The following is a 144,179-nucleotide window of genomic DNA, read 5'->3' on the forward strand; positions in this document are numbered from 1 at the left end:
GAGGCGCTTTGCCTCGAGACACCTGCAAGGGGAGGCGGCGACGGGAGCAGCAGACTCGACGAGCCTGAGTGAAAAAGTTCGCGCGAGTCCATTTCCGGGTTGGGAGGCATCTTCTCGCGCCGCTCCGGCCGCGCTCTTCAGAGCAGCCCGCCTGGGACTCGCCTCTTGTGCCCGGCCAGCCAGCCGGCCTCTGGGAGCAGGTAAGGCGACCGGCAGGCAGCAAGCCGGCAGGCTCGAGGACCTTCCTTATGGCAGAGAGCGCAGCAACTGCGGCCAGCCGTGCAGGTGCCGCCGGCTTTCCCGTTGGTTGAGCTGCAATCGGCGAACAAGGTTTCCCCCTCCGGCATGCCTCAGGCTCCTTGCCGTGCAGCGGGGGCTGGAGCGGGGGAGGCGCTGTTTGGGTTGCTTAAGTAGTCTCGGGAAAGGATCTCGCTTCCTAAAAGGCTCTCAGGAGGGGAGGGATGCGAACTGAAGGGATTCACGTGCTCTTGGAACGGGATCGAAGGCGATTAGTCATTTGCTGATAGGAGGTTCACACAGGTGGTAATGACTAAAAGTTAACGTGTCTCCCTTAAAGTCTTTTTTCTTCTGTGGAAGGTGAGTTGTCTAGCAAAGTCGACTTGATCTTTTTCCCATTCTGGAAAAGCATTCTGTTTTGTATCACAGGCAGCAATGTAAAAGGTGAAGCAGTTCCGTACTGAGAAAACCTCCTGGTGTGAAATTTCTACTTCCAGTGTAACTGTTAAAACCAGTCTCGCCAGCTAAGGTGGTGGAGACCTAGCTTGCGATTCCTTATTCTACTAGGGCTCTTGTCTGTATGTTGTACCTGCTCCAATGTGGCCCAACGCCAAAATTTGAACAATGACGCTTTCCCTTGTACTGAGATAAGTGATGGGGAAAAAACTTTGCCTGGTTTGTGCAAGCTCCAATTAAAGGCACAGAAGCACAGCCAATGCAATGAAATAAAAGCAACAATCCCAAAGAATTTGGACACACTATAAATACTATGTCCCTGTCCTGCCACGTTGCTTCCCCTGTAAGAAGTTCTTTAGCATGACAGGCAGAAAGTTGGCAGGTGCAGGTTCCTTCTGCATCGCTGAGTTGCCGAAAGCAGTTTATTTTCATCTTGTCAGTTTTTTGTTAGAGCAAATCATTTTATCATATACTTACCCCACTGGAAGTTTTAGAATGCTCATCTATTTCGGAGGGGAAAAAAGAGTTTTGTGGCATTCGGAAGACAGCCCCAGAAAGTTTATGTAACATTTAATCTGTCTCTAAGGTAGTACAATGTTTCTTTTTGTTTATGGTCTGGTCTCCTGCAAGGAATGCAGTACTCTTTCTGGGATAGCTAAGCAAATACAGCAGGGTTACCATATTGTGAAAAGCAAAGAAGATGACGTATTTCCCAGTTGATTGCTTCAAACAACAGATCACTATGACAAATCTCACTTTAAACATCCCAACTATATAAACTGAAGTTTGCCTCCCCTTGGGAACTATAGGGCTCAACAGGCTCAGCCCCCCAACCGCCAAAGGGCACCAGTATTTTTTTAAAGAGCCCCAAAGAGAATGGATACCAAAAAAAAGAGGACAAGTCCTCTAAAAAGACTATACTCATGGTTTGGCAGAACAGATCTATGACCAAAGAACAGATTTATGCCCACTATACTGCTCTTGTAATTAAATGTCTGAGGAAAGATTTGAATCCAAGATACTCAGGGCTTAGCTCATTATAGATTTATAACCCAGTAACTTTTAAAACTTTAAGTATGTGGAGATATCAGCTGTAAATTAAACCCAATGGGTTACTTTGTTTTGTTGCCAAGAATGCAGTCCAGAACAATCACCTTCAAAAGTTTTAAAACTTCCCAACCACTGTTCATGGTTGATTCTTACTTATGTCTTCTTGTTGCTGTTTTGAAAACAAACACACTTGATATAAAATTGGGCCACAAACTGTTGTTGGGTTATGGGCACTAATATGAGGAAACCTTTTTACTATAAGGAAACATTTTGCTGTGATCTTCGGCCTGGTTAGAATTATTATCCTTGTCTCTCCTCGTGCTGGGTGTTTCCAACAGCTGCTCTCCCTTTGCCACCCGCAATAGCAGTTCATGATGCTTGATAATAAAAGTCTGTTTTTAACATAAACTCTAAACATGAATCATGGGGTGGAGGAAGATTGTGTGATAGGGCATTCTAAGCAGTGCTGTGTGGTAGGGTGCAGGCCTCCTGAGGGCAAAAATAAGTAAATAAATACTATTAAGAAATTACAGATCATGTTGCTTGACATTTCTATTTTAACATCCTCATACTTAGGGCTGCATAGTGTGCTCAGGTGATTGCCATGTATTGAGAGGTAAGTATGAATGAGATGGATAGAGAAACTTCTTTGTGTGAACAAATTATGTGGCGATATAAGCACTTTTAAGAAAACTTCAGAGTAGTTGGTGATAGAGCACAACGTCCAAGTTAGAACTGATTGCTGTAGTCATGGAACTACATCCCTGCTCAAATCTTCTCCTATAGATTTGGCATTGACTGCCTTAAAGTTTACAGGTATATTGCAAGGCCTGCCCTCCCCCACAAGATCTGGGAAGCCTAATTTTATGTCTCCGTGGGGAGTTTTGTTAGGCGTCCATGTGTCCCTGTGGTCTTTGAGGCAGCATGATATAGTGGTTAGTGTCAGACTTAAGATCCGGGAGAACCTGCTTTGCTCTACTCCACTCTGCCGTGAAAGTCCACTGGGTGACCTTGGGCAAGTTCCTCATTCTCAGCCTAACCTTCCTCACAGGGTGGTTGTCAGGATAAATGGAGGAGTGAAGAATGATGCAAACTGCTCTTGTCCCCATTGGGGAGATATGTAGGAGGAGAAAAGCTTTGGGGGGGTACCCTGCTTTTTACTACTCAGAAGTCCCAAAGTGACTTACAAACGCCTATCCCTTCCTCTCCCCACAACAGATACCCTCTAAGGTAGGTGAGGATGATAGAGCTGTAACAGGACTGTGACTAGTCCACGGTCACCCAGCTGGGTGAATGTGGAAGAGTGAGAAATCAAACACAGTTCTCCAGATTAGAGGCCACCACTCTTAACCATTACCCCAAGTTGGCTGTCAAATAAGGTATAACAATCTAAACTTTTCAGAGGTTTGGGACCTTGGACCCATTATTAAATCTTTGTGCCTTGGTTTCCACTCATAAATGGAGAATAAAAGCAATCTGCCTGTCTCATGGGTGTGTGAGGCTGATATTTGGGGAGCTCAGATGCAGTCATTTGAGATCTTCTCCATTCAGCTCTCCATATGTTGTCACCTTTGTATGTTTTCTGCTATAGGTGGCAACACTCTTATGACTTATTGAAACTTTTCTTTGTAACAAAGAACCAAAACAAAATTAAAACTATGATTACAATAGTAAACTATAACAAAATTAAACACTCTGAACCAGAAAACAATGAAATAGACCAACCTCTAAAGCCATTCAAATACTCTGAAATAGTCTCTTTAAAATTCAGCTTTGCATCTTTTCCTAAAAACAAGAAAGGAAGGGGCCTTCCAGTAGCCCCCAGGAAGCAGCTTCTATAACACAGGGGCAGCTACAGAAAAGCCCAAGATTAGGCCATGTCAGATTCTAGTGGTCTAAAAATGCTGTAGAAATGAATAATGAATCTCTTAGGGCCCCTGTTCTCCACTTCTAACATCTGAAGTTGAAAGAGAGCATCAAAGTGCAGATGACTCAGTTTCTAGCCAGAGATCTTTTTGATGTGAACTGCAGATTTTACTCATGTTACCTAAGTGCAGTTGACAAAAAGGGTGAGAGGGGCACATTCTTATAAACATGAAACAGAAGCAAGTGGGTTGCTTGATGAAGAAAAGAGGAAAACAAAGCACATTCATTCTTTTCTCCAATAGTTCAAGGAGATCTGGCTAAAATCCATTTGTGGAAGAGAGTATATTTGCCTGTGTGGTCTATTTTGAGTCATTGAGATTTGTACATTTGCATGTAGCTCTTTAAACCCCATATTTCCTGCAGTTTATTGTGTTCAATCTTTTTCAGTTAACCTGTACTTACTCAGCCTCACATGAATACAGGAAGCAATGCCACATCTTGAATAAAAGTTCTGTTTTTTTAATTGAACTGTCCATCTAATTAACTAAGTACTGGGTCCTGAGGGATGTCTATAGAACTTGCTCTCATGCATCTACCCTTCCTGTGGGGAAACACTAAGCAGAATGGCACAAGAAATCAAGAAACATGTCTGACAGATGGAAAGTAAAATGAAGATCTTCATTGCATTGTTGTGGATGCAGATCTTTTGGTCCAATTGACATGCTCAACACTCTGTTTCGGTTACATCCCAGTGCCAAGGTGATTGGCGACTTTGTAAAGCCCATGGATCTTTCTATGCTGGATACAGTTGGGATGGAGTTGAGGCACATTGTTTTCTCCTAATTGTTTCTGTATTTATTTTTAGGAGGAAGCCTCTCATGTGGCAGGGCCCATGTAAGAATCATTGTCCTCAACAGTGTCAAAGCTGTGCCATCTTTACTTTACCCGATGGAGTGCTCTTTGTAAGTTGCTTCAGCTTCTTCCATTGTGGGAATGGAATCTGCAGCTCTAGTAAACAGCCATGTTCAGCGTTCATATTTGGATTTGAGTTGAGGCATTGATACAGTAAGGACTTCTAGTGTAATCAAAAGATAGGGGAGCATATAGATAAACTTGCCTCTATTTTTTCTGCAACAAAGTTGTACCCTGTCCTAACTGGATTGCATTAGTGATGGCAATATCAGTTTTTTTAAAAAGAAGAGGGCGCAGGAGGGGCATATGGAATTAAAAAACTGAGATTGTTCCATGTTGTTGCTAAACATTAAAGGTAGTTCCCAAGCCTGCAAATGTTGAAGTCCCTAGCCTAGGTTATCAGCCAGTAGACAGTAGAACCTGGAAATGAACTCAGATCATGCTCTCTGTATTATTTATTTAGATTTTTATACCGCCCTTCCATATGGCTCTGGGTGCTTTACATAAAACATCATAGGGTAATTACATAGTGCATCGTAACAAATATAACAGTCATAGCATAACATATCAACCAGGCCAATATTTCAACAGGAACGGTAACTTTGACAGAATCCTTGGGTAGGTCAGATTATTCAGTCATGGAAGGGGGTGTTTGAGGGGGGACCAGTGGATGTTGTTGGGTCAATTGGGGTCAAACAAATGTCTGGTGGAGGAGCTCCCTTTTGCAGGCCCTGAGAAATTGTGGGAGTTTGGGCAGGCCCCTGATCTCTTCAAGGAGCTCATTCCACCAGGTGGGGGCCAGGACAGAGAAGGCTCTGGCCCTTCTTGAGGTCTGGCATGCTTCTTCGAGGCCAGGGATCACTAGCCAGTTGGAGGTGGTGGAGTGAAAGGCTCTTTTGGGGGTATAGGCAGGGAAGCGGTCTCTCAGGTACACTGGGCCCATACCGCATATGGCCTTGAAGGTAAGTACCAAAATCTTAAGTCTAATCCGGAATACAGTTGGGAGCCAGCTGATTTGTTGGAGTATTGGAGTACAGTGTATTTTCTACACTGTGTTCATAGAATCATAGAATAATAGAGTTGGAAGGGACCTCCTGGGTCATCTAGTCCAGTGGTCCCCAACCTGCGGGCCGCGGCCCGGTGCCGGGCCGCAAAGGCCATGGCGCCGGGCCACGGCTCCCTCTCCCCGCCCCCCCCGCAGTAAAAAACTTCCCAGGCCGCAAGCTTGCGGCCCGGGAAGCTTCTTACTGCGGGAGGGCGGGGAGAGGGAATCCGGGCCGGCCGCGCCCGTGTGGGCCGCGCCCGCTCGGCCCGATCCACGGGCACGGCCCGCGGGTGCGGCCCAGTGCGCGGGCACGGGCCGTGGGCGCGGCTCGGTGCGCGGGCGCGGCCCGCGGGCGCGGCTCGGTGCGCGGGCGCGGCCTGCGGGCGCGGCCCGATCCGCGGGCGCGACTCGGGGCGTGGGCGTGGCCCGCGCGGGCGCGGCCCGATGCCCTGCCGGTCCCCAGCCTCATAAAGGTTGGGGACCACTGATCTAGTCCAACCCCCTGCACTATGCAAGACTCTCACAACCCTATCGCTCATCCAGTGTAACTTGCCACCCCCTTGAACCTTCACAGAATTAGCCTCTCTGTCAGATGTGGTGCACAAAACTGAACACAGTACTCCAAGTGAGGCCGAACCAGAGCAGAGTAATCTGGACACAATACTCCGTTTGATACAGCCCAAAACCCCATTTGCCTTTTTAGCCACCGAGTCACATTGCTGCCTCATGTTCAATGTATGGTCTACTAAGACTCCTAGATCCTTTTCACACATGCTACTGCCAAGACAAGTCTCCCCCATCCTATATTGGTGTAATATTCTTATTCATATGAAGGGCTTGCCCATGGGTTGCCCAATTAAACACTATATATATTGTATTGCAGTGATGTTTAATTGAATGATTGAGTGAATCAGTGCTTCCTGATTCTCTCCTGCTTCCTTGGGTTTCTTTCTGTCTTCTTGTCCAGATTTCCACTCAAGTGGCTGTCTGTGTTCTCCTTGGCTCTCGTTTTCACATGATTGGTAACCCAGTACTTCTTTCTCCCTCACCTAGGGTTGTCGGGTCCCTCCTGGCTACCAGCAGGGGATGCGTAGGGTTGCCACATCCAGGTTGTGATGTTCCTGGAGATTTGCAGACGGAGCCCAGGGAGGACAGGGACCTCAGAGGGGCACATGCCATAGAGGCCACCTTCCAAAGCACCCCTTTTCTCCAGGGGAACTGATCTCAGTAGTCTGGAGAGAAGCTGTGACCCCAGGCGATCCCCATGTCCCACCTGGAGGCTGGCAACCCTACTTTCACCCCGTTGCTTTTTAAAAAGTTACTTGTTTAATTAACCTAATATCTCTATGGAGGAGCATTACATAAAAGTAAAGGATCTTTCCTTTGACAAAGTCAGTAGCTTATTTGTCTTAGAAACGTTCATCTTTTATCTTTCCTCAGTGTTTATAATCTCCAGTTATGACACAGATCGTTTGCAGTGTATAAATGATTTATTGTCTTTCATGTGATTCTAAAATGTTTTTAAAAATCCTGTTCATATCCCAGATGAAATCTTATAAAAACAGATAATGAAAGAGGGAAATAGAATCTCTGAACAGGCCAGGCACTCCTACCTGGGCATATACTGCACCTTGAAGTATGTTTGTTTTTGCTGGGCAAATATTATCTTTGAGGGCTGATTTGGAGGCTGATCAGGGACCAACCAGGAAAATAAAGAGCCTTAAGCAGCTCCATGAGACTCATGGTCATTCCACCAAAGGACTCTCATTGAGTGGGCTCCCTTTTGGCTCCACGATGAAACTTGTGCTCCTTGATAGCTTCTGAGACAGCCAAGGACAGCTTTGCCTCAGCTTACAGCTCTGTACCTGCAAAACAATCCTTGATGATTCAGAGAGCAGCTTTTGGTGTCCTCTTCTTCTATCTTCCTGGGGAATAAAGCATGTGGTAACAAGTGGTTTCAAGGCTCTGTTGAAGGGAATTGCTGTTGCTGGGTATTGGCACTACTGAAGGAATGTGTTCAAATTTCAAAGTATGTAACCGTGTTAAATTAGAACATTTTCCTGTCTGTACTTCTTCCTTGTATTACTAGAGTATTGCATCGTTTTTCTTACATCATCACCAGTCCAAGTGAATACAACAATTTGTTCAGCTGTGATGAAAGTTGAAACCTATTGAGAATTCGGATGGAATGCCGTGTCATAGTTTGGCATTTCATGAACAGGCCACATGCTCACTTTGAGCACTTCCTCGCCCACTGTCTTGTGTGCATTGTGAGTCAATTAGTGGCTTTCACTGTAGCAGAAACCATAAATTGCTGTTACTTCCAACAAGACAAATTATGATTTGCACTTGTGAACTGCTGCTTGAAATTGGTTTGCATGCCAAGTTGAAAAGGGAAGGAGAAATTGTAACTTTCAGGCTCAAGAACCTATAGTTTGCATTAAAATGAAAATAATTGAATATCAGTACAAGTGAAATGCTATGAGACCCATAATTAGATCTTCCTAGCATTTAAAAAGTGCTAATAGAAAAATAATGCTAACAAAGCCATGTAGGGATTCGGGCTGTGGAGAGGAGAGAGGTTTAACTTCCCCGCCCAATTAATGCACCAGTCAAAACGAACCTTTTCTCTGGGTTGTTAACCCTCAAAAAACCAAAGTTAGGTAGCCACCTCTGTTCATTTGAGACTAATAACTTTTCATGTGGCAGGGATGGTTTCAATCAACAAAAGGGCACCAGTGAAGAAAGACTTATTCTAGAGAGGATGATTCATAGAATCATAGAATCATAGAGTTGTAAGGGGCCATACAGGCCATCCAGTCCAACCCCCTGCTCAACGCAGGATCAGCCCTAAGCATCCTAAAGCATCCAAGAAAAGTGTGTATCGAACCTTTGCTTGAAGACTGCCAGTGAGGGGGAGCTCACCACCTCCTTAGGCAGCCTATTCCAAACTACTCTGATTGTGAAAAAATTTTTCCTGATATCTAACCTATATCGTTGTACTAAATGATTTCCATATTTGCAGTGAGCAATTCTAAAATAATATAAAGGGCAGCAGAAGGGTCCACCAGGTATATATTGATTTTCACCAAGATCATGCTGATGAAATTCATATTTTGTCAATATCATGGATATTAGTTTTGACTCTTCCACAAACTGAATATTTGCTCTATTTTCAGTGCTGCTGAAAGTAATCTCTCTCTGTTTTCCAATAGTTGGTTTAACCAGCAAATGGTCTTGTTATAGGTTCAGGGTGAGAAGGTGTTTGCTGTTTAAGGTGTTTGCTAGGAGTAAAATATATCTGTGAATTTTAGTTCTTTGACAGGAGGAAAAACGAGGTTTCTGTGTTGGTACTTTGGATACTAGGGTCCCAAAAATGGTATTGGGAGAGACTCCTAGGGGCACAGTTCAGACATGCACAAATCTCTGCACCAAAAAATCAACCCTTTTCTCACTGCTGGTTCCAGTACCCAGCTCTTTATCTGATATATATATATATATTTTTTTTTGGGGGGGGAGGGGGTTAAATCTCCACACCTGAAAGGAGCTACCTTCCTTTTTTTTTAGAAGCAGTGAGAGCATTGGATAGAGAAGTGTTCACTTTTAGTTACAAGCTGTTTTTGTACAGTGCTGAAGATGCTGTTCCTGATTCCCAGTTCTGCATTAAACATATAGCAGCATAAGCAGCTGGGGTAACAAACTAGACTTTAGACAACTGCTTCCCTAGTGTACACTTTGTCTGGCAGGCTGTCTCCTTAGTGATGCTGTACCATTGTCTGCAGTCCAAAACTCTATTTCTTAAACAATACGCTTGACCATGCCAAAACTTAGGAATAAGGAACAGTGCAGTTCATACTCCTGAAACATAATCGTTGAATCACTTCAAATCTCTTACGCTCTCACGCCATCCATCCATCAATCCATCCATCCATCCATCACTGGTGACTTTGTTCTGGCACTTGGGAGTTGGAAACCAACGTCAGCTTCCTGTTGCAGGCCAGGTAGCATTCTACATATCCTGTTTGTCCCAAATTGTATTCTATTTTTTTTTGAGGGGCCAAGGGGTTTCAAAGAATGTTAAAATGTGATAAGGTAGAACAGTAATTAATAACTTTCTAACAGTCCCATGTTGGTCGGTTCTGGGCATTTGAATTCATGGGAGGGAGGCTCGGGAGCCCACTTGGATGATTTTAGTTTTGGTCAACGGAACACCTAGCCACAGTGATCCATGCGACGGTCACCTCTAGACTGGACTTTTGTAACTCGCTCTATGCAGGCCTGCCCTTAGCCCTGACCCGGAAACTACAACTAGTTCAAAATGCAGCAGCCAGGATCCTCACAGCAACACCGTGGAGGTCTCACATCCGGCCTATTCTCCACCAGCTGCAATGGTGACCAGTTGAATTCCGGATCAGACTAAAGGTTCTGGTAATTACCTTCAAGGCCATATGCGGTCAGGGCCCAGTGTACCTGAGGGATCGCCTCCCCGCCTATGCCCCCAAAAGAGCTCTGCGCTCCACCGCCACCAACCAGCTAAGGATCCTGGCCCTAAAGAAGTCCGTCTGGTCTCTACCAGGGCCAGAGCATTCTCTGTTCTGGCCCCCACCTGGTGGAACGAGCTCCCGGAGGAGATCAGGGCCCTGACGGAGCTTAAACAGTTCCTCAGGGCCTGCAAAAAGGAGCTCTTCCGCCAGGCATTCGGCTGAGACCAGACGTAATCAACAGCGACCGAAGGGCCCCTGTTGCCCCCCGCCCCCCCCCCGCTCAGAATTCCACCAATAAGCCCTGGACCTATTTGTACTGTTACATTGTTGTATTGTTATATTGTACTGTTACACTGTTATCTGGTTACAACTATTAGTTATTATTATAAGGTTATTCACATGTTTTTATAGACCGTTTTATGTATTGTTCCTTGTTATTATGTAAACCGCCCTGAGCCTCCAGGGAGGGTGGTATATAAGTATGATTAATAAACAAACAAACAAACAAATAAATGCCTGGTGGAAGAGGTCTCTTTTGCAGGCCCTGTGGAATTGTTCTAGTTCTGTCGGGACCTGGATCTCCTCTGGGAGCTCATTCCACCAGGTGAGGGCCAGGACAGAAAAAGATCTGGTTGAGGTCAAGCGATGGTGCCAGGGATGACCAGTCGGTTGGAGTTGGCGGAGCATAAAGTTCTTTGAGGGGTGTAGGGGTCTAGGCAGAGAGGCAACCCCCAAGTACACTGGGCCCAGACCAGAACTAACAAAAAGAATGAAGATATTTCAGGGAACATGAAAGAGATTCCCAGATGACACTGACTGAACTGGGGCATGGTTATGTTTCTCAGCCCCACCCTAAAGCTTCACAGCGAGAGAGTGAGTTAATAGGATTGTGTTGTGCTTTGCATGAAAAGTTGAGGGTGGGGATAGTGTGCAACATCTGTGATTTGGGAACGCAAACAAGTTTTGCCTAAGAAAATTAATCACTTTAGAAACTGGGGTGCACCAGTTTTTTGCTTGAATATTAACCCTTTTGAGTTTCATGCACAGTTTTTTCTTTGACCAAAGAGCAATCTGTTTTGCAGTCACTATTGTCATAGCAGAGCTACAGCTGAAAAGTGGCAGATTTGCCTGAATATTCAAGACATGATCCTCTGCATGTGCTAGAGGATTAAATTCCCCATAAGTGAAAAAGGGGGTTAATTCTCTGAGTCAGGATGGAAGGTAAGCAGGTCTTACCTGTACACTGTTTTGTTCTTGAATGTGTTGAAAGGTTAATCTTTCCAGAACGGATGAAGCTGATAGAACAGCGAGTACAAGGTGAGAAGCACTATTGTTTAGGAACCCTCCCTTCTGCTTTTAATTTCAACAAATTGTTGTTGACCTTTTAAATCCATCCTTCTGGAAGGTTATGAAAAGCAAGTGAAAGGTTCTTTAGGCTGTGATCTCTACCTTCTCTCTCTCTCTGCCAGTTACACATACAAAGGGGGGGGGAGCTACTGAAGTGACTATCTTCCTCTCGTTTTCTGAAAGGACTTTGAAATATGGATTTGTCTTGAATTTTAATCCTCCTTATTTTCTCTGGCTTCATATGTAGATAGTTTACTGGGCCTTTAGGCAGGAAAACTCTAAGCTAACTGATTATTCATGCTGATAAAAGATGGCTGGTACAAAGTATACTTCCTCTCCAAAAGGAACATTACTGGATGAATGGACCCAGTAGAGGCCGTGCCACACATGCTGCCCTTTTCTCTTACTATGCACTGATATGTGGAAGAGTTATTATTACTTATCATATAACATGTGTGTAGTATGTCCAGGAGATCCTAGGATTGTCTGGCAGCCAGGCAAGAGGTGTTTAGAAATGGTTTGCCATTTGCCATTGCCTGCCTCCCCGAGTCCTGGTTCTTCTTCCACCTGGGCTTAAATGTCTGTTTTTAGCTGACACTATAGGCTGAAGGCCAGTGTAGTAGAGTAGAATCATAGAATCATAGAATCATAGAATCATAGAATCATAGAGTTGGAAGGGGCCATACAGGCCATCTAGTCCAACCCCCTGCTCAACGCAGGATTAGCCCTAAGCATCCTAAAGCATCCAAGAAAAGTGTATATCCAACCTTTGCTTGAAGACTGCCAGTGAGGGGGAGCTCACCACCTCCTTAGGCAGCCTATTCCACTGCTGAACTACTCTGACTGTGAAAAACTTTTTCCTGATATCTAGCCTATATCGTTGTACTTGAAGTTTAAACCCATTACTGCGTGTCCTTTCCTCTGCAGCCAGCAGAAACAGCATCCTGCCCTCCTCCAAGTGACAACCTTTCAAATACTTAAAGAGGGCTATCATGTCCCCTCTCAACCTCCTTTTCTCCAGGCTGAACATTCCCAAGTCCCTCAACCTATCTTCATAGGGCTTGGTCCCTTGGCCCCAGATCATCTTCGTCGCTCTCCTCTGTACCCTTTCAATTTTATCGATGTCCTTCTTGAAGTGAGGCCTCCAGAACTGCACACAGTGCTCCAGGTGTGGTCTGACCAGTGCCGTATACAATGGGACTATGACATCTTGTGATTTTGATGTGATGCCTCTGTTGATACAGCCCAAAATGGCATTTGCCTTTTTTACCGCTGCATCACACTGCCTGCTCATGTTTAGTTTACAATCCACAAGTACCCCAAGGTCTCGTTCACACACAGTGCTACCTAGAAGCGTATCCCCCATCCAGTAGGCATGCTTTTCATTTTTCTGACCCAGATGCAGAACTTTACACTTATCTTTATTAAATTGCATCTTGTTCTCATTTGCCCATTTTTCCATTGTGTTCAGATCTTGTTGAACTCTGTCTCTATCTTCCGGAGTATTTGCCAGTCCTCCCAATTTGGTGTCATCTGCAAACTTGATGAGTAGTCCCTCCACCCCCTCATCTAGATCATTAATAAATATGTTAAAAAGTACCGGGCCGAGCACCGAACCCTGAGGTACCCCGCTACTCACCTCTCTCCAGTCTGATGAAACACCATTGACAACAACTCTTTGAGTGCGGTTCTCTAACCAATTCCCTATCCACCTAACGATCTGAAAATCCAGATTGCAGTCCTTCAACTTATCCATCAGAACATCATGGGGAACCTTGTCAAAAGCTTTACTAAAATCCAAGTAAATGACATCAACCAAATTTCCCCGATCCAGCAAACCTGTTACTTGGTCAAAAAAGGAAACTAGGTTGGTCTGGCAGGACCTGTTGGAGACAAATCCATGCTGACTTCCTTGGATCACCAAATTGTCCTCCAGATGTTTGCAGATCGCTCCCTTTAATATCTGCTCCATTATCTTCCCCACAACAGAGGTCAGACTCACTGGTCTGTAGTAATAGATGAGCTGTGAGGCAGGAAGTACCTGGTTCAAATCTTACTTCATCCATGTACTCCTCAAATAGCCTTGAGCTCTGCCTATAATAGTTACTTTTTATAATACATAGGTAAGAATGTCGGCCCACATTAAAGGGAATGGTTGTAAGGATTAGTTAGTAATGATTATTAAGATAAAGATAAGATAAAAGATGACTAAAGTAATGGATTTAAAATACTTCAACATGGGGGAGTTACTTTTGTAATTCAGGCTACGTGTATGCCAGGTCTCAAAAGCCCTCAGCCTGACCATCTGTTTCCAGTGCCAAGTCTGAACATCAGAACATGTACAAAAATGAAAATGTCTTGAGTAGGTTCAGAGCTCATTTTTCCAACTGTTGAGTAACTACTGATGGGTTGTCTGTCAGGAAAGCTTCACGGGTTCTGTTTCCAGATGGCAGTGAGCTCTGGCATCTTTCCTCTTCAAGAAGTTAAATATTTGTAGGCATTTTAATAAGTTTTCTGATAAGGAAGCAGGTTGTGTTAATGGGCAGGGGAAGCTACATTCTGAAACTATTGAATACATTTTTTCAAAGGTTATGATGAATCATCATCTTTTTTTCCTTTTCCTGTGACTTTTCAAGCTGCCAAGTGCTACTGCCATTTGATTTGTATCCTGTCTGAAGCAGCAGTTAGACAAACAAGATAGGATGTTTCTTTAGGTGGTGAGCAATACATGGATTCAAATTGGTCATTATCTTTTATAAAATGATCCAGGAGTATGCTGACTTCCTTGCCATTTCGACTAACTCTTTTCTAATGTAGATAATGCTTGTAATTAAATAAACCACCTGCATTCCTCGTTCAGAGACAATGTTGAGGTCCTGAGATCAGATATAGCAGTTTGGTGAAATATTTATTTTGTTAGCAATTGCAAAGACAATGTCCTTACCAGTGTTTGCATTCTGATGGAATACTCTAATACTGTGGTCCCCAACCCCCGGTCCGGAGACTGGTACCAGTCCATAGATCAGTCGGTACCAGGCCGCAGCTCCTCCTCATCCTCCTCCCTGGCTGCTGCCTCAGGGGCTGCCTTGCCACTCTGCTGCCAGCTCACCTTTGGTGCTCTGCAGTGGCCGCCATGGCTGGGGTTCCCCCTCGGTGTGGCACTGTGCAGTTGCTGCTGGCAGCACCCCCCAGGGGACAGCGGGAAGTCAGGGGCGCCAGCGGGAAAGCAAGTGGAGCAGGGGCTCAGGCTACGTCCCTCAGCATAAGACTCCCCCCCCCAGGGCCTCAGTAAAATTGTCAAGCGTTGACCGGTCCCTGGTGATAAAAAGGTTGGGGACCCCTGCTCTAATAGAATACTAAGGCTAGTGGAGTGGTATATTCCAGTTTGGAGGATGTACATAGACATAGATTGTGCCTTGCTTTCCCTTATTTTTCCTTTTCCAACTCCCAAGTGCCAGAACGAAGTCACCAGATTCTTTCTTTCTGCTAATAGTTTCATCTTTTTAAAAGATGCCAATCTTTTTCTCAAATAAAGTGAAGCCTCAATCTGTTTTCCTGCCCTTGCTCAAAACCTCTCTACCCTATCGCCTTTCAAGGCATCTCAGGGCTTCCCATGCCAGTTGTTGGTGCACGTAGGTTGTGATTTCCTCTGTGATGTTTGGTTCTGGAGGGGTGGCCCTGATTGCCAGCTATGGCATCTCGGGATTGCCCAGTCCAGGTGTGTAATGTGCGAGAGTTGGTTCATGTTGTGTGTTGGGAGTGGGATCTTGTATCCATGGGTATCCATGTGGGATTGAATTGATTGGGGGGAGCTGATTGGGGCAGGAACAGTCACTTCTGTTGGGGGGTGGGTGGGGGTTGGATTGGTTGAGTAGGATCAGCTTGGTTGGGTAAAGAACAATCAATGGGGTCAGGTCACATTGGGTAAGGAAGTAATCAATTTGGATTTGGTTGGGTAGATGGATTAATTAATTAGGGGTTGGGACAGGTTGGATGGGGAGTAATCAGTTTGGAATTGGTTGGGTATGTGGTTAAATTAATTAGGGGTGTCATTGGGTGGTGGCTGAATTAATTAGGGGTCAGATCAAGATGGATAAGGGGGCAATCAATTGGGAGTTTGTAGGTGGATGAATTGAGTGGGGGCATTGTTGTGGGTTGATATATCAAGGGTTTGTGGATTGGCAGATTGCCTATCCATCCCCCCTTCCCTCTATCCCTCCCTCCTTTCCTCTATCCCTCCCTCTCCCCTCCTTTTTATTATTTTCCCTCCTTCCCTCCCTTTTTTTTCCTGTGTCCACAATGATTCCCGCCTAATTTCCCCTCCAGGTTGGATTATTGTTCCTGCCCAAGTCTTTATCCCTCCCCCTTCTTTCTCTCACTTTCCCCCCTCTTTTTTCTCTGTGTATATAATGATTCCAGCCTGATTATTTTCCTTCCCGCTTGAATTATTATTCCCACCCTAAGTCTCCCCCCTTGGCAAACAGCAGATGAATGAATGTTCTTGGAATTTTCGCTAAGGTTTCATTTTGTAAACCGTTAGTCTAGACTGCTTGAATTAAGAAAATCTTTACTTTAAATAATTGTTTAGTAACTGTTAGGGACAGTGCTGAATGCCTAACTCTTTGTTTACTGTTGAGGGTTTTTTGTAAGTAGTTCTATGCCTATAATGCTCTAAGATGAGAGTATACTTCATTTGCCAACATATCCAGAAATTACTGCCACATAAATTGTTTGTATTTAGTGCATTTTTACCTCACCTTTCCTTCTTCTCTCCATTTTAGCTTCACAACAACCCTGTGAGGAGGAATAGGCTGAGAAAGAGTAATTGCCCCACAGTCACACAGTAAGTTTTATGTTGAGTGGGAATTAGAATCCAGGTCTTTCCTGAGGAAAGGACTGTGTCCTGAGGAAATGCTTGAATATATACTCTGTTGTGAGCAGAAAATGATACTACTTGACCCCTATCAATGATGTCATATTAATTTCCACTTACATCGAGGAGGATCAAGCCTGTCTGTGAGAAAGAAAATTATACTTGCACAGACATTGTGACAGGCTAACTGTGCTACAAACATGTTTAATTATGGCTATATGAAGGTTTCATACTAGCTTCACTCTCGTGGTCCAGTTGTTTATTATCACCCCCAACTGTAGTTTGCAGGTTTTGAGTATCTGGATCAGTACTGAGGGTGAGCATGGTTCAGCACTTGCCAAGGCTCAGCAAGTTCTGCCGCTAACACTTGCCCCATCTCCTCATAGGAGACATACCTGGCAGTATTGGAGGAACCAAAGCCATGCTCCAGTCCTGCCTCCAAGCACCCTTTCCATTAAATATTGGGAGATTACCTCAGAGGCTTTTCCTGCTTTCTGGGAAGCTCATGGGTGGTCTCCCATTTCTTGGAGGAAGGAACGCTGCAGAAAGAGACTCCAGGAAATGGGAGATTGCTCTAGAGGCCCCTGCAGCATGGTGAGATGTTATCCAATTTCTTGAGAGTTGGGACACTGGAGGGAGTGAAGCAATGTTGTCAGGCTTTCATTGGCTCTGCCGGAACCAAGGAGAGCATGAACAGCCATGCTCTGCTCCCTCTAGTGGAGACACAGTAGGGTTATGGAGAGGAAAGGATCCACAAAATGGGCAGCTGTAACAAAAGCCTCCCTGTGGATTACAAATATCTGTAACCCATTCTGCTGAGAATTCTTGGTTAAAGATCTCAAGCTCTGTTTGTAGAGTTTCTCTTCCCAGGTTATTTGGGAAAGGGAATTATTCACAGTTTAAGGCTGTAGCGTGGATATGCTCTATGGAAGTAAATCATGGCTTCCAACAGCTTGTTCAAGGAGGTAGGGCAGTCTTAGGAACTGAAGAAGCAGTGCCTTAACTGTAAAATATTGTCTTATGTGAAAAGGGATCCAGAGGGGAATCAGGAAATTACAAGTCAGTTAGGTACTTTAATGGAGGATAAGTTTATCAGTGGCTACTAGCCACATTCAGAGGCACTAAGCCTCTGAATCCCAGAGCCAGGAGGCAACATCAGGGGAAGGCCTCGGCCTCTATGCCCTGTGGTTGGCTGTCCAGAGGAACTGGTTGGCCACTGTGAGACAGGACTACATGAACCACTGGTCTTTGACTTTCACCATGTCTGTTTTAGCAATGGTTTTATTCCTTCCTGTTCCTGTTCAGTCTTCTCCTAAATTGATTCTGCCAGGATCTTGTCCTTATTGTTCTTCCCTTGGCAACCAGTAGCTGCCAGCTGAGAACAAAGCAAACAGGGAGTGGAGGGAATGGGGCAGGCCACTGTGTGCCAAAGTCAGTGGCCCTCACCCCATTCTTTGAAGAATGCTGTCTTTGGGACAGAGGGTTCTGTGAAGGAACTGTATATTTAATCCTTTTTTGAAAATGGGAATGCCTTTCCTTCCCTTAAGTTATCCTTTAGTAAGAGAAAAAAGACACCTCCAGTACCTTGTTTCAGAATTTCTGTTACTAAGGAGTATAATGATAGATTTTAATTTATTGTGTGAAGGAAGTCAATAAATTAAATTGTACTGAAATCAGAGGGGTTGTTTTGTACTTTGGATGTTTCATAGCTATCTATAAACTGTTTAAGGAAAAGTGGTATAAAAATGTTTCAAAATAAATAACTCTTTTTGCTTTTCAGCAAGGAAAGAGCTGTGGGGTGATGGAAAGGCCTGTCGAAGAACTTCCTCAGAATTGGCTTCAGAAGGATGAGGAAGAGGTTGTTGCAGCCTCCCATGTCTCTGCCTCTCTATGCTTGGACAATGTGGAAAAAATGCAGGCAAGCATGTTGGAGAAAGCCAGAGAGCTTTTCCGGCTCTGTGACAAAGAAGAGAAGGGCTTTATAACCAAGTTTGACATGCAGGTAAGTAGAGGAGGTGACTGTGCCTCCTAACTCGTGCACCACTGGAACTCCGTGTACTCTGTTCTGCCATAAGCAGATCTCAGTTGCCTTTTATTGTTTTAGAGGTGAATTTTATCAACATCCTGAAAGAGAAAAACCACATCTTGGACTAGGGTTGCCAGTTCTAGGTTGGGAAATACCTGGAGACTTCGGGGGTGGAGCTGGGAGTAGGTGGGATTTGGGGCAGGGAGGGACCTCAGTAGATTATAATGCCATGGAATCCACCTTCCAAAGCAGCCATCTTCTCCAGGGGGACTGATCTCTGTAGTCTGGAGATGATTATAATTCCAGGGGATCCTCCTTGACCCATCTTGGGATTGGCATCCCTACCTTGGAAGTCTGTACTGTTTTAACAGTTCATGCACTTGCTATACACTTTTGCTGACATATGACTTGGGGAGCTCCCAAATATTTTAACTAAACTTGACATCAGTATTATATAGCTTTTGTCATGTTTTTCTTCTGAGTTACTGCTGCTAAACAGACTAGGGAGAAAAAATTGATCATTTAGTGAGCCAACGTGGTATAGTGGTTAAAGAATGATTGACTCTGATCTGGAGGAACTGGGTTTGATTGCTCCCTCCTCCACATGCAGCCAGCTTGGTGACCTTGGGCTAGTCATAGCTCTTGCAGAGCCCTCTCAGCCTTACGTCACAGGGTGTCTGCTGTGGGGAGAGGAAGAGAAAGGTGACTGTAAGCCACTTTGGGATCCTTTTGGGTAGTGAAAAGTGAGGCATGACAAAACCAGCTTTTCTTAAACTCAGATGAATCATGCAGTTTGCTTTCATACTGTGCTCTAGTTCAATCTGGGCAGTGTGAAGGGGTCCCCAAAGACACCACTATATGGTACAGCCATATTAGAATACTAAGGGGCAGAGAAGTGGTTAACATTCTATAGTGTGCAAAATAAATAGCAAGAATAACTTATTTGTTAAACAAGAGCTGGCCTAACTGGCGAGTTGTTAGAGAATGAATTCTGCAGTGCCATATTTTGTGTGCGACTGTGTGTGCAGCCACACCCCCACACATGCCACCCACCCACATATATTTCTGTTAAATTTAACAAAATCATTTGGCACAAAGGATTGATGATCATGAACAGATTGTCTTCAGCACAATTGTACTGAGGGACATGGCTCAAGACAGGCTTTTTGCATCCTCATCAGGTGATGGATTATGTTGTTGCTTTCTAGCTTTTTGCTGCTACCACCTGATGTTTGTTCTGAAGTCTGGGAAAAGAGCAGGATTTCTTGGCTGTAAGGCATCTTCCTCAGGGTAGGCCTCTCTCCCCTTTGGACACTGATCTGGAAGAGGCTTCTTCCTTTCTCAGGCTGTCTAGCCTGGGCTTGTGTAGTTGAGGACCATTGAGTTTTCAAAAGGTACAATTTGCTGTATGAGAATCTGGTCAGTTGACAGTAGGAAACGGGATAGAGGTTTCCTCCCTCCTTGTTCTGATTTATGTTTCAACATCCTGGATTTTTTTTTCTTCCACAGAGGCTGCAAAGTGAACTGCCCCTGACTACTGAACAGCTGGAGGCTGTTTTTGACAGCCTAGAGCAAGACAATAATGGGTATCTCACACCAGTTGAATTCAGTATGGGACTAGGTAAGAGGAATGAGGGAGATGGAGAACATCTGATACAATGACAGCTGCTACAATTTAGCATGTGGGTGGGGTCCAGTGGTCACCAGGACATGGCCTTGCTCAGACCAATAGCAGCAAACATTACACAGTGAAGTGGGGAGGCACTCAGGAATCGACAATGAGAGGTCTTGTGGTAATGTAAGAGTTTTGGCCACCTTCAGTAGTCATAGAAGCTTGGGGCTAATCTAGTCCAACCCCCTACTCAATGCAGGATAATCCCCCCCCTACCGCCACCCCAAGCTTATCTTTACAAAATCCTGCATTCATTCTGGTGCATTCTGTGCACAATACTGAATGTCATGCTTGTAGCTTATGATTGTAGAATATATAAATACACACACACACACACTGTTGCAGAGATGGAATGGTCTTGTGTTAAGCTGTCTCTCTGTAAACAAGGAAGCTTTCCCCGGTGCCTCCAGTGGTGGAAAAGGCTGCTTTTCACACTTCCAGTTTTTTTTGTTAAAGTTTCTTCTCCTGCAAAGGCATTCTACAGCAGACTCTGCCCTACAGAGGTGCACCTGTGGCAAAGTATATCCCAGGCTGTTGTGCTGAGCAGGAGCTTCCTGGAAGGAGGGCAGAAGCTCTGCCGGCATTCCTGTGGCCTGCTGCTGATTAGGGCTAGCCAAGTCCTCTTTTCTTAGGAAAACACTCTAAAGTCAACAGTTCCAGGCATCTGACGTGAAGAGGGCTGATCTAAGAGATCAGGAGAGGGAGCTGGGCAAGAAGGTAATGACGTGATCTTGTTTTTACTGGAACACAGTGGGGTTATAGTATGTCCAGTACAAACAGTGGCATTCTGATGCTAGACAGACAATGCAGGGGCTTGACCAAAGCAGCACGCATGGGAACTGTGAATGACGGAGTTGAACAATGGCTGGCCTGTGTGGCAAACTGTCAAGAAGACTAGTTCTCAAGAGACCAAATCAGTGACGTATCTGGGAACAAAGTAGAGAGAGCTTAGTCCTCTTGTGCAGGATACTGAATGGGGTCCTCCTTGATTTTCAAGGCCATATGCTGCATCCACTAGGGCAATAATGCTTTACATTAAAGAGGCAGCTGGTAGCAGGCGATCATCACACAGACTTGTACCTACCTCATTTTGTGCCTAGAGCCAGTGGGTGGGGAGCTTAGTAACATGGGAGCTGGGGCTGAGGTCTCTGCAGAGAAATGTCCATCCACAAACCAGCCCCCATGAACCAGCCCCTTGAGGAGCAGCAGCAGAGGGGCTGGCCCTCAACTTGTCCTAACATTGGGAAGGTGGAATGGGGGACTGAGGCCATTGTGTGGGCAGCCGCTGCACTCAGCCTCAGGACTATGTCACTGGAGTCAGGCTGCTCGTGGCCGGCATGTGTGCTGCCCAGCTGTCCTCCACTTGCTGCAGCAGGGATCACTGGGTGCTGACTTGACTGGGCCCAATGTGCCCCCATTAAATACTACCATTGTTACCACCTAGTACTAAATTCAATATGGCTCAACTTAAAAGCAGATTCAAAATGGAAGCTGCATAGCATAGTCATTTGTAATGGTTTATCACAAAGTCTGGGAGAGCTTCAGCCTATTAACACAAACCTCCAAAAGAAAGGGAGTTTCAGTGGCTTTGATGACCTTTTGGCATGTGAGCCACTGCAGGCAGTAGGCTCACCACGGGATAAAAAGCCTCGCATGAAGCTATGGCTGGCAGTCTCAATGTGTGAACTAGTATTTGGATTGCTAAAACAGTAGATTGCTAAAACAGCACAACAGCCTGGGCACCACTTTTGAACCCTTACGATTTGTAAACACTTCTTTAGTACAGATTTAATCTGGTTTAAGTAAATTATCCCCCAAGGGAATCATGGAACTATAAACCAGGGAGAAGGGTCGTTAGGGATCTGAAACTGAATTTTGAGGAGTCACGAACTATAATTCCCTGGATTCTTTAGATAAAGGCATGAGATCTTCTGTGCAATTCTAATCCTATGCAGTTACTCTAGTAGTCTAAGCCAGTTGATTTCAATATGCTTAGAATGGAGTAACTCTGGTAAGAATTGCATTGAAATGTGTATGATGCAGATATTAATATATAGAGCTAACATGGCCTGTTTTAATCTCAAATATTTGTTAGCCAACATAATTTTATTTATTATATTTATATACTGCCCTCCCTGGGGGCTCAGGGTAGTTTATATAAAACGTATAAACAATCCATGAAACAATCCATTCCATAACATATAAATAACCGTAACATTGATACTGATCATTGTAACAGTGCAAACAATGCAAACTGCAATCGTGCAAACAGGTCCAGAATGCACTGATGGAGTTCTGGAAGGGAGGGAGCAGGGGCCCTTCAGATGTTGTTGGTTATGCCTGGTCTCAACCAAACCAAACCAAACCAAAAGTAATAAGAAGAGAGGGGCAAATGAAGATTTGAAAGATCTTTCTATTGTTTTTTTTCTGAACTCTGAATAACAAGCTGGGTAAGAAGACTAGTGATAGAGCTATTGCTTCATCTGTTTTTGCATGAGTCATCTTCAAACTACTATCAAGTAGACTACAGTGTGAAAGGCCAAGATACTTACAATTGGATATTGATCCAAGTGAGAAGCTGTGCTGGTCTGAAGCAGCAGAATAAATTTAGAATCCAGTGGCACCTTTAAGACCAACAAAGTTGGACTGAAAAGCTGTTTGACCAGTGATGATTGTTTGATATTGCCAAACATTTGGAGATGGCTATACCCCTGAAGAAATCCACTAAACTCCTACTTTTTCTGAGTTGCAAACAGAAAGTTAAGCATGGTTTCAAATGTCATATTATACTTCCCCTCTTGCATAGTAAATAGTATGTTTTGCTGTCTGCCTAACCATGACAACTGTAAGTGTTGAAACAGGAGACAAGTTCATTCAGTTTTTTTTACTTATCCAAGGCCTAATGGGAGCCAGGAGAGAACCTCAGAATCTATTTTGAATACTGTGATGTAGCCCTGAAACTTTGGAAGTAATGTTAGTGAGGGAATATCTTCAAGCACAGGTGAAGAGTTCTCTCCTATCCATAGAATACTCATAGCCTACCTCCATGTCTCTGGGATGAGAGAGCATAGCTGGGTCAGACTCCCAGACAGCATCTCTTCTTAGAAATTAATCACAAAAGGGGGCTGGAACAGCCATTTGCAGCCTGTCTTTGCTCCAGAAGTTGATGCCCCCATCTTTGTTTCCTTTGCCCTATAGGGAAGTTCATAGGAATTGAGCAGTACCAGAGCTCTAGAAGCCTTAGACATGAGGAGACCTTTGAGTCAGGCTGGTCTGATGACTTGGACCAAGCGGATGAAGAGGAGAAGCGGTTTTGTTCCATGATAGAGCAGCTGGAAGCATCCCAGGTGTTTGAAGAGTAAGTCATCTCTCTCTCTCTCTCTCTCTCTCTCTCTCTCTCAGCCTGAGTACAATCTGTCATTGCTTTGACATTTTGGGTCATAGTCTTTTTGTTAACATTTATGTGTTGCATTCTCTAGAACAAAATGTCAGGGAGTGAGGTTATGCATAACTCTCATAGTAACTCCTCAGCATTTCAGGAAGAAGCTTTGTTCCACAAGATGCTTTTTGAAAATATTTTCTTGCACACTCACAAATTACTTTTAGTCACAAAATGAAGACTCTTGTGCTGTAGTGACGGTTTTTTGTAAAGAAACCTGCAGGGCTTATTAGAAACCCTGCCCATTCTCTAAAAATACTTGGTGAACACCAGAAAAGATGTTGGTGGGTGCCATGATGCCCACAGGCACCAGGTTGAGGACCCCTGCTCTAGAGTGTTGCTGTTACCTGAAATAGACTAGACTCCTGAATTTATGATGAGGAATTAACAATTTTAGGAGATGCTTTGCAAAAGGGGCAATGAGCAGGATTCTCCACCTTTGTATCTAGTCAAAAATCTTAGAGGCAGTTTTTAGAAATAGAAATTAGAAAAGATTTTTTATTAAAAACAAAATAATTCCCTAACATACGAACACACAAATTTAAGCTAATTCATATATACAGAAGAAACAAAAGAGGTTAGCGTTTGTGACAGGAGATCAAGATTTGGCTCTTTATAATTACCATTATAAATATATATAAATTATGTTATAATTACCATCAGACATGGAGTCCAGTGCTGTAGAAGCACTGTATGGGTTTTGTGTATGGAAAGCCAAATATGAGAACAGGGATGATTAGTCTCTATTCCCTATTTATAGCCAGATTTCTATCTTCAGACTAGCTTTGGGCATGGTGACCCTGTATCAATATATTGATTGGATTAATTGAGTCATATTAAAGAAATTCAGAAAGAGTGATATCTGTCCAGGTGTTCTGATAGCATGACGTCACTGGAGATGTCTTGCTGTTGTGACATTTCCTGGTCAGAATCCTGGTCACCCTGAGGAAGGGTTTCCCAGGCAAAGACAAAATGTGCTATTCCAGTGGATCAGGTGCTTAATTGCAGATGGGTGCTTGGCATTCCTGGGGGAGGCTCAGAGAGCACTTTAGGCAGGAGGATGTTTGGTGTAGCAGGAAGGACAAAAATGGAATTCAAAGGACCGTCTGGGACAATCCACAGTCTTGCAGATAATATATTTTTGCTCTGTTGGGAAACAGAAAAATTAGCATTTAGCAACCCTCCGAGGTTGGCTGCAAGGTGACCTGCTAGACAAAATGGAGTCTGGCTGGAGCATATCTTTTTGTATGACTGCTTGTGTGCAAATATTGGTTTCCAGTCTCTTGGGCTGAAACTAACCCCTTTTGGTACATTTCCAAACCAGAGAGATTATGGCCAAGACATAGCGGGGTGTAGGCAGGCTTAAGAAAGGGTGTTTAAAGGCAAACTTCCCCTTAGAGTGATGGGCCTAGACTACAACACCACTAGCCATCGCTTTATATCATTTCATTCAAATCTATATTTTAGTTCACATAGGCCAATTAGTGCTATAAAGCAACAGTGTTGGAAGACTTGGGTTAGGAAAGTGAAGAGGTTCAAATGGATTGTGGGGTGGGCTGAACATTTTCCTTCATAGTGTGCCCATTGGTGCCCAACAAACTGAGAGCCAGTTTGGTGTAGTGGTTAGGAGTGCGGACTTTTTATTGTTTGTTTGTTTATTTGTTTATATTTTTATACCACCCTTCCCTGCGGCTCTGGGCGATTTACATAAAACATTTTGAAACATTTACATAGAACACTATCAAAATCAATATAACAGTACAACAATAACAACAACACACCAACTAGAACAACTAGGACAGCACTTCAACAACAACTTTGACACTCCCTCAGTAGGTTTGATCTCTCAGTCTGGGGGGGAGGACCTGAAGATGTTATGGGTCAGTCGGCCCCACCAAATGCCTGGTGGAAGAGCTCCTTTTTGCAGGCCCTGTGGAATTGTGGAAGTTCCGGCAGGGCCTTGATCTCTTCAGGGAGCTCATTCCACCAAGTGGGGGCCAGGACTGAAAAGGCCCTGGCCCTTGTTGAGGTCCGACGTGCCTCTTTAGTGCCAGGGATCCGTAGCTAGTTGGAGGTGGCAGGGCGTAGAGCTCTTCTGGGGGTATAGGCAGGGAGGCGGTCTCTCAGATTCACTGGGCCCAGACTGCATATGGCCTTAAAGGTGACTACCAAAACCTTTAACTTAATCCGGAATTGAACTGGGAGCCAGCCGAGTACTTGGAGTACCGACCGGATATGAGATCTCCATGATGTCTTAGTGAGAATCCTGGCCACGGTGTTCTGCACCAGTTGTAGTTTCCGGATCAAGGATAAGGGTAGGCCTGCGGAGAGCGAGCCGGGTTTGATTCTGCGCTTCCCCACATGCAACCACCTGGGTGACCTTGGGCTCATCACGGCACTGATAAAACTGTTCTGACCAACAGTGATATCAGGGCTCTCTCAGCCTCACCCACCTCACAGGGTGTCAGTTGTGGGGAGAGGAATGAGAAGGTGACTGTAAGTTGCTTTGAGCTTCCTTCGGGTAGAGAAAAGCGGCATATAAGAACCAACTCTTCTTCTTCTCCTTCATTCAGAAGAATTTTAAGATGCAAATAGTTTGTTTTGAGTCCTTGGATTAGTCACCTGATGCCTTGTAGCCTATGATCTCTATTGCAACAAGAGGAATTAGCTAGCATATTGTCTTTAAGTTGAGTTCTTTGAATCCTGACCAGATAACTGGAGTGGTATAGTTGTTAAAGTGCCAAACATAGGAGACTCAGGCTAAGTCTCTTACCCAAACTCATTACTTACCTGAGCTTATTACCAACTATCTTGGACCAGTTTCTCTTTCTCCACTTAATTTACATCACAGGATTGTAGTGAGGGCAAAATGGAGGGAGGGAGATGGCTCTGGCTGCTACCCGTATTGGAAGAAGGGTGGGATTAAAAAACTATGTTGTGCTAATACTGAACCTTTACTTCTCGGTGCTCCAGTCAGAGTGATGTTCAGGAACTCTGGGCTCGACTGCAGAAAGAACAACCAGAGCTCCTGACCAGTTTTGAAGAGTTCCTATTCCGCATCTCTTCTTACATTAAAGATGTACACCATGAGAAGGAATCCATTGAGCTGGCCCTGAAACGGTACACATATTTGATTTGGTGAAAGAGGGTAGAGGAAAAGTCAGTAATTTTTTTTTGGGGGGGGAGAGTTGTCTTTATTAATTTGTTTTGAAATATAGAGTGTTTCCAGAAGCTAACCTGGAATCTGAATGTATTGGCCTATGTCGACATCCCCCTTCAACTTAATGTGGTCCTTTATTTGAGGCCAAAAGAAGAGGATAGCAGAGAAGAAAGCAGGTGGAGAGCCTTGCCCAATTTCTTCTATTTCTAGTGAAGGTTTACTTGTGGTGGAATAAATTTTGGAGGTGATTAGGCATATATATCTCTATGAACATTTCCACACATCTGTAAAAATAGCATTATGTCAGCCGAATGGCGTAACACTAAATATAATCCTACTTTCCGGCCCCTCCTCAGCTTTTTGATGTCTCGCTCTTCTCTGCTGCCTTTTTGCATTTCTCACCCTCCACATCGCCTGCTTTAAATGGTGGAAGAGAGCAACGCGGTTTAGATACGACTGTCTTCCACCTGTCAATCAAGCCAGGTAGCCAATCCCCTTTCTCCATGTTTTAAAGGTCCCATGATGCCCACTATTTTTTTAAATGCATACTTCTCCGTTGCTATTGTTTGAATGCTCCCCCTTATTGAATCACGAGTCTTAATAATTAAAAAAATTAATCTAATTCCTGATTTTGGGAGGGGGAAATTAGAAAGGCATGCTTTGTGCTACAACATTGGGAAAAAGTATTTCTGGCATTGCTTGCATGCTTGTCCACCTAATCATTGCTCCAGCATGTCAGACGTTGTAAAAAAGACATTCCCATCCATGAGAGAGGGGAGTGGGACAAGGTGGACACACCTTTTGCATGTTTTAGCCTCCATAACTTCTCTCTGCTGGTTGCTTGCTGGTTGCTCTCCATAGTTGCACTACATAGGTTGGTGAATCCCCTTTTTGGGATTCTGCCCAGACACTACATGTTAGCGATATCATATGGAGGGGCTGGAATATAATGACTATTTAAGATAAGCATTTCAATACATTTAAAGGGTGCAGAAATGCCCTATATTTTACATATGATGTGCTATATCTTCCTCTTTCACTTCTCCCTTTGACTCTTCAAAGCAGTTCTTCAAAGCATAGAGCTCAGGTTATTCACCTTGGCTCATTCTACCCTGGACAGTCATACTTGGATCCATGTGTAATTCTCCTTTTAAAAATAATGCATAGTAGGTAGAACCTATCCCTTTATGTTCATTGTGAATTTTTTGTAATGCTTTATACATCTGAAAGAGAGAGTCTTCTTACCTGTGTTACTGATTTATAGCTGTGGGAAACATTCTATAAAGTCATTTTTGAGAAATATAGTTGCAAGGAGACTTTTCTATTAGAAAGCTCACCTTCTGTGTAAGCTGTACAACCTCAATGTTGCCCCCTAGTGCTGGAGGACTTCCATGTCTACTTTAGTTATTGATGCACAACTGGTGTCAGCTGCTCTTTGTTTTGCCTTTGGAAGAGAGAGGAAATTACTTTCTCCCTCTCCCTGATTTCTCCTTAGAAGAATCTCCTACCTTCCATGTCTCATCCCTCTTAATCTATGTTTATAGGAGGGAGACAGACCATGACAGAGAAATCAGGTGTCTCTATGAAGAAATGGAGCAACAAATGAAAGCAGAAAGGGAACGGCTGCTCTGCCAGGTAAATTCTTCTTTCAAGGCTCCTGAGTTGGGCACTTAGTTCTACTGATAAATCAATGAGCCACGTCTTTGATGACTCTTATAGCCACCCCCCTCCCCCAATTGCCAGGTCATATTTTTATGTGGAACATTAAAGGAAGAAATGGAAACCTATTCGTCTGCCCTATACAGGAGTCAATGAGGCATGGCAGGAGCAACCTATTGCAAAAAGAGCTGCAGATCAAAGAGCAAGAATTTGAGAAAATCCTCTACCGGCAGAAAAAGGTGATTTGGGGTTACTTTGCACATGCATTTGTGCCACATACCATTGTTGTCCTTCTTGTTGCATGCTGAATCCCATAATCAATGAAGACCCTTCTTCCTATGAGCTCAGGGCAGCAAACATGGCTCTCGCTATTTCTGCTCTGTCCTGACAACAATCCCATCAGGTGGTTTGGCTGAGAAAGAGAGAACGCCACTGGCGCATGACTGTGGGCATCTGAACCCCACTGTGACTGCTACATCACACTGATTTTCCCTGTGCTAATCTGAGTTCTACTGATCTGGCTGGATGTGTCTTTTGATGCATATGTTGAATGCTACAACTTGTTCCATGTGACAGTGAGAACTGGGAGGGGTCCCCCAAGTGTTTGAGATGATGGCTGAGCAAGCAAAAGCTTTGTCTGTGGTGCTTGACCCATAATGGCTGTCTCATTGATGTAAATCATCACAGAAACTTGAGGACTAGTGCAAGGAACTGTCCTCTCATTCATAATACATATCTAAGTACTCAAAAGAGCACCAAATATTCTTTTCATAACAGCCAGATAGTATTTTTGTCCCCATATTATTCCTGGGGAGGCAGAAAGAAAGAGAGTGTGAATAAGCAATCTGACCTTCCTGGTTCACAGCTTCTTCTGTCCACCATTACATTGCACTAGCTAGATAAGAATTAATGAAAGGACGTCCTTCTCACTTGCTTTGCCCAGCACTAAAGGGAAGAATAATAGCAGTGGGGTCCTGTAGGCTCTGAGATGGCAAACTCCACCTTGCAGTGCAGAGAAGGGCCCCATCACACCTCCCTTCTCCTCCACAGTACTGCCTACAATGATTTCTCCTTGACCTGCTTGACTGCCTTAAGCGGCACTAAGAACCTCTTTAGCATCCCGCTTGAGATTTGTCTATTCTGACAAAACAAGCCTCACAGACATTCTTATCATGGGCTTCTGCAGTAAAACATTAAGGTGAGGGGCTTTAATATTTATTTATTTTTAGCTTTGTCTGCTGTCCTGCTTGTGAAAATCACCATGTCCCTTTCTAACCTCCAGGGCATTGGTATGACATCTTTGACCAGATGGATCCTTCCCTGTCAGCACAAGGCCATCTGCTTTGTTGACACAGGTTGTTATCATGCAGTTACATCATCTCTTAGGAATATAGTGCTGAGATAACGCAAATTGCATTGCCTTATCAGCACTGCTTAGATAATTCTTGTGTTAGCATTTGCTCGGAGTTGTTTGAAAGCTAAATAGCAGAGCTGGATTATGACATGGTAAGGGCCTTAGCTGTGGCCTTTAGAGAGGAGGCCCACAGCCAGTGATTCTGCAGCTGTTTGAAGTGGGACCACTTCCTGTAGTTCTTAGCACCCTCATTCGAAATATCTCCATCCTCTCTTTATATCATCTGTCTGTCTGTCTGTCTAGAATGTCACATTGATTTACACTAAACCAGTTCATATTTTGTTTTTCATGCTTAACATGTGTTATTGTAATTTGCCATTGAGACTCCCATAGCTCCCTCTGTTAGCTCATCCTCCCCCCTCCTAGCTCCACACCTCAACGTTTGACAACCGATACAAATATTTCATTACTTTTCTCATACGAGTTGTTGAATGCCTTATTTTTGCACATATGCAAAAGCACAGGTGCAAGGACATAAAATTAATCTAACTCTTTTCTTATATTGAGGCTCCAATGAGAGGTTTATTTAGCTTATCTTTAAATCTAGCTTTGCTATAGAGCAATTATGCTGGGGTAACTCAGAGCAGGGGAGTAAGTGTTCTTACACAAATATTTCATGGTTAGTAACTGGGTTCTTCTGGGAATCTTAGCCCACTTTTTGAGGGGGCAGGAGAAATAGACTTGTATGTTCAAGTGGACAAAGTGATGGAATTGGAGCAGAATTCAAATTCTGTATCTGTGATGGATTTTGTTGGTGGTCTTGGGTCATCCTTTGTCATTCTTAATGTTAAGGGAACCTAGAAGCTGCTGTATCCTGAGTCAGACCCCACTGATCTATCAAGGGCAGTCTTGTCTACCCTGTCTGGGAGTGGCTCTCTGGGGACTCACATGAGGGTCTTTCACGCCAACCTAATCCTTTTAACTAGAGATGCTGGGGTTGAACCTGCGGCCTTCTATGTGCAATGTAGATGGCCATTGAGCCACGACCCCCACCATATCTCTAAGGACTGTTGTAAGGTTATGCATGGTAAATGTGTTATTTAAATTAAACGGACAGTATAGATTTATGGAAACTGTGTTATTAGACGTTTGCTATTGTACTGCCTTCTGACAAGTGGGCAGTGGTAAATTTACCTACCTTGTTTCTAGTTCACCCATCAGTCCTGCTCTGTAGCTAGCAAGCCCACTGAAGACTCCTGTGACCTTCGACAACATGTCATTTTATTGCTTCTAGTTGGGAGAGAGAATATTTACTAATGGCAAACACTAGTACACACAGAGAGATTTCAACCAAGGCCAAACAAGACCTGAGTGAGCCCCCCCCCATAAAGGTTCCAAGAAAAAAAAACACAAACAAGTTCTGAGGCATAGCTGGCGTCACTAGTTCACTCAAGTACGGTCATTTGCTGACCAATGAGAGCTGCCAGTGATCCCTTTCACTGTAATGACTTTTTGCTAGTGGAGGAGAGAGTCTAGAAGAATCAGTTGAAGGCAGGTAAAGGGTTGCCTCCTGGACTCCCTTCCCCTCCCCCATCATGAGTTTTCCTTTTTTCGGTCTGTGCACAGCATTTGCTCTGGAGTTCTTATGAGGATTTGGTTGGGACCAGCTCAGTTCCATGTAGTCTGTAATCTGTATTATATTCTGGTGTTGGGTTTCGGTGGTTTTTGAAGGATTGTGTACACTCAGTTTTCTTTCTGGTTTTGAAAAAGCGGAGAAAGTGGGATCTTGGGTAAAATTCACCTTCTCAAACCTCTCAGGGCCTAAGACCTAACTGCTGTTTTGTCACAGATGCATTGACTACTTTGAGGACTTTTTTTTAGAATCCCAAGATCTGGGAAAACTAAAGTGTATGAAGGGAACTTCAGCACACACACGTTCTGAGTATGGCTTGTGGGTACAAACTGTTTGGGAGGCTGGATGAAACAAACAAACAGTACAGGCTGGATATAGCTAGTGAGATAACCATAACAATTAAGTGCTAGTCTTCTTAAATTGGCATATATATTTCCTCTTGAGCTCTTTTACAACAATCCTCTAACACACCTCTGAGGAAGTCTGCATACACAGAAAGGATTATACCTGGAATAAAATGTTGTTGGTCTTAAAGGTGCTGCTGGACTAAGACTTTGTTCTGCTGCTTCAGACCAGCGCTGCTGACAAGCCTGTAAAGTAGGTCAATTGCCGTGTTGCACACTGGGAGCCTTTTTCTGAGAGCGACCTGACTCTGGAGATCAGTGATTAGGATGTCCTGCATTTTAAAAAAATGATTAGCAGCCCCACATGGTTGCTTTAAGATCATGGAAAGCTTGCTGGGGGGAGGCATGGTATGTTTAACCCTTTCTGCCCACACCTTGTCACCAGTTGAAATCACTGTTTCGAGCCTCTGTGAGGCCCCAGACCGAGATTCCATCTGGGACCCCAGATTTGCTTGCTGCTATTATCCGTTAATAGAACAATGTTCATTAGATAAGAAACACTGAAGGAAAATGGGCAGGATTGTTAAGGAATAGATTTTACTTAATTTATTTACACAGTAGAAAAGAACAAGAATCCAGTAGCACTTCAAAGACTAACAAGGGTGTGAGCTTCTGTGAGTCACTGTTCACTTTTTCAGATACACAGTACATGTTGCAATAAGGTATGGTACAACACCTCCAACACCTCCAATTCCCAAAGGTCAGTCCTGTCCCACAATCAACGAACATTCCACACCACAGGTTCTTGACACCCATATCTCCACACCCATGGCCTCATTTGCCACCATGCCACCACAACCTCCCACACAACACACATGACAACCCCATGCCCTTACAGGCTGGACAACTCCTCCCCTTCCTCTTCCCACTGCCAAGCTCTAGCGCCCGTTGTATTCTTGGAGACAACGGGCTTTGCCCCTAGTTTTCCATATTGCAGAATACTAGCAGATTCTCTGCTGTGTTATTTGCACTATGAAAATGGTGAAAGTCATGTGATCTCATAATATGGGGGAACATATTGAATGTGCAGAATGCACAGTAGAACCACTGACCCTGGCACAGCAAGCTGTGATCATTGGCTGCGACCCCACCATGCTTTGCACAGGGCTTCAATTTGTATGGGGGAGGAATCCTCTGGCAAAAGCTCTGTACTACAACTCAATCAAAGGGAGTGTGGAATACATGGGGGAAGGTCAGATCCAAATCCCCCCCCCAAATAAATGCCATTTTGCAGAAGGGGTGTTGCCAAGTCAGATCATCAGCTGTGGATTTAACTCACAAACAGCAGAAGTGCACTGAAGTGCAGAAAAGGTCTCTGTACCTGTATTGGGCTGGGGGGGAGTGACAGAGAAGAGGGAAGAGATTGCAACCAAATGGGCAGAGCAGAGGCATTCCAAAGGAAGGTGATATCTACTGTGTTGGTTATTGGAGAGCCCTAGCTGGAGCCCCTCAAGCTGCTGTTGGGCCCCTCAATTTTGTTCTCCCTATCTCTTCCTTTTGGCAGCCCTGGATTGAAATTGTAAATAGCTCCTTAAGGAAAAGACAGGTGCATTCTTTTTGGGGTGACAGTAAACAACAGCCAGTGGCCTTACCCCAATTGACAGAGGGCCTGCAACATGGGTCGGGTGGTGGTTAAATTTCCCACTTCCTACCATTTTTGTGCTCTCCGTTGTGTCCCATCTGTGCAAATAGCAGCACTCAGGCTCTTCAGTCAGTGTTTCATTAGTAAGTTAGACTTATGTCCAAACACAATCGTAATAGAATTTTTTTTCTATGGATGTCCATCAGTCGTGAAAGCCATTACAAAGAGCTGATTACTGGGAAGGGGATGAGGTTCACATTGGATCCAGGCAAACTGTCTGTCTAAAGGCTTTTAATGACCACGAGAACATAAGAGTCTGGGTTTAGAAATCTGTGGTGCTCCTGCTATATTTTTGTTCTCCTTCTTGGCCACGCTTGGCATTTGTGCTGGCCTGTGATTACACATCATAGTGGACTTCCAGTGGCTGATGGTAACATTGGTATGGTGTTCAGTGTGGTTAAATTCATTGCAGTGGGTTCATTTGTATGCTTTCTGTTTTGTCCTGTGCTACACAACTTTTATCTATTGCTGTTTTAAATAATGCTATCCTTCTCCAACAGTTTAAAGCAACTTTCAGGCAGGGGCACCTGATGAGATGTTTCTGTGTGGGTTTTCACAATGTATTCATTTAAGTTCTTTCTTCTTTTTAAAGTTAGAACATCAATTACAGTCGATCAATTCTGAGCAGTTGGAGATGCGAGTACAAAATGAGAGGCTGCGGCAGCTAAATGAAAATCTCCAGGAACAAGTGGAGAGAAGCAAATGGGAGCTGGAAATAGCCCGCGGCCACCTGGAACAACTGCAGAAAGAAGCTCAGCTAGAACAGCAGCAGAAGGACAGGTGTGTCAGGGTGGAGTTGCAGCAGTGTTGAACTGTTATCTTCTTTTAAATCAGTCAAGCACTTGTCTAAAGCACGAAAATGTATAGGTTTCTAATAGTGCTTTGTTGCAGCTGCAGGTTGATACCCTTTACAAGCCCAGATGTTTCCCCATTCACAGCCGTCCTGAGTTTAAAGCATTTGAAGAAAAAAAAACACACTTGCTCTGTCTTCCTCTGCCAAAAGCTTTCTGTGGGTTGTTGAGATTGCACACCAGCTCGTCTTGTTTCCTGTGTTTTAAGCAATGGTAATGATCCTTTCCTATCTACCAGCAGCAGAAGATTGTGATGGTTAACTGGCCTAGGCAGCATGCATGGCAGGAATATGAAGTGTGTGTTTTTAAATTAAGGGTCAGTCCAGAAGCTTCTGTTTTCTAAGCCCCGAGGTCATTAACATTCTCTAGACAAATCATTACAATAAACATTAATACCTATCTTTGGAGCAATCAGTCTGGAGTGTTTTTTTAAAGTTGGTACCACAGATGGGTCGGTCAACTCCATTACTCAGATCTGCTGTGCAAGATGTCAAATTTCTATTTAATTGGCCAAAAATATTGGTCACAATCAGGCTAAGCATTTGGACCTGATGTCTACATCTAGATGCCAAAAGGCAGTGGAAATCTTCCATAGCTCATTCCACACCAGTGCAAAACCATTTTAATGCCATTAGGCTTTTAAAATGCTATTTAGGATCTGCCGTGGGTATTTTAATTCAAGATATAGAATGCAGACTGGGAACTTTTTGTGACTGAGCTACACATTATGTGTAAATGGACCCTTTTAAGTGGGAAAAGGGACAGTTGGGAGTAGAGAAGTGGGAAGAAGGTGTATGTAGTTTGTCCCACAATTCAGAATTTTTCCAGCTACTTAGAATAACTTTAATATGGCGGGAAACTGCATGGAAGCCTAATTTCCTGGTTCCCAACACATAGGCTGACGGTGCAATCCTAAGCAGAGTTATAAACTTCTGAATCCATAGTTCATTAGGCTTAAAAGGGTATAATTCTGCTAAGGATTGCACTGCAGTATTTGGATCCGGATTCTGCTTACACTAGATTTCCTTGAATTTCTCCCTTTCCCCTTCAGATTCCATATGCTCCCCCCCCCCTACTGACCCCAAGATCAGATTTTGGGGGGGCACAGTGTGCTGCAAAGAGTAGGGAAACGTGAGAAATTTTTGTTATACAAGTGCTGATTAGGATGCTGCAATTACCATTCATCCTCAAAAGGGCAAGAGAGCAAGCTGTTTTACTACCAGTTCTAGCGGAGTCTTGTAGCATCTTAAATGCTAGCAGATGTATTTTGCTATAAGCTTTTGTGATCTAGAACCTATTTCATCAGATGCATATGTTGTTGCACTTAGATGGTGTGTGGATATTTATTGAAAATGTTTCTGTGCCACCTTTCTCCTGAAGGACTTGAAGTGACTTTTGAAATGTTATCTATGTGGCATCAAATAAATTACAGACCTTATAGGCTTAATACATTGAGTAAAATTCAACAAAACAGTTCGAAAGGTCATATACTTCCTGCCCATGCTTTAATACCTTGCGCCGGGTGTCCCCATTTGCTGAATGGTGGAAAGGGTCTTCTCAGTAGCGGCACCATGACTGAGCAATAGCTTTCTCCAGAAGGCTTGCCAAATGCAATCTTTTGCCATCATTCTGATTCTAGGATAAGTGAATTTTATTTCAGGTTTGGTTTGTATTTTTGTGCCAGATTATACTGGTGGCTGTATGCTGCTGCTATGATTGGGGAGTTGCCAGTATGATACCATGTCTTCTTCTGCCAGGTGTGCAGCTTTGGGAAGGATGTGCATGGAATGGTGGGGGAGGTAGGGGACACCTGCCTAGCCAGCCAGATCAGCTGAATCAACCCTGGCAATCAGTGGGGTGACAGATGTCACAGCCAGATCACCCTGACATCCTATCCTATGTTGTCATGTTTTAGCAATGGCTGCAATACTGTTGGGACTGTTCTGTTTTTCATTTCATTAAATTTTATTTATGCGGCTGCTGAAGCTGTTAATTAAAAGCTTCTGAAATGTGGTATTGTATTTTCGTGACTGGTAGCTTTGAATATTTGAATGGAAAGGTGAGATAGAAATCTTTCAGCCGTCACTAACACTGTAACATAAAACATAACTGAATGTCCTTTGAAACAGAATATCTTAAATATAATACAAATATATAATAGAATATTATATTTATATAATATAAGAGAATATAAAAGAATAAAAGAATAAATAAATATAAAATCATCATCATCATCTTATTTTTTTCAGACCTGGTGAAGATGATGTTCTCTTTGGGCATGCCATTCCATAAGATAGGCATGTGACAGCAGGAAAAAAGTGGTGGTCAGGCTAAGGAGCGTATGAATGGATCACAAAAGTTTATGCCAGAAAACTTTCAATAGTATATCAATGGGTCATATGCACCAGGTCACTGAGGACTAGGACTACGGTCCTAGGAAGTTAGCTCTCACCCTACTGTTCACTTATTTAAACAGGTGATCCATGTTTGCCAAGGACAAAACTTGTAGTACATTCTTGTTTTGTCTTAACTCTCTTTTCCTTGTCCTTAACCCAGAGATGTCCTTCGAGTCTCTAAGAACATGCAGAAAGAGAAGCAAAGCCTCCTGCGACAACTGGAGCTGCTCAGGTGAGGAGACGGCTGCGTGAAAGTACTTTGGTCTCCTAGAGACTGAATTGTGCTTAGGGCTGCTGTGCTTTCATGAGAACAAATTAAGAGTCCAACATGGCTTCCCACTTGGTGCTTTCATGAGTAATTGAGTTGAGTACTTCACGCCAAGCTCACAAGGGCTTGAAGAGGAAATCCCCTTTAGCCCAGTTTCTTCATTTTTCTGGTTGTGCTTAGGGCTGCCAGACTCAGGACACGCCATTGCCACTCACTGTGCATGGTGGTTGCTTCCAAGGGGTGGGGTCAGGCTGGGCTTAGCAACCCCAGCAAAGCCTTTGCTTGAATGCCTGAATATGGCCTGGCTAACATGCCTCCGTGTGAGAAATTGCTGCAGGTTATCCGGCCTCCTGGATAGTGAATAAACGGAGACACTGAAGTTGCAAATTGTTCTTGCCTCTCTCTGGACACCCCCAGAGAGTGATTAACTTGTTCTGTCATAGCCTGGATCGTAAAGAAGGGATGAGCAAGTGGAAAATAACACTTGCAATTTATCTCGTCTCTTTTCTTCCGGAGCAGGGAGATGAACAAGAAGCTGCGTGATGAGAGAGATGCCTTTGAAGCCAAGAAGCTGGTTAGTCTGAGACCAAACCTCTTAGCGTCCAGAAACCTTCCCTTGCCCTGCTGCTGTTACTACCATCACGTGGGGTCGTTTCCATTACATGGGGGACATTGACTGAGGCCTTGTGTGTTTGATAGCATCTGCCAAGGGGCATACTTCGTATGCGTAAGTTTAGGGAGAGCTATATATTTTAACCTAGGCAATTATAAAGGGCTTGTTGAAGTAGTCTAATATGATATACAAGAAAAGGGTCTCTAGAAGGAGATGCTGTGTTTTTACATATCTGAACAGTGGACACTAGGTGCAGAGGAACTGTAGCTGAAAATCCATCGTTTGGTTTAGAGAGTACCTCAAAGCATTCCCTTTCTCCCCATCAGCATTCCCAAGGATAGACTGGAACTTCCTTGTGCAAGTGCCATAACTTGCTTCAGCCTGAAGCCATCGGTTCTGCTAAGTGGTCCTTCTGCTGTGCCAGCAGGTGCCTGCACTCTTGTAGGCTTATTGAATGTCCTTTGTTAACTGTGAAGGAGAAAGAGCAGAGTGCAAAAACAGATTACATTTTGTCATTTTCTTCACCTTCCCATTGGGGAGCATGTAGGGGGAGATGATGTACATAAAATATTGCTTCAGTAGTTTCAGTACAAACTAGCAAGTCAGGACCAAAATGTGAAGTTCACCTCAAAGAAGTCATCTCTTGTTCCACTGTGAAATATGCCTCTTGCTGCTGATTTGTCTTCTCACAAAAGAAGGCCAAGAATGAAATAAAGGGAAGGAAAAAGTTTGGAGATGATCTTTTTTATGATGCGCACGCACAAATCAGAAAATTTTACTAAACTTGACTGGGGATTTATTGAAGCTGCTAAGCACATTGATTTAAATGAGAAACAGGGACTTCCCTCATTTAATGTCTTGGGTGGGTTGTGTAAGCTCATCTGTATATCTGAAATGTACTTCCATTCTACTCCATCTTTGTTTTTAACTTGTCATGTGGCTGCATTGTCAGATAAGTTGAACTTGGGGAAAATGTATATGTGAACTCCATATTGTGTTATTTAATAATGCAAACTTTTTTACATTTGCAAGGTCGTCACATGATTGTGTTCTTCTTGGGCATTAGTCAAATAGTCATTCCAAGCTTTTTACCGTTTTACCACACCCCTGTACCTGCTTGCCAGAGGTATGAGGACATGATCAGGAACTCCAATAAAATCACCTCAAGTTAAATGCTCATGGAAAATGATATCATGTTCTGTCTTGACTAGAAAGAATCAAGAGTTAAAAATGCCAGTTCTTGAATATAACTGACAGCCGTCTAGTACTCCACAATTGGTTGCATGTGATGTGATAAAGTGTGAGGCAAGGACATCCATGACAAAGAGCAGGATCTTATGTGTCAGGGCTTTACAAGCAATTAGTGATGGGGCAGGAGGGATAACAGGCAGTGAGGGAATAGAAAGGAACTGACCCTTTTGCACAGAAGTTTTTTCTTCCTTTTGCCACTTCTATTATCAATTGGAATATAGGCTTCAGAAAAGTCACAATAGCTTTTGTGGTACATCTGCAAACTGGCAGCTACATCCTCCATTTTAAAGCACTTGCAGGGGAATCGCATAAACTCAATTACCCCCGCCATGTAGCACGATCAGAATGAGAGCAGCCAGCAAGCTACGAGCAAAAGGCACGTACGTAACCAAAGTTGCGAGATCTCCAGCTCCAGTGCCCGCCCTCGAGCCTTCCTCTCTTTCTCTTCACCCGGAACAGGGCTTTCTAATTTTTTTTAACTTCCTGGGGCAATGAATAGGCGTACAATCATCCAGGCAGAGAGAGAGAAAAAATCTTTTCCCTGCCAGTTTACACAAAAAACATGCCTCCCCCCCCAAAAAAAAATGGGGAAAAAAATTACTTAACAGCTTCAAGGCTCAGGATTCCAAGAGGGGTGGCGGTAGAAAAAGCCCTGTGCATAGGTGTTTAAACAGCAAAGTTTTATTTTTAAAAAAATTAGCTGGCATCGCGGTCCCTTTAAAAGAGGGAGAAAGGTGATTGGCTACCTGTCTTGATTGACAGGCAGAAGAGAGGAGCGTTTATAGCATGCTCCCCTCTTCTGCCATTTCAAGGAGGCATGCGGAATGCCAAGATGCATGAAAGGGAGGCAGAGGAGCCAGCAAGTGAGGAATTCACGGAAGCACATTTTTCTTTAGCATTACACCATTGGCTGGCATAATACAATTTTTTTTACTGTGCGGAATGGCCCCATGTTCTGATTTTTTGAAAAAAATATCCTGTGGTAAAAACATAGAGCTCAGAGCAGAGATTTCCAACTGGGGTGCCGCAACAGCTTCCCTAGGTTAAGGCAGGCTGTCCCAGAAGTTCAAGTGGCCGCTAACATCATTGGAGCTATCAGTCCAGGCGTTCTGTAACCAGTGATTTACTTAGACAGTTTAACCCACCATGAGGGGGAAGGAGCCACACACAATATGCAAAATAACTGAATTTTCATAACCATTGAAATGGCCAGTGTGCAGATTGGCCAGTGAAAAAAAATGCCTAGTTTTCTTCAGGGCCTGCAGCCCGTTTGCAAGGTGGGGGTCCTTTTTCATTTGGTGTCATTTTCCCCCTTTGATAAGAAATGCCCACAGCTGCTTTTCCCTCTCTCTCCCCCCCACCACTTCCAGATTGCTTGCCCAACCCCAACTGTCCTTGCAAGTAGAGGTAAGGTGCCCCAAGCTTCCTCCCCAGTAGAACGAGGAATTTCACTAGGACAACCTTGCAGGGACTGAAAAAAGGAAGTGTTTCTAGCAAACATGTGGGGAGAGGGAGATGAAATTGGATGGGATGGCCGGAGAGAAGCCCTTCTAGGAGGTCTCCAGCCCTCACCTGGAGGGTGGCAAATCTAGCAATGCAATTATTACATTGATACATGACAAAAAGGGGTGGGGTCACACACATCACTTCTGGCAATGCAGGAGGAGAGAGGAAGCTGGCAACATCACTTCCTATTTTGTGGTAGTGGAAGTGTTTGGTGATGTCACTTCCAGTGACATGCCACTTCTGAGGGCATACGAAGAAAATGAAACCTGTCAGTAGTTGCAAAGCAAATGTGGGGAGAAGCTGACAGAATGGCCATGACAAAGTATGAAGCAGAAGAGTAATTTTTGATTCAGATCAGTACATAAAACCAAAACATGGACCAGTTAAAAGACATGTTAAAAGACAGCTTTCCTTAGTGGATTAACTATAGTATGAAATATTAGGATTACAAACCAAAAATTGTTGAATAAACTCATACAATCATATTTGTGAATGGCCAGATGAAAACACTTCTCGGGTACCTTGAATCCTAAACAATATTTCAGGGATAACCCCACGGTCAAAAGGTTGAAAATGGCTGGCTGGAAGGGACCTCAGGTGTAATCTAGTCCAACCCCCCTGCACAATGCAGGAAATTCACTACTTCCTCCCACTCCCCCAGTAAATCCAGAGGAAGATAAAAAACTTGCAGTATCCCTGGCCAATCTGGTCTGCAGGAGAATTCCTTCCTGACCTCGAAATGACAATTGGCATTACCATGGGCATGAGAGCCGAGCACTGGTTCATGCTTTCCTCCCCTTTGTCTGATAATGTGCTTAAATTCACACTAACCTCAGTACTGTCAGTTATCTAGCCTCTGCTTAAAAACCTCCAAAGTAGAGCCCGCCACCTCATGTGGAAGCCTGTTCCACTGGGGAACCGATCTTCCTGTGTCAGGAAGTTCTGTTTATGTGGAAATTCTTGTGATTAACTTCAACCCAGTGGCTCTGATCTGGCCTTCTAGGGGAACAGAAAAAAAAACTTCACTCCAGCCTCTATATGACAGCCTTGAGGATGGTTCTAATTTCACCTCTCAGTTGTCTCCTCTCCAGGTTAAGCACACTCAGCTCTTTCCTCATAGGGTTTAGTTTCTAGTCCCCACTCCATCTTCATTGTCCTCCTCTGGACACATTCCAGCTGGTCAATGTCCTTTTAAATCTGTGGTGCCCCAAACTGAACATAATATTCCAAGTGAGTTCCACCCAGAATAGAGTAAACTGATACCATCACTTTGCATGATCTAGACCAGGGGTAGTCAAACTGCGGCCCTCCAGATGTCTATGGACTACAATTCCCAGAAGCCCCTGCCAGCATTTGCTGGCAGGGGCTCCTGGGAATTGCAGTCCATGGACATCTGGAGGGCTGCAGTTTGACTATCCCTGATCTAGACCCTAGATTGATACTGATTGATATGTTGCTATTGCTTGTTCGTGTCATCCTCTTTTACCAAGTACTGTGAATAAAGAGGAACGTTTCCATTATAAGAGTGCACGGTATGTGTATGTGTATTGGGTGGAAACAGAAGCTGTTTGCCATAGGCATCTTTAAGCAAAAGTATGCTTTCAGACAGCTTATTTTGTCAGCAATAGTAACTAGCGCTAAGTGGAAAGAAAGCTCTGGAAGCCTTCTGAGACAGACAATCTTTCATGTTTGCCAATATTGTTCTTCCATTGGTAGGATCTGTTACATATATTTATCAAAAGGCAGTGCTAGTAGTAGTAGGTTTTCTACTTTTGAAGTATCTGCAAACTGCTGCACTTCCAAAAATTGTTTTGGCTGGAAAATACCTCAGTACTGACTGTAGTGCACACAGCAGATTTGAACATAGGAACAGATTTCTCTGTGTGAATGCAGTCAGCTGGGCATGCCCATTCAGAGTGTCATGCATCCTTTCGGCCTCATTGAATTGCCCTACGGTATCTTCTGAAGCATCCCTCTCTGGAGCAAGCTTAGAGCAGATTGAGATTGGAACCTATGTGTGATTTGATACCATGCCTCACCAATCTTGCTTGCTCAGTTCAATGATGGAATATCATAGGATGTCCTTGAGTATTCAGAGTATTTGTGCTTGTTTACTGTGATGAGTCTCAGACATATTAGTCTGGTTAACAGATTGACTCATAATTCCCACTCTGTGTGCTTTCTAGTTAAGGTAGTCAAGAGTCATGCTTTAGATCAGGGGTAGTCAAACTGCGGCCCTCCAGATGTCCATGGACTACAATTCCCATGAGCCCCTGCCAGCAAATGCTGGCAGGGGCTCCTGGAAATTGTAGTCCATGGACATCTGGAGGGCTGCAGTTTGACTACCCCTGCTTTATATCCAGAAGTTCTAAGATTCAGTCTTCAGCAGATGCATTCCACCTGCAAGTGCTCTTATCTCTAGTGTGTTTGTTGTCAATGCTATGACCTCAGAATGCTTCAGAAATCATTCCAGTATTCAAATATGAATCTGTATCCCAAGATCTTCCTTTTCTTCCATAATAAAAAGTCATGTGCTCTGCTGTCGTCTTTATCAAATCTTCCATGTTTGTGTGTTCTAGTATTGCAAACAAATGTTTCTTTACCATCTGTGTAAATGCTAAAGTTATAATAAAAGTTTCTTAGGACTAAAGAAATAGCCAGACTCTGATTGTCATTTTTTGTTGCATAAAATGTATTTATTTAATTTGGTTGTGGTTTAGCAGCTCATCTTGAAGATCAACAAGATGCTTAAGACTAGGTTTTGTGTAAACTTGGAGTGCCCACCTACTTTGTTTTATTGTAATTATACTCGAGTCCCTATGGAGAAATCTCCCCCCCCCTTCCCTCACTCCCTCATTCTCCCTTATACACATTGTGTTTACTAGTTGCTACGTAAAAGCTGCTGCATGGGTTTCTATCAAGCAGAGCTTAGCTGTTGAAGATCTGTTGGATTGTTCTAATTTAATCATAGATGATGAGTCTAAACTTAGTCTTTCTAATTTTCAGGCACCTCTGGACAAATTGCCCCCATTAAAGAAGGAGTCAGTATTAGGCAGTTACCTAGTGGAGGAGAAGCCAGTTAAACGGTTAGAATGGAATCTGTGGTGTTGTGCTCCTCTGCATGCTGTCAGCCACTACAGTCAACCTGTTGGGTCAAACTGTCTTCTCCATTTCTTTTCCACAGCTGGATTAGTGTTGGACATTGTAGAAGGCTGGTGTAATGTGCATTCTGTATTGGATTTATTACAGATGAATGGGCCACCGTGGCTATGGGCACTAGCTATCAAATGGTGCTGAGTGTATAATTTCACTACAGGGTATTTTGACACATCATATACGTGTTCAGTATAATTTTCACAGTATTATGCATTGTGGTAGGAGGGAAATGCATGCCATGAGAAAGTATATAATGACATTTGAAACCAGTTCACCCAATAAATTTGACATGCAAGAAGTCACGGCTTGTCTTGAGAATGCCAATACGTGCAAAAGGTAATAAGTGATCTGAGTAATTTGATTCTACTTGGAACTAATCTGGGAGATGAAAGTTGGTTGGCCAAAAATCACGGGAGTTCTTCTTGATCTTATTCAGACTTGCCCAGATCATGTTGCTATGTTTGTTCATACCCTCCTCTGTGATGCTGGCCTGTTTTGAGTTCTTCTTGCAGCTCTGCAGTTGTCATCAGTGCTTGCTGAATGGATGGGGTGGAGCTGTTATAGCAGAAATTGTCTTATTTCTTACTTAACACTGGTAAGTGTCCATGCTTAAAAGATGCTGGAGTTCACTATATGCTTGCTGCATTCTCTTCCCTTATCACATAGAAAATAGTTGCTTTTCATCCCCCATCTCAATGTTGATGTTACATGAAATTTTGATTAAGACTTCTATAATCATTCCTGTTGTTTGCACTGATCTTCTTGATCATTTATTCCTACTACTTGCAGACCTAGTCACAGGCAGCCTGGAGAGCTTCCTTTTCTTCTGCCAGAAGATGCAACTTCAGAAGAGCTTAAAAAGAAATATTGTGACTTCTTCTTCACCAACTTGACCCATTTGAAACATGGCAGAGGAGGAAATATGGTGAAATATGCAGCCTATAGGAAAGCAATTCCAAGAGGTGGTGGGAAGCCAAGTTCTTTGAAGGGCAACACAAACTGGAACAAAATGGCATTCAGTCCTGTGGATACTTGTTCATATTCAAGAGGACACACCATTGGCAATAGGACTGTGGTGAGTCTAGGTATTTCCTAGCCCCATGCATTGACTTTATTGAATCTTGGATCATTTGAGGCTTTGTGAGATTCCTGCATTAAGGTGCATGAAAAGTGGGCAAGACAAGGCAAAAAATGGAAGGAAGCAAAACTAGAGGAATGAAAGAAAAATGAAGTAAGGGTGATGGGGTCTTGAGATAAAGAGGAAAACAGCCAGGGATAGGGGAAAGCTGCAGGAGCTTTCAGAGTGAGGGAAGCTTGAGGTAACATAGGGTAGGGCGACTAGCTCTTATGTAAAATGAAGGGTATTTTTTGTTATGCATCCCAAACCAGTTTGGGTAAGGCTGTAAAGCAACTGGATGTACTCAAAATATTTTGAGTCAGTGTAAAATGTTTGAAAATATATATCCTAACTACCAATCCAATGGCATTGTGAACATTACTTTGCAACATATTGATTACAGAGGAGTGGGCAATGTTCATATTTTCAATAATGCAACAGGAAAGCAGAACCTGCAAAAGGGAGCTCCTCTGCCAGGCATTTGGTTGAGGTCGACCAAAGCTAGACAACATCTACTGGGCCCCCAACCTCCGTCCCTTGAATCCATACACCTGAACTGACCAACCATGGGTCTGTTAGATTGTTACTCTGTTAGAATGTTACCTTCTCTGTTTACTGATATTATTATTACTGTTGCCATCCATTCGATATTGAGTTTGATGTACTGCTCGTGTTCCTATATGTTTCATGTGAATGACCCTGAGCTTTAGGAGAGGGTGGTATATAAATGTAATAAATAAATAAATAAAATGCAACAAGCTAAATCATCATGTGAGCATGAAAATATCACCATGAAATCTGCTGGATATACCGATCACTAGTAGCATTAGTACTAGTAGATAAATCAGCATTTAAAAAAAATACTGGATCTGCTTGTACACAAGGGTATGGAAATCCCTGAAAATTTGGAAGGTTCCTACAAATGTGTAGTCATCAATTATTGCTGTATTGCTGCTAAACTTGGCATACTGCATATTTTTCTATGATATTTTGAACTTTAAAATGTGCCTTATTGATCTTTGTTAGATAAAACACATCTCACGGCAACAAGAATGTTTTTATGGGAAATGTGACCTTGGAACAAGAGGTGTGGTCATACGCCAGTGACAGATTTTTATTTAAAAATGGCAGCAAATATCTTTCATGTAAACCCTGATTTGGTATGGAAAGCCCGTTATAGTTCCTGTTTGGATTATTCTTCCCCTCCTCAGATAGCTCCCTTGCCACAAACTGCCTATAATCTCATGGCCTGAACAAGGAATTTAGCTAATGAAAGGATACTTGCTGGCCTTGAATCCATTAAAGATTAATAACTAAAACAGGGGGAGTTCATTTTGCTGGCTCCTAAGGAGTTTGATACTTTTGATACTTTTCTTTGATACTTTGATACTTTTCTGGTTATACCATGGACATTCAAATAGACCATGTTTCACAGTTTCTATGTTCTTTAAACCATAGTTACAATATTTATCTGGAAATGGTATACTAGGGAGGGATGGGGAATGGCCAGCACTTCACCATGGGGAGAACCAACAATTCACCATGGGGAGAAGTGATTGCTAGAACAAGGTGACACTAACTTTGATTGAGCAAAGGTTCTTCACCAGCTGCTGGATCATGTCACTTGAAGACCCACTGCTGAACTTTCCCCAGGTACAACATTCCAAGGTGGGAAGGAATAACAACATCTGACCATGGCCTCAGCCTAAGCCACTGATTCTGCTAAATTAAGCAGCATAAATTTATTCATGCAGAGTTTCCATTAACTGTTCTCAGCTAGCTTATAAAATGCAATCTGTATCTTGGTTTTATAAATTCTTCTTTCTTTTCTTCCACTATTGACTGCTACTGATTACAGGCTAATGAAACCATCGGCTCTTCTCCTGATCGTGTCTTCAGAGTTGTGTTCCTTGGGAACTCTGGAGTCGGCAAGAGCTCCTTTATCTATCGTTTCTGCTACAACAGATTCCTGGCTGAGATTAACGCAACCATTGGTAACTGGAGATTTCAGAATTACAGAAATGAAAGACATAAAGAAAAATGCTTAAAGTGATCCTTGTATAATTTCAGAGTCCAGTAGCGCCTTTAAGACCAACAAAGATTTATTCAAGGCATGAGCTTTTGAGTGCAAACTCTTTGTTAGATAAAACACCTCACGGCAACAAGAATGTTTTTATGGGAAATGTGACCTTGGAACAAGAGGTGTGGTCATAAGACATCAGACTAAGAACTGACCATATGGCTGTATTTGGATGCAGTGACACAGTTTACTAATGTAACCGGATTAACTTTTGCTTATATATTCCCACTGTCATGATGGTCAGTTCATAGTCTGAAGAAGAGTGCTTGCACTTAAAAGCTCATGCCTTGAAGAAATCTTTGTTCATCTTAAAGGTGCTACTGGACTCTGATTTTGTTGTGCTGCTTCAGACCAACACGGCTACTCATTTGAATCTATCCTTGTATCATTTGTTGAACATTCAGAACAAGAGTATCCATGAGCTCTCTATCTGTTGTTTCATGCTGGTATAAATTTCCTGATTTCCTCCCTGCATTGTCCTCTATATGCAATTCCATAACATTGAAAGGGGACAAAAATCATTATGATCTGAGAGATCTATATATCTTTTAGCTTGTTTTGTTACACCCTGATGAAAAGTGTTACACTGTGTTGAATAATTTTAGTTGCTTGAAAAATATTCCATGTTTTTTGTTTTTGCAGCTGAAGGATTTAAGTTGAGGTTTATGAGTTAAGCTTTACAGGTAGGCACTACTATGGAGTCAAGGTTTTGTTGTTGTTTTGTTTTACTCCAAGTAGTTTAAAACCTCTCTGTCAGCACTGTGGTAGAAGACAATGGGTGATTCCATACTACAGTCTTTTGGTATTGCTGAAGGAGCCCTTTTCCTTATTTAGTAGCTGAAGGAGCTGTCTTCCTTATTTAGTAGCAAACAAAACCGAAGCAGTGGTTTCAAACCATAATATAGTGCTACACTACCCATAAAAACCTGTCCCTGCAGGCAAAATGCTACTATATATCTCTTTAGCATTATCCTCTTCAGTCAAATCCTCTCCCTGGAATTTTCATTCTGGGTTTGTGTTTCAGACTCTTGAAGCACTCATGAATCAGTGGTTGCCCCATGATTTTGGCAGACCAAACAGTGATAAATAATCCTTTAAAAATATAGAGAGCACAGGTAAAGGTATCCCCTGTGCAAGCACAGAGTCATGTCTGACCCTTGGGGTGACACCCTCTAGTGTTTTCATGGCAGACTCAATATGGGGTGGTTTGCCAGTGCCTTCCCCAGTCATTACCGTTTACCCCCCAACAAGCTGGGTACTCATTTTACCGACCTCGGAAGGATGGAAGGCTGAGTCAACCTTGATCCGGCTGCTGGGATTGAACTCCCAGCCTCATGGGCAAAGCTTTCAGATGGCTGCCTTACTACTCTGCGCCACAAGAGGCTCTAGAGAGCACAAGCCATGTGTAAAAAAATGTGACCATGTTCTGGAGAAGGAGAATGGCAGGACTGCAGCTGTTGGGCAGGAAGCATTATGAAAATTGATTCTGCTGCCAACCCTAAATTTATGTCTTGTGCTCAGTCTTGAAAGCAAATAAATGTATCTGTCTCTAATACAGGGAATGTAGCAACGTCTGTCTTTTATGTATATTTTTATTGTATATCCCCAAGCAAGATGTCAGCTTAGGGCTCCCAAACCAAAAAGTGGCTCACTATCCCTTGGACAGCATGGCCCCACTTAGGCTCACTGGGTATATTGTTCCCCCTGTAGGCATTGACTACCAGGTGAAGAGACTGATGGTTGATAACACACAGGTGGTTTTACAACTATGGGATACAGCTGGGCAAGAGAGGTATGTAGATATTGATGTCCTGAAAGCATCTGATGATACAGAAGGTAAAAAATGGAGGAGAATGATTGTACCAAATGTCAGGTGCCCTTTATAGCCTCTGAGACTGCAAAACAGCTAGTATAGCCCTGCAAAACCCACGTACTTTTTCACACAGAAGAATCTTGGCTGTAACATTGGCCACTTCACACATTTTTTCAATGTCCTCTTAACAGGAAATACGTGTAACTAAAGATTTTTATTTTAAAAAGTGACTTCAACAGTGGACAATTCATAGCAGAGAAGAATGCTAAACCACTGCTGTTCTGCTGTAAGTCTAGTCCCAGTTTTTTTAAGCACTCAGGTTTCCATATGTGCATCGAGTCTCGCAAATGTGCATACAAATTGAAATTTTAAGTATACACCTAAAATTATACAGTGTGGATGTAGAAGCATGTCTGCAAATTTGTGACTCTTACAAGTACCACAGAAATGCATTTGCCTGCAAATAACTTTTTGTAATTAATATTGTAATTACTATTTGGGGAAAAAGATGGTCATAGTGTGTTTTTGTGTGTGTGTGGTATCCTAGTTCTGTTCCACCGCATTGTAGTACAAACAATGCTATTGTTTTCTATCTAGCACTCTACCCAGTACAGACTCTCCTTGGCCATTCAGGCTTTTCTCTGCTACTAGAATGACATGTTCTTTGCAATCTAACGTTCCCTGGCTGAGCCGATTAAAATGTTCTGGAGAAGGACTTAGTATTTCAGGAAAGGGGTTATGGATCACTTCCAGAAAGTGAGAGGAAAGCTACCTGCAAGAGGATGATTCTGCTCAAATTAGCAGTCTGCTTCTCTTTTTCTATGTGCTTCACTTCTTAACAAGATGTGTTTCCTGCTGTGTGGTTACAGGCATATGTTTCCGAGAATAAACCCACAAATATGTGAGATGGGCGGCAGGAGGGGGGATTCCTAAGGAAATGCTATGTCAGCATCCCAGAGCACCTACCTGTAATCTCTTGTTGACATCTATGAGTGGAGCAGGTTGTTTTGAGACGTGAACGTTAGCAATACAAAGACCCTGCGGAAGGAAATGGAAAATATGTGGATCAATCAACATTTTTTAAAATTTTGGTTTGACATTAGGTTCCAGAGTATCTCCAAACAGTATTTGAGAAGGGTGGATGGCTTCCTGGTCATGTATGACATTACTGCAGAGTGCTCTTTTGTGGCAGTTCGAAACTGGATGGCATATATCCAGGTTAGAACAAATTTGGTATACAAGTGCTGGTCATCAGAAAAAATCTCTGTCTCTCTCTCCATCTATCCATCTTTCCATTCTCAATATGACCCCATCTGTAGATACTTAAATCCATAGATGGGAGCCTTGGATACACAAGAAAATCTTTCTGCAAACCAGAAAAAATGCTCAGCAAAATCTGCTGTAAAGGAGAGGGGGAAAACCCCCAAAGATTATTAGGCAGGTACAGCAACAACTGTTGAGTGACTGGCTGCTACCTGAATTGCAAGACTCATCCAGGCCTACCAGCTTGCTGCTGTTCAACTGCTGGCGAGAAGACCAACCAGCCAAAAGTCCAGACAAAATGAAGAAACATCAAGCCGGCTGCTATGGAAAAAGTTTATTCAATTGTAAACATGCCAGAACGAGATCCGGTATACCTCGTTTTCAGATATGACAGTCTTTTACAATGGCTTACAACTGTTAGGTAATCCTTACACTTCTGTTGGTGATATAACAATGTTATGATTATCACTTGGCCTCAAAGGTCTTCACCTTATTATTTGTGTTTGAGGGGATCATGGTGACAGCCTACTCCTTCTCTTATTCCTTGGAGGCTGTGACCACGATCCCCTCAAACACAAATAATAAGGTGAAGACCTTTGAGGCCAAGTGATAATCATAAGTGACATTGTTATATCCCCCACAGAAGTGTAAGGATTACCTAACAGTCGTAAGCCATTGAAAAAGATGGTCATATCAAAAAATGAGGTGTATTGGATGTTGTTCTGGTATGTTTAATATTGAATAAACTTTTGCCATAGCAGCCGGCTTGATGTTTCTTTGTTTTGTCTGCTATTGTTCAACAGCAGCCACCTCACAAAAGTCAGTGGGGCATAGAGGTTAGAGATTCAGTGTAGGATCTGGGAGATACAGACTCCAGTTCCTATTCTGCTATGGAAACTCACTGGGTGACCTTGGGCCAGTTACACATTCTAAGCCTAATCTACCTCGCAGGATTGTTGTGAGGATAAAGCAAAGAAAAGGAGATAGAAGCAGATAAAAGGTTGGAGGGAAGGAGAAAAGGAAACATGGAAAGGTGAGGAAAATAGTGTGAAGAAATAGCATGGGGAGGGAGATACAGGGAATGCACCCCAAGTGGGCTCCCCACTGTGTAACTGGGCCTGGCAGCCAGCACCTTACTGTTTCCCAGGGAAGAAAGGAAGGGAACTGAAGATAGGGGCAGAAAGAGCTAAGCAGGCTGGTGGATGGAAAGGAGGGAACGAAGCAGAAAAATGGGAGAGGCTATGAGGTCTTTTGGGGAAGGGGAATATAAGATGCCTCCTCATTAGCCCTTGGAGGATCCCCCGTTAGTCCTTTTATATTGTGTAGTTTCCAAATGTCTCTTTGGGAAAGGTGAGCCTCCCCCCCCCAGCAATAGGACAACGATCCAATGCTGGCAAGAGCTAGAAATCTTGTTTTGGCACGAGGGGATGGGACATGCTGAGCTGTTCAACTACTATTCAATGTGCTGGAGCGAGACTCGTGATTCTGACTTGGAAGCCCCCACTAGCCGGCCATCGCTGTGGGTGAGGGGTCAGTGGTCAGAGTTCTCCCTGGGACTGGTTTTAAGTTAGCACCATGGGATTGATTTGTTGTCACCATAGGGGTTTTCAATTGATGTTTTAATGGGTCAATGGGTCAATATTGTATTTTTATTGGGGTTTTTAATGTGACCCGCCATGAGCCAGCTTGCAACATAAATAAATAAATAATAAGAAGAATTCTTGATAACCGCTGTCATGCTTGGAGGGGGAGACAGGGAAGAATGGAAGGAATATGCTGCTGGAGAAATGTCCTTCCCAGTGGAGGCCTTTGTTGCTAGATGCGATCCTGGGAACTGGTGCAGAGGTTGGGGACAGAGCTAGGAAATTATCCTGCCCTGAAAAATTGTTTTGTGACTGCTTTTGCTCTGCAGGATGGGATTGAAGATGCCGCTGCGGTATTCCTGCTTGGAAACAAAATGGATGCAGCAGGCAAGAAGTCACCAAATGTGTCCAGGACTGAGGGGGAACGTCTAGCAAAGGTGTGGTTCCTGCTGCTCTTCTGGCAAAAGTTCCCCCTTCTCTGATGAAATTGGTAGCCTCTCCTTTCTCCCACACAAACAGTACTTGGAAACATCAAAAGAAATCTTCTCTGTGTATAGAGATGTTTCTGCAACCACTGACGTGTACTGAAATTAGTGACATAATATCTATTTTGGAAAGTTCAGTCCTAACCCAGCGGTCAAAAGAGTACCTTGGAAGTCAGTGCTGCTGCTATCAAGGAGCTTTCAGAGTAAATATATAGGACTGTGCTGGTCTGTGGGAAATAATAAGTTGGCATGCCAGTTTCTTAGACTGCTGGAACAGCATGAAAATCAGCTTTGAGGATGCAGCTCCCATAACCCTTGGTAGAGTGTGAGTTCGAGCAGTGTCCCTTCCCTTACAATAAGAATTGTAAACTGGGGTTTTCTCCCTGCATTTGGCTGCAGAGTTGCCCTGGTCTTCGCAAATGGGCTTAGCGAAAACAGCTGTCAGGGAGTCAGTGTTAGCCACATTCAGTGACAATGTGGACTTGCCACCCTGAATTAATGAAATATCTAAAGTCTGAGGGCTCATACAGGGCTGTTTGCCATTCAGTGGGAAAACAGGCTCATTTTCTACTCTGTATGGCAAGCAGAGAATTCTGTCTGGGCCCCCAGCCTTAAGGTATTTCATTGATGTTATACTTAGGGTGGCAAATCCACATTGTCAGTGAACGTATGGTCAACACTGACTCCCTGATAGGTATAACTTGTATGATGAGTATTGACCGCTGCATTAATACCTTAAAAAATTAAGTACATAACTTTAAAGGCTTTAGGCATGCACCCTAAAATAATGTGTGAAGCAGCCTGAATAGTAAAGCTTCCTTTCATCTTTCCTTCACTATTGGATGATGCTACTGGCACCTCATACGGAATCACACTGCAAGTAGCATTTGCTAATACAAACGCCCCTTCAGTATTTATTTATTCATTCTTTCAGCTTATATATCGCCCCTCATTGTGATGTCTTGGGATGGTGTCCACAGACAAGAGTAATAAAAAATATATATTTAACATTTGCAATCATTGAAACAAGCCTGCCACGAGCCTGCTAGGGAGTGGCGGGGAATAAATCGAAATAATAATAATAATAATAATAATAATAATAATAATAATAATAATAAAACAGTCATAGATAATGAATATATGGTATATAATGGTATGTAATAACAAAGAATGGTCTAACAAATTAGTGGAATGTTAATGTTAGTTGACTAGGTGGAGTCCTAGACGCTGGTATTACCCAAAAGTCTGGCGGAAGAGCTCTGTTTTGCAGGCCTACAGAACTGTTTGAGCTCCAACAGGGCCTTGATCTTGTCGAGGAGCTCATTCCACCATGTTGGAACCATGGTTGAGAAAGCTCTGGCTCTAGTTGAGGCCAGGCAGATTTCTTTGGGGCCAGGGATTACCAAGTTGTCGGAATGAATATAGCAAGTCACTCTTCATGGAGTATAAACAAGTAGACAGTCCTTGAGGTATGTATGACCCTGACCACATATGACCTTGAAGGTGAGTACCATCACCTTAAATGTGATCAGGTATTCAATTGGTAACCAATGTAGCTGCTGAAGGATTGGGGTAATGTGGCCTCTCCATGGTGTTGGGGAGAGAACTTGAGCTGCTGCATTTTGAACCAGTTATAGTTTCTGGAGCAGGGATACGGGAAGGCCTGAGTAGAGTGAGTTGTGATAATCCAGTCTAGAGGTGACCAATGAATGGATCACTGTGGCAAGGTGTTCTGGAGTCAGATAGGGCACTAGTAGTTTTGCTTGGCAGAGGTGGAAGAACACCAGCTGCACTGCTTTCGTTACCTGAGCTTCCATGTTAAGGAAGAGTCAAGGATCATGCCCAGATTCCTGACTGATTTTGTAGTTTTAGGTTGAACACTTTTCAGGCTGGGAAGGCACATTTCCTGGTTTGACCCTTTCCCACCTATCGAAAGGACCTCTGTCTTCGAGGTATTGAGTTTCAGGCAACTACGCCGAAACGGTTCTACTACAGTCTCCAGGCATCTGACCAAGGAATCCGGGGGATTATTAGGTTGGCTGTCCATTCGGAAATAGAGATTTGGTGTTGTTGGCATATTGGTGACAACACAAGCCATAGCTTCAGACTACCTGAGCAAGAGGGTGCATGTAGAAGAAGAGTTGGTTCTTATATGCTGCTTTTCTCTACCCAAAGGAGTCTCAAAGCGACTTACAATTGCCTTCCCTTTCCTCTCCCCCCAACAGACACCTTGTGACGTAGGTATGGCTGAGAGAGCCCCGATATCACTGCTCGGTCAGAACAGTTTTATCAGTGCTGTGGTGAGCCCAAGGTGACAGCTGGCTGCACGTGGGGGAGTGCAGAATCAAGCCCAGCTTGCCAAATTAGAAGTCTGCACTCCTAACTACTACACCAAGCTGGCTCTTGAATAGTGTTGAGGAGAGTATTGCTCCCTGTAGGACTCCATATTTGAGTTCCCAGTGGTGAGATTGATTCTCCCCAATTACTATGCTCTGTCCCTGACCTTGGAGAAAGTAGAGCAGTCATTTTAAGGCTGTTTCCTAGATCCCTGCATTGGCAAGGTATTGAGCAAGAAACTCATAGTCAACAGTATGAAATGCTGCTGACCGTTCTAGTAATATTAGCAATGCCGAGCCGTCTCAGTCCAGCTGGTGCGGAAGGTCATCCATCAGAGTGACCGATGCTATTTCCACCCCATTGCCAGGTTGTCAATTTCATCTTGTGATAGGCACATTTATGAAGGTTAATTGGAACAAGCATTCATTCCATGTGTTATGTTTGTAGATTATAATATTACTAGTTTCAAAGCCCATTTATAAAAACGGGCTTTGAAAGGGGAGAAGGGGGAAGGGTAAGAGACATGCTCCCACCCACCCATCTTTTCCAAACCCCCCCCCCAAATGCGGGTCAGCACCCTTCCCTCCGAAGGCAAGACAGAACCTCAGGGCCACTCACTGGCTTCGCGCAGCTGCTGTCTGGTAACAGTGCGGGCGTGGTCCTGGGGTGGGCAGAAGGCCAGGGCGGGCTGGAGAGGCGGCGGGCAAGCGGGCTCCTGGTGGGGCAAGCGTTTTCGGCGGCAGCATTTTCTCGCATTTTCCCAGCGTCTTGGCGACGGAAGAGGACAGTGAAGCGGCTTCACAGCGGCTGGGCTCGCGAAGCGCCTCCGAGACGTTAGGGCGGCTGCAAGGGAGCCCCCGGCGGCAGGCTGACTCAGCGACAGGCGCTTTGCGCCTCTCAGCGCGTCAGCCTGCCGCCGGCCAGGGAGCCCCCGGCAGCCGCCCTAACATCTCGGAGGCGCTTCGCGAGCCCAGCCGCTTTACGCCTCTGACGCACCAGGCCAGCGGCAAAGGGAGCAACTGCGAGCCGCGCTGCGTGCGGTTCACAGTTGCTGGGGCTGGGAATCGGAGGGACCCATCGGCAGGCGCTTCGCACCTGCCGATGGGTCCCTCTGATTGTCTGTCAGGAGGAAGGGTCCAATCCGGACCCTTCCTCATCACGGACACATCCTGCCCTAGAACCCCTTAGCCTTTTATTTAGTCCGTGGCGCCCGTGGCGCCACGGGCGGTTTAAAGATTCTTGTGGAAGGCTAGCTGCAGTGAACTGTAAATACCGATATGATAGAATCAAATGAGTAGCCAGGTTGGTCTGAAGTAGCACAATAAAATCAGAGTCCAGTAGCACCTTTAAGACCAACAAAGGTTTATTCAAGGCATGAGCTTTCGAGTGCAAGCACTTAGTTATTCTTTACTCTCTTCTTTTGTTCTTGGCAGGAATACCAGGCTATCTTCTATGAGTGTAGTGCACTGACTGGCTATAACATTCTGGAGCCTATGCTGCATATGGCCAGGTTAGTGCAAACTCCTCCCAAGGCTGGGAAGGGAAAAGGAACAGTAAACATTTCTTTACCACACTCTAAAGAAAAATGAATCTGTGTTTCCTATAGGAATGGGAATTTTACTGAACATACATAAGATTTTTTTCATTAGTTCCTGTATCCCATTTTTATTCTTAGGGAGCTCCTATATATATAAAAGATGGAGTGATTACCTTGTAGGGCTGTTGTGAGAAAAGGAATGGCTGGCTGAAGTCACCTAGTGAGATTTTTTTGCCCAAACATGGACCTTTGAACCAGGTCTCCCCAATCCCAATCCAACCACTACAGCACTCTGGCTCTTGGATTTATTGAACTAGTACTGTTATAGTAAGGACTTTGAAAAGCATTGCTGGACTCTACCATGCATCCCATTCCCCACAAAACAGGATTATGACAACTCCATTTAATATATCTGGAGAGGAACAACCAAGGTCTATGGTCACAATTCAGAGGACAGATTTATTAAGAGTGCTTCAATTTATGGTGATGTGGAAGCAAGAATGGGAAAAATTGCGCCCTTGGTCTCTGTAAATGTGAGTGCAAATTCAGTTTTCTGGATTAGTGTGCTCTTGAACTTGCCTTGTGATAGACTTTTGTAGCGAGGAGCAGTTTGGTCTTCAGAATTACTAGTGTTGCACAATACCAAGAATACAATCTATCAAATACCTTTTATTAGGACCAACAAAGCAGCATCTAAGTGTGTGAGCATTCCATAATACAGACTTTAGCAGACCCATATTCTGAAGTATTTTAACTTTTAAAAACATTTTTTGTAAAATCCAGCCTGAAAAGTTCTGGAGAGCTAGAAGACTCCCAAACCACTGAGCCATTTGCTGCCCCTAAAAAAAGGACTGGAGATTGTGCTTTTGGGGGGATTTTACTCATGTGCCTTTAAACAGCTTCTTAGCACACCACCACTCTTTTATTGATTGCACCTGGCATCGTTCCCTCCCCAGTTAACTGACTCACCAGAATTTGCCCATATGCTGGTATTTTAAAAACCTTATTCCTCCCCTTGGCCTCTGATGTGCTTCTTGTTTCAGGCTGCTGACAATGCATAAAAGCAGGCCGAGAGAGCAGGCCAGGCACCTGGAGGAGTACCACAAAAGAAAGGAATGCTGCTGGTAACAGAATTTTTCTGAGCTTCAGGAATATATTGGAAGGCGGCCTAAAGGACAGTTGGAGTGGGTTGCTTCCACGCCAGTTAAGAACAAGTGCTATTGGCGGCGTTGGAACTGAAAGAAGACTGATGATCCTCCGCAGCAGGAAAATAGAACATTGCATTAAAATGTTGTGCCATTTGTAGTTCTGTGTCACCCAAGCTTTCTCTACATTGCTTCAGGTTAACAGCGCAAGGGTGTAGCAGTGTCAGTTTCTTTATCAAGAAACAATACATAAATAACTGCATTTGGTTAACAATAAAAAGATTACTTGGCAGAAAACCTCTAAAAGCACCAGTTTGTTTACATTATGCTACTAGTCTGACTAGCCTAGTATTGGTTACTCTGAGTGACAGCGTTCCCTGTGGTCTCAGACAGAAGCCTTTCACAACTTTGCTACCTTTTAACTGGAGATGCTAAAGGCTGAACCTGGGGCTTTGAGCTTGTGAAGCATAGGCTTTGCCACTGGCCTATGACCTTCAGCAAGAATGCTCAAAAAGGAGCAAGGTCACACCTTGACTATGGATCTGTCGACAACCTGACTACTCTGACGGGTCATTTATGTTAAGTTACCCTTTGCAGTTGCCCTTGAGGCTGGGGGTTCAATCCCAGCAGCCGGCTCAAGGTTGACTCAGCCTTCCATCCTTCCAAGGTCGGTAAAATGAGTACCCAGCTTGCTGGGGGGTAAACGGTAATGACTGGGGAAGGCACTGGCAAACCACCCCGTATTGAGTCTGCCAAGAAAACGCTAGAGGGCGTCACCCCAAGGGTCAGACATGACTCGGTGCTTGCACAGGGGACACCTTTACCTTTACCCTTTGCAATAAAGGTGAGACTAAGTCTGTAATGCTGACTCATGCAGAGGAATGGAAAACTGCAAGGGGGAAATAGAATGCATATATAAGAAATGTGTGGAGGGGGGCGGTTTGGCATTCATATGATTTTTGTTTTACTAAATACCCAGAAAAGTGCTGGTATAACTGAACACTGATTTAACAAAATGAGCTGTTACAGAAACTTCTGTCACAACTTTTCAGTTTGTGTTGTGTCACAATGAACATATTAAAAATCATATATAAAAGCATATAAAAAGGCAAATGTGTCTGGGTATAACATAGAACTTCTGAGATGGTCTTTTCCTTATTCAAATACTGCTCCATGACAAAGAGTCTAATTTATCACTTTAAGCAACAAAACAGATATGGGGCCATACTTTTATGAGGAGCCTTGCACAGAGCAAAGCTGAAGCTTCAGTCAAATGAAAATTCTCTGCCTGGATAGACATACATTTCTTATTCCTCTATGAGAATGAGACTTCATAAACCAGACTTTTTTGACCCTTGACCATGGAAGAGCCCCTGAGATAATTTTGCAGGCTTTGAGGAGCTCCCAAAGTGATACCAGATGGCCATACTTTCCGCCATCCCCCTGGAAGTGACATGTCACCAGAAGTGTTAACAGATAGGCTTGAGGAGGGGGAGAGACAGGAGGTGGTTTAAGCCGGGAGTAGGCATGCAGGATCCATCCCTCCCAGGCACAGAAACTTCAAGAGAACTCACTCACAATCAAGAGGGGGGAAGGGGAACAATGGAAATAGCCATTTTCCTAGTTTGTGGCTGAGTCCATTAAGGCAGGAGGGAAAAGGCTGTGGACCCTTCTGTCTCCATTTTTTTACTGTTGATATAATGTTATGTGCCCACATGCTTCTTTCACAGTTGCCTCTTAGAAGAAGAGCTGCATTGTTGTACCCTGCTGTTTACTACCAAAAGGACTCACAAAGCGGTTTACAAACACCTTTTCCATTAATCTTACCACAACAGACAACCTGTGAAGGATGTGGGGCTGGGAGAGGTCTGAGAAAACTGGGAATGTCCTACAGTCACCCAGCAGGCCTCAGGTGTCTCTAAGCAGTTTAAAATCGTCTTCCCTTCCTCTCCCCATAACAGACATCCTGTAAGGCAGCGGTCCGCAAGCTTTCGCCCGCTGCGGACTGCTGCGGTATAGTGGGGGGAGAGGGTGGCCCAGGGACCCGCGCACGCACGGCAGCCCCAGCGCAAACGGGCATGCGCGGACTGCTGCGCACGCGTGTTTGCGCCTGGCAGGGGTGCAAACGCACGTGCGCGGCAGTCCGCGCAAGTGCGTTTGCGCCGCCGCCATGCCGGCGGCCACGGCTCCCCCTCCCGGCCCCTCCAGGCCGCCATCAAATCGGCCGCTAAAGCTAAAGCGGCCGATTAGCTTGCGGCTCGGCAAGCTTCTCTTCCCTCCCCTCCTGAAATAAGAAACTTGCCGGTCCGCAAGCTAATCAGCCGCTTTGGCAGCCGATTTGCTCGCAGCCTGGCGAGCTTCTAGCTTCGGGGGGGGGGAGGGAAGAAGGAGCCGCGGCCCAGCGCCAAAGCCTTTGCGGCCCGGCAACGGGCCGCGGCCCACGGGTTGGGGACCACTGCTGTAAGGGAAGTGCCGCTGAGAGAACTGGGAATGGTCCACAGTCACCCAGCTGGCCTCAGCTGTCTCTAAGCAGTTTAAAATCGCCTTCCCTTCCTCTCCCCATAACAGTCAATCTGTCAGGGAACTGGGGCTGAGAGCTTTGTGAGAACTGGGAATGGCTCAGTTACCCAGCATGCCTTAGGTGTCTCTAAGCAGATTAAAATTGCCTTCCCTTCCTCTCCATATAACAATCAACCTGACAGGGAAGTGGGGCTGAGAGCTCTGTGAGAACTGAGAATGGCCCACAGTCACCCAGCAGGCCTCAGTTGTCTCTAACCAGTTTAAAATTGCCCTTCTTTCCTGTCCCCATAATAGGCACAGACGCCCGGGACACACTCCTCCCACAGGGCCATTTCATAAATATATAGAGGAACCATGGATACGATATATATTCACTTTCATTATTTGCCAACTTGGGAACATCAAATTGGTAGAAAGGTGAAACAGAAATGGTTCAAATAGTTAAAAAATAATGCTCCCAAGCCTAGGACAGGAGTATCCCTCTTGTACAGCTTCCATTCCCCTTGGTGCAATCTGTGCAGTAGAATTTACCTCACTGATAATGACTACAGTAACTATGAAGAAAGGCTGAATTACAAGTATATGGAGAAGGAGGAATTGCTTACCAATCCCATTGTTGTGAAATCATAATCCATTATGTCAAAATAACTTTTTTCTATAGTTTATCAAGCCCATAAGAGCTGTTCAGCAACACAATAACTTTGATTTTAGGGTGATTTTTTAAATCATTCTTAAGTTTTAGCTGCTTTCCAGTCTGTGACTATATAAATAAACTTGACTATAATCTTTCTTACTGTTTCCTGAAAGAGTTGTCAGTTCTCTGAGTTCCCCTATCTGTGTTTTGTCCTCCGCTATCACTGTACCAATTGCATAATTACTGAGGAAAATCAGATGAAATGGCTCAGTGCAGGAGTTTTTCTCTTCCTCCTTACCTCCCTGTTAATATTTTCACTAGTACTGCATCCAGGCATACAAAGACATTGCCTTTTTGTTAAATTAATTTTGTAAAGTGAATGCAAATAGCCACAAGATGGTGCTGTTTTATGCATAACAGTCAGAACCAAAAAAAAAAAAGGGGGGGGGGAACCTAGCCTGTCATCTTAGTTCATCTTTGAAATGTAAATAAGGGCAAACATATAGAAGTATGGATGCTTGATCCCTTAAAAGAGCATCCATTCCATTCATTGGCATTTATCCTCATCACTGAGACATGTACTCATTTCAGTCAAATGTAACTATTTTGTCATTGGAGCTGTATTTGTTTCACTCCTATCTCAGAATTTATATTATTATTCATAGTTCAGCTTTCTTACAGGAATTCAAGGTGGATTACACATAGTAAGTACAAGCAACAAAATGGCCCATTCAGTAAACAATGCATTAGGATTGTAGAAGTCTGGAACCGGCCAGAAAGAACTGAAGTATCACATAACTAGTAACATGACACATTAAGCAGTACAGAAATTACACAACAGGCTCCTACTTACAATAAACTATATGTATTTATCCCAGGAGCGTAACTACCCTATTTTGGAGGGATAGGTAGGTGGGTGGGGATTGGTGACATGAGGGTCAGGGTCTCCACAGGGAAACGTCCCACCCAGGTGCCTGCTACCTCACTGCTCCCGCCAACCTGAGGAACTGACTACCTCGGGCTGCAATTCCCTTAGCTTGTCCCTACTGAGGAAGATGAGATGGGACTGGTGGACGTTGGGGCTGGCCTACACTGATGCCCTCACAAGGGCAGTGAGGGCTGAGCAACAGGCTGGGGAACTAGGTGCAGACACCCAACTCAGAGGAAAGCCTGCGGGGATTAACACAGGGTGGCTGTCGGGTGTCACACTGTGGTGAGTGGCTGCTGCACCCAGCCTCAGATCTGCAGCATCCAGGGGCTGGGGCACTCGCGGATGGTGTGTGCAAGCTTGATAAGGCCCAATAGCACCACATCAAGTATGGTGCTAAGGGCATGTGATCTGGCTGCCATACCCTAGAAATGCCTTTGGTTATCCAAGTTAGTTGGTGATGACAGTGCAGCCTTCTTACCTGTGCAGAAAAGCTTTCTTCAGTAGTTCAGCCTAGCATAGTTTGTGTAAGGCATGTGGGAGCTTTTCTGACCTCCTTCGGCAGGCCATTCTACCACAGCAAAAGCATGTGGATGGGAAGTTGTTGATTCTGCCAATTTGCAGGTTGGCAGTGGCAGAAGAGGATGAAGAGGAAGAAGAAGAAGAAGAAGAGTTGGTTTTTATATGCCGGTTTTCTCTACCCGAAGGAGTCTCAAAGTAGCTTACAGTCGCCTTCCCATTCCTCTCCCCACAGCAGACACCCTGTGGGGTGGGTGAGGCTGAGAGAGCCCTGATATCACTGCTCAGTCAGAACAGTTTTATCAGTGCCGTGGCGAGCCCAAGGTCACCCAGCTGGCTGCATGTGGGGGAGCGCAGAATCAAACTCGGCATGCCAGATTAGAAGTCTGCACTCCTAACCACTACACCAAACTGCCCCCTGCTGACATTTATTATCATTATTTATTATTATTATTAATTATTATTATTATTCGATTTATTTCCCACCACTCCCTACAGGCTCGAAGCTCCGCACCAGCTGGGCCAGAGGGCGCATAAAGATATTGAACAAGGTGGGGGAGAGAACCTAAATTAGGTTATCCATACACTATATCCATTTGTAAATGTAATTATGTTTGACCTATTTATAAATATAACATAACTCTACTTCATAGGTATGAAATTAAAATAAAAGCTAACTTTTAATGCAAATGTTTTCCCTAAAGGGCTAGCCATCTTCTAGTGCAGCATAAAATTAACATTGGGTATTGTGGAACTTAGACTAGGTAGAAGAACCTTATTCTAGCATACGTTTTTGTATATGAGAGTCTGCTTTGTGACACGCACATCTAATCTAGTTTATGAAAGCTGATAAAAACTGGTTAGTTTTCAAGTCGCATCAAGGATCCTGTTCTTTTCATGTAAGTTAGTTTCACGGTTTCCATTTTCTCTCGGTGATGACTCAGATTTTAGGGCTATTATTTTTCACTAGTCAACGAACCGTAAATAAATTGACTGAATGCTACTATTCTTAAATTTGTCTTATGCAGATGAAAAGCTTTCTGAGTCAGCTATGATACATAAAGATGAGGCATGTTTTCCTCAAAAGTTTCTACCAGGTATTTAGAAATAGGCCTTGAGAGCAACACCAGTTGTAACTTCCAGTACTTTCAGTGATTTTTTTCCTTTTGGCTTATACCATCACCTCAAATTCTGTACTTTTTAGTGGAGGCAGATGATATATTGAGCTATGAGGGATCAGATGATGTACATCAACCCACTGTGCATCTCTGTGTTCATAAAAGGCTTTCCCCTCTTCTATTTTTTTAAATAGCACCAGTCAGACAAATATACTTTGGTAATAGAGGAGAAATTTTAAAAATGTAAATAATATACAAACAAATAAATGAGAAACATATTAGCATATAAAAATTTACAACAGCCAAATTAGATACAAAATTAGTGTTAGTGGAACATTTTCAAACTTGATGAGACATTTTTAAAAAGTGGAAATTAGCCTCTGCCAACTCCTCAAGAGCTTATAGAATCCTGGGAAAGGATTGGGCAGAAAGGGAGAGGGATTTTCAAATAGCTTCCCATCCCCACAATTCCTCAGGCACCCCCAGTTTGTTAATATTGCTAGTTTCAGAGGGTAGCCCTGTTGGTTGGCAACAGTTAGATTCAAGTCCAGGAGCACCTTAGAGACCAACAAGAGTTTCAGTGTATGAGCTTTCAAGAGTCATACATGAGTTTATACTGTTAGTATACCTTTCAAAATATCTGCCATGAGGTAATAGTAAAAAACACTGGTTTATTTATAGGTAACATAAACACTGGGTTCAAAAAAGGAAAGGAAATAGAAAGTTAAGGGTTCCAATAATCCTTTAACTATATCAAGTGCTTTCCAGTATGATTTGATTTTTGTCCCTCTCCTTTACTCAAAGAAGCTCAGAGATTTCATCTAAGATTCCATTGTTTAAGGACTGGTTTGGATATTGAAGAACTGCAGGAGCTTTCCCAAGAGCTCTTTATGCTGAACTTGAGAGCTGGCAATCAGACTGATGTTCACTGCAGGACTAGTATGTGAAATTACCCCATGACCTACTTTTCCTGCAATATGTATGGCCCACAGCTTCAATGCATGGAAGCCTGCATTCAGTCCATTAGGTGAATAACATATAGATGGGTAAGGATATAGAAATGATAAAGGAAAGCAAGTTGCTTTCTGAAGAACAAGCTCCATTTATATGGCTACCAGTCATGGAATGTGGACATTTAGATCCAGGCCGGGGGGGGGGGTGCTTTGAAGGGCATATGCTTTATACATTTTGCGGGGACTAGGCCCGGATGTATGCTTTGGGAACATTTTAAAAAAGCATTTTTATGTTTCTAAAATTTTACATAGCTATTGTTTTCTGTCAGTTGATAAGGACTTTACATTTTTTGTTTGACATTCCCTCATCAGCTCTTATACTGTTTATTGTTTTTAAGATTTAAAAGATCTTCTGTGTGGATTTTAAATGCTTTAAATTTTTATTTTAAATGTTTGTCTAAAATTTTATAAAATATAATATTTGCTACCTTGGGTACCCACAATAGGATGGAAAGGTGGCACAGAAAGGTTTTAAATAAAATAAATAACTAAATAATTGTAGTGGTAACTGCTCTTCCAAGCTGTCCAAATTCCATCTTTGACGACATCAGAATGTGCTGAAAATAAATTCCTTTTAAACAGCAGATTAGGAAAATGATGACTCACTTTCCTGTCTACAAAAAGCTGCTTCTGGCACAGGAAATAAAATTGACTGTGACGGTTACCTTCCAGTATGTGCTATGTTGGATAGTATTATTACACAAGATTGGGCCCCATAGAAAAACTGCCAGGTAGAGTTGGAGGTAGATAAGGAACATGTGTAGGCTCAACTCTATAGAGCTGTTTGGGACTGTTTTTCAGGGCTTTCAGGATTGAAGTACCTCACTGTTATTTCTGAGAGTAGTTCTTTACACCCAGCTTTGGAAATCAGCTGCGTACACAGCCTGCGGGTGGGAGGTCAGCTGCTCACCAACTCCACTGCATTTAAGAAGCCATTGCAACAACACAGTTCTTTATCCCCCAAAGTTGCCAGTTTCAGAATAGGGATGCTATCGTTATGCAGCTAGTTCCTGGTGGACCATGTCTTATGGAGTGAAGAAGGAAGCTTCCATTTTCTCTATACATGAAGAAAAACCTCTTTCTCCTTTTGACTCACTTCTTTGTGTTACTATCAGCAACAGTACAGGGGCCAGTCACCTTACTTTCAGAGGGATGAATAACTCCAATGGTTTCTGTTATCTTGCCCCTCCATTTGCCTACTAATAATAATGCTTTGGTACCCAAGATGGTGATGGAGTTTGCAGTTCTACCTCAAACACAAAGTAATTGTTTGTAGAATTTACACCCTGGCTTTCAGGCAAATAACTGTTTGTAATGGTTGCTCAAATTACAGATAGGGATTCACACTTCCTCAATTTACCAAATTCTGGCATATATTCATATGTGGCATGCATTATACTATAATCACTTTAGAAAGATGTGTTATTTCCTCAGTCTATAAACTTGGCTTAAAAAAGCATCCTAAAAAGCAAAGACATCATCCTGCCAACAAAAGTGTGTCTAGTCAAGGCTATGGTCTTCCCAGTTTGAATGTATGGCTGTGAAAGTTGGACCATAAGGAAGGCCGAGTGTCAAAGAACTCTGGAAAAGTCCTAGAGGAGATCAGCCTAGAGGAGATCAGCCCTGACTACTCCTTAGAAGGCCAGATGCTGAAGATGAAACTTAAATATTCTGGCCACCTCATGAGAAGGAAGGACTCCCTGGAGAAGAGCCTAATGAGGGCAAAAGAAGAAGGGGATGACAGAGAATGAGGTGGCTGGATGGAGTCACTGAAGCAGCCAGTGCGAGCTTAAGTAGACTCCAGGGAATGATAGAGGACAGGAAGGCCTGGAGGATAATGATCCATGGGCTCGCGATGGGTTGGACATGACTTCGCAACAACAACATCCCTCTCATTTGGCATTTCCAATATCATTCAGGTCTCAAGCAGTAATTTTCTGAACTTTAGTGGAAAAGTATCCCAGACTATTCTGAAATTAAGATGATTCCAGGTTTAGGCTGCAACTAGATGAGATGTTTGTGATCCATTAATAGGTAGTTAGATGTCTTTACTTTTCATTAAAAGCAGTCATGGGGAAGTGGAAATTTGGATTAGGGGTTTGGTGCTGGGCCAAAAGGGATTTAACCCTCCCACTCTGAGTCATTTCTCCAAGAGAATCCCCCATGAGCTTTTGTAGAGGCCGTCCCCAAGTCTTGTGGATCCTTGCCAGCAACAAGTACTGCATACTTTCCCACAGGCCTTAAATAGAGAGGGGAGGAGTTTTCTTTTAACCTTTCCCTCCACTTTTCTGGTGACCCTGCTCCTTTCAGGCTGAGAAGTCAGAGCTGGCATTTCCTCCTTGGTCAATTTGCCTTATGAAGAACCCAGCCTGCTGAACACCCAGTACCTTTGAAGGCTCACCCCTTTGGATTCCCATTGCATCTGAGAAATTGCCACGGCTGTCCCCACCAGCTCCCACATATCAGCTGTGATTCATCCCATCCCTTGGTTTCACCATTCCTGGTTCGGACTCCCTCTCAGCTGATCATCAAGATCTGGGCTGCTAAAGGGCCAGTCACTGGCTACCAGCTGATCAGCAGGCATTACATACTTTAAAAGCACATGTGTTGCTGGGTAGCTGCTATTAACCCAGGCTGAGGGAACAGGCATACACAGGTATTATGTGTAATTTTTACCTGTTGCTAGTTGGCCCAGGCTAGTATGAGCTCATCAGATCTTGGAAGCTAAGCAGGGCTGGCCTTGATTAATACTTGGATGGGAGCCCACCAAAGAAGTCGAGGCTTGCTAAGGAGAGGCAAGCAATGGCAACTCACCCCTGAATGTCTCTTGCCTTGAAAACTCTGCAGGGCAACCATAAGCCAGCTGGAACTTAGTGGCACTTTCCACCACCAGGTAATAGCAGTAGTGTGGTCAGGATGAATTTCTCCCATGGAAATGGTGCAGGGAAATATAGTTTTTCTAGCTGCAGGTTGTTATGCTAGAAGACCACTTTAAAAACCTTTTAGACTTTATGTTCACATTCAAAGCACTTGTCTATTGACAGCAGTACAACTTGTGATGAAATCTCAAGACTTAGAAACAAAACAGTGGTAGAAATCGATGCCCAAAGGCCTTTTTTCTGAAGGGCGGTTTCTAGAATTGTGCTAGCATGGGTGTTAAGGTTAAAGTTTAAGAGAGATAAGGTAATAATAGAAACTCTGCCTGGTAATTTGATTTAGATGCACCATAGAACTCTCCTTAATAAGAATATGCATAATATTTCCATGTGAAAAGCACAGCACAGATGCACCACATGTACATTTCACAGTAGAGTGAAATAAATGTAGGTCACAATTAATTTGTTTAGTTACCATGTGAAAGCCAGATTAACTGGTGCAAGTTCCACTTCAGCTAAGGTTGCATTTATAGAGTTGAGACTATACAGGCCTTTGTGTTCAGTGAAACTAATCCAGATTTCTTATTGGTACTGTTAGGGGAAAGGGCAGGCTCAAGGGACCACTTGCCTCCTTATCCCCCCCTCTTCTGCTCCTCAGGTGCTAATCTGTAGAAGATCTGCAGCCTGAGGTTAGTTCACCTAGTCCTGACCAGGGCTTTCTTGTTTCTTCCCGACCTTGTGGAATGAGCTCCCAGGCAAGCTGAGGGCCCCCTGAATTCCACAGGGCCTGCAAAAATGGAGCTCTTCCACCAGGTCTTGGGTTGAGGCCAGGGCAGGCAAATTCAACCCCCCCCCCCCCCACAGCCAACTGCAACATCAGGTTCTCCTTTCCCCAAGTCTGGATGCTGTGGGTGCAATGGGTGGGGGAAGAAGGTTTCCATTGCTGCCAGGATTTAAAAGTTGCACTGTGGGGTTTTAATGGGAGTTTGATTCCGGTAATGCTTTATTCCCTGCCACAAGTCACTTTGCAGAAGTGGCAGGCTAGAAAATAAAAAAATTAATAAAATTAATAAATAAAGAAAAAGAGGGGCCACTTGCTTACCAGCACTCTGTACAAGCCTACACTTTTCTTCATTCTCGGTTCTCACTTCTATGCACACTTACAATAAAGTAATTTTTATTCTGGTTCATGTCTGAGTTTTACTCTCGGAGCTGCAGCCTAACAACATCTTGCTGTTTCAATCAAAAGCTTTGAGGTTGGAGTTTGGATTTTTCTCAAGGTGGCTACCGGGAACTTCAGCATAGGGACAGCATCTCTCCAAGAAGCGCTCTTGGCACATTAACAAATAAGGTCAGAGTTGCCGTAGAAAGAGAGAGTTAGGTGTGTGTCTGTCACGGCAGTGTCTCCCAAAGGGACCAAAGATGCAGCCCAAGCGCTGGGGAAAGACTCGCGCGGCTTCACTTTCCAAAGCCATGCCCGGCCACAGCCGTTTCCCATCTCAGGCGCGACGTCCCTGGCTTTGGACTTGTGGGGTTTCCGGTCTGTTCCAGCCACAGTTACTGGAGACGCGTCAGGGACTCCAACTACCCCCCCGCCAGTTGACTCCGGCCGTGAAAGCCTTCGGCGCTTCATTGTCCGCGTCTTCCTTCTCTCCCTCGGCGGCCCTGCTTCTGTCCTGGGGCAGTGGTCCCTTTCTCCCGCTAGGCGTCCTCGGATGGTTGCAGAGCGAGACCAGCGCTTAGCCAAAGAGTTAAAAATATTGAAGCAGCTGCTGGAGCCGGGAACTGGGAGGGGTCTTTCTTTCCAGCAGCCTGCGCGGTTGTTTGCGTGCTCGCCGCGGCGCTTTGCGAAGAGGAATCTCCCACCTCCGCCGGTCCCCGTCGGCCACACAGGCAAGCCCACCCGGGTCGCGAGGAGAAGGTAGAGAGAGAGCGCGCGCCTCTTGGGGCGGGGTCGTCCGCGCGGCGCCAGGGCCGGAGGGAGGGAGGGAGGTCGCCCACCTGGCCGGGCAACAAAGGAAAGCGGGTCTTGGCGGCTTTGCGGGCAGGGGTGGGGGGAGCTGTGGCCGCCGGTCTCCGCAGATTTGAGGGTTTCTTTTTTCTGAGAACACAAGAGGCATCACAGGCTTTCTTTCCTCCTGACATGTAGCCTTGCAAACAAGCGTGCTTTCTGCTTCCGTGTAAGGGGGAACCCGCCTTCCCCCTCCCGAAAAAGGCCCCCCTATTGGATCGGGGCCTTATAAAGGGGGCACAGGAAGGTTTAAGGTTGTTTTGGAGGAAGGGCTACAGGCTCGGCGCAGCGTGAATTGAGGAAAACAGGAGCCAGTCGCAACGGCTGAAATGGCTCCTACAGAGCAGGATTGCCCAGCTTTGTGGCCAAGCTGAAACTAAAACGGTTGTGACCTTTTAAAAAAGTATAACGTGGTTTTCTATGTAGAGCTGCCAATTTCCAGGTGGGTCCTGGAGATCTCCCGAAATTTCATAGAAAATGGCTGCTTTGGACGGTGGACTGTAGCGCACCCTGTTGAGTTCCGCCCCTCCCCAGTCCTGCATTCTCCAGACTCCACGCCCCAAATCTCCGGGAGTTTCCTTGCCGCAAGTTGGTAACCTTGTATCCAGGCCATATAAAAGTTACCCAAACCTCCTGTTGTAAGTTTTGTAGTATAAGCCCAACCTATCACCATTTGAATATCCGTAGTGGTGATGAGGAGGAATGTTTTTCTTTTAAGGGGTATGGCTGATGGACTATTTTCTCCCTCTGGAGTTAGGTATGTGTTCACAAAGTCCAGTGTCTGTACTGTTTTTTCTTCCCGTTCATGTAGTGTCCAGAAGGTTAATTCTAGATTAAATTGCTTGAGTGGGTACATGAAACAATTCTGTGTACCAAATACAGGCTTTGGAGAATCAAAGACTGTATGACAGCGCCACAGTACACATGAATGGTTGGACTGGAGTTCATAGTAGGTCAGGAAAGTGAATGTGCTGTGTGAGGTGTTCCTGTTATTTTCAGAGCTTTAGCCAGAGGCAAGCATATTCCATTGAAACAGTTTTTTTTTTTTTTTGAAAATATATTTCTTGCAGAAAAAGACATTTTATTTCTAGGGTATCACAATCTAGCTTCAATCAATTTACTTTTCAAGGTGCTCAGTTGAGGAGCATTATGAAGTTCACTAGCCTCTGTTTTGCCATAAGGTGTTCTAAGTATTGTCCCCAACTTACAACAGTGTTATACCCAAACTCTCATCTCCGTGATTAGTGTTTTTGAAATGTTTAATCTGTTCTACAGTATGCCTGTCTGCTTTCATGAGGAAGGGTGTTTTCTCTCATTATAAGAAAGTCTGAGTAATGTTTCCACTGTAATATCCAGGGGTGAGCACGCATCTTCCCCCTGAAGCGAAATGGCTGTACTTCTGAGCTGCAGCTCCCTCTTGCATCTCAACAGTGAAGCATCTTGTAATATGGAAGGGCACACAGACTCACACCAGTTGTGTGTGTGTGTGGGCGCATGGAACTGCACATGGAACTGTGTATGAGCAATGCAGAAGGACAGTCTTAGGCAGGGGTAGTCAATCTGCGGCCCTCCAGATATCCATGAACTACAATTCCCATGAGCCCCTGCCAGCATTCACTGGCAGGGGCTCCTGGGAATTGTAGTTCATGGACATCTGGAGGGCTGCAGTTTGACTATCCCTGGTCTTAGGCTTTCAGAACTATCTATACAGTTTTTCTTTGTGTGGACACAGCCTCAGTAATGGCATATAGCACTTACATAAAAAAGAATCTTCTGTGTTATAATTGTGAAGCCTATCTTGATTTCTACTATTGCATTACATCCACAGTGGAAGGCTAATATATCACATTTGTTGGCTGTAATCCTTTTTTCTAGTCCATTGAAAACGTTCACATTAGTTTGTAAAGAGGCATATGATTCTTGCGTAGCTGCTCCTGCCTGCAGTGGCTGAGCTGGAAAAGGGTTGTGGATGTGAATGTACATGCCAGGATTAAGGGGAAGAAAGCATGGTATCCCAGCAAAAGAGAAAGGAGGAAGGGATGAGTGTGCAAGAGGAAAAAATGTTCTAAGCAAGTACAGAATTAAAAGGGCAGCCAGACCTGTAGGCAGTTCTGGGAAACAATAACTTAGGAACAAACAAAGCAAAAAAAAAAACAGGGTGTAGTGGAATTTGCTGGCATTCTCTGACATCTATATCTGGGGCTGGAGCTGAATGTTGAAGGAACAAAGTCCATGTTTAACTCTGCACATCAGAGAGGAATAACATTTACCTCTTTGTTGTTTGGAGTACTGTACAGATGGAAAAAAGGAAATGCTACACAAAAAGTGATTAAAATGTTGAATTTGCTTCCAGAGAATGTAAGGTTGGCCATAGAAATAAACAGCTTTAAGAGGGGATTAGATAAATTCATGGAAGATAGGTCTGCCAGTGGCTACTAGCTCTGGGGACTGAGGGGAACCTTCACACTCAGAGACACTAAACCTCTGAATCCCAGAGCTAAAAAACATTAGGGGCTTGGCCTCAGCCTCTATGTCCTGTTGTTGGCCCTCCAGAGGAACTGTGTTGACCACTGTGTGAGACAGGATGCTGGACTAGATGGCCCACTGGTCTGATTCAACGGGGCTCTTATGTTTTTACTGGATCAAATTCTGAGATCTGATTATATCAGCATTCTGGTGAGCAAGAGGTATCTGGAAAAATGTTAACAGTGATCTGCAAAGGTCATTTCATTGGTTATATAGATATACATTTCACAATGAAGTGGGTTGCTCAGTATAAACTGGTTGAGATTTGTGTTGGTCTTTTTAAAGAGTAGATGATAAAAGAAATTGTACATTCACTTCCTCTGCGATCGGGGTTATGTGCAGAGAGGCTCCTAGGCCTATTCTTTAAAATGGGTTTAAGTGTACATTTTTTTGTATAGGGTTGATTGAAGCTTTGACTTGATACCACTTCAGTAAGATACCACTTCAGTGCTTTCCTAGACAACTAATATCCGATGGTGAATCAAAGCTTGCTAGAAAGCCTTGTCTCAAGCAGAAACATTGAGATGCAGTTTAGAGGAATTCTTTCTTCTCCAAAGTATACCACCTTTGGGCCTATCTGGTCTGGTTTCAGTTTCTGTTGAAACAAGAGATAGTGAATCAAGCCAGCATTGTTATGTGCATCTTGCAGATAAGATCATAAAGCTGCTAACCCACAAGTATTTTTACTACCTTCCCTGCCCATATATGTACCTATGCTAGTTGTTTGGGGGAAATTCATTGGCTGAAAGAGCTAACTCTCTTCTTGTTGTTTCACTTCTGGTGCCTTGCAGGTGATTCTCACTTGCTGGAAAGAGTGGCAGTCTGCAAGCCCTGCAGGTGGACTCCCCTGACCAGCTCTTGGGGGGGGGGCGTGTAGCCAAGCTTCAGTGAGTAGGATGGGAGTACTGATTATCATGCGACTCTGAGCTCAGCTGATGTATCTTCCCCATCATAGCTTGAAATGGGTGATGTTATCTTTACACTGAATTAAAAAGCAAGGTAGAAATTAATAATAGGAAGCATGTTTATTCTTTTTAAAATGTCACGTAGAACAAATTCTTAAGTATTTGTTAATAATAGGAAGCATGTTTATTCTTTTTAAAATGTCACGTAGAACAAATTCTTAAGTATTTGTTAATAAGAAGGCACATCCTGCTGTTTTAACATTCCAATAACCTTCACCAATTGTTAGTTTCTTTTTGGAAAAGATGCTGCGTACTTAAAAGAAATTAGAGATTATTTTCAATCTAGAGGTGGTATAGAGGGGGGCTTTTCAATGGACCCGGCACATAGTGGGTGGCAGCGTTTCAGACGTGCCATTTTCCAAGCTTCATAGTTGAGAGGCCAGGATCATTTGGGAAGCCACAAGAGATGAGGCCTTACGCTTCAGCTTTATCTCAGTGGGAGCTGTATAAAAATTTTTTTCAGAGTAGGCAGAAAATTTCTAAAATCCCCCTCCTAGATAAGAACGGATAATAACCTGGAACGAAGAAATATATACACTGGAACCCGGTAACAGTATTCTGAAATCTGCTATCACAGTCTACCTCCTATCACAGCTAAGGCCAGTTGTACTCTGTGAAGTATGCATGGGAGGCATTGCTTCCATCTACAAGCTGCAAACTGTCTACGCCTTGTTTTTCTTTTGTTCCTAAAAGAAACGTGTTGCCTGCATACTGTTGAGTACAACACCCAAGGGCAGCAGTGGTAATTGCCTTAAAATAGCATACTTAAAATGGCCTCCTTCAGTGAGAGCAACACAAGTATTAAATGCCATTTGAGAGCAGCCACTCCTGTGGGTGGAATGAACTTTGGTGCTCATTACATGGAGGAGTATCTTCCAAAGGTTGCCTAAGGATGAGTCCAATGTAAAAACAAAACAAAAAATACCAACAGTTCATGGCAGTACATACAAGCCAAACCAACAGTCCATTCCTTTCATGCTTGCAGCAAATGTTTCTTCACTGCTTGTTTCTGCTGTGCACCAGACATCACAACAAAAGGCTGTATACTTAAACAGGTATTGCAAAATGTGATTTGAGCAAACTCTGGGTAGCAAACATCAAAATTCAGATATCCTGGCAAACCACAAATTGAAATCTTATTTAGCATTTGCTGTGGGTTTGTTAAGAACACAACTGTGGCTTTATTAAGTCTGCGGGTTTGGTAGGCACAGACACAGCTCTTCGAAAACAATCAGCTCTTTATTAACTTTCAACACTAACTAGAAACACGAAACAGATAACATAGGCACAACACAAACTTATATACAGTCTGGCTAGCCTGCCAAAGAACCTGATTGGTTCCTATCACAGGCTGCTGATTGGTCCATGAGTCCGTGGAACAGGAGCCCATAATTTGTTCACTTATGGTTCCTCATTTGGATAGTGTTCAAGAGTAGCACTGTTGAGTCCACATGCATGCCAGGTTTGTTTTGGCATCTGAATCCACATGCCTCAGTTTGCGGAGTAGCACCACCCTTTACAGTTTTATGGCCACATGGGCCATAGGGAGGGCATCCTCCTTAATGTGAGCTGGAAGAGGGGCAAGAAACAGGCAAGTTGAGGCTTGTATAAGTAAAAATTGGTCACAGATGTCTGGTAGACTAACTGGAGTTAGCTGCAAAAATAATAGTTTAAACAAAACATGTTTTATTGTGATGTGACATACAAATGGGACTGTTCTTTCTAGGCTTAATTTCTTTTGTTAGATTATCTCAGTCTGAAGGACAGCTTTTATATTTCTCATTATTTGAATGAGTGCTGCTGTTCAACCATGCCATCTTCTTACCCTTAGCTCCTAACTGCTACTGATGTTTGGCCCATGTACCTGCCTCCTTCCCCCATCAGCTCTAAGCATTTATTTTCCCTTTTGATCATGGCCTTCGATAATTCTCTCAACCTGTCTTGCAATCCTTCATACAGATTAGCCTTTTTCAACCTTTTGATCATGGAGTAATCTCTGAAATATTCTTCAGGATTTAAGTAACCCCATAAATGATGCCAGTTGGGCATGCCTCCCAGCCATGCCTGGGGGCATCACTAATAACCCCCCCATTAGTTAAATAAGTTGTTTCATTTTAGTGTGTGAAGTATCTTGTCTGAGCAAAACAAGGAGGCATTCCTTTCAGACGTCATAAATCCCACCATGCAAAGCAGCAAATGATCTGTGTTATTTGGAGATCACTTGTAACTTTGGGAAATCTCCAGGTAACACCAGGAGGTTGGCAATCCTAGCAGGACTTGAGAATATATTTTTTCAAGGTCCGAAATGTCTGCCAGGACAAGGGGAAATCTGGGAGGAAGGGAATCCTTGTGCAGACTTTGCACGGTTCTTGCACTGTATCCAGGTGGTTAGAGATGCTAGCATCCAGGTGGGACCTGCAGACCCCCTTTGAATTACAGCTTTTCCTTTTCCGTTGTGTGTGAACTCTACAAGGCCACAATGGCACTGGACACTCTTGCTTGAGTATCTGAAACAATCCCTTTGCTTGCAACAGCCTTCCTCCAGCCATTCTTCCAGCCTCCCAATACACTAAGAAGTGAGCCAGATTAGAACAAAGAGGCTAGAAAACAACAAAATGTAGAAAGGTAGAACCAGGAGAGGCCTTGTGTGCAGCCTAGAAGCACACAAACCCTTCCTTAAAATTTGAAAAGACAATCCAAGAGTGCAGATGTATGAACTCTTTCCAGGAGTGGTCCCCCCCCCACCTTTTTCTTTCAGAAAGTTTTCTCCCACACATCGAGACCTTTTATTTTTTCCACAGAGACCACCTAATGGCCTGTCCTCCTGCAAGAACTTTCTCCTAAAATAACAAACCAGAATGAAAAAGAGAAAGGTTTTGGGGTTGAAAGGTTGAAACCGTCCTCATGTGGAATTCTGTGGTACTGGTAACTTGAAGATATGCTCTGACTTAGGAGATAGGTCCATTGATGCAGCTTGTAGAAGATCAGTGAGGGAGGAACCATTACCCACAATGATTTTCCTAGCAATTTGTCCTGCCATCAAATATAACTGCCTCCAGGGAAGGCAGAGGTGGAAAAATGCAGGAATCAGCAACTGCTTCTGTTTTCCTGCAGATGAAAGTTTTTTTTAGGTTGTGTGTCAGGATAGACATGAACTAAACGTATCAGACTCCTCTGTTTTCAGTGTGGAGACTCCCGTGTCTGCTTTCACTTTCTCTGGAACATAAATAGCTGCTGTATGAAGATGTGTGATCTGTTTGTCCCACTTGGCAATGGCCCTTCCAGGTCAAACTCCACTGTGAGGTAGAGCCTCACCAGACTTACGCCCTGCCCTGGATTTTAAGACATCTTTTGCTCAGCCTCTCAAAATGCTAAAGAAAGATCTGCAGTCTTTTAAAGAAATACTTCCTTTTGGACGGAGGAGCTGCTTCTTCTAACTAATGTTTTGCTTGTTGCCCGTCTCCAAATGGAACCTCCTCCTAGGATCCCCTGTAATTACAGCTTAACTACAGCCTACGGCCCCCTTGAGTACTCTATGCCATCCAGAATTAGATACACTGAGACACAGCATTGTGATAGCATTTATTATTTATTACTAGTTTTATAGTCAATATGTTCCTTGCAAAGAGTTTATCATTGTTGAAGCAATGTGTATTGTGCACTGCCCCGAGCCTAGATGCAGAGAGGGAAGGTTAACAAAGCAAATCAATAAATAGGCAGAGATCAATTCACATGGAGAAAATGGATGTTATGAATGACAGACTCTATGGCATTGTACTCAACTGAGGTCCCTCTACTTACCAAGTCCCATCTCCTGTCCATCCCCTGCTGATGGCCCAGGGAGACCTGTCAGCCCTAGGCCTAGAGAGCTCCTGGAATTACAACTGATCTCTGGAGTACAGAGGTCTGTTTCCATGGAGAAAATGGCTGCTGTGGAGGAGGCTTTATTTATTTACTAGAATTTAAGCCCGCTGTTGCTGAAACACAGCGGGGGCTAGAATGGAGTGGCTGGGTGCGGGTGGGGCCGCTGTATTTCAGCAGCAGCTGTGCCCATGGCAGCCCGTCCCCTGGCTGCACTCCCCAGGACTGTAACCACTGGTGCCATCACGCTCCCCACTGGCCCCCTCCCCCGCAGGGCTGGGGGGCTGGGGGCAGCGCTGGGAGCAGGGCTGCCGGGTCCTTGTTACGGTGAGTGTGTGGGCAGGGGAATCCTCACCCGGCTGGCGGCTCCCTCTCCAGGCCACTCCCTGATGATTAGGCAGGCTTCAGCGATAGACTTCACAGGACGGGCTGCCACTTGGCGTTAAAGCACCTTCCTTGTGGGGCCGGGCTTTGAAGCAGGGCTGGTGGGGCACCATCGCGACATGCATGTGGGCAGGGGCGTGGAAAGCCCCTGGCAGTGGGTGCACTCCCAGATGATTGGCCCGGCTCCAGAGGCAGGCGTTGTGGACTGGGCCGCCTCCCGGTGTCAGTGCGGCTTTTGTGTGGGGGTGGGCCTGGGAGCAGGGCCGGCAGGTCCCCGTCGCAGCGGTTGTGTGGGCAGAGGCACGGGAAGCCTCGTCTGGCCGCTGGTCCCCTCGGCGAGCGGGCGGCTTCACGGAGTGCTGGGAGCAGGTCTGGTAGGTCCCCGCATCATGGCGGCAGTGGGGCGAAGGTTGGGGTGGAGGGTAGGTCGAGTCAGGAGGCGCAACTTGTCAGTGCTGGGTCAAGGGGCCAATCGGTCCCGTTGCACATCACGGAGTCGGCCCACCCCTACTGGCCTTAGCCTTTTATTAATACAGCGGAGCGGTTACAGATTAGATTTTTATACCACCCTTCCATATGGCTCAGGGCTGTATGGCCCTTATTAATACCTGGCCTCCCCAGGCTCTACCCCCAAATCTCCAAATATTTCTCTGGAGATGGCAAACATTTTTTTGTATTGAAGAAAAGGTGCCAATCAGCTTATATGAAGCTGGGCCAATTTCCTCAGGAACAACATTTTGAAGTCCCCAGTAGGCTGCAGCAGATCACTTAAGAAAAGAGTACTTAATTTTTCTTAATGGTATCGATAATCTGTTATCTGTTAATCCTTACAAGAACTCTGTAAAGAAAAACAATCAGTATTATGATCTCTAGGGTGTAAAAAAGAGCCTCTTGTGGCACAGAGTGGTAAGGCAGCGACATGTTGTCTGAGAGCTCTGACCATGAGGCTGGGAGTTCAATCCCAGCAGCCGGCTCAAGGTTGACTCAGCCTTCCATCCTTCCGAGGTCGGTAAAATGAGTACCCAGCTTGCTGGGGGGTAAACGGTAATGACTGGGGAAGGCACTGGCAAACCACCCCGTATTGAGTCTGCCATGAAAACGCTAGAGGGCGTCACCCCAAGGGTCAGACATGACCCGGTGCTTGCACAGGGGATACCTTTACCTTAGGGTGTAAACAGCTGTCTGATGGCCAGACGAGTCATTATGGGAGCCTCCAGTTCTACCTGTGGATGCTGCTAGTTAAAAAAAGTTTTGAGGAGCGTGTGGGGTAGGATTGACAGATTCCCTTTGGGGAGGGGAAGGTAGGATTGCCAGATCCAGTTTGGCAAACTCCTGAAGATTTGGGAATGGAGCCTGGGGAAGAAGGGATTTCAGCAAGGTAAATCTTCCAAGCAATCCATTTCCATCCGGTAAACTGATATCTGAAATCTGGAGATAAAATATAATTCTGGGGGATCCTCAGGCTGACAACCCCAGCATGGAGACTGGGAAGTCTTGTCTATCACCCCCACACATTTTGGGCCCTCACAGCTTTTTTAAAATGGTGAAAGGTGAAACTTGACCCAATTCAATTATGTTACTTCCAGGTTGCGCCAGAAGTTACATCATACTGATGCTGATCTCCCCTCTCCCAATGTATTTTCCACTCAGCTGAGCAGTGGCAGGGAGAGCCAGAAGGAGTGGGAGACCTCCTGCTAAAGGGTGAAACCTGGCCTCAACACACATGCACAGGATACAGCTTTTCCAGTGGTGATTCCTCTGCTTTTGTTTGCCCTCCCCCTTGAAATATGCCTGGCACCTGCTTTATTGCCCATTTGACATAAAGCCAGACTTTTTTTTACCTGGACTTTCTATCGTCTTCCTTTTTTTTTTTTAATGGTCTGCTTTTGGCCAGAGGGTAGTTTGTGTTATGGCTTGTTTTCCTATTGATAAGGTTAATGACTGTTTTTATAGTTCTTACTATTACTATTTACTTGTGATATATATATAATATACACACACTTGGCTATATATGTGTGTTGTAGGATTCAGGTATACTTCTCTCCCCTTGTAATGGTTTTGACTTCCAAAGCTTTGCTTTAATTAGGCTGCTGCCTTTTGCCATCTCCCTTATATTTACAGGCCGCTCTTGAAAACATCGGTGCAGATTATTTTAGTGGGCCTTTTCAATGCTACACACTACTATACAGATTATTACTAAAAATAAAACGTGTCCCAGTCCCACAAGAGCTGTTGGTTTTGGTTCTTGGAAAGATTAATTTTAGGATTTGATTTACTTGGTGATGCTGGCTGCTGTTGTAGCAACAGAGCAGAGTTGAGGGTTGACTGAACATAATCACTGTGTATGTTTCTAACTATGACTACCTGGATATGTGTAGGAGCAGCAGATTGTGCAGATCCTGAAGCACCAGAAAGGAGTTCTGCAGAAATATACATTGGGCTTGAATGCATATAATCTCGTTTTCTTCTTCAGTCTTTGCTGTTAATGATAGAGCAGAAATCCATGTCAAAAGATTTCTAATCCAACAGGAAAGGACATCAAAGCAAAACTTTGCTAAGCAAAGCAAAAGCAAAGAAAAAAAATATATTTTTAATATATTTATTATATATTTATATACCGCCATCCCCGAAGGCTCAGGGCTGTTCACATAAAACAGAATGATACAGATAACTTAGGTTAACAATAATGAAGTGAAACAACAAGCAACGTGGAACAGTAGAAAAATGTGGGAAACATTCAATTAACTCCTACTGGTAGCCCAGTGGGTTTGGCAGAATTATGGTGGGTGCGATAGGAAGGAGGCTCAGGAGGAGGGCTCTTGGGAAGTGGTGGTTCAGGTCTCCTCCTGGTGAAGGAGCTCCCTTTTGCAGGCCCTGCAGAACTGTTCTGGTTGCCTTTAAGCATCTCTATCTGATTTCTTCCTACTTTCATTTCTTCCACTTAAGTCCGTGGCTTTGTGTAGGCCTGTTAATATTTCTACCATTCTCTCCTGTGGTGGTGGAAAGTGCATCAAGTCACCCATAGGGTTTTCAAGACAAGAGGCATTCAGAGGTGGTTTGCCATTGCCTGCCTTTGTGTCATTTCCCTGGGATTCCTTAAGGGTCTCCCATCCAGATATTATGCAGAGCTGATCCCAAGATCTGTCAGGATCTGTCGGGATTGTCCTATCCAGGTCAGGGCACCTTTGTCTCCAATGTGCACATTTTCTGTAGGTCCTGCATATTTAGGACTGGAATCCTCTGTTTGCCCTTTACTTCCAAAAGCATTTAAAGTCATCCCTCCTCAGACCTTCCCTGTGCAACTTGCTCTTCGTCTTTCCTTGCAAGATCATCTTTGATTCTCAGGCCCCTTCTTATTCTTTAGGTGCCTAACAAATAATGTCCTTGGTCTGAGGATAGCTAGCTCTGGGTGCGGATCTTCATACTTCTTTGATTCAGAATTCAGTGTATCTTATTCCCTAAGACATGCTTGTGATGAGCCTAGAGCCACAAGGTCTGATGGTGGTAGAAAGCTGATCATGTTAACTACTGTGGCTAACCGGCCTTTGATCCCATTCAACTGATTTTTTAAAATGAAAAACCCTTCTTTTTTCTACTTCTTTTGGCCCTGGATTGAACAGATCGTACATGACGTGTTTGAAGCTATAGTTTAAGAACAATGGGGAGGGGAGCATGGCGCATGGTTGAACATCTGCTTGGTATCCAGAACAGCCCAGGTTCAGTCCTCAGCATCCCCAGTTTAAAAGGATCCATTGGTGCTTTGAAAGACCTGCTGGCAGTCTGAGTATGCAGTACGGCCACTGATCAACCAATAGTATAATTCAGTATAAGGCAGCTTCCTGTATACCTACATAATCCCTGTTTTGGGGAATATTGAATGTTTTTCATTTCCACAGCTTTTATACTGGGCCAGATTTCAGTAATGCTTACCGGGGCAAAAATAGCTGAACTCTTTGAAATTATTACTACTGGTGTTTAATTCATTAGTCTTTGGAAGCTTGCTTTTATCACAGGGGGAATTGCAGGTCAGATAGCAGCTACTGTGTGTGAAAAGGATCAGAAGGAAGAAATAAACTTTGCCCTTACAAAACAGTGGTTAGGGTGGGCGTGGCAAACTGGGACCACATTTAAAACAGCTCCCTGCCAAGGGTCTGAGTCTCAACATTTCAATGAAAAATGCTAGTCTTTAAAAAAAACGTAACCCCTTTCATCTCAATAGCTGTTGAAGTGGCTCCTGTATATCAATGGAGCAAAGTGCTTTCAGAATGAATGAAGCTTTATTTAAAATGATGATGTTGGTTCCATGCAGTGGCACATCCCTCGCCATGCTTGTGAGTGCTCATTTAAGGCTGCCTCACCAATACAAACAGAGCTAGCTGTCTTTTTTTGAGAGTTCTACTGATTTCTGCAAAACAGTACCATTGGCATGCATTTGATAATACAGAAGAGTTTACTATGAAATAGTTTTTCAGGAACTTTTACAAATGTGTACAAATATGAACCTTGGTATGTTTTGGGGGATACCGTGAACTCCATAGCAAATCTGTTTGGCACTGGCCGCTTTGAGCTGGAACGGCCGCTTCGGTGCCCGGAGCACACAACCCTTGGGACTCCCAGCACATTAAGGAAATAGGGAAGCCCTGAAAGGTCAGGATCCGACTTTATGCCAAGAAAGGTATTTGACTTGACTTGAAAGGTCAGGATCCAACTCTTACCCTTTTATCATTTGAGAGTGGGCTTAAAAATTTGTCCTTTTTTCCCCTTTGGCAATCTGAATTGTTATTTTAAGTCACTGACTAAATTGTCTGAATTCAAATCAACTCACTCTGGTCAGGGTGTAAAGGCATGTACAGTGAGATTTCATGAGCATAGGAGAAAATAATGTGAAATGTAGGAAGTTAAATGTCTTTCTAGTGGTGCATTATAATGACAAATAGTGGTGACTGGGGCTTGCATAAATGTGTCTGTGATTTAATTACTTTTCTGAGTGCATATTGGATTACTCTGTGAGTCACTGCCATGATCTAGACTGAGGGCTAGTTCTGACAATGTACATCCTCTTCCTTGGAATGCTGTGGTAAAAGTTGCCTGATGCCATGGCAAAGGAGTGTAGTGTTGACTGCTCGTTTTATAGGCAAAGTGTCTTCGCAATTATTCCTTCTTTGTAGCAGTACCCGGTAATTTTACTCCTCCTAAACAGTGCTTCCAGGTGAAATATGTCCCTAAGAATTTAGTATTAGTTAGCTCATTAAATCTTTCTTTCTGACCATGTATAGGATTCATCTTTGCTTGAGTGATTTATTCACTTTCCACATCGAATAATCTTATTTTATTTTTATTTTTATATATAATTTGATTTATATCCCACCACTCCTGAATGAGGCAGCTCATGGTGGGTAACAATCATAAAATCCCACAATAAATATCATCATTAAACATAAAACAATGGAACAGTAAAATCAACAGTAAAACTGGCAGCAGCCTTATCCCTCCTCCCCCTCCAGCTCAACAGGCCGTGCTCCACCTCAGAGGCCTGTGAGGAGCAGCCCAATTGTACTGGGTAATTCGGGTAGGGGCCCACGATCTTCCTTGCCCTGGCCTCAACCAAAGACCCGGTGGAAGAGCTCCATCTTGCAGACCTGCAGAACAGTGACAGCTCTGTTAGGGCCCTTGGCTCTCCCGGGAGCTCATTCCACCAGATCGTGCAGGACTGAAATGGAGGCCAGGTGAGCCTCTCTGAGGCCAGGGATTGCAAATAAATTCGCACTCACAGAGCAGAGTGCCCTGCGAGGGGCATAAGGAGTTAGGCAGTCCCTCAGATAAATGGGGCCCAGACCACAGATAGCCTTAAAGGTTCATACCAAAACCTTGAACTTGATCCAGGCTGCATACTGCAACCCGTGCAGCTGCCTCAGCACAGGCTGGATATGGCCCTTTAATGAGGTACCTGTGAGGACCCTAGCAGCTGCATTCTTTATCAGCTGCAATTTCTTGGTCAAAGAAAAGGTAGGCCCGCATAGAGCGAGTTACAGAAATCTAGCCTAGAGCTGACTGTTGCATAAATCACTGTGGCCAAGCAGCCTGAGGACAGATAGGGTGCTAGTAGCCTTGCTTTGTACAGATAGAAAAATGCTGTGCGGGCTACCCTGGTGATCTGGGCCTTCATTGACAGGGTGGCATCCAGAATCACTCCCAGGTTCCTGATCGAGGTCGCAGTGTTAAGCCAGGATGGGCAAACGTGCTTCCAAGTCTACTACCAAACAATGAAGTAAGCTGAACTAGCCTTTGGGCACAGCAGGGTTGTTCTTAAAGGAGAACATATTAATTATAGGTAAAGGATCAGTAGTCTTTGCAGGCGTTACCATTTTGTACTCATTTGATAAAGGGTAATACATTCTCAAGTGGATAAAATGTGTGGAATGATCTGATATCATTTTGTAACACAAGTAGGTATTTTACTGAAGACAGGTTCTCATGCTCTTTCCCCTCCTTCTATATACCCTGTAAGCTCATTCAAATAGTTTACAAAGACTACTCAGAGTGCAAATATAATTTGCAAGAAGGCGGGTAGTGGGAGATGATACTCAATGCCCATAGCTCATATGTGCAGTACATTCTCTGCAATCAGAAAGTCCTAGGTTTCATTCTTCAGTATCTTTGGCTAAATAATCTTGGGTAGTTGGACTGGAACTAGTGGGCCTTCTAGGACAGTATTGTCAACTCTTGACTCTTCAAAAATCAAGAGTTGACAATACAGTCCAAGAAGGCCCAGTGGCCTGACTTGTTATAAACCAGTTGCATACAAAAAGTTCAAGTGATTATCTGTTGCTTAATGGATGTTCTGGGAAAGGCTAACACATGGACAGTACCATTAAGACGACTGAACAATTTGTTTCCATATTCAGATTTGTCTCTGCAGATTCTTTGAGAATGTGGCATTGACTTTTTTGTTGTTATTAGTAATGGTTATTTTGTGTGTGTTTTATCCTGCCATTTTCTTCTATATTAAGCAACAAGTGACTAAGATGTTTCTTGAACTCCTGTTAGTGTTACCTCCAGGTAGTTTAGGCAGCAATAGAGGATTTCTTTGTTACTGTACAAGTAGAGGCAAGTGTATTGGACAGGGGTGTGAGACTGAACAAATGTGCATAGTCTATAATTATAAGATTTTGTAAAGTAGATGTATGCTTGCAGAGCATCCCCGAATCAACTGTACTGTAAATTATTAGATAAAAGGCTGTATCAAACTCTAGCTGTCGATGCAGCCTAGTTGGCAGAAAACTGGTAAGTGGCTTTCTGTAGGTAGCCTTGTACAACTTGTCCTTGTTGTGCCTTGGTTCCCTGATTTGAGCTCTTAGGAAATTCAAATATAAGATTATTGAGCTTACTAACCTTTATAGGTATCACTAAATTCAGCTGGTGTACCAGGAGACTGGAGAGTAGCAAATGTACCATCGATTTTTAAGAGGGGAACCAGGAAGCTACAGGCTAGTTAGCTTAACATCTGTCCCAGGCAAATTAGCAGAGACAAATCAAAGACAGAATTATTAGGCACACAGAGGAATAAATCCTGTTAAGAGAAAATCAGCATGGCTTCTCCAAAGAGAAGTCCTGTTTCACCAATCTTTTTGAGTTCTTTGAGAAAGTAAACAAGAATATAGAGGTGAGCCAATAGACATACTTGGTCTTGTACTTTTGAGAGACCTTTGACAAGGTGCCTCTCCAAAGAATCCCACATGAGTTTAGTTGTCATGGGATATGACAATGGATTCTCTTATGGATTAAAAATTGATTTAATGATAGGAAGCAGAGTAGGCATAAATGGATAGTTCTCACAGTGGAGGGAAGTAAGCAGTGGTGTCCCTCAAGGATCGGTATTGGGATCAGGTGATTTGTTCATAACTCACCTGGAACTGAGCGTTAGCAGTGAAGTGACTAAATTTGCAGACAGCACAAAATGATTCAGGATGGTGAAAAGCAAGGATGACTGTGAAGAGCTCAAGGTGGATTTCTGGAAATTAGGTGAGTGGACAACAGTGGCAGATGAATTTCAGTGTTTGTAAGTGTATACTGGAACAAAAAGAATCCCAATCACAAGTATATGCTGAGGGAGAGACTGAGAGGGAAAAAGATCTTAAGGCTATAGTGGATAACTCAGCAACTGTCTCAACCAGGAGTGCTGCAGCAGTAAAAAAAAAAAAAAGCTAATATCTGTGTGGCGATTCTTAAGAAAATGACTGAAAATAAAATGACTGATATTGTAATTCTCCTGTTTTGATTTATGTGCAGCCTTATCTGCAATACTTTGTGCAGTTCTAATCATCATATCTCAAAAAGGACATCTCAGACTTGGAAAAAGTACAGAAGAGGGCAACCAAGATGATTATGGGTTTGGAGCACTTTTCCTATGAGGAAAGAATGAACAGTCTGGGGCTTTTCAGTTCAGAAAAGAGATGGCCGTGGGAGGGGGGTATGATTGAGGTTTATAAAATTATGCATGGGGTGAAGAGAGGACAAAGAGAATCCCCCCCTCTCCCAATGCACTAAAAGTCAAGGGCAACTGATGAAACTGATGGGCAATAGATTCAGGATGGACAAGGAAAGACTTCTTTAAAAGTGGATTAGACAGATTCATGGAGAATAGGTCTGTCATTGGTTACTAGCCATGGTGTTTAAAGAGAATCTCCATATTTAGAGACGATAAACTTCCAAATCCCAGTGCCATCAGGCAACATTGGGGAAGGCCTTGGCCTCTGTGCCCTGCTGTTGGCCCTCTGGAGGAAGTTTTTGGCCACTGTGTGAAAGAGGGTGCTGGACTAGATGGACCACTGATCTGAACCCACATTGCTCTTCTTATGTGCTGCAATTCAGAACCTGTTGCATTGTGTATTGTGCAAGCCACCCTAAGTCCCAGTAAGAAAGGCAGACTGTAAATAATGTAAATAAAACAAACTCTGATAAGCTAATTAATGCTGTCCTTTATGTGAACATATTTCTCAGTAAACAGTCTTGACTCCAGACTTTCATTCTAGTCTTGTGGAGATGTAGATAAACTGCAAACTCCAGAGACATTTCCGTGCTGTGTTTTAAATGATCTTGTGCCTCTGAACTGCTGCCTTATAACCTGGATGCTGAATGAGAATAGAATGCCTTCCTATGGGGCAGGATCTAGCCAGAGCACAGAGGGAATATGGGGTGGAGCTCCATAGTGCTTTAGGTCTCTGTAGTGCTTTAGGTCTCTGGAGACTCATCTAGAGCAGGCTTTCCTGACAGCCCTGGAAGGGTCTCCCCAATTGGGTGGGAGTTAGGTTATTATTGGGTGATATGACCATATATGATCCAGTCAACCTGCCCCCCCCCAGAATGGCCAATGATGGGCCTGGAAGGGGTGGGAATGGAAGGGGCCCTGGTCAAACAAATCCTTGTTAGCCAAGGCTCATTGCGCAACTAGAGTCCAGAGAGGGAAGTACTCTCATCACCAGCCCTGTTTCTGGCATTGGAGTGGGGATGATGGAGTGGCAGAAGCCTGCCCCAGCCCTATTTGGGAGGGGAGTGGGGCAACAGAGCGGCATAGGCCTGCCATGGCTCTGTTTCTGCAGGCTCCTTTTGATGAAGGACTAGTCAGCCCAGGGTGCAGGTATGGCTGTGTTCAAAAATAATCTGACAATAATTCTGCTGTCACTTTGTACACTATGGGAGTGGCCTGGTGATGTCACACCTGGTGGGAGTGTTTCTTCCGTGGACTCCTGGGAATTGTATCTTGCATGGGATCACTAACAGCTAACTCTCTGCAGCCTTGTAAAATTGCAATTCCCAGGATTCCTTGGTAGTGTGCCATGACCATTTTATTTGTATAGCCCAGCTGTTCTTTTTAGAGGCTGCTGCCACTGTGATACGTTCTTTGATGTAGATAAACAAAAAGTCTTCTGTCCACAGGGCAGTAAATCTTTCATCCTTTATGAGCAGTAAATCCATAAGAAAAATAGGTGGGATTGAGGTTCCAGGGCAAACTGATGAGTCTGAAGTTGCCTTTCGTATTTTGTCAGAGCAGTGTGGTGATTTTTCATGATGGCTGCATTGTCAGGGAGCCAAGAGTGGAGCCCTGCCATTCTCTTCCTGATACTATCTTGGATAAATGCTGTCATCTCAGAGCCTCTGTTCTCATGTAAATGCCCACTGCTGACAACTATGCTGTCACAGCTGCGGAGAGAAAAAGAAAATATTTTCTTATCTAGTTGAACAAAAGCGACAGGTTGAAACTGGCTTGATTTGGGGATGAACATATTCCCATCATTATGGGTCTCCCCCACCCCAAGTGTTAATGTACCATCTCCTGAGGGGGCAGCATCCTTTCCAAATGGGAGGGAAACAAAAGAAAATACTTTTGTGCTGCAACCTGCAATGATGTGGTAAGCCCAGGGACAGCTTGCTCTTTTGAATATCAGGAAAACGTGAACTGGACCAATTGCCATTTTGTGGTGCTTTGTAATAATAGTGATTTACTGGGCCAAGTATATCTTCAAGAATATATGTTTTCCACCCTATTAGCATCAACACAGAGGATCAACTGAAGCTTACATTGGTGGGGATTTAAGCTAGAGCCTTCTGTGTCATGACACCTAATGACTGAAGTCCAGACTTGGCCTTGAACAAATACATTTGGCTTCTACCTGTGATAATTCTGTGTCAATGTGTGTCTTAGTAAGGCCTTTGAAGACTAGTGTGATGAGAAGAAGAAAAGGATTCTAACAGGCCTTACTTTTCTTTTGCTATTTACATTTCCACAGCTCTGTTTATTGGTGACAATGCGTGAATATAATGAAAACAAGGAGACATGTGGGACCATCTGCCTCAAATATCTGCTCTTCATCTTCAACTTCTTTTTTTGGGTAAGATGTCAGCTCTAACCGTTTGGGTACCTCACTGCTATGCACTGTGAATTTTAGGTGTGTTCAGAGAAAATCCTTTATCCTTGTCTTTCCTAGTACAGTCTTGGCAGGTGCATTGATTCTGCTCATCCTAGAAATTGTTGGATTTCTTGCAAAAGCCAAAAAAATTGTTGTTGCGCCCCCTTTTTTGGGAGAAGGGGCTTTATTCCTTGTTATAAATCACCTGTTGTTTCCATATACTGGACCAGGATCTTATCTCACCTACAGGCAGCCCTCCAGCCAAGTTCTTAAAGTTCATTGCTTCTGAGGCGAGCCTGTTGCTTCACTGGAGAACTATGATATTCAAAGACTGTTAGTGAATGAAAACGAAAAAGAAGCTTGTTGTTTCTTTGCTAAGACTATTTAACAATTTCCTCCTATGCCATAAATGTAACTGAAATTAAAAGTTTGTAATAATAACAGGAAAACTCACTAGACTGTTTGCTCTTTTAGGGTGTTTTTTTTTCTGAAGGGGGCTCAAGACACATTGTCTATGCAATCTTTCTCATTTCAATTACATATATAGTCAGAGGAGGAGATTCTAACCCATTAACATTTAGATATCTACACTCAGGAACCCAAATTGTTGTCCTGTCTTAAGAGATGAGTTAGAATGAAGCTGCATCCATACTTCAGTGTTTGCTGTTGGGCTAGAGTATTAATTCACAACTGGATCATTCTTTGTGGACAAGCCCACCCAGTTGTGAATAATTGTTGTAGTGTTTTCAAAACTGTGCCCTAGTCTTGTAGAGCATAATGTCTGGTAGAAGAAGAGTTTGTTCTTATATGCCGCTTCTCTACCAGAAAGCATCTCAAAGTGGCTCCTTTGAGCCATCTCCTTCCCTTCCGCTCCCCACAACAAACACCCTGTGAGGTGGGTGGGACTGAGAGCCCTGATAATACCGCTCAGTTGGAAGAGCTTTAGCAGTGCTGTGGTGAGCCCACGGTCATCCCTCTGGTTGCATGTGGAGGAGTGGGGAATCAAACCCAGCTTGCCAGATTAGAAGTCAGTGCTTCTAATCACTACACCAAGCTGGCACCAAGCTGCAAATGGGCATCTGGCATTCAATAGAATATTTTGAGCAAATATTACCAAGTATGTTTAAGGTTCTGCAGTGACAGTAATCAACTGAACCATTCTAGTCTTTGGTTTTCTGGTGCAACATCAGTGTCAGCCATAAAGTTCCAATTCCATATATATATATATAGTATATAGATATATATATAGATATATATATAGTTTCCAGTGCAGATCGATAGTTGTGGGGAAATATTACTCCCTGGTGCTTGTGGCAAGCAAGATAGTGATGGATACGATGGATCCTAAGCCATGACTCTAATGACTGATTTCTGATTGCTTTTCAGTTTATTGTTTGTAGCAGTGAGTCAGTAGAAGAAGCTTTGCTATGCTGCTTGTTATGTCCCAATTGCTGCAGCCTTCGCTGCTACCCATGCTAACAAATGACACCATAGAGACATTTTAAAAACATAAACCAGAACCCATGCATGGGCATGTTTTCTTTTATGGAATATTTGGTTATGATCAACTTATAGCTTATCAATAATATTTGGATAGATTCAAGTTTGATTGAACTATCTAGAAGGAGCAGACCTTCATCTATTGGACATCCCAATATAGTATTAATTCCTCTCTAGTTGGAATATTTTTGATGGGATACTGGTACATCCACTCTGTTCTGTGATATGGGCAACAATAGAAGGCAATACTGTTTCATAGACCTGGATCCCCATCAGGCCTTTGTGAATCACCACTTTCCCATGAAAGGTGAAGCTGACTTTTATTTAAAAGGGGCAACCTTTTTCTCACTTTTTCCCCTCTCCCAGCTGGCAGGTGGTGCGGTGATGGCAGTAGGTATCTGGACCCTAATAGAAAAGAGTGACTACATTAGCCTCCTGCAGTCCAATACGTACATGGCAACAGCCTACATCCTGGTGGTGGCGGGAGTTGTCGTCATGATCACTGGCATCTTGGGCTGCTGTGCCACATTCAGAGAGCAGCGAAACCTGCTGAGAGTGGTAGGTTTTCTTCTAATAAATACTTAGGGATGGGATTTCATGTGTAGAAGGACAGCCGTAAATATGAGCGAACAGACATGGATGCAGGAAAGGATCTGTGGGCGAGACACAGTCTCACTAAGAGCTGCTTATTGTAGTGGTGTGTCTAGCATGGACACTGATGCCTATGTTGCAGAAAGCTTGTAAAGCTTAGGAGCAACAATCAGTATTGTTTATAAGCTAAAGAAGTGGGGCACTGCCTGGCACAGTGAAAAAATAAATAAATGATGTGACATAACTCTTTGCACTCTTGCTAAATTATCTTTTGTTGTCACATGTATGAATCCTGCGTGGATGAAGAAAATTTCAGCAAGATCAGTGAAGTTATTTTGAAAGTTGACACACAGTGTTTATGGTGACTCATGACAATACTGGAGCTGACATAGCCTGTAGACTGTAGTAGTCAATTTTGGCATGCACACAATAGCTCACTGAGTGAAAGAGTTTTTCTTTTTTCTTTTGTTTTTTTGTTTGTCTTTCTAAGCCAGGAATTACAGATGAAAACTCTGGTGCTCTTTGTTATTTTGACACTTTGTTACTTTGCCACAGAAAATTAATAATTGTCTCTTGAAAACAAAAGATCCTTTTGTTTCTTCCCTTCTCTGAGTGACTGGTTGTGACAGATCTGTTGTCTCCTGCCACTCACCCTCCATGTTAGTTGGCCTTGGGCAACAAGGAAACACACACAAAACATACTTTGTGCCATCTACCTAGGCTGAATTGGTTTGAAGGTTTTTACCAGATCTGAGCTTAGTGTGTACCCAAAACATATTGCCAGCAAGGCTAAAGAGCAGTACCAGGAATTGAGATATTGACACTGAAAGTCATGTGATATTATACTTTTCATTGTTATGATCCACAGAGTGAGCATGTTTTTACAGAATTATTTAGTAATTGTATTCAGAAAATGCTTATAATTATGGTTAGAAGGAATGACCTGAGCTATTGAAGTTAAAAAAAAGCTCTTCTGTGCTCCTCTGTGTCAACATACATCTAAGATGATGCTTTACCACTTTCTTAGAAACATGGAGTTGGAAGAGACCTCCAGAATTATTTAGTCCAACCCCCTGCAGGAAACTCACAACTACTTGACCACCCACAGTGACCCCAATTCCATGCCCAGATAGTGCCCCACCCCACCCTGAAAAACAGAATCCCTGGCCAGTTTAGCCTGGAACAAATTTATCTCCCAACCCTGAAGTGGTGATCAGCAATAATTTATTCTTTATTTATTTTTCAACCTTATGTCACTCCTGACCCATTGGCTCACGGTGCTTAACAGCATAAAACATATAAAACATAAGCATCTCACTCAAGGATATGAAGTCTGTGAGCGGGGTAGGGGAGGTTGTGTTGCCATCAAGGGTTGGTTTTAATGGGCATTTTATTATTGTTTTAGGGATTATTATGTGAGATTGCTGTTACTCACCACAAGCCATTATGTGGGAATGGCAGGTTATAAATTGAAACATAAATAAATGAACCATTAAAACAATAGTCTAGCCCCATCTAACACTCCCATGCCAGACACCCCCTCTCCCCCTCCTCCACTTCTGCCTGGCCTCAACCAAGTGCTTGGCAGAAGAGCTCTGTCTTGCAGACCCTGCCAAATACATTTAGTTTCGTCAGGGCTCTTCTGGGAGTTCCTTCCATCAGGCAGAGGCCAGGGCCGAAAAGGCCCTGGCCCTGGCCCTGGTTGAGGCCAGGTGAATCTTATGGGGACTGGGGACCTCCAGTCTGTTGGCAGTTGCAGAGCGTAGTGCTCTGTGCAGGGCATAGAGAGTTAATGATCCCTCAGGTATGCTGGGCCCTGACTGTGTAAGGCATTAAAGGTCAGTACCAGCACCTTGAACCAGACCTGGTATACAACCAGCAACCAATGCAGCTGCCTCATTTTGCACCAGCTGCCATTTCCAGGTCAGTGACAAGGGTAGGTCTGCAAAGAATGAGTTACAGAAATCCAGCCTGTAGATAGTCTCTTGGATCAGTGTGGCAAGGTGATCTTGGGACAGATAAGGTGCTATTAGCCACATTTGGTGTAGATGGTCAAATGCCAGCTGAGCTAGTCTGGTGACCTGGGTCTTCCTAGTCAGGGAGGCAACCAGCATCACCCTCAAATTCCTGGCCGTGTGTGTGGTCTCCAGTTGCACATCATCCAGAGTGATGCTCTGGACGATGTGCAACTGGCCAAAGGGTCGGACCAGAACCAATGGGATGAAATTAATTCAAAAGAATTTTGGCTAATCATCCGGAAGACGTTCCTGACAGAAATGTTCCTCACTGGAACAGGCTTCTTAGGAAGGTTTTAAGCAGAGGCTAAATAATCATTGGACAGAAATGCTGATTCTGTGTACTTAGGCAGGTTGTGTGTGGCTGGGCAGAAGGAACTGTGTCCATGCTTGGCTCTTATGGCTTCTCTTGAAACAGCTGTCTACTAGTTCTTTCCAAAGTTCCGGAAACTGTTCCTTAAGCCTACTATGTAGCAAGCATGTCATTGGCGTTGGCCCAGCTGGGGAACACCCCCTTCCCATACAGGAAGTCCAGCTATTCCAGCATCCTGTCTGCCCTAAGCAATTAAACATTCCACTGTCATCTAACAAGCTTGTGTTGAGTTTCTACTCATGCCACGGGAAGGGGTTACATTTCAAGACAAGTGTTGTCAGTGGAAGGGGTTATATTTCATTTGCAAGAGAACTAGCAACTGTAGCTGTTAAAACTACAGGGAGGCCATAGCTCATGGGTAAGATATTTACTTTGCATGTATGTGGTCCCAGCTTCTAACTCTTGCACCTGAAGAAACTCCTGGTATGCAACTGTTGAAGCTGCAATAAATTGGTTAAGACTTTGTGGTGCCCAGATACTCTTTGTTCCATTTTAAAAGAATTTTGGGATGGAAGGTCTAGGAAAAACCTCCCCTTGAGCCTTTGCATAGCCCCAGTCAATCAGTACAGTGCAAGGTAAGGCAACTCCATTAGCTAACAGTGTTTTATAAAATATAATTACACTTACATGTTGAAAGTTTGTGATAAGACCTATGAATGTTGCCACTATTTTAAAGTAATTAAAAAGTGTCGTGAGGACTGAATTCTTGTTCCCTTCTGCGCACCTTTTCAAGTACTGAACCAGCCATGTGTGTGACTGCTTCAGCATTCGGAAAAGTGTGTGTCTGTGGATGTCATCACATCTAGTATGGCCCATAGAGACCATGAAGACAGTCAGAAACCTTGATCAATTTTTTTTCAGCCCCAGATGGTGTTGAGTTACAGCCAGCAAATCTCCAGAACCCAAAATTTTATATTGAGGTCTACCACTACATCTTAGCCCGACCACCTTCTTTATTGCTCTGTGCTGTTATTTTTTGGGTTTTATGACAGCATTGGCACCCTGAATCTGCTTGTTCTTTTGCAACATGTTTGATGGGAAAATGGAATCTCTTTTAGAGTGCTGTAAACATCTTCCTTATGATTTAAACTGATTTCCCAGGGTTATCTCTTGCAGGTGGGCGCATGCTGCATTTTAACTTTTTAAATTTTAACTTTTGCAGTATTTTATATTGCTTCTGTGCATCTTCCTCCTTGAAATAATCGCTGGAATCCTGGCCTATATCTATTACCAGCAGGTAAGCAACTATCAGAAAGAGATGGCAAAGGACCACCTGGTCTGATGTGTTTGTGAAGTGAATACCAATTCTTTTTACTCCCAGTGAGTACATTGCTACATGTGCACATACACATCTGCTCCCCTTCTAATGATTACATCTGTCATTCTGCAGTGATTTGGTTCTCCCCCAGGGTAGACCAGTACTCCTTGTCTACAGGAGTGGAAACAACCATGACTTTTCTGACAGGGTACGTCACCCTCAACCTTCCTCTACCATGACCTTGCCAGCATTTTGTGTGTGTGCAGGCCCCTACTGGACAGAAAGTTGATTACACCAAAAAGTCTAAAGTGACCAATCCTACAATTCTAAGCAGATCTAAACCCTTCTCAGCCCGTTGATTTAGAAAAGCGAAAGTCTGCATTGTATTGCAAGAGACTGATATCCTGAACAGGCAGTTTATGTGGGAGAGAAATAACTCCCTCATTGTATTCTGGATATATGGGCTTGTGCAAAGAGAGTATGCTAAGGAGTGTTGTGTTGAGCCTCCACTAGTGTTTTTCAGCATCTAATGTAAAAAATGCATTTTAGTATAAAGACCTATTTAGGTGCATTTGATTAAACCTACAGTTGATTAAACCTACATGGATTTATAGCTGATAATTTTTAAAAAAAACACACCTTGAATTATCTCTGCCCATAAATCCCCATATTACTCTGTATATTTAATACAGCAGGAAAGTAATCAGCAGTTTCAGAGCCATTTTCAGTGTGTGAAAGTACTCTTTACCCAAGCATTCAGTGACTAGCATCTGCATGAAATACGTATTTCCTTCCAGTAAATTGTATTTTGCCTTGACACGCAGATATGACTTGGAGTGTGCTTCTACTTTAGAACAATATTCTTTTCTTTTGAGCAAAAGAATAGCAAATAGTCTGGACCATCTCTAAAGTTGTCCAGTTACGGTTATGGCTAATAGCAAAGTGGAATCAGAAACCCATTTCAGACCTTGGCTTTAGATTCTAGATTGGCTTGGCTAATTTGTCCAGTTTGGGTGTTGTAGAACACTAGAACACGGAGAAGGGAGTGAGCACCTGTGAAGAGAGGAGAGGCCTGGAATAGGAAATGTGGGGCTCTGACGCATGTTCACAACAATCAAGCCATAGTTTCTCCATGATGTATAAAAAAGTTTGACAAGGCATGGTTTAGGAATAGGTGATGATTTACCCTGTGTCTTATTCAGTGAGTATCAACACTGAGGTAATGCAGATATCAAGGAGTTGTGCACATTGTAACCATGAGGTGTAAACATTAGTACCCTAATCGCTAACATCATCAGTACTTACTCCTGGAAAATCCACGAAGTCATATAACAGAGGCTAAAGGTATATATGGCATCTGTTTTAACTATATTCTGTGTAAACACTGGAAGTGAGTATTTGCAGCCTTAGTGGGCAGCACCACAGGCTGTGGATGGCACTTGTCTTGCTAGCCTTAGCTTTCCTGCCTGCCTTCCCTCCCTTCCTTATAAGCGTCCTTTCCCCTTCTGCCAACATGCCAAGGTGCTTTCTGTTGCATTTCCTTCTCTGACTTCTCCGCTTGCTAATATGTTCTCCTTATAAGTATATAAACTGTGTTGATCTTTTTTTGCTGCCTCTGTTCCATGCTGCAGTTCTTCCCTATGAACCCACAGGTAATTGCTTTTGTCTTTCTTGAGTAAGTCATCCGTTAATTGAGTGGTGTTTATCATTTTGCTTTCAATGCCAACAAGTCTTCTATTCCCCCTCCCCTTCTGCTTATGCTAGTTAGCAGTCCATAAAGCCCTACAACTTTTGAGTTCCGGTCAGAACAGTTGTTTGGCACAATCAAATGTGCGTCCAGACACTCTTTTGTGCTGCCCTGTTATTTATGCGGAATTTAAGTCTGTATTTTAGTGCAAAATCCTAGGTTTGTTTTCTTGGGCATGTGCTCTCCTCCTCCAGTCTCAGCAGCAGAGCACTGTCTTTTAATGTAAAAGGTCCCAAATTGAGTTCTTGGCAGCTTTAGTTTATAGGATCTTGGCTAGTGAGACAGAAAGAGAACTTGGCTTGAGACGCCACAGAACTGCTGCTGCCAATTCATGTTGGGCTAAATGGACCATTTGTCTTTGTTAGGATACTGTTTTTCCTTGTATCCACTTGCCTTGTTGCACAAAGCATGTTCCTTCAGTGGTCTCCCCACTCTCAGTCAGCAACTACATGCATGTTGCATGTATCTCACGTTGAATGGAGCAAAACTGGACCTGCCCCTGCACAAACATTACAGTCACCGACAGTCTACAGTACAAACCTTATCAAGCTAATATGGTTGGGTCTAAAGTGCTTTGCTTAAGTTGGTTTTAGAAGAACAACTGCCTGTTCACATGCAGAAGAGATGAGGAAGAGTCCTGCAAAGTCAGAAGTAGGTATAGAAGAGGGGAAGATTTAGGCAAACCATCTGGTCTGCATTTATTCCTTTGAGAGGCACATGTCATTTACTTGGCTACCACAACACCCCATCTTGTGTTGTGTTAATTCACTTTTACATCCTATAAAGTGGGCCAGGGATTGGTGAAGTTGCTATAAGGCCAGTGTTTCATTACGTGGAAGTAACCCATTTCCTCAGAGAAGATGATCAGTGAACAAAAATGATAGAAATTGACAGAGAGACTGAATTGGAAAGTGATGTTCACCCTGTTTCCTTTCCAATCCCCATCACCACCTCTACTTCCTGCATAGCTGAGCACAGAGTTGAAACAAAACCTGAAGAACACGATGACCCAGAAGTATGAAAAGAAGGGAGAAGAACATGTGACAAAAGCAGTGGACAAACTGCAACAAGAGGTAGGTCTAGAAAATGGGGAATAAATGTCTTTTTTATATTATGGCACCTTGCAGGAATCAAGTGTGGTTCTCCTCTTTGTTACTTTGGAATTTGGGGTAGGTAACACTTGTTTGCTGTGGTGTCTGTGCAGATGGCAGAGTTGGGCTGAGAAATGGCATGTCTGGTAGATGGCATCGAACTGAATTGCATCCCATTTGCTTCTTATTAATGGTACCTCTTCCGAGTACCACTAGAAAGTGATTGGCACCTCAAAGACTAAATTCCAGCACAAGCTTTTGTGAGTTAGAGTGCACTTCTTCAGATACAGCACCATCTTTGGCCCCCTTAAAGAAATCCTTTCCTTCCCAGCCTCTCTCTTGAGGTTAAGAAGTTCTTCTTGGGTAGCCTGCCACCACCTAGAGTCTTTATTTTTGTCTCACTGTTGTGCACCAGTGCCCTGGCACACTAGCCATTCCTAGAAGAAGGCGGATGACAACAATTTTTAATGAGGGTGGAGGGCCTTGAAGTGGCCAGGATGGCTTAAAGCAAAAGCCTTGCAATACCACATGAGAGAATGCCGTCTGAAGTAGTATTCCTTTGCTGCTACTGTAAGGGGTTATTGCTGTGCTGAGCTGATATATGGGCTACTTTGTGCTGTGCTCTGATATGCAGGCACCATAGACATATATAGGAATGAAGCCTATGGGTCCCCCCCTCCCAACATACATAAAGCATCTTTGTGTGGACTTGCACTCGAACATCTATGCACGTGCTCATCCTGCTTATGTAATCCCCTTCATGGGGAAATTCTCTTCATATATGAATATACACATATAGATCTCTATTCATCCATTCGACATACTCAGTGCATAGCTGGAGGAGTGCAAAGCTTACTCTGCTGTGCGTAAAAACCTATTAGCTCAGGCCAGCTCAAATGATGCCCTTAACAGATCTTGACTTTCTAGAGATGTCTGAACTTTGTTACAACTGAGATCACTGGGATGCCCAGAGGAGCTTGAGAAGACTCGGGATTGTTGACAGATGATCTGTAGATTACTTTCTTATCCCTCTTATTTTGTTGAGTTAATAATGCTAATTAAGAGATGATTTAAAGGGGTATTTATAACTTCAGCCTCATTCCTGCTGTGGGAAATCCTAAACGAGGTATGCCAGTGGTGCTTGTTAAAATAGAAGGCTGCATTTGTGGCCAAATTGCTGAGGCACCTTTTCTTGTTTCTCTTTCCAGTCTAGTGACCTCATTAAGGCCTAAAAGGGGCTGCCACATATCTCCTAACCGAAGGCCTTTTTAACATGGAAGATAGCTTTCACTTTAATGTTCGTCATATTTTTCTAGGAGCAGTTGATCCTTAGGTACAGAGAAATAGTTATAGGAAATGTAACTCATAGGCCCATTATGCACGGCCGCCAAAATGGCGATTTCGAGTCACATGGAAAACGCGCAGGGGGAAGACGCAAAGCACACCGGTTATGCACGGGACGGGGCGCGACGGCGGTAAAACCCAGAGTAACTGATTATGCACGCGGCGATCCTGGACGCAGAATCTTTTAAGAAAGGAGTGGCCATCCCTTTCATCAGCCATGTCAGTCCATCATACAGCTCTTTCTTGTTCTAGATGGCCATGTCTGATATGCTTAGATTTCCCAGGTCAGAAAAAAATGATCTTGTGGTGGGTTTGGTTGGGGTTTTTATAAAGCCTTTTCATAGAACTAATTTCATCATCTTTGCTTTTTATTTAGTAAAACTGGTTTACAACTGTGACCCTGTATGCTCATTGTACCCCAAGCCTGAGTGGATCCTCCTGCTCAGTTATAGGGCAGGTGTTGCAGGGACTGTGGGGTCAGCCTCATAACCATCCCCGCAGGTTCTGAAATACTGGGAATTAAATTTCTTGGGGAAAATAGCTGCCAAGGGGAGGGGAGTATAGGAAAGGTTTGCTGGATCTAATATATAGAGGTACAGATGTTGGTTTCTGACCGTGCAAAAATGCTCATTTGTAATAAGATGTCTGTCTGTGCATAGTTTAAATGCTGTGGCAGCCATAATGCTTCGGACTGGAGTGACAGCGATTGGATCAAATCCAGTAAGGCTTCGATGCGGAAGTTTCCTGACAGTTGCTGCAAGACCCCAGTAGAATTTTGTGGACAAAGGGATCATCCTTCAAATATCTACAAAGAGGTAAAACTTGATACCCCTGATGGATTTTGGCTCTTGGAGCATTTGAGGGTATTTAGCCCAAGATCTCTCCGCAGCTTTGGCTCAGAGTGTGCTGCCAGATGCTGCTGCTGCTGTTGTGGTGGATGATGGGCTGCATCAACACCTCGTTGGATAGCAGTCATCTGCAAGTGGCTTGGTTTATCTGCACAGGGTAATCCCATTGCGAGTGGTCATTATAACACAGCAACAGCACAATATGCAATCATGTGTGGATGCAGCTTTGGACTTCTTGGAGGAAGGGTGGGATATAAACGTCATAATCTAGAAAATATGCCTTGCTGTATCAAACTGTTTATTTAAAAATGCATGGATCACAAGCCAGCCCCAAATATTTTTCTGTGATGGAGACTGGTGGTAACCTTTTCTATCTTGGTACCCTACTCCATATACTCCATGTTAAAGGAAGTTGCTGAAACAACATTGCCTGGAGCTGCTAGCCTGGGTTGTTTTGCACAGATGGTCTCTGTTTAGGCCACATGTGTTGAAATGCTGTGAGGCAGCCTTTAGGCTGATGAAATTCTTGCAGGAACCAAATTCTCTTGTCACCAATATGAGCCCCCCCCCCCCACACACACTTTTTTGCTTTGTTTATATACATATCTTGGATGATCTGGCTATCACACTGCACAAAAAATGTGTTAAAATACAACAAAGTAACTGAATTCCTTTTCCCAGGGTGGCTGCATCACTAAACTAGAAAACTTCATCCAAGAACATCTGAAAATTATCGGAGCCGTAGGAATTGGCATTGCTTGTGTACAGGTATGCACTGTTAGTACAGGAGACTGAATGATTTAAGTATAGGCTTGGAAGACCAGGCTTTAATTCCCTCCTCCGTGTTTCCTGTGTGCCGATAGCCTCTAAAGCAGGGGTGGCTAAACTGTGGCTCTCCAGAGGTCCACAGGCCACAGTTACCATGAGCTCCTGCCAACGTGCTGGAGAGGCACAGTGGCCACCCCTGCTTTAAAGTCAGGTTAAAGGATGCTTGTCACTGAAAAATTCTCAAGACCACAATCTACAAAACATACGGACACTAAACCACAGAAAGTGAAGGGGAAGATTCACCTCTTCATCCCTCCTCTTCCTTCATCACCTCTTCCCTCCACCATGGAGGGTATCTTGAAGGATTCATATGCATTCCAAGAAGCAGGGGGTAGGATTGTGGTTGGAGGACAGCCTGTTTTCCCCATATATGTCATCTCTCTGTTTGACCTGCCAGCTAGTTTATAATGAAATAAGAAGGGAACTGGCTAGTTTCCCTGTGACTTTGTAAATTACAAATTGTAGTTTGGCAACTATTGAAGAGAAAATAAGAAAAAAAATGTGGAACAGTTAAAGTGTACCTGAATACCACAAGGTTCTTTCTTAGGCCAGAAGTCAACGACTGTGTCCTGAAAGGTCTGTTGGTTGTAAAAAGCACACTGTTAAACATTGTACCCACTCTGACCTTAGTTTATTATAACACAGTAATAGTTTAAGTCCTCCTTGCATGTTGTGGCAAACCACCCCATATTGAGTCTTGCCAAGAAAACACTAGAGGGCGTCCCAGTCACATCTGGGAATATTCCCATACATACGTATAGATTTCTGAAATAGTTTTTAATATGTAAATTGTGGATAAAGAGGAGCACCCTGATGGTCATCATATATACCTGGAGCACAAGAAAATGTATAATCTAAAGCTTCCAATGCGTGCCCAGAAGTTGCTAGTCCACAAGAGAACAATGAGTAGTCAGCATGCCCTCCTACCTATGCCAGTGCTCCTCGTCATTTCAGCCTGAAAGACCTGGTTTTAGACACTAGCTGTCAGTTCTTGATTCTAGATCTCATTGTGCATTTGGGAAATTTTTGTTCATCGTTTCAAGCTCCTTACAGGTTTAAAATGAAGTAATAAGAAAAGTTCTGTTTTTGTGAAGTGGAGGAGGGCAGTTCTGAATGTTTGCCAGGCCTCGCCCTGGATACCGATGACTCAGTAAAATGATTGCTGTGTTATGCTACAGCCAGGGGCTGTGCAAATAGACCGGTGGTGTTTGTGGTACGGTCAGAAGGCAGCCTCTGCTGGTGGAGCATTGCAACAGCAACTCATAGTGCAAAATCAGTGAGGAGAGAACACTCTTTAATATTGTTTTCCTAAGTTCTGAACATGAGCCTCTTGTGGCCCAGAGTGGTAAGGCAGCAGACATGCTGCCTGAAGCTCTGACCATGAGGCTGGGAGTTCGACCCCAGCAGCCGGCTCAAGGTTGACTCAGCCTTTCAACCTTCCGAGGTCGGTAAAATGAGTACGCAGCTTGCTGGGGGGTAAATAGTAATGACTGGGGAAGGCACTGGCAAACCACCCCGTATTGAGTCTGCCGTGAAAACGCTGGAGGGCATCACCCCAAGGGTCAGACATGACCTGGTGCTTGCACAGGGGATACCTTTACCTTTTAAGTTCTGAACAACTCTGGATGCCACTACTGTAGCTAATGATGTCTCCCTTCCCTACCCATTTGGAATCATTCTCGTTCCTTTTCCAAGTGAAAGGTGCCATCATAATGCCACAAGAACAGCCTTAGGAGCTGTGCAGGTCTTCGGGAACAGCAAAATACAGTTTACTCAGGAATGGGATCATGCCGTGAGGTTGAATCTATTGTTGTTCTCATTTATTAATTTTAAATATTTTAATCTGCCCAGCTTTCACCGAAGCAACTCAGGACCCAGTTTAGAAAATGCTGTTAACTGTTGTGGGGGAAAGTCCCAGCTTTAGCTATCTCTGCTCCCTCGTTACAGGCTAACTGCCTCATCTGCTCAGGTTTTTCTTTCCTTCCACTGCAGCCATTGACCTCTTGGAACTTTGTCCTTTCAGGCAGAGATTTTGATCCTCCAGTATTGATATAAAGCAAAGGGCTTGAAATGCATGATTTGGATTGAGAGTGTCAGCTTGACATAAAACCTAGCCCATGCCTACTTGCTTTATGCCTGATCTGTATTCCTTTTGCTTTCTAGATATTTGGGATGATCTTCACTTGCTGTTTGTACAGGAGCTTGAAATCAGAACCTTATTAGAAGCGAAAGCCACCCACCTGCTCATCTCCCACCACCCTCCAGCTCACCGCTATCTTCTGCCTAGTGGCCCAAAAACACCAACTCTGCAAGGATTTTTGCTGCTCAATGAAATTATTCCTGGTGCCTCTGCCAATTCTCTGTAATGCAGCAGGGAGAAACCCAGGAATTGGTCAATCTTTTTTTTTTGTTCAAAAGCACTGCAGTTGCAGATCTTTTTCTGCAAAAAGTACCAACCCATTAAAAACCAGGCCCACTATGCCATCTGAAAGAGAGCTCATCCAAGCTGTTAAGAGCCCACTGACTCCCATATTTTCCTCTCAGCTCTTTTAATTACCAGGGAGTTTCTCTGAAGGGATGACAACAACCCACAAGAATGCATAATGCGTGTACAGATCAGGAGCTTAATTATCTCCTGCTGTGTCCCAGAAGGAAGGTCTCTCTGGACATGCAGAGGTTCCTGTCGCAGCTGTATCTCATCCAAGAGGCTCACTGTGCCTGCCAGTGGCTGTCCCTGCTGGGTATGCTCTCCTCTTGTTTGCCTTATGGCTGGTTTAGGTTGCCACCCATGTCAGTCTGCTGCTTCCTCCACACTGCCTCTACTTTAGGCAGCAGGCCCTTTTGAAGGAAAGAGAAGTCTTGTGCCTTTCTCATGAAGCAGTGAAGGACATTTTGTTTCCTCATTTGAATCCATGGTCCGTTTTTTGTTTTTGTTTTACTTTAGAGCTTTCCCTTCATTTTGGTTCTAATATCTAGAATGCTGTGGATATCTAGAATGCTCCATTTCTGGAATGGAGCAGGCCTCTTCCATAGGAATTAGCCTCTGCTTCAGAATGACAATAACTCTGCATCAATCCTTATAGTTTCATTAACCGTTGGACACTGCCTGGCTGAAGGAGATAAGGAACCCATTGCTTGCAAGCTCTCCTTCATTTATGAGCAATGAAAAAGAAAGTTCTTAAACAAATTGAGGAGCTCAGCATCTCTTTTCCTCTGCAATTACTCCGTCCTAATGAAGACAGGTGGTTGTCCTAGATGTGGCTTCCAGCACTGGATTTGCTAACTTGCCCAGTAACAGAGAAGTTCATCTAAAGATTGTCATGGGCCATTTCCCTTTCTAAGGTGCCCTTAGCTAAGCCTGAGTATGCCTACTCATTTCACTGGCTTGCCAATTGCACTGCTGCTCCCCGTGTCTGATTTCAGGCCTGGTAATCTTCAGGTAATACTTACTCCCTTTCATATATCAAAAGTATCAGCTGCAGCATTTGCCCCTATAGCCATGGCAGAATATCCTGCGCAGGGGTAAGAACCATATCTCAGTATTAGATCACATACTTTGCAGGCATTAGGTCCAAATTTCAATCACCATTTAATAGAAAAGCTGTCTGTTTTGAAATGCTGTTTTGAGAGCTGCTTCTAGATTGTATAGGCCAGCCTTTCTCAACTTTTTTCCATTGCAAAACCCCTGAAACATTCTTCAGGCTTCGAGAAACCCAGAAGTGATGCGATCGTGCAGAATATGGTCGGGAAGCGTAGCCAGCTGGAGGCCCATCACCTTCCCACCCCCTCCAGGCCCATCATTGGCCATTTTGGGAGGGGAGGCAAGTCAACATGCTTAGCATATTTAAAATATATATATTCAAAATTAATTAACTCCCACCCATTTGGGAAACCCTTCCAGTGCCATCAAGAAACCCCAGGGTTTCTTGAAACCCTGACTGAGAAAGCCTGGTGTAGGCAGTACTCAGCCAGATGGACCAATGGTTTGATTCTGTATAAATCAGCTTCATACATCCAGTATTAGTATTAGCAGATCGGGTCTGATACAGCTTTTGCAGACTTAAGAAGAATTGTTCTCTTCCATTTACAGTTCTGGTGTCACAAGAGACCCCGATACATTCTGAAGGCTAGCCCTGTACAATTCTCACCAGAACTCCAGATGTGGTCAAGTGCCATACACAAATTCCTGAATAACTTTGACTTTCCACAGGTGAAGTGGAGACTGAAGAACATGTGCCTTTGTTTCTTTGAAAGCTTTAAGTTACTGCCATCTTTAGTCCTTTGCGGATTCTGGCAGACAAGCACTTAACAAGCCTCACTGTCTTAGAATTTCTACCTAGCAAGTTGCCTCTTCCTGGGATATGGCAGGAGGGAGTGTCTCCTGGGCCTCAGGCAGGAGGTTACAGGCACTGTGAAGTTAAAACTGCCCCTGGAGGGGTAGGAAGTGCAGAGAAGGGCACATCTGCACCATCAGCATGAAAATTATGTTCATGCAGGAGGGATTTTGCAGTGTTCTAACTACTCAGGTAGAAAAGCATCTAAACTACTGCAGGGCAAGTTACTAACTGAGCTCTAGAGTCATATACTGAACTTTGTTCCCTGAAAAAGCTATTAACCAAAACAGAAACTACTGACTATTGTTTGAAACACTATTTCAGTCAACTGAAGTGTACATAAATGTGGCTAAGTTTTGTTTCTGGCAGTTGTATTGTGCCATTGTAAGAGAGACCCAGGTATGCTAGTCAGTTATCTGTGTCTGCTCTCTAGTTGTCCTCATATAACAATGCTTTGATTTCAAGGCGTGTTGCTGGCCAATAAAGCTAATATGTCTGAATTTTGTTCTCTGTAATTTTGAGAAAGTAACACAGACTATAGAGAAGTTAACAAGTCCTATCTTTGTCTGGTGAGAATACAGTCACTCTCCTGTTCCTAAGATTCATGCATTCAAACCTATTTCTAATTCCACAGGCAAGTGCTTCTTCTTGCTGTACTGAGAGAAGATCATGGTGTCAACCATTCCAATCATAATAGTATTTAGACCAGCATCCTTCAACCTGAGGATTGGGCACCTGGGGGTGGGGTAGGGGTGATTTATGAACCTTTATAGATTCCTCAGTTGTGAGTTTTGTGTGTGTGCTTTCTTGAGGTACTTCCTTTGCATCTTCGGGGGGCAGGTTGTATGTATTTTGGAGGGTTTTGTGTTCTTGGGTGGGATAGCTGGTGGGCATGCAAAGAAAGCAAAGGCATCAAATCTTCTGCTTCATCAAGGTGTTGAGATTAGGTCTCACGATTCTTTTTTGAACATAGGCTGGCCATTCCCTTTTCCTGTAATGCAGCTGGTAACATGTTAGTTCTATGCTGCCTCTGTGAAAAATGGTGCCTGGCCTTTTGAAAAGTTGGAGACAACTGATTCAGGCAGCTGGGCATCAGAAGTTCTTGTATTTCTGAAATTTAGCTCAGTAGCTGAGCCTTGCCTCTAACCCTGAATTACTTGTCTACTTGAGGGTGGAACTGTAATCAATCTCTGTGTTAAAACGTTTTTAATTAAAAACTACTGTTGGGGAACTCAAGCAGAGAACAAAGACTGCAATATTTTTTTTAAAGCTACTTAATGATATAATAAACTGTCCATCTCTCACATACTCCTTAAAAGGAGAGCAAGTCACAGAAAGAGGGAGAGGCAGGCAGAAAGAGGAAGAGGGAGTTGGAATCAAGAGGATTCTGGGACAGGAAATGTCTGAGAGCATGGGGGCAGCAGTCGGTTGTGCTTGGGTATTTCAAGTTCCATTGACTGAAGAATGCCTGAAAACTTAGAGGGGTAGTCAAACTGTGGCCCTCCAGATGTCCATGGACTACAATTCCCATCAGCCCCTGCCAGCATGGAATTGTAGTCCATGGACATCTGGAGGGACTCAGTTTGACTACCCCCAGGCCACTTCATGAGGGGCTAACCTTTTTTTTTTTTTACTTTGTTGCATCTTCTGCCAGTTTTCTGTAGTTGCAGTTTTCAGTGTTTCAATACAATGATTTTGGCAATTGAAGCAGGCAACAGCATAAAGGATCTTTTTGTCCAAAGGCTTCTATTAAGTGGGAAGCATTCTGTTTAGTATGATTAAAGGAAAAGCTAACAGAGGTGGAGAGGACCAAGCTGACCTGATATTCAACTTCCCTTCAAAATGTGTTTACATAGAAATGATGCCTGATGAAGCATACAATGGTCCCTTGTTACCTTCAAAGGAAACTTACAGAAAAAGATTCCATGGGGGAGCGGGTGGGGAGGAAAGTTATGCAATGGCTTCCTCATGACATCATAGCCTCCGCCTAGTCAGAGCTTGGCAGACTCATGCAATCACGTTCACTTAGTAAGAATGCTGTCCCAGAATTAAAAAAAAGCAATAAATTTATTCAGTACAAAGGACAATTATGTTACACTTGAAATATAAGATACTAGTAATTAAGCCCGCTGCAGGCTGAATGCAGCGGGTGCTAGTGGTGTGAGGGAGTCGGGCGGGTCCCGGCGGGATGGGCGGGAGGCGAAGGACGGCTCATGCAGTGTGCAGCCTCCCCGCGGCGAAGGGGGTGGAGCGGCTGTGGCGGCGGCGGCGTGCACAGCGAAGGCAGTTGGCGATGCGGGCCAAGGCCGGGCGTGTGGGCCGCGGCATGGCATTTGTGAAGCATTTGTGAAGTGGGCGGCTGGAGGCGGCGCGAGGACAACGGTGGGCGGCTCTCCCTGGCTGCCTGTGAACCCGGAGGCGGTTGGAGGCCGGGAGAGGACGACAGCGGGCGGGCCTGAGTGTTCGGGTGGGGAGGCAGCGGTGGTGCAGCTGGTGAAGGTGGTAATGGCGGCGGCGTAGTGCAATCGAGCAAGGCGGAAGGTGGGCGGATGGGGAGGCGCAATGCACCTCCCGATTCATCAGTCCTGCGCCAAGGGACCAATTGCAAGCCGCGCTTTCCACTGCTCGCAATTGGTCCCTTGGTGCAGGACTGACAATCGGAGGGGCCCTCCGATTGTCAGTCTGGAGGAAGGGGCCTATGGGCACCCTTCCTCATCACGGACAGGGCCCGCCTTGGGTGGCCTTAGCAAATTATTTAATCCGCTCCGCTAGGAGCGGGTTAAAGATGTGAATTATAGGCTGTAAATGAGAAACCCATTGTAACAAAGCAGTAGTAAATTCTGCACTAGAGTCTTGACTGCTAGGTGGTATCTGAAGTTACAGTTTTTCTGATTTTTAAATCCAGGAATTGGCACCATGGACAAAAAAAGACAAATCTTTTTACAAACTTGAGAAAAGTCCCAGATTTACAGAAGAGTCCAAACCATTTTTAGTAGTTACAGCTGTTAATGCCCACACATCCCAATAATAAAAGGAACACCTGTAGCTTTAAGAAATAAGTGCCCTCAGTGGCCATTGCCAAACTTCAAGGTTTACAATGCAACTTATGTGACTCACCAAGGGACAGCTACTTGCTGTTGTTCAAATGCAGACGCCTCACAATAGTGTGATGTAGTGGTTGGTTTCAGGCTAGGAGACCCATTCTGACATGGAAGCACAATGGGTGACTTTGGACTAGTCGTGCTTTCAGCCCAATTTACCTCAGAGTCGTCATGAGAATAAAATGGTGGATAAGAGAATTATGTAATCTCTGAGTCCCCATTGTGGAGAAAGTGGGGTATAAATTAAATCAATGAAAAATGATGTGAGGATGTGATTCTCACATTGTGTGGGAACATCATGGTGTGTGTGTGTGTGTGTGTGTGTGTGGGGAGAATGGGATTTCAGGAGGCTGGGTTGCCAACCTCCAGGTGAAGGCCTGGAGTTCTTCAGGAAGGAAGGAGGGAGAAGGAGTCACTTTGTGTGTATGTGAGAAAGGGAAGGGGCAAAGCAAAGGAAAGAAAGGAGGAGGAATTACGCACAAAAAGCATCTCTCAGAAGGGCCCTTCTTGGACATTAAAGTGGAAGGGAGGACAAAGGCAAAAAGCATGGTTTGGGGGGGGGCAGCTTTTTGTCTTGCATCCCACAGAATCTGGGGCCACAGTCATTTCCTGCCCAGAGGCAGCGATCATGGTGTCCTGTTGCCTCAGTGGAAATGGTGTTCCAGGCAACGGCAGCTTGAGAGGAGGTCAGGCTTCATTTGGACTTGGGGGCAAGGGAGCAGGCAGGGAAGCAGGAGAGATTCAGGGCTGCAAAGAAGGAAGGGATGGTGCTGGGGATGGCGGTCATACCAGCTGCCTCAGTATGAAGAGAAGAGGAGGAAGCACAACTCACCTACCCACCAGGCTGAGCCAAGGGGCCATGGTGCCAAGAGGGCAGCTCCAATTGTCTTCTTGGTGGTGGCAGCAGCGGGTTGGGGGCTTGCACAGTGTTGCTGCTCCACACCTGAACAACAGAGTGGGAGGCCATCATTTTACCCTTGGCAGAGAACAGAGGCCACAGGGGCCCTGGGATGCCTTGGCCAAGAAAGATCACATGAGTGCTGGGCCAGTGAGAGGCTGCCTGGAGACAACCAAGCATGGGTGTGTTGGGTTAGGGCGGCTGAGAAGACTAAGGCTAAGAGCACCAGCCAGGGGATGAGCTGCACAGGTGGGCTAGAATGGCAGGGAAGGGGTGGTAATTATGCCTGCCACCCTTTTAGGTAGACCCCAGCTGGTTTCAGGTGGCCTCTCACTGGCCCAGCAATCGTGCAGTCTTTCTCAGCCAAGGTATCTCAGGGTCCCTGTGGCCTTTGTTCTCTGCCAAGGGAAAAAATGACAGCTTGCCGTTCTGTTGCTTGGGTGTGGCCCTCCGCTGTCACCGCTGAGAAGGTAGTTGGAGCTGCCCCAGTCACTGCTGCTCTCATACTACAGCCCCTCAGCTTTGCCTGGAGTGCAGGTGGGCAGTGCTTCCTCTCCCCCTCTTCCTTTCCCCTCATGCTGAGGTGGCCAGTGGTTTCTCCTGAGGTGGCTGGCATGTGGCCGCCTTAGCCTCCCCGCTCTGTTCATTTATGAGCACAGGCTGTTACCCAAAGTGCGTGAACACGTTCCTAAAACACGTATCTTTGAGCTTGTGGGGAATATTAGCTCAAATGCTGCGAGAGGGGGGTAACTTAGCGTTTATGGATCGAAATACCTATATATACCAGGGTAGATTACACCCGTAGGAACTCAAGGCAAACACAGATATAATTGGTAAAATATTAATATAAGCTTTTATTGAAAGGAAAATAACAAAAAGGCACACAAATAGCTAACACACATACAAGCAGTCATATAGAGAAGGGGGAGGAAGAGTGGAAGGCTTGATAGTTACCTGTCCGAGGAGTGGTGGGTCAGAGGAAGAAGCACGAACCAGCGTGGGAGGTCCCTGGTTGGAAGACACTCAGAGTGTCTGTGTGAAGCCACAGTTTTTATAGGATTTTGGGAAGGGAGGTACGTGACAAGGCTCAGGTAAGCATGTGCTGGAAGTTTCCAGGGTCCCCGGAGATTCGGACAATACCTGGCCAAGTGGGGGTGATGGCCGTAAATGGATTTGGATAAAGGTATTAATGGCTCTGAGGAAGAGAGCCATCAGGTCTAGCTGGCAGGATGTGGGGAGGAGATATCCCCTGGCGGAGGGGCCAAGTGTGAAAAATATTGCAAGACAAAGGATTTTCCTAGGAGCCCTTAGGCAAACAGGAGGAAGCCAGTCCACTCACTTAGAAATACAATGAGGGGGGGGGGGTCGAGAGTAGGGCATGGAGGCACCTGGATTTCCAAACCTGTAGCTGAGAACAAGCCTGGGCTTGTCCTGGTTCCTAAGATGGAGTCTGCTCTGACATTGCCCTGCCAGAGTGACTTGGTCTGTCCTGTGTCTAGCTTGCTCCCAAGTCTAGACTGTCGTGCTGCGCTATTGGTTAAGGAGTACAGTGTGCCAAGGCATAAGGCAGGGATCCTGCCATGCGTAACAAGGCACAGGAGTGAAATGTCATGTCCGTAGTTTTGTTTCACTCCCCCCTGGGCCCCCAATAGAGATGTTCCCACATCAATAAATATAGCTGGGAATGGGGAGGGGGGCAGATAAATATTGGTTGGTCAGTGGGAAGGAGAGAAGGGTGCAGAGAACATTAAGGATAGGAGAATTGCCAGGAGGCAGTAAAGTTTGGGGAGGGGGTGCAGGAGAAAATTAGTTCTCCCATAAATCCCTGCAGGTTTTCCATCTTGAAACTGGATCAGGCCTGGCTAGCCCACACAATGGACCTAGCTCAGCTAGCCCTGCGTAACTAGGCCTGGCCTAGTGACAGGCACCATACAACTTGGCTAGAGTTTTTCTGGTGAGAAGTGATAGGGTAGGGAAGGAGGGAAAGCTGAATTTGGGGGAGTGGATTAAGGTAAGTTGGCTGGTGAGTGGGAAGGAAAACAGGAGAAAGGGAGAGGCTATGGAGCCTTTCAGAAAAGGGGGAAAAAGGAAATTGTGAGGGAGGGGAAATATGATACTCCTCACAACTCCTTGTACTTGTATATTTAAAAATGCAAGCAGCAGGATCTTAACTAAGAGCTTTGCTTTTGTCATTACAGTGAATTCTGCATCAGTTTCATGGTATATGGCAGGGGTAGTCATACTGCAGCCCTCCAGATGTCTATGGACTACAATTCCCATGAGCCCCTGCCAGCATGGTGGCAGGGGTTCATGGGAATTGTAGTCCATGGACATCTGGAGGGCCACAGTTTGACTACCCCTGGTATACTGTCTATCATTGTCAACAACATGACACACATGGAACGACATACGTGCTGCAGGAAAAATTAAATTAGTCGGTCTTCTTGTAACCTGTTCATGCCTCCAAAAGAGTGCCTGTGTGTTTTTGCAATGGCTACTCCTACACCTATAAGTTTAAATGGGTCAACCTGTGATAAACCATTTATCACCACATGGTGGCACTGTGTAGCACCTTTGTTCAGCTGAATTGGAGCCACAACACCTTTCAGTTTAACAGAACCTGGGTTGTGATCTCAGGAGACTAAGCATGGTTGCCCCTGCTTAGTATTCACATGGGATACCACTGAACAAATCCAGGGCCACTATGCAGAGGCAGGCAATGGGAACACACCTCTGCCCTTGTCTCGTCTTGAAAGCCCTATGAGGTCTCCGTAAGGCCTTTGTGACTTGAGGGTACATCACACACACACACCTAGCAGCCTCTGAACAGGCATTTCTGAGCACAAGAAGTCCGTGAATAATATGATACATGAATGCTTTGCAATTGTGTTCTGTGAGCTAGATCAATTTTTAAAAATTTATTAATTTATTTTATTTCTTTACTGTTCATCCCAGCAAAGTTGGCTCAGGGTGGTTTCCAACATATTCAATCATAAAAACAATTCAATAGTTCATAAAGTATGATTCACTTCAAGCACTAAAACATACTAATTAGAAACCCATTAAAAACAATCAGACCTGCCGTCAGCCAATAGTGCTTCTTCAGTGCTGTCAAATAGTCACTCCAGTTTGGTCTTGGGGTGTCTTTGTATGGAGGGAGGCCCAAACGGTTTTGGTGTTCATTGGCCCCAACCAAATGCCTAGTGTAAGCACTCTGTCTTGCAGGCCCTGTGGAACTGAGCCAGCTCTGGCTGTCCCTCAGTCCTTCCGGAAGCTCGTTCCAGCAGGTAGGGGCCAGAACCAAAAAGGCCCTGGTCCCATTTGAAGCCAGATGTACTTCTCTTGGACCAAGGATCACTAGCCTGTTAGAATTGGGAGAGTGCAATGCCCTTTGGGGGGTATAATCAGTGGTCCCTCAGATATGTTGGGTCCAGACTGCGTATGGCCTTAAAGGTTTGTACAATAACCTTGGATTGGATTCACTATTCAATTCGGAGCCAGTGCAATTGCCTTAAGGCTGGCTGAATATGGACTCTCCAAGGTGTTCTTGTGAGAACCCATGTCGCTGCATTCTGGGCCTGTTGCAGTTTCTAAATCAGGGTCCAGAGTAGGCCCATGTAGTCTAGCTCTGGGGTCAGGTAGTATTAATTGTATCTCTGGGGTCTTTTGTATTAATTGTAGTATGTTTTACTAGATATTAAGCCCGCTGTGTCCAAAATACAGCGGGCCCTAGCATGATGGGTGGGTGAAGGGATGGGGCAAAGGAAGGAGGAAAAGGAGAAAGAGACAGAAAGACAGAAAGAAAGTGAGGAAGATAGAGACAGAAGAAGAGGGAGAGAAACAGGTAGGCAGAAAGAGGCAGATGGAAGAGAGGGAGGAAGGGAGGGACAAAGGGAATGCTGGGAGGAAGGGAAGGACAAAGGGAATGCTGGGAGGAAGGGAAGGACAAAGGGAATGCTGGGAGGAAGGGAAGGACAAAGGGAATGCTGGGAGGAAGGGAAGGACAAAGGGAATGCTGGGAGGAAGGGAAGGACAAAGGGAATGCTGGGAGGAAGGGAGGAACAGAAGAAGGTAGGTGGCCTTGGGACCTTCTGGTGGGGCCAGGGGCAGGCTCGGCTGCTCCCGGGCCTGGCAGAAGGCTCCGGACGGGGGCGGCAGGCTTTGAGGCCTACTGCCGGGCCGAGGAGCAGTCTCGGCTGCCCCAGGGCCCGGCAGAAGGCTCGGGACAGCAGGAGTGGGCTTTGTGGCCTTCTGGCGGGGCCAAGGGCAGGCGAGCCTGCCTCAGGGCCTGGCAGAAGGCTCCGTGGGCGAGGGGAAGCCAGCCGGAGGACTTACCGCTGGGGAAGGCTTCTTTTTCTGAGCGGTGACTCTCCGGCCGGGCCAGGCGAGGCTGGGCCAAGCAGCCAATGGGGAGCTGCGCTTTGCGCGGCTCCCCATTGGCTGCTTGGCCCCCGAGTGACACTCGGAGGGCCCAATCAGGAGCTGCTTCGTGGCTCCTGATTGGGCCCTCCGAGTTTTTATCACGGACAGGGCCCACCCTAACTCCTCCCCACCAGCCCTTACTCCTTTATTCCTCCCGCTCCTCCAGAGAGGGGGGGGGAGGTTTAAAGATTGTGCTTTTGTTGTTTTAGGGGATTGGTTTTTATGTGACCCGCCTCAAGCCTCCGGGGGGAGGCGGGATATAAATTTAATAATAATAATAATAATAATAATAATAATAATAATAATAATAATAATAATAATAATTAATAATTAATAATAATAATAATAGGGTGCTGGTAGGTTTGCCTGGCGAAGGTGGGAAAATGCAGTTACTTTTGTGACCTGCATCAAAGATCATGCCCAAGTTCCTAGCCGATTGTATAACCAGTTACACACCATCTAGGCAGGGCAGTTGTGCTTCCTCTCCTTGTCCTTTCTTACCCCCAGCCACAGGACTGCTGTCCATAAGTTTTTGTGGGTGGTCCAAAAGACACCCCCTACCTGTACAAGGAGGGGGAGGTGTACATATTCAGAAATTTTAACTGAACAATAGAAATTGCCCTCAGTAAGAAGATAAGCATTTGAATCTAAATTTTCCCAGACTAAAAACTCCATCCACATTTTCACGCTACCTTTATTTAACTGAAAATGTCAGTAGGGAAGTTTCATTGGAAATAACAAAACAGGTTATACATCAAAAAGGGTAAGCTAACTGAATTAAGCCCCCGTCACCCTGGGACTCAGGTCACCCATCATAACCTATAATGACCATTGAGAAATCTTCTGTTGTGCTGGGCCAAATCATGTCTGCATATATTAGGATTTGAAAATCTTTCTGCTAACCAACAGAAGGCTGATACTAAGTATGAACTGGTTCTTGCCAGGTGACAATAAGAGACTGAATCAAAAGCACTGGAAGCTTGTGGTCACGTATTGACTCCCTCATGACAAGTGGAAATATGCCTGATTGCATACAGCTATCAATAAACAAAATACTAGTGGACATTATCTGTTTCCTTAAACACTTATAAGCAAAACCTCCTTTTTGATCAGCAATAACTGTCCTGTCATAACTGCAGCTAATTGTCTCTGATGCTCTTCCAGTTTTATATAGCAAAACTGGCTGGTGAGCCGACTAATTCTGCTACTAAACCAATGGCAGCTGTTTAATGCAAAAGAAATACTGCTGTTCCTTTCCCCCCTCTGCTGGTGCATGTTTTCTACAATAGCATGGCAGACAACTATGTTGCATGGTGATGCACAGAGATTCCCTGGGGGCTATTTCAAATTGAACAGACATAAAGAAGCAGTGCACATGCAATGTGAGAAAATGCTGGGGTGACAAAAGAATGGAAGACCAAATGTGCTGAACGGGGTGGTGGTGGTGGTGGGGGGGGGGAGATTGGAAATCTGATGGTATTGCCATCTGATTAATATGTTGAGGGTTTTTTAGGGGCTTTATACTGTATTTTATAATTTCATTTTAAACCACTGTGAAACAATATTGAGAGCGGCGGTATACAAATCTAAATATAAATAGATAAAATACACAAGGAGGGGGGACCCTAATGGTGTTCTGTTTAACACTAATCAATTAAGAGGACATAGTGACAACCCCTCATCAGGAAGCCCTTCAGTTCTGGTCTTGCATCCTGTTGTTGCAGCTCAATAGGGGACACTTGAAAATGTTATTTTCTGGCATGAAATTATGGTTTCATGCCATGATAAATAATATTTGTTCATAACATCAAATGAGATGATAATATACTTGTTGCAAGTATTCTCAAGCTTTTTTAAAGGCTTTATAGCACTTTACAATGCTTAGTCTTTAACAAGCAGTCTCACACAGCAGTGTTATCTGTAATCGCTTGGCGAGTGGTATCATATTTGTTTAAGGGCCCGGGGGGCAGAGATTGGGCAGGGTTGGTCCAGGTGAGGGCCCAATCGGAAGGCCCTACAGGGGGCTTCCGCAGGGCCCGCCAAGCACACCCACCGCCTTGCAGTGGGTGTGCTGGGCAGGCCCCGGGGAAGCTGCAGCCTCGCCAGCGGGATGGCTTCCTTGTTTGGCCCAGCACAAGCCGTGGCCTCACTGCGGGGGGAAGGGGCCAGGGATGGCTTCCCCATGCCTGCCCAGCACACCCGCCGCCCCGCTGGGTGTGCTGGGCAGCCACGGTGGGAGGGGGGGGCTTTCAAAGCCTATTCTGATGAACGGGCTTTGAACCTAGTAATGTTATGTTATATAACCCAGTTGAAAGGGAGTCATCAAAGAGCATGCCCAAGTTCCTGTTAGAACATGATGCTGTCAGTCACACTCCATCCTAACAGGGGAGTTGCACTTCCTTTTCTGGCCCTTTCCTCCCCAGCCACAGGACCACCATTTTTGCAGGGTTTAGTTTCAGCTGGCTCTGCTGGAACCATTCTACCACTACCTCCTGGCACTTGGCCGGTGAATCTGGGTGTGTATCCAGACAGCTGCCCATGAACAGACAGCACTGGGTGTCATCAGTATACTGGGTACATCCCAGCCTGTACTTCCAGACCAGCTGTGCACGAGGAGCACTGACCCGCCACGGTTCAGCTGCCTCTGGAGTGACCAGAGCCATTTTCACTGTGACCAGGCTGAAACCTGGACTGGAATGGATCCCAAACCGTCTGTTGAGAGAACCAGGGAGGAATTGTGCTCAAAGGAGGAGGAAGTCTCCAAATGAGCCTCCCAGGCCACTGGAGGAAATTACAATGGGAAGTTGTAACTATGCTAAGTACACATCTCCTCTGATGCCCTCTGTAGGATTTTCCTCATATGCTTTTGAATCATGGGAACTATCCATCCTGCATCTTCTAACAAATAATGCCCCCTTTAAAATGTGTCTTGTCCAGTCTCCAGATTCCCAGATTGCATTTTTTTACAAAGTAACTTTTTAGCCTTTATACTCCTGTGGAGATACAATGGAAAATGTGCATGCAGTTTTTGCCCACTTTGCCTATGAAGGAATGAGGGTGAGGAAGCCGCAAGTCCACTGGAGCTGAACCTTTCAATGCCCCAAATTAATTTGCATCTGCTCTGTTTCATTGCCTTTTCTCCTTGGGGCACTCTTCTTTTTTCTTGTTTGTTTCTCTCCACTTGAATTTCCATAATGACAAGTGAGAATAGTAGGCAGCAAACTGGAATGAGATTCATACTGTTTTTGGATTGCCTCTTCTATTTTCAGAGGAGAATTTACCTCAGGAAGATGTGGATCATGAGCAACACTTCCCCCCCCCCCAAATAAAACACCTGGTTTCACTCAGACATATTGTCTGTTTTTAAACATTAATTTCAACCCCTCTTGCTACAACTTGCCCGTGTAAAAGAATGTGTCTCTGAGCATGTGCAGATTGCCTTTTACTTGAATGACTGTCAGCTTTTTTTGGTTACCTTGCCCCCAAAATCTAGCATTAGAGCTAAAGGAGGTATAATGCTCCAGAAGGCATACACTCCAGAATCCCTCACTAAAGAAAAACAAGTTCTTTCAGAGAGTCTAAATAAATCTGAGTCAAGACTAATGAATTGGGGCTGCCAACAGCATGAAGGGGGAAAAGTCCTGTTTCTTTAATAGAAATAATGTATGGAAATGAACACTTGAAGCTTCATAACATGGTGGTCAATAAGTCTGTAGAAATGGAGCAGAATAAAAGCTCAAATAAAAATAAAATAACATCCCATTACATTTTTTAAAAGAGATGGAGGACTCCCCCACCCCATCCAGGCTGCTGACAGACTTACAATGAATGCCTGCCGACACTCAGAATGTGTGGTCTGTTTCCCGCCTTCTGCAGTCACCACACACAGCTGCCAACCTGGTTTTAGGTGGTAAATTTCTTGCATGGATGGAACATTTTGCAGGCAGATTCAACTGAGGAACCTCTCACCCGTAATGATTAGAGCACTGATTAATTGTTATCTCTGCCCTCCACCCATGTCAATTTTTGCAACATGTTTTTGAATCCTCCTCCTCCTCCTCCTCCTCGTACCTTGTGACTCCTCTGAAGAGAAGAATGTAGGGACATTCTTTAAATAAACAAAAGACACGAGAGAACAAAGAAATCATTTCCTCTTAGATGTACACATTGGCTTCATACAGTCTGTGTCATACATCTACAATGCTATATGCCTGTTGATCATTTTAAAGAATTTAAATTTTATGGATCAAGAATTTTTAAGAACTAGCAAACCATGAAATAAAATTCCAGAAGAAAATGTAAAGTATTTTATACACTGAATAAAGTATAGCTGGGGGATGTTCTGTCCTGTCTCCCCCCTCCTCTTTCTCTTTCCCCTTTAACTGAAACACAAGCTCTTCTCCAGTGGCTCATTCTGAGAAGGAATTCAAGATTAGTTATTTCTACTTCTACATTATTGTTCTTACTCCAACTGCTTAGAGACTTCTCATATGACTGGATGAAACATTATTACTGCCACTAATGAGGTTGTGGCTTTTTGTTTGCACAGTGCAGACATTATGTAGTCAAGTAAGGATATATTGGGCAGTAAAACAGCCATTGTTGGTCAACCTAGAATATTAGTCTGAACTTGTGGACATCTGGGACTTAAATCCCATTCAATTTAAATTATTACATTGCATATCAGGTTGATTTTCAAGTTGACTTCTGATAGCCTCTCCCAAATTTGCCAGAACTCAGACCCCAAGTTTCTGAGATTTCTTCTTAGGGCCTTAGAATAACGGGTTGAAACCTCAGGGCAATCTGCTTTCCCACACATGTTATTGGTTTCTCTGGAGATGGAATGATATAGTCTGCCAACATTTAACATTTAACATTTAACATTTAAACTTCATTTTTTATTTAGCACATAGTTAATTTGTCATGATTCTGCTTTATTTCTGTGGATGGCGAATAATCCATCTCTTCAAGGCCACATGAATGTTGACCACACATGGACTCTCTAAGTGGGGCCTAGAGTTCTCCTGAAAGTACAAATGATCTCCTGGCCACAGAGATCAGTTTCCTTGGAGGAAATGCCACCTATGGAGGGTGACCTGTATAGCATCACATCCCCACTGACTTCCCTGACCTCCCCAAGCTTCCCCCCCCCATTCCCAGTTCTCCAAGAATTTCCTAAACCAGAGTAGGCAACCCTAGGTGCACACATGCACAGATAGCATGTCAGGTCTTATTCCATCTCATGAATGCTTCTCTTTCCCCTGGGACTCCGCTAGTCCTGACCCATGACACCAGGCCCCACCCATTAAGTCTGATGTGTGTGTGTGCGTGTGCGTGTGGGAGGACCCTGGCAACTCTTCCTTCATTCCTCAGCATGCTCATATGTCCCTTCACCACAAATATTGCTGGCAATGAGCCTGCTTTAGAGTTTTCAAGTGATTCACAATACAAATAGGTTAGGTCAATACTCCTGATTTATAGCTGGGATAGTAAGGTGGGGAGATAACGTCTTTCCTGAGGAAATTCAATGCAGAGGAAATTTATATGGATTCCCCCCTCCCCCAGTGCAGATAAGGGCAACTCATGGGTGATCGGAAAGTTGCCTGAGATAAAAAAACTAAGTAGCTTCCCCCTGCACTAATCTTCATCTTTAAATTGTAGGTTCACCAGGTATTTTAAAAAAGAAAGAGAAATACTTGCCCTTAGCCCCTATGCTAAATTAGTATTACTGTTTTTTGTGTGTTTTCACAATTCCATCCTTTCCTCGAGGAAGAAGACTTGGTTTTTATACCCTGTTTTTCATTACCTGAAGGAGTCTCAAAGTGGTTTATGACTGTCTTCCCTTCCCCTCCCCACAACAGAAATAGGTGGGGCTGCAAGAGCTCTGAGAGAACAGTGACTGATCCAAGGTCACCCAGTTTGTGAGAGGAGTGGGGAATCGAACCTGGTTCACTGGATTAGAGTCTGCTGCTCTTTAACCACTGCACCTCACTGGCTCTCAAGGAGCTCAAGGGTTTTCAAGGCAACACACTAACGGAAGCAGCTTGCCACTGCCTGCCTCTGCAAAGCAACCCAGGTCTTCTTTGGAAGTCTTCCATTCAAGGGCTAGCTATGATCAGGCTGGCCTGGGCCATCCAGATGAGAGCAAAATATGTTCAATGTAATTGGATGACCCAGAGACAGTATGAGTAACCTTAACCTTGCTGGATAAAGTGCAGGTTCTTTATGAAAGAGTCCTGACACGGAGGCCTTGGCAGTTGCTTTCCTGAGCGTGTGTGAATGTCAGCTGCACGGTTGTAACTCAGTGCTACAAAGGACCATGAGTTGGGTTCTATTCATCTCCTTCTTGGGAAGCAGCCAAGACCCATTGCTTTAGCTCTTTAAAAGCCATGCCATTTGAGTGAAGCCAGGGATATGTTAGTGTCATCTTGTGACTTATTGTGCAATGAGAGGGGAGGATAAAAGTGTGATCCATCCACACAGTCCAATGGAAGGTCAGCCTGGGCGTGGGTAGGAGCTGGTGATTTCCCACATGGGTTAAAACCATACAAACAGCATAGAAGGCAAATCCCCCTTGCACAGATTCAGTGAATCATTCCGTCACACAATTTTGCAACTGGGGAATTTTAATAGCTCCTTGATTTGCTGCAAGGGAAGCACATTCTCTGAACATTGTCGCTGGTTCCTATTCACACGGAGGCCATTAGAACCAGCAGCTCTCACTCGCTGGCTTTTCTAATCACTCCTCTTGCAGACAAAAAGGCTTTTCAAGCACAAGGCACTTTCGAGCAGCAAGGAGCACATTCTGTGCAATGAAAGATTCCTGCATAGCCAAGATAATGATCTCTCCAATTTAAACAGTCTCCCCCTGCAACCTGCTGCCACCATTCTGCCAGTGCACCGTAGGACAGCATTTCCTCTTTGACTGGGGAGGGTGGGGGGGAAATCCCTGACATCCCAACCCTGTCTTTTCAGGAAAAAAAATAAAGCAAGCATTCCTCCTCTACCACCTCCTCCCATAGTGAGTTATTAAAGGGGCATTTAAAATGAAAGGAACCCCCTCCCCTCCCACACTCCCCCAAAGCATATTTATGGTGTGATTCCAATTCCCTAAAATCAATGGAGGCTGGGGGCTTGATTGCATTAACGGTGCTTCATTTCACCAATGGTATCCTGTTGATGGCCCTGGTGCTCAGATGCTTTCCAACCATCGTTTTGTTGGGCTTCTCATTCCAAACATGTATATTCCACCTCTCCATGTGTTCGAGGCAGCTAACAACAATGTAAGCTGTAATAGCTGGTTGAATAAATCAGCCCATTGTAAAATAGCTACCTAGCTGAATGTAACAGCCAGTGGTGGCAGCTCAAGGCATTTTGCTGCCTGAGACAGCTATCCCTCCCTTGGCAAAGGTTGAGCTCTTGTGAGGGGAAGGGGACCTCCCTTTGAGAAACTTCCATTTCTAAATAAGTAAACACATGGAATTAAAGTTATTTTATTAAGAAAACTAGGGGCAAAGCCTGCTGTAGCGAAGAATACAACGGGCACTAGAGCTTGGCAATGGGAAGAAGAAGGGAAAGAGTTGTCCAGTCTGTAAGGGCATGGGGTTGAATGTGTGTGTTGTGTGGGAGGTTGTGGTGGCATGGTGGCAAATGAGGCCATGGGTGTGGAGATATGGGTGTCAAGAACCTGTGGTGTGGAATGTTCATTGAGTGTGGGAGAGGACTGATCTTTGGGAATTGTGGCATAGTGGTTACAGATGAGCTTTCCAGAGCCATGTCTTCAGATATGTGAAGGGAAAATCAGACTGGAGACTCTGCTTAGGGAGAGATTACATGGCAACCAATTCCTCCCATTTTTGCATCATTTCCCTTCTTGTGTGAATTAGGCCACAGACACCGAAATGTCCCCCTGCCCTAATACACATGGGGTAGTCACAGTACACAGGTGTCCATCCTGTTCCTTCTGTCTCCATTTTTTCACTGTTGATAAAATTCTATGTACCCAAATGCTTCTTTCATGGTTGCTCCTTAGAAGAACTGGATTTTTGTACCCTGTTGTTTACTACCCAAAGGAGTCTCAAAGTGGTTTACAAACGCCTTTCCCCTTTGTCTCCCTACAGTAGTCAACCTGTGAGGTATGTGGGGCTGTGAGAGGTCTGAGAGAATTGGGAATGGGCCACGGTGACCCAGCAGGCCTCAAGTGTCTCAAAGCATTTTCCAATCATCTACCCTTCCTCTCCCTATAACAGACTCCCCATGAGGGAGGTGGGGTAGAGAGCCTCATATGGAAGCTGGCAACCGTAAAAGGAAGACTCTCTGTGCACAGCAGTCTTGACCTTAGTAAGGTTTTTTATACTGTTTTTTATTTGCCAGGCCAAGATTGGAAAAAGTCAAGTCAGTTCCCATGTGTCTCCAGCCACTTACTTGTTCACTATATACAGTTTCAGGCTGTAAATATTTATTTAAATCTTCCTGCACTTTCCAGACTCACAGGACTGATGCTGGTCTGCCTGTCTGCACCCCAGAATACAAACAGTTGCTGGTAAGGGCTGGCCATAACTCATAGCCCAGGAGAGACACACCTGCACCACTACCTCCCAACTGCATCCAAAAAATGGCTCCTTTGAAGGCTGGACTCTGAGGCTTTGTACGATTTTGAAGTCCCACCTCCAAACCTCCAAGAATATTTCCAACTCGGGTGGCTTGGAGAGCTCCTGGAATTACAGCTCACCTGCAGAGTATAAAGATCAGCTCCCCAGGCAGAAAGGGCTACTTTGGACAGGGTTGTGGTAGAGAAGCAACATTTAAGGCCTCCCACACAGGTTGTTGTTGAATTGAAAGACTTGTGGCCTACTGCACAGGGTTGTTGTGCAGATGAAACAGGAGACAAAAGAACCAGTTTTGTCTGCAGAATAATGCTGTGCAGTGGCCTCAAATCTGCAGGGAAGAAAGAGACATGGCTTGGCGGTGTCTAACCCCCAGCCAGAGCAGTATTTTAAGTGAGAAGGGGCTTTTCTGTGGCCTCTCTGTCAGCCAACTGTTTGGCAGAAGGGGAAAGTCCTCCCCCCCTCAAAAGGAATGCCCTCAGAAATACCTAGGGATTCTGACACTTACAAACATTTCAGGAGAGATACATGACATGCATGGACACACATGACGCTAGAACAAACTGAAGCTGCCATATACAGAATTAGTATGGAAAACCAAGGCCAAGGCTTATGGTACAAAATAAGTGAAGTTATTGTGTTACTCCTTGCAACCCCAGACCCCCATAGGCATTCTCTTACATGCAATCTTAAGGCTATAATAAGCTGTAGCAGTTCTTTCTATTTGAGAGTGGGTTTTAAAAAAAAATACAATGCAGATTCTCCCAAAGAAGCAATTTATGGGTCAAGAACTTTGGGAATTCTTTTTAGTAGTTTTTTTTTTTAACTGAGTAATAAAACAACTTTACCTATTTTGCACCATCAGTCTTGGCCTTGTTTTTCCACACTTGTGATTGGTGCAGCTCTTTATTTTCTTCTTTATTCGGAATTAGACCTTTTGCTCCATCAAGGTCAGCAGTGTTTATTCAGACTGGCAGCAGCTCTCCTGGGTTTCAGGCTGAGGTCTTTTACATCACCTCTTCCCTGACCCCTTTAACAGAGGGTGCTGGAGATAGAACCTGGGATCTTCTACATATTGAGCATATGCCCCGTCACTGAGGCCATCGTCACCTACTCTGACCCCCCCACCCCTCACCAAACCTTCTCTGAGAGAACTGCCTCACCTGATGGATGAGCCAGTCCTATCCAGGATGAGCCAGTCCTATCCCAGCCAGGAACATACCCTGAAAACCAGGAGAGATGTACTCTGAGAAACCTGTTCTGAGAGGCCATCCTTTGGTCCTAAAATAGCACGGCATTTACTTAGACTTAGTGTGGTCTATGGTTATGGCTAGTTTGCACAATCACAGTTTACACAGTCATAAGAAAGTTTTTCCAGGGCTACTGTCAAAATGTCTTCCCCATCATGAAACCAAAAGATAAACAGATACAGCTACTGAGAAAAAGCAAAGCTAACCCTTCTCTAGGACACTCTGGTTTTCTATGTGCAAGGAACCTTTTTACAAGGAGCATTCAAACACTATACCAGCTGTAGCTCTCTGGAGCAAAATAGGATAGATGTGGGACCAATAAAATGCACATGAAGCATTTTCTATCTTGAAATTGTGCTCTGACTTGTTTTGGTGGTCATTCTTTTATCCTCCGCTACATGACCCTCTTCTAGCTAGAACAGTGCATTGGGGGGGGGGGGGGTTGGTGAGTTATTGATGATAGGAGAAGGAGGAAGTGGCAAGAATCATCAGACTGATGGGATAACTTAAGGCTTTAAGGAAAGCTTTGCTGTTCCTGCAGGCAGGCTCTTGCATTACCACAACTGTTGTCGATGTTCTTTGTCTTCAGAGGAATTTTGATGTCAGTCACATAAACTATGACTATATTCATTGACTTCACACCCTAGGACTGTTGCTGTTAGCACTAGTATTTGAGGGCACTCTAAGTGGTCCCATGTATGAAGTCTTTCAATAAAATGTGTGTGTGGGGGGGGGGGTCAGCTCCTTTCCCTCTTATAGCATCTATTAGCCTAGAGTCTTTCATTTTCTGACCCATCTTTCCAGATTTCACAGAGTATTCAAGGAAACAGGAGGCCTCTAACCAACATTTTTTACTTCACAAAGCCTGTGCCTGCTTAGAGATCCACACACAGAATCATAGAGTTGGAAGTGACCTCCAAGGTCATCTAGTCCAACCCCCTGCACAATGCAGGAACTCACAAAGAATGAGTAATGTATTTTCCCGTATAAGTCCAAAACAAATAGGATGACAGAATTAAAAAAAAAACAAGAAAACTGGGAACAAATACATTGCTACACCAGATCACCATGTTTTAATGTGGGTGACCACAGGAGGCTGGGCCACTGGAAATGTGGGGGCATTTCTGCACAGTGGCCAAAATGGCAAGACACCTCCCGTCTGTAATAGTGTGATAGTGAATCATGCTATAAATCCTCTCCACACTGTAAAGCCTGCCTGCTTCCTCTTCCCCTGCCCAAATGCTGCGCAAGCAGCAAATGCAAAAACAAAACCACAGCCGGCCAGAGGAGGGCACAGTGAAGGCAGCACACCCCCCCCCTCCCACTCCAAACAGCATAATTCTCTTTTTAGGTGTTTGTACCTGAGTCCATCCTTCCCGTCCTCTTTGGTGTGCAGACTCCTGTCTCTTCTGCCACTCTCTTTCTCCCCTGGCCCACTGCTCTGCCAGTCCACACAGTCCGCACAGTCTCCCTGGATGCCTTCTCTCCCTCCCCAGCACGTCATATGCCAGGCCCTATGAGGGCGATATGGAAGCCGTGCTCGGTGTACAAGGGAGGGAGGGAGGGAGGGAAGGCATCCAGGGCACCTGTGCACTGGCATAGACTGGCAGAACAGCGTTCTTGGGGGGGGGAAAGAGAGCAGCAGAAGGGACGGAGGGCCTGCAGACCGAAGAGGATGGGAAGGATGCACTTAGGTAGGAACACCTAAAAAGAGAATTATGCTGTTTGCAATGGTGGTGGTTGGGATCTGCCACCTTCACTGGGTAGAGAATGGGGGGAGATGGGGGGGAGTGAGGGCAGGACATAGACTACAGGTTCCCCCTCCAAACGTTCTTTCCATTGTTTGCAGGTGGGTTGTTTGCCGGGGGATTGCTGGGGCATTTCCAGGAGGTGAATCCACTTTGTGTGATTCCTGCAGTTGTGGGTTAAAATGGCAAAAATTGCTGGCCAGCCGCTGCAGGTAGGCGACGTCATCTGGAGGGGCTGGAATATGCCGCCTGCCTTCAGGGGCTGGGAGGCTATATACCTGGTGTGCAGAATTGCCCTGGAAATCTTACTGCAGCTGCAATTAATTGGCAGCCATAGCAGCCATAGTGAAATCACAGGAGATCATCTCTGTTTTGAAGAAGAAGAAGACGAAGAAGACGAAGAAGAAGACGAAGACGAAGACGAAGAAGAACAAGAAGAACAAGAAGAACAACAACAACAAGAAGAAGACAACGACGACGACTTGGTTCTTAAATGCTGCCTTTCTCTACCAGAAGGAGTCTCAAAGTGGTTTACAGTCACCTTCCCTTTCCTCTCCCCACAACAGACACCTTGTGAGGTAGGTGAGGCTGAGAGAGACCTGATATTACTGCCTGGTCAGAACAGATTTATCACCCAGCTGGTTTCATGTGGGGGAGGAACAGGGAATCAAACCTGACTCGCCAGATTAGAAGTCAGCACTCCTGACCACTACACCAAGCTGGCTGTCCTTGGTGTAGAGCCCCTATTTCTTAGAATGAGGTGAGATTTGTACAAAGAACAGGTAATGTGTGCTCTCTGGACCTTAACATTCCAAATGGTAGGCATGGAACAAAAGATTTTGTGCCTCTCTGCATACCCCCAAGAATCCTTGCATGCAGACAGGACCCCAGTGTGTCAGAAGTTGAACCTAGAATCATTGTTTTGACATCCAGTTTTCTATGTGCAGAGATTATTTTTGTATGAAAAGCCCCTAGTCATGTAAGGTTTTCCCACCTGAAATGAAGTCCTGACCAATTTATCACCTCATCTGCTGTTTGTGCCAATTAAGCCTTAAGAACAGTTTAACCATGTAGCTCAGCCCAAACTGATGGACAACAGTCTTCTGGACAGAGCCAATTATCACAACTACTAACATGTGGGTCCACTCAGTGCCTGTAGTTATTAAGGGTTCTCAATATACCTTGCCCTTATTGGCATATGTTTGTCTAGCTTGTCCTTGGAAATAAATGAGCACACGTTGAAGCAAACAGGACTGCTTTTCATCACCTGCAGTTTGTGGCTCCAGACCCAAAACGCTCCCTACACATACTCCTTTTGTTTGATTTGTGCTACAGGAGACAGCTAAAGCTGCGTTCACACTAGTCCTGAAAACAGGAGACAGTATATGCATCCACTCAAAGCTTATACTAAAAACATTCTACAAACAATTCAGAAATGTACATGGGATTTGGGTGAACAAATTGCCTAGCTCAATAGTACATCAAGGATATGTAAAATATGCACCCTACTACCCTGGGGGCGGGGGGCGGGGAGGAACCTGGCAGCCTGCTATGTGCCCGAGAGCTGAATCCAAATCTTAATTCTTTTCCCAGTGGACATTCTAGAAACCCAGCTATTTCTAGAACAGAAGGGTGAATATGAAGGATTCCTGGTCTCCTGTGGCATATCAAAGATGTAATCAGACATGGTACATTTTCAGCTCCCTTTTCTCAGACACTCCATTTGCGTTCATCCCACTTGGAAGCTCTATCATACTGTCAGGTTTTGTCCTTTGCAGTTATCTCTGTGTTGTTTTTGCCAATCCTTCTCTGTGTTTCCTAAGGAGAGAGCATTGCTGTTCCATTATGCATCCTCATCCTGGGCACTATTATAAAGTACTTTACATTTCCTGTATCTAAATTAAATCTCATCCCATTTGAACTAGCTGAGGTCTTTCCATCACTAAGTGATTCTATTTATTTGCTGTTTCTGCAAGCTCTCCTTGTTTGATCCACAAAGGTGATCAATATTGCAATGCATTTTCACCTCCAAAGCCATTAATGAAGATTTTAGCGAGTAGCCAGCTTGAGAGTGACCCAGTGCTTCCTGCTCCTAATATACTGGAGTCTGGTTCCAGAGGTAGTGTACATAATTGATTTATTGATAGGCTGTCAGCTAGCTCCCTGGTCACACAGTGATATTCTTAGAGAGAACACCTCAGTCATTTCTCAGGTCCATTCCGCACAAGGTTCAATGTGGCAAATTGCTTTTGGAAAGAAAAAACTGAATTTTAAATAGTGGAATTCGGCATAACGCATACCTGCCTTTGTGGAATCCAGTTGCGTTTCAATCGTTTCCCACAGGTTTCCGGTCTCGGCAAAAATCGCTAGAAAGGAAGTGATTTTTGCTGTGCTTTGTCCCGTCCCTGGCGGTCAATCAAGCAAGCAGCCAATGGGCGGTTGTTACCATGCTGCGGAAAAGCCCCTTTGCCGTTAAGAACAGTTTTTAAAAAAATAGAAAAACACACGTTGCAACGAATATGCCTTGATTCCTTGATTCCTTGCTTCATCCTAACCTAGAGACCCATCTAGCTGGCAGCTGGCCTGTGAGCTGCTGATTCATCGTTGCCACGCTCCTCCGAGTGAAACCCCCCCCCATGCACGGGCGCGATTTTCGGCCTAAAATAAAGGGAACTTGCAAATGGAGCTGTGTTGTGCTTGGTGACTTGAGGCGAGCTTTAAAGCAGCTCTGTGGAGGGACTGCAGCCGGAGAAGCCTCGCTGGGTGAATGAAAGCTCACCGGTTCGTTGTTCTCTGCTCGCTCCGAGAAAAAAAAATGGCGATTGCTTCGCCGGAAGTTCAGAGGAGAGAGTCAGGGGGAGGGACTTTGCTGAAACCACAACAATGTTAACGCACAGGTCTTTTTTGCTGGTGTTGCAGATGGCTTGCAAGAGTGTAGCGCTTTCAAGAGGGTGAATCCACCTTTTGGGATTTCCCTGGAAGCGCTACAATGAAGCGCTTTTAGCGGGACTGTTTCAGGAGTGTGGCAGATTGTGGACGACATTGTGCATAACTGCATATTAGTAGCGATTACAATTTGCCACACTCCTGCAACATTAAACTTGTGCGGAATGGACCTCACAGTTTCAAGAGTTGTGCAATTTTGAAGCTTTAATAAAAACACAATGGGAACTGTTTTGGTCTGTTTTCAGGGGGGTGGAAATTACAGAAGTTTTCTGGTACTTTAAAAACTAGCATTTTTTTATTCTAGCATAAGCTTTTGTGGACTAGAGCTCTCTTTACTTGCTGGATAGGGTGGTATAGAAATCAAATAAATAAATGCATGAGGTAAGTCCTCCTCACCTGGCATCACATGAAGTGAACTAGAGTCTACGAAAGTTAATGTTAGACCAAAAAAATCAGAGTCCAGTAGCACCTTTAAGACCAACAATGATTTATTAAAGGTGTGAGCTTTCGAGTGGAAGCACCCTTCATCAGACAAGTGCTTGCACTCGAAAGCTCACACCTTTAATAAATCATTGTTGGTCTTAAAGGTGCTACTGGATTCTGAATGTATTGTGCTACTTCAGACCAACACGGCTACTCATTTGAATCTATCCTTATGTTAGACCAAAAAGTTTGTTCGGTGGCACAACGCCCCAGTTTGTTTATTTTTAGATTACTTCCTTATAGCATCCCTATAGGGGCTTAATGCATATACAATGTAAAATAACTCTAGTGGGAAAGGAGCTTGAAAACAGGTGGGCTGTATCCTGTTTTCATCATCTTCTTTCTCATCATTGGATGTCCTGCCCCCCCCCCCACCAGGAGGGGCAAATTAATCTGGGTTCTGACATCTAACTGGTAATTTTCTCCTGGGCAGCAAGGAAGGAGAGGGCTTATGACCTGTGTAGGAGAATCTCTGTCCTCTGTTAGGAAGCACATGGCTGGGGGGGGGGGGGATTTGGGAATTTATCAGGACGGAAATAAGCCAGATCTCAAAGGAAGAAGGAACCAACAACATGGTGAAATATAGAGACATGCTTGGGCTGGCAGGGATAATCCTGTCAAGGGAGGGACTAAACCAGATGGCTTTACAGTGGCATAGAAAGAACAAGTCCTAAGGGGAACCTGGGCCTGCAGCTGCCTGCTGAGGAGTGCTGTGGTCCTTCTGCTGGTCCTTCAGCACCAATGGCTCTTGTGAAATGATGAGCCTTGCTTTTTTACTCCCTTGGCTTGCGTTTGCAACAGTTGGATAAAGAAAACTCTGATGCTTTCGGATTAGAGAAGACGTTTGGGGCGGGGGGGGGGGGAGTTTGCCTGAAGCCTATCTGTATCTAGCTATATTAAATTCCCCTTGGCAGCTAAATCTGCTATTTTGTCCAAGAAGGCCAGTGGCACAATCTGTTCTTTATGAACCTGGGTGACTTATCACTCACCATGTTGTTCTTTCACAAAGGCCTGCACATCAGTCTTCATATGACATCAGCAGGACTTGGAAACACTGGTTGGCCACAAGTGAGTGAAACTGACAGGCTGGGCAAGAGGCAGCACATTTTTCTCCTTGCACAGAGGTAGGAAGGTCTATTGCACACCTGCTAGGAGGGAAAGCATGCTTCTTGGCAACTCAAGCCATCCAAAATGGTAGCGGAGCAATGCAAATGTTCTAGTGCTATGTTCACTTCCTGTATATGAAGGTAGTTGTCTCCAGCTGCTAAGGAGGAAGAGGCTTCTGTCCTGCATAGAGCTATTGACATGAGAAAAGGGAAATGTAACATTTCATTCTTGGGCTGCGCAGTAACAGCCTTTTTGGGGCCAGCCCTAAAAAGCAGGCAATACAGACAACCATGTAGAGCAGTGGTCCCCAACCTTTTTATCACCGGGGACCACTCAACGCCTTTTACTGAAGCCCAGTGGGGGGGGGGGGTAGTTTACTCCTCTACTCTCAACCACTGCCCTAACGCTCTCTGATCGCCATGGTAATGTTTAAACATCCCTTCAAAATAAGATACAGACACGCCACAACAATGAACATAAGGAACATTTTATTTTCATGGAAATTTTAACTCATGACAATGACAAATCAATGGGAACCCTGAGCTTGTTTCTCTACAACGAGATAGTCCCATCTGGGAGTGATGGGAGACAATGACACCCGACGTGTGTTGTAAAGGGCTGGGGGGGGGGAGAAGGCGTCCTTCGGGGCCCACCTCCAATTAGACATGTGTCGCTCTCCTGCCCCTCCCCCTCCCCCTCCCCCTCCCCCCCCAACCCCGTCTGCCCGATTGACTCCCGCTGGCCGACGCCACATCGGCCCATTCCCACACTCCGCCCTCCACCCACGCTGCCCGAGCGCCGCCACGCAACCTCCCCAAACCTCTCCTTCTGGCCCATTTTTATAAATGGGCTTTGTTTCTAGTCTTTTAAATACTCCTCAAAATAATGATAGCAATATTCAATATTGGCCATAGTTGCACACACATACAGGAGCCCATCAAATCATTTTAAACAATATTCTCTCTGGTTAACTGGCTGGAAAGGTAGGTGTTCTTTGGGAATAATTATCTATAGGATGGAAGGGGCGGAGGCTTCGTTGATCTTCAGAAATGGTGCCCTTGACCCTTGAATGTGAAACTGGAAACAGCAACTTGGGCATATATCAGTACTAATATTCATCAAAGAAAAATAAATTATGCGGAACTTTAAATTCCAAGGTGCTCTTTAGGTGCCTTGGATTGCTGTCTGTGATGTTTAATCCTGAGGTGGTGCGGCTCACTTGTCATTCCTGTGGGTTTGTTTCTTGCTGTCAATTCACAGCTGACTTATGGCAACCCCATAGTTTTCAAGGCAGGAGACATTCAGAGTAGGTTTACCATTGCCCACCTCCATGTTGCGACCTTGATAGTCCCTGGACATCTTCCATCCAAATGCTGGACAGGGACAACCCTGCTTAGCTTCTGAGATCTGATGAGACCAGGCTAGCCTGGGCTATCCAGATCACGGCATGTAGTATATTGCAATGAAGTAAATGTGGCCACACTGTCATCATTCTGCCTACGATTCTAGATCATATGCCCTGTAGAAAATGATTATAGTGTGATGCCTGGTTTATTTCTCTCTGATGTTACACACTAGCATTCTGTGCTTTTGTGTTTCAAACTATACCTCCTATTTGTAGTGTTCCCAAATGATTTGGACAACATGATTAAGTTTTAGAGGATTTGCCCGAGCATTATCATGTGGGAAACCAGAGAGCAGACACCTCCCAAATCTTTAACACCTTGCTGTAGTGGTTAGGAGTGTGGTCTTCTAATCTGGTGAGCTGGGTTTGATTCTGCACTCCCCCACATGCAGCCAGCTGGGTGACCTTGGGCTCACCATGGCACTGATAAACTGTTCTGATCGAGCAGTGATATCAGGGCTCTCTCAGCCTCACCCACCCCACAGGGTGTCTGTTGTGGGGAGAGGAAAGGGAAGGCAACTGTAAGCCACTCTGAGACTCTTTCAGGTAGAGAAAAGCAACATATAAGAACCAACTCTTCTTCAAATTATTGGAACATTAAAAGAATGTGTGAACACTCCACAGGGAGTTTTGACACTAATCTTAGACAAGATTTCTAGAAGCAACATTAGGCAGATTGTCTTTAGCAGGTAAGCTTTGGCTCAGCATGTTGCACAAGTGTATGATTTTTCTTTAGGTCAAATCTAATGCCCAGCTAAATCTATGCCTGGGGATTAAAGGGCTTTCAGGGAAAACCCTAAATCTCCATGTTTTCAGCTGCTGGAACCTTTCTAACTTTTTTTGCTTTTAGAATTTACACGCTTTCCCCTTCAAGACAGTTTTGAGCTATGGTTTCCAGTTGAGTTGTGGCTCAGCAAATAAGCTGATAATCAACAGCCCTGGTAAGCAGTATGTCTAGAGACCAATACACATTATACATCTCTAGCGTTCTTTGCTGCTGTCATGCTTTATAGGAGGATGTCAGCTGTTAATCCTCTGCCTTTTGTCTTGCTATCCTGTCCTACAGCCCTTTTGGTGCTGATTCTGCTATTGCTACTGCATCCCTCTTCCAGTGTAAACATTTCTGTCGCATAAAGCTCATTTTCCTCTTTCTAGTAACTGCCCCATTTTGTGGAATTATAACCCCACAAAAACTCAGCCAGTTATGTTAATCTAGACTTCTGTAGTTATGTTGGGCCAAACATAGCAAGAAGCACAGTGGCAGTGATTCAGTGCCTTTATTTGACCAGCATGGGTTCAAAATGCTGCAGGCAATAGCCTATTCCTGTGTAAAATGCATGTGTGTGCCTCTCACAAAATTGCAAGACATTGTTGTCTGATGGCAACAGTGAGAGAAGGTAGCCATGCTGGCATTCTGTCCCTTTTAATTTTGTTTTTAGAGGGTTTCATGATGCTCAGTTGTGCTCTCAAGAAGTTGAAGGATAGAAGTACTCAGGCTTTAAAGAGGTTAATTTGTATGTAAAAATCACAAAACAGCACGAAGAATTGGAAGAGTTCCATTTCTCCTCTTATGTGATACCATAGATGTTGTCAAATAAGTTCCTATGACACCTGTGCAGCCACATTCCACAGTTCCACAGATGTACTAATTCACTGTGGGGTTAAATTGGGACCATTTCTGCACAAGGAATTTGCCCCTGCCCAGCCTCTCATTGTTCGCAGGTTTTGATGTGACTTCCTCATGATGTCAGTAGTAACCTGTAGTTCTCCAGTGGTTGGTGCGAGTTTTCATCCCTGTTCCCCCACGATGATGGAATGCGGGAGAATCCACTTCCTCTTTCTTGTCACGGTGCAAATGGGCAAGCCAGTCTGAAAGAAGAATGTCTTACTAGTGTTTTCTCTGCCCTCCCCTCTCCATTTCCAGAAAGCGACATGCCTGAGTATCGGTGGAAATAAAATGTTCTGTCGTGTTCTCTTCAGTGTGCACAGTAATATGGCTAGGCTATCAGAAATCTACCCGAACATGACCATTATCCAAAGAATCTTAACACAGCCCGCGGCGCCGTGGGCATCGCGGACTAAATAAAGCCGTAAGGGGTTAGGGGGAGGAGTTAGGGCGGGCTCTGTCCAGGATGAGGAAGGGTGCCGATTGGCCCCTTCCTCTGGACAGACCATCACACATTTGCAAGCAGGAGGTGGCATGCATTCTCTGCCTCTGTACAGAAATGGTCTGGATTTTACTAATATTAGAGTAATGGGGAAATGCACTATTTTTGCAAGAGATGTGATACGTAGAGGCAAGATGCATATACACCATCATCAATGAGTAATAATAATATATTGTTTGTTCAATCAGTTATTCAACTTGGAAGACCTGTGGCCCAGTGGATAAGCATCTTCTTTGCATGCACTCTCTGGTATCTCCAGTTAAAAGGATTAGGTAGTAGGTGATGGGAAACCATGAAAGACCTGTGCTTGTGTCCCTAAAGAGCAGTCAGCAGTCAGAAGAGACAGTACTGACTTTAAAAGGTCAACAGTCTGGCTCAGTCTAAGGCAGCATCTTACATTCTGTATTGTAGGTCCAATAATAGAATCAGAGAGTTGGAAGGGGCCATCCAGGCCATCTGGTCCAAACCCCTGCTCAACGCAGGATCAGCCTAAACCAGCCAGGATAAGTATTTATCCAGTGCTGCTTGAAGACTGCTAGTGAGGGGGAGCTCACCACCTCCTTAGGCAGTTGATTCAAAATGTTTAAAGAAAAGTTTATCCCTTCTTTATAAACTTTAATCAGGGTCAGATTTTCAAGCACATTTTCATCACCTTAGATATAATTTTTTTTTAAGCTGGTTGTAAAAACAGCCCTACTGTGGATACTAGAACTGCAAGCGCGTTTGCAGAACTTGGCAGCTCAAGCAGAATTCCCGCAGAAAATGCCAATGGCTGCCAAAATATACAGAGCAAGTGTTTTTTGACAGGGGCAAAAATTCCAGTTCTCTGCAATTATGTAACATCAGCCCTACAAATATTTTCTCTTGGTCTCAGGACTATTACCATCCTGCTTTTCTAGAAACAAAGGTTGCACCTCAAAGAGAAGATGCAAGATGATATGTTTATAGTAAATAAAATAAATTGCAGATTGGCAGCTGACATGCCTCCCTTTTAACACCGTGCCTGTTCCCAGGAACAGAAGAATGAATGTCCTCTGGGTTATTTCAGTTAAGGGCCACATTTCTAGGAACTCTCATCCAAATTTAAAACAGATGCCTCTTCATGACATGCCATTTTAGCTATATTCATAATTTTGTTTTTCAGTAGTATGTTTGAATCACCTTTCTGTCAACTTAAAAGCATTCCATTAGGAGCACAGGCAGATTGCTCGATTCCCTTGTGAAAGCATGCTAAGAAGCAGCAGATTTCGTTGATCAGTTAGGCATGAGCCTTGCATTGGCTTCCTTTGGAGACACACATCATCGTAGAGGAGACCATGTCAGCAATGCCACTAGGAGCAGCTCCCATGTGTGGTGCTCCTTCTGGTGTTGCAGATAGCTGGTGGAATAAATCTACATGTTGCAGTGTGCTCCATCATCAGCTCCTTCGCCCACACTCCCTGTAATTCTCACATACAATTGTTGTGAGAGCCCCAGTTCATACAATTTGGGATGTCAATATATAACAATAATAATAGTAATTCATGTAGAAATTACAAGAACTTTCATCCTACCCTCACATTTCTCCATTTTATTTATATTTGCCTGCTGTCTTTCCACAAAGAAATAATCCTCAGGACATCTTAGAATAAAGCAATAAAACAATGAACACAATAAAGACAAATAGATTTGTACCATATTTTGTGTGTGTGGTGTGTAAAGTATCATCAAGTCACAGGGGACTTATCACCACCCCAGAGGTGGTTTGTCGTTCCTAAGTTTTTCTTAGTGGTCTCCCATCCAAGTACAGACCCTGCTTGCCTTCCAAGATCTGACTATAGCATTCTGTTTCCCTCTGAATCATTTTACCACACCAAGCCCAATATAGTCTAAAACTAATAGCAGAACAAAACTAAAACTTAGCAAGGTCAAGAGTCTTCGCCTGGCAGGAAAGTGAGGTTTGCCAAAGTCATGCCAGAGTGCCAGTGTATTAAACTGTGTCATATAATATTTGCATTTTTATTTATGTTTTCTATTTATGTTGATAACTGCTCCAAGCCCCAATTGCTCAGCAAGGGGCTGGATGAAATGAAATAAATAAAATAAATAACCGTCAACTACTGACAGAGTGACACTGATAGCTTTTTCTAGTGACGGAATTCTATAATGGAACAAAGTTTGAGCCCAGTGGGACTTTTAAGACGCATTAAATTTTATTCAAGGTGTGAAATTTCATGTGCAAGTACACTTCCTGTAGACAAAAGCTTATACCTTGAATAAAATTTTGTTAGTCTTAAAAGTGCCACTGGACTCAAACTTTGTTTTGCTGCTCAGACTAAGACAGCTATCCACTGAAATTTTATAATGTTGGAGACATTGCTGAGTTCTTAGTCTATGGCAGGGGTAGTCAAACTGCGGCCCTCCAGATGTCCATGGACTACAATTCCCATGAGTCCCTGCCAGTGAATGCAGGGGCTCATGTGAATTGTAGTCCATGGAAATCTGGAGGACCGCAGTTTGACTACCCCTGGTCTATGGCAACCTCGCTGGAGCAGAGATTTGCTCTTAATGGGCCAAGAAGCAAATATGGAAGAAGGGCCTCAAACTCAGGTCATTTGGGGCTTCAACACTGTAGACCTCCACTTGGAAACAGACTACTAACCCACAGAGATGGAAAAGAAAGAGTATTACATGCAACCTTGTGGACTAATCCGGTCACAAACTGGCCTGCTGCATTTTGAACGAAATTTCTGGGGGCTTTTTCCCCCCAAGGACAGTCATTCCCTATTGTAAGAGCCAAATCAAGAAGCTGCTGGAACATGTACAGCAGAGCCCATTGCACTGCTCTGTTGTTTATTTTTATATTCTGCAAGGTAGATGATAACAGGCATGTTAGGGCGCAATTCCTGCAGGGAAAATATAGATTGAAATCAGTAGCACCCACCACTGTTGTGTGCAGAGAGGGAGTTAGTTGATCTGGGGGTGGGAGGATAGCTTTTTTGCCACCGGGATATATATTTTAGTGGGGAGTTAATAACAATTTTATGCATTTTATGTGGGGTTTTATTACTTGTAACCTGCCGCGAGACGGCATTTCTGATAGTAGCGGGTAATAATAATAATAATAATAATAATAATAATAATAATAATAATAAACAACCAAATCCAGCCTCCCTCACAAACCAAACAGGGAGAAGCATTAATGCAAATTCCCCTGTTCTTCCATACCAGATCCCTACCCAGATGCTTTCTCCTTGCTACCATCAGTATCTTTGTCTAGGCAAGCGTCGTCATGATCATCATCACATTTTATAATAATGTTCTCAGAGGAAGTGGAACATCTCTGGGTTCTCATAAAATCATAAAGTAAAGCTATTTCGCTTTGGTTTTGCTAGCAGGACTGGATTTTTCTTTTTACATAAAGCAGTCAGGTGATGGTGAACAATTTCTATATGTAAGCAAGACGAACAAATGGACATTGTTTGCATTCTAAAGATATGGAAAGCTGAGGCAGTTATTCATGATATGACTTGCTTGACAACTAAAAACACGTAATTCTTAGAACTTACTTTAGAGAAGAGAACATTCTGGTTAGAGTGTTAAGCAAGTAGCTGGCAGAAGGCACTACTTTGGATTTTCCATTGGGAAAGGTACACTTTCTGGACTGGCAACTCAACATTTTCACTATATTATAATCAAACATTTGGCTGTACAACACTTTCTACATTGTATTATTTTGTGTTCTCTTTTCTTAGCAAGTCACTTCTGTGCTTTCTGGTTATCTGGCCCCGGCTATTGCAAAGGATTAGCAACTACCAGTGCTACCATTCTTTTACTAGTGTTTGGGAGTTCTGGAGCTTATCCTATTCTTGATATAGTATCTCCTCATGCAACTGAAATTCAGTTAATGGTGTGACTTTAACATGACTCTTTAAAGCACATATTTGTTTTTAGTAAGCTCTTGAGTATGGCCAAGTCCTTTTTATATTGAAATCCAAGATCCTCAATAACATTTTATTATGAGGTTTGCTATTTTGAGTACTACTGTTTCTTGGTAATGTGTAAAGCACATAATATTTCATGATATGAAATCATTATAGGTATTGCAGAGTTCATTACTAGGGTATTTCACTGTATTAAGGACAAATCAATATCACATACTAATATGGCAGTTTGATACTGAACTAGAGTTATGAATAGCACATCTAGAAACAGACACAGTAATCTCCGGGTCTTCGTATACTCCTCTTCCAATATCTTACCCTTTTATTTTCCCCCTAGATGCTGGGATGGATTCCTATCTGGCTCTGTTCTAATGATTTGTTTAAAATTGTACAAACATTGTATTGTTGTTTTTCCTTTCTTGAAGTCTGACAAAAAGCAGACTTCTAAGGATTTCTATATACATTTTCACAGACATACACATTTAGGAGGCTATCCTAAAATATTTATCAGAAGTTCCTTGAAACACAATTATAAGTGAGACTCATTCATTTGTCTCTGAACAAATATGCATATGAAACTGTAGAGGTCTAATCTGCCAACTTCTGATAGGAACTCATATATTAAATTTCCTAAATTAGGACATATAATTTTTGAAGGTATGTTGGACAAATTATGTACAAAGCTTTAGTCTTTGTTCACATATAGTAGCTTTTCCCCAAGCACCATGAACACAAAGTAAACACTGTATAAAATCATGAACTTGAGATGGCACATTTTGGACAAGATATGCCTCCCTTAAATAGAGATCCAAATCTGCTACTCAATTGAGGGCCTCCCACTGACCTCATGACTGGGCCAGCTTTCGGGGTATACCAAAGATCAGCTTGATGAGTACTCTTTTACCATTTGTACTCAGCCTTCCTGGTGGAACCAGGGAAATATATGTCGATGAGATCTGAAGTAGCTGAGAGGGTTCAAGGGTTACAGAGAGCTCGTGTACAATGCATTTACAATGTACACTTAATTTTTCTTTGCATGTTTATTGAGTAATTATCATTCAACCCATGTACAGCTCAACATCTGATGGAAATCCCACATTTATCCAGGTGCTAGTTTCTGGCTTCATTTTTAAAGTTAAAGCCTGTTGGCTCTTTCTTACAAACAGATGCATGCACATACATGCAGGATGTAGTGCACCCACATTATAACTTATGAAGAGGTGTTGTTATCTAAATTGGACATCTTCTTAATTTAGTAAGGGAAATTAGCTATTTAATTGGAAATTTAGCAATAGGTAGGTAACTACAAACAACCTCAGATATGCAGATGATACCACTCTAATGGCAGAAAGTGAAGAGGAACTAAAGAGCCTGTTGATGCGGGTGAAGGAGGAGAGTGCCAAAGTTGGCTTGAAACTCAACATCAAGAAAACAAAGATCATGGCATCCGGCCCTCTCAATTCCTGGCAAATAGAAGGGGAAGAAATGGAGATAGTGACAGATTTTATTTTCCTGGGCTCCAAGATCACTGCAGATGGGGACTGCAGCAAAGAAATTAAAAGACGCTTGCTCCTGGGGAGGAAAGCTATGGCAAATCTAGACAGCATCCTAAAAAGCAGAGACATCACCCTGCCAACAAAAGTGCGTTTAGTCAAGGCTATGGTCTTCCCAGTTGCAATGTATGGCTGCGAAAGTTGGACCATAAGGAAGGCCGAGCGTCAAAGAATTGAGGCTTTTGAACTCTGGTGCTGGAGAAGACTCTTGCGAGTCCCTTGGACTGCAAGGCGAACAAACCAGTCAGTCCTAGAGGAGATCAGCCCTGACTGCTCCTTAGAAGGCCAGATCCTGAAGATGAAACTCAAATACTTTGGCCACCTCATGAGAAGGAAGGACTCCCTGGAGAAGAGCCTAATGCTGGGAGAGATCGAGGGCAAAAGAAGAAGGGGACGACAGAGAATGAGGTGGATGGATGGAGTCACTGAAGCAGTAGGTGCAAACTTAAATGGACTCCGGGGAATGGTAGAGGACAGGAAGGCCTGGAGGATCATTGTCCATGGGGTCGCGATGGGTCGGACACGACTTCGCACATAACAACAACAACAACAAGGTAACTACATATTCTCTACCTATGTACACCATAATATACCCTTAAGAACGCTAAATAACCAGTGTGAAGTAAACTGGAAAGTCATTTTTATTAAGAAGAATTTGAAGGAGAACAAGAATATAAAAGAAAAATTAAACATACATATAAAAATTAGTTAAGAAAGTATAGGGTTGAATGGAATTAGTGTCTAGGATGTGGGGAAGTTATTGTGCCATCCTGCTGGACTGCACCTACTTGACCGGGTGGTTGTGCCGAGGTAGAGGTCTAAACAAAATTGGAGTCCAGTCTGGGAGGTTGGGAGCCAAGCAGCACAGGGACCAGAGTAAAACCAAGGTGGGGTCGAAAGCCAGGGAGAGAGGCAAAACACAGAATGGATTCAGGAGTGGATTCAGGAGCCAAGCCAAAGGTCAAGGAATTGAGATGTGGTTGGAAGACAAGCCTAGGATTGAAGAGCCGGAATATGAATGGAAGACAAGCTAATGTATGAAAAGCCAGAATGTGATCACAAACCAAGCCAAAGTCGGGAACTGCAAGTCACAGGAACCAAGCTTTTCTGTAGCAAACTGGAACAGGAGTCATCTGGGAAGATGGGCAAGGTAATTTATGCATTGTCCCCAAGAACGACTTTGTCTCAAAATCCTTTTAATATAGCCAGAAATTGGGTGGAGCAGCCCTCTGCCAGAGGGTATGCAGCTGAAATCAATCTTCATGGAGGAAGCTGGTGCACCTGGCCCCCATCTATCCTGACAGTACATTGACAGGTATGCTGACCTTCTGACAGCTGTCAAGGTAGATTGCCTCCTCCAACACTGCCATTTGGGGCTTGCTGGAGCTTTCACTTGCTGTTCCTCTGGTGAGTCTTCAGGGTTGGTAGCTGCCTTATCCAGGGGCTTGGTGTAATAGGGCTAGGTATCTGCCTGGCTGGGCCCAAGCTGTTTGACATTGGGCAGGAATGAGGCCGACTCTCATGGTGGCTCTGAGAGCAGGTCAAGCAATCCCTCCAAATCAGTGTTCCCTGGTGCCAGCTCTGAGGGTGTGACAGGCATGACAACTATAGTTATCATCATGATGTGGAGAAGAAGTTTGTGGATTCAGTGAAATGACTTTGTGGAAAAGAGCCTTTACATAAGTCAATAGTGTATGCAGGATACCCAGAGAACACATACAGATAAATTAGTGTTAAGGAAAATTGTGCCTGGCATGATAGCTCCTAAAACAATGTGTTAATGTGTTAATCAGTGTTTGTAAAAGAATCTAGGAAGCATGTAATAGGTTTGTCCAGAGTGAGAACAATACTCAAGATGGAACCACAAGGATTTCTCACAAAACAGACCATAGAACTGAGAACTGAGGTATAACTAAAGATTTTTATGACCCCTAGATTGCTGGATGAGAAGCTATCAAGGTGTGACAGAATGGTACTGATTGATAACTGAGTTCCATGGGTATGAGAAGGAGATATTGGGAACTGATGAGATTAGTACCACCTTTCTCAGAAAGCCTATAGTCCCAAAGATTCTGGGTGGGGAGAGAATGCCCATTAGTTAGTAACCCCCTTGAATCTTACATACTCTGATCTAAATATCCAGGTAGATGATAGAGATATGACACCTGGATGGCATCCATGTTTCCTGTTTGGGAGCAGACAGTGCATTCAGGCCCATTCAAGATGAGACTTACATTTGCTCAAATGTTAATTCTTGTAAATTAATATTTAGGATATTATGGAAAGGTATTTAAGGTTGTGTTAGCTATGAACTATACCTCAAGGTGAGGAGGGATCTGACTACTAAGTGTCAAGAAGGAAAAAGATCTTGAGTGTGTAGTGGACATATTGGTGAAAATGTTGCCTCAGGAAAGAGATAGAAATAAAACACCTAGATTGATTCCACACAGAGGCGTAAAATGTGATGTGCCTATTGCTTGCAAATGTGTGACAGCAAACTGTGCATTTGCACACTTCCTAACAGAAGATCCCTGTTGTGTTATCCTGCTGCCTCATGACAGCTTTTTGCCTCCCAATGAGGCGGTGGAGAATCAGGAGGCATGGACAACCCAAATTTCTCTACCCTGCTCCTCCACTTGTCAATGCAAGCCACCAATCCCTTCACAGTGGTTGTTTTGGGGACTCAAACCTCCTCCCCCCGAGTCCCAAAATTAATTTTAAAAAACATTTCTACATTGCTTTTGGATCACACCATAACAATAAAACATTTCCTTAGATCTCTTTTTTGAGATTCTTTGTATAATATTCTCTCTTTATATTCAGGTAGATTTCTAATAGGCTGGCCATGGTAACTGGATCCCGATGATTGTATGTTCACGATAAAGATTTAAAACAAAAAGCAAGGATGCCAAGCTAATAAGGAGATGGCTGCTGAATCACCCCCCTCTCTCTCCCTGTTCATACCCCACCCCAGAAAATGCAAACAGAAATGTGTTTTAGCTGCCTGATCCCAATATTACCGTGTACACTGAAGACATTTTTGCAGTCCTGTAGCAATGTGGACCATGTCATTAAAAAAAATTTCAAGCAGGAAATGGAGAGGGGAGAGCGGGTGAGAGGCGGGGCAAAATGCTACTGAGGCTGTCACGTGTTTCTCCCTCCAGACAGGCTTGCCCCTGTTTATGCCCTGATTTGCAATGCAAAAAGAAGTGGGAAATTGGTTTTTGGTGATTGCCCTCATTGCAGAACAAATCTGAGGAAAACTCGCACTACCCACTGGAAAGCTCTGGATTGTTGCCAACATCATGTGAAAGCAGCACTAAAATCAGTGAGCATGAGGCTATCCAGGGGCAAATTCCTTATGCGGAATCAGTCCAAATATTGTAATGCCCCAGTATAGATTTATGGTGAGGCTTCATTTTCTGTCATATGTGCAATTCTGATCACCATATCTAATAAAAAATAATGCAGAGCTAAAAGTTATAGAGAAGGGGGTAACCAAGATGATGGGCTGGAGGATCTTTCCTACAAGAAAAGTCTGATGATACTGGGACTTTTCCATTTAGAAAAAAGACAACTGCAGGTGGACATGGTAGAGGTTTGTAAAAATATGCATTTGGCAACAGAAGGGAAATTTTCTCCATCTCCCATAATACTAAAATACAGGGGAATCCAATGAAATTGCTAGACAATAGAATGAGATCAGGAAGATAGACTTATTTATTCAACAAGTAATTAAGTTGTGGAATCCACTGCCAGTGGATGTAATAATAGCCACAAGCATGGATAGTTTTAAGGGGGAGTTAAAGCCATCATGACGACGGCGACTGCTACTACTACTACTACTACTACTACTCCTACTACTACTAATACTACTACTTCTACTTTCAATAGATGCCAACTCAGCCTAGCCCATAAGATGGCCCCTTACCTTGATATAGCTTACCTGACAACCTGAATCAACATCACAGTAATATCAAGACTAGACTACTGTAATGCACTTCATATTGGTCTTGCCTCAGAATCAACTAGGAAACTCTAACTGGTTCAGAATGTCATGGGCTCAGCTATTACTGGGAGCGAGATAAAGCATGCATGTTACTCCCATTCTACAAAAATTTGTTCAAGAGCTACTTTAAGACCAACAAAGATTTATACATGGCGTGAGCTTTTGAGTGCATGCACTCTTTCTCAGCCAAGGGCTTTATTGCACTATGTATTCTCCTAGATCAAACCAGGTCCAAAGTTTCCCAGATCATTCTCTTTGATCACTTTGATCCTAGCCATGCTGGATCAATCAATCTTTTGATCATCACATGAAAAGGCACCTGCACCACTTTTGTCCAAAGCCCATTTTTTGCCTATGTCACTTTTTACCATGAATCTGGCTAAGGAAAAGGTATATAAACGCTTCCTTTGGGTCCGATGCTTGCACTCCCCTCCAGTGACTCCTGACTTGGATGCTGGTTTAATTCATGTTGCCCTGATTTTCTCCCTTAACACACCCAACTCCTTCATTTGTGCAAGATAGGTAATTGTAATCCGCTGACCCTCTCCTCCCAAACCCTTGCCATTTCCCAACTTATTTTCCCTTGCCACACGTGCAGTATGATTGCTTTGTCTGTGTCTTATCCTTATCCATTGTTGCTCCTCTATATATTTATCAAACAGCCTGGAGGGTGGGACGTGTCCGGTTGTCCAAGTTAGAATAAGGCCAATCAGGGTGCAGTCAGCTTTGCCCTGATTGGCCCTGCCCCTGCAGCTCCCTTCCCTAGACTCTAGCCTCTTTGCTCTCAGACGCCAGAGTGCCTAGAGCCAGCAGAAGGTAAGGGGAGAAGCCCTGGGCAAAGGATCATGGTGGAGGCCTTGCTAACGAGGGCCTCTTGGCCTGCTAGGCTGGGCCTGCAGACGAGGGCCTCCCGGCCTGCTAGGCTGGGCCTGCTAATGAGGGCCTCTGGGCCTGCTGACTGCCTGCTCAGGAGCTCTGTCCCAGCCTTGATAACGAACTGCCCAGCCCCCGTCTGTCCCACTTGATCTGGCTGTGAACTGCAGCCCAAAGCCACCTTAAGCTGCCTGGTCAGGGGCCAGGGGAGAGCCCTTTCAAGGCCCGTTCTTATGAACGGGCTTTGAAGCTATTGGTTAAATAAAGCTACAACCCTTGTTTTAGACAGTATTTGTTGTCTGTCTTGGACTCCTGAAGGGCTTAATCACCTCCCAAACTGTGCAAAACCAGATCTGTGCTGGTTATCCCCTTTAGCAAAGCCAAATTCCAGAATTTTTTGGTCAGAGCTTTTTGGATAACAACATGCAAAGCCCTTTCTGGTTTGGCTCCTTTTATTTGTGGGATCACCTCTCCCCCTATGTCCTGCCATGATAGTTTCACTCCTGTCTGTAGGCCTTCTGCATGTGCAAACTTGCCAATGGGCAAAATCAACAACTGTCTGCACGTGTGCTTTCTCCATTGTGGCTCCCACTTTATAGAATGGTCTACCCAAGGAGCTTAAGAAGGCTCCCACTCTCTTAGCTTTCCACACACAATAAAAAACTGAATTATTCAAGATAATTTGTCTGTACAGGCCAAAGAGTTGCACTATACAAAATGGTTTACACACTTACTGAATATGCATTTGAATTAGGTTTCTCCAATCCTAGTTCAACATTCAGATTATTAATTAATTAGACTTTTATTCCACCCTTTCTCTGTAGACTCAGGACAGATCACAATGTATTTAAAATCACATAAATAGAATTCTAAAATACAAAATAAAATCTGACTTAGGTTAACATTTCCAACATAAAGATTCCTAAACTGGGATGGGAGGGGCATAGTAGGATCTCCCTAATGAGTATAGCTTGGCAGGGGCAGACAGAGAGGCCAGTGAGATCAAATATCTGGCCTCAGCTATAGGCCTCGCAGAACAGCTCTGTCTTACAAGCCCTGTAGAACTGTCTTAGGTCCTGCAGGGCTCTGATAACATTTGGCAGAATGTTCCACAAGGCTGGGGCCAGGGCCAAAAAACTGTGGCTCTGGTTGAGGTCAATTTGATCTCTTTAGAGCCAGGGATCTTAAGTAGATTCTGGTTGCTAGACCTTAATGCCCTTTGGGGAGCATAATGGAAGAGACAGTCCCAAAGATACAAAGGTCCCCGATCATTTAGGGCTTTGAAGGTAAGAACGGAAACCTTGAATCTGATTCGATCCCCAATCTGGACCCAGTGCAGTTGGATGAGCACAGGTTGTATATGGGCTCTCCATAAGGTCCCAGTAAGGACCTGCACAGCCACATTCTGAACCAGTTGAATATTCTGGATCAGCTTTAAGGGTAGCCCCATGTAGAGTTAATTTACTATACCACACTGATATACAAGTGACTACTGAGTGGAACAATCCCTATGATATAAATAAAAATTATTATTATACTATAGTTTTTATCATCTTTCAAATTTATGGAATCTTAGTCCAATTATTGTTCTTTTTTAATCCACCCTGCTGACTCTTAAATAATAATTGCCATTGAAATTAATTACACATTGTGCATCACCTGGTATTATGACTTTAAAAACTTTAACCCACCCCCAAACTAGCCTCCCCTCTTGAAACCAGCTTCCCTCCCGCCCCCATATATTGAGGCCCCTTTTTGTCAGCAATAATTTTGGAGATATAAGTAAACAATGGTCCTGGAAATTTTTTTGTCCCATGAACAATAATTCAGCAGTAGAAGTTAATTATAGTTGTCTGGGAAATTATGCACCGTGGAATAAGATATCCATTTATCAAAGTTGGACTTGCTAGTGACTGAAACCAAAGGGGTTTTTCTGGCTCAGCTGGCAATAAGAAAAATAAAGTTAGTGATTGCCTGAGCCGTAGGCCTTTTCTGGCAATAATGTGAAGCACTCAAGCCATTATTAGCTTAATGGTTTAATTTAATAGATCATTCCTGGAGGTAGGCCTCATAGTACAAACAATATTGAGAGACAGAAAAAGTAGTTAATAATAGCTTGAACTTCACAAATCATGACAGGGAGAAGCCTTCAGTGCTAATTATGTCTTGATTTTGAAATTTTAAGCAACACTTCTTGCTCTATTCTTATATGTCCCCAACTTGGATGTTTGGTATTTCACTAATGTTCGTTACATTCTGAAATATATTATAAATGTTCTATGTTGCAAACTCCTCAGGTCAGAATTTACCTGTTCTTCAATTATATTTGAGAACAGCACCTAACATGATAAAATATAATGTATGAGTAACTGGTCAGTGAAGAAACGAATGATCTGCTAAGATTATTAAAACTCATTTAGGCCTTTTTCCTGCAAGGAATGAAAAAATAAAATCACCTTATTGTTTCTTGCTTAATAAGTGCCACTTTTTAAAACCAGTTCTCATGTTTCATGTGGACACCATAAGGAAGTATATCTAGACTAAGCTAGGATGTTGAAAAAAATCTAGCAACATGTGGATTATCGCCCATTATGTGGCCCCACTTGCAACACTGCTGCATGTCTTCTGCACCTGGTCCTGGCATGAGACCAGGAGAAGACCTCAGCTTTGATGGAGGAAGACCTCATCTTTGATGGAGCTGAACTGGCCCAGCACTGAACCCACTTGCGTCATCATTGCCTGTCTTCCATACCTGGCCTCACCCCCATGGCAGACTCCTTCATCCTGGCCTAAAGGCTGGAGAAGGAGAACAGGCCACTTGGCCTTGCTTGGAGGC

The 144,179-nt window shown here is 44.1% G+C and overlaps 2 protein-coding genes and 1 long non-coding RNA gene across 6 annotated transcripts; 2 read left to right on the top strand and 1 right to left on the bottom strand.

Moving 5' to 3' along the window:
* The first annotated feature begins 206 nt into the window (after nucleotides 1-206).
* On the top strand, nucleotides 207-57,762 carry CRACR2B (calcium release activated channel regulator 2B). Its single transcript, XM_077319077.1, has 20 exons — nucleotides 207-597; nucleotides 4,475-4,571; nucleotides 16,179-16,240; nucleotides 18,051-18,272; nucleotides 19,806-19,917; nucleotides 23,167-23,326; nucleotides 26,381-26,527; nucleotides 28,112-28,202; nucleotides 28,373-28,465; nucleotides 33,852-34,039; nucleotides 36,667-36,738; nucleotides 37,294-37,449; nucleotides 42,922-43,230; nucleotides 44,090-44,375; nucleotides 46,276-46,411; nucleotides 48,208-48,289; nucleotides 49,414-49,528; nucleotides 51,486-51,593; nucleotides 55,412-55,488; nucleotides 56,559-57,762. The coding sequence occupies exons 4-20, from the start codon at nucleotides 18,072-18,074 to the stop codon at nucleotides 56,641-56,643; spliced, it is 2,418 nt and encodes an 805-aa protein (XP_077175192.1). The 5' UTR covers nucleotides 207-597; nucleotides 4,475-4,571; nucleotides 16,179-16,240; nucleotides 18,051-18,071; the 3' UTR covers nucleotides 56,644-57,762.
* A 10,133-nt stretch (nucleotides 57,763-67,895) lies between these two features.
* Nucleotides 67,896-103,351, top strand: CD151 (CD151 molecule (Raph blood group)). 3 transcript variants are annotated; one of them, XM_077321408.1, is made up of 9 exons: nucleotides 67,896-68,161; nucleotides 86,803-86,904; nucleotides 88,789-88,980; nucleotides 92,564-92,638; nucleotides 94,291-94,311; nucleotides 95,375-95,479; nucleotides 97,501-97,656; nucleotides 98,371-98,457; nucleotides 100,681-103,351. In XM_077321408.1, exons 2-9 carry the CDS (start codon nucleotides 86,821-86,823, stop codon nucleotides 100,738-100,740), a joined length of 780 nt encoding a protein of 259 aa, XP_077177523.1. In that variant the 5' UTR covers nucleotides 67,896-68,161; nucleotides 86,803-86,820; the 3' UTR covers nucleotides 100,741-103,351. The 3 variants fall into 3 exon arrangements, with proteins under 3 accessions (XP_077177523.1, XP_077177522.1, XP_077177524.1); XM_077321407.1 differs by having other exon boundaries at nucleotides 67,899-68,189; XM_077321409.1 differs by lacking the exon at nucleotides 94,291-94,311 and having other exon boundaries at nucleotides 67,911-68,189.
* LOC143829875 (uncharacterized) lies at nucleotides 84,391-111,238 on the bottom strand. 2 transcript variants are annotated; one of them, XR_013228265.1, is made up of 3 exons: nucleotides 111,186-111,238; nucleotides 99,039-99,095; nucleotides 84,391-86,215 (listed from the first exon to the last, which is right to left on the bottom strand). It is a non-coding gene; the product is annotated as an uncharacterized LOC143829875 (long non-coding RNA). The 2 variants fall into 2 exon arrangements; XR_013228266.1 differs by lacking the exon at nucleotides 111,186-111,238 and adding an exon at nucleotides 107,805-108,131.
* Between the last annotated feature and the right edge of the window lie 32,941 nt (nucleotides 111,239-144,179).

This window comes from Paroedura picta, chromosome 2 (assembly GCF_049243985.1).
Source record: "Paroedura picta isolate Pp20150507F chromosome 2, Ppicta_v3.0, whole genome shotgun sequence".
Classification (NCBI taxonomy): Eukaryota; Metazoa; Chordata; class Lepidosauria; order Squamata; family Gekkonidae; genus Paroedura; species Paroedura picta.

Bases quoted from the DNA above. Each gene is read 5' to 3' on its own strand.
- CRACR2B (XM_077319077.1), top strand. From the start codon at position 18,072: ATGGAAAGGCCTGTCGAAGAACTTCCTCAGAATTGGCTTCAGAAGGAT. The intron at 48,290-49,413 runs GTATGTAGATAT...GTTTGACATTAG, and splicing joins GATACAGCTGGGCAAGAGAG to GTTCCAGAGTATCTCCAAAC. The intron at 55,489-56,558 runs GTTAGTGCAAAC...TTCTTGTTTCAG, and splicing joins CCTATGCTGCATATGGCCAG to GCTGCTGACAATGCATAAAA.
- CD151 (XM_077321408.1), top strand. From the start codon at position 86,821: ATGCGTGAATATAATGAAAACAAGGAGACATGTGGGACCATCTGCCTC. The intron at 88,981-92,563 runs GTAGGTTTTCTT...TAACTTTTGCAG, and splicing joins AGCGAAACCTGCTGAGAGTG to TATTTTATATTGCTTCTGTG. The intron at 98,458-100,680 runs GTATGCACTGTT...TTTGCTTTCTAG, and splicing joins TTGGCATTGCTTGTGTACAG to ATATTTGGGATGATCTTCAC.